The sequence below is a fragment of the Camellia sinensis genome, chromosome 9 (assembly GCF_055761805.1).
Source record: "Camellia sinensis isolate YWXY chromosome 9, ASM5576180v1, whole genome shotgun sequence".
NCBI classification, from domain to species: domain Eukaryota; kingdom Viridiplantae; phylum Streptophyta; class Magnoliopsida; order Ericales; family Theaceae; genus Camellia; species Camellia sinensis.
Window position 1 is genome coordinate 4,079,201 of NC_138969.1, and position 144,179 is coordinate 4,223,379.

Consider the following 144,179-nt stretch of genomic DNA (forward strand, 5'->3'; position numbering starts at 1 on the left):
GAGATTTTGAACCCATATTTTGAGATTTTGTGCCTTGATGAAGCCTTAAGAGGAGGTTAATATTTTGGTTCAAAATTCTAGTTTTTGGATTAAAAAATCCAACTTAGAAATTCACCGCACAAGTAGTCGTTGAGTAGCGAATTTCTGGACACAATCAATCTTATAGCTGTAAAAGCTTTAAGTAATATTTCATTGCTGGAGTTGTCATCTATTAATGATAGTGATGTATTATAAATCCCCTCACAAATCCTTTTTCAAAAATGAATTAATACTTTCAGTAATGTTTTATTGCTCAAGTTGTCATCTACTAATGATAGTGATGGGTGATAAACCCCCTTACAAATCCTTCTTCAAAAATGAATTTTATCTAAAGAGTTTGTTTCATTTTATGATTGGGTTTATCTTGGAGTATTTATCCTTGCAATTCAATAACGCCGTGAATGTAATATAAATTTTTTTAAAAAAAATTTAAAAAGAAAAATTGGAACTCCAAATAGACTTTGGGAGCTCTTTTAACTTTTCTAGAAGCACTTGTATACAACTGGCAAACATAATATGAAACACAATTCGGAGCTTTTGGATAGTGGAGTGGATTAGTAGTAGATAAAGTACTTGCACCTTTCTGGAAAAAAGTAACGAAAGCACTTTTGGTGCCTCCAAAACAAAAATTTACCAATGTGTGTTTAATTAAGCTGTGATTGTTGACCAAACAGAAAACAAAAACAAACAGACCTAATTAAATTAACAGAAATGCGCCGGACCCCTAGCAAATGTCACCCCACCGACCCCCCAGTGCCACGTGGCACTGCGGGATTGGAAGAAAGAAAAAAAAAAAAAAAACAGAAAACTAGCCAATGAAGGCCCGCCACGTCACTAGGGGTCGACCCCCAGTGGGGTCTGTAGCAGCACTGTTAAATTAATTAATGAAAAAGGCTCACTAGCAAAAAAAAATAAATAAATAATAATTAATGAAAAAGGAAATTAGGTTTCTGATTGAGATTGAATGGTCTGACACCACTATCACTCTGTATTCCTGATTGGCACAACGTGTTTTGTGCTGTGAGTTTAGTCTTATTAATCTAAACCATTAGCGGTCCACTTGAAAACGAAACTTTGTATAAGGATTTGTCCGGTACAATTTTTTTTCTAGTTAAAAACTGATAATTAGAACAAAACAGTTAAAAGCATGTCTCTTAGTTTCTCAATAATTACTTTTTAAAATTATATTAAGGTATTTTTGCTTTGTAAATAAAAATTATATTAATACCTCAGCATAAATTTAAAATAAATAAATAAATAAATACTAAGCGAATAGGGTCAACAAGGCATTGGAGTGAGAGAAGAAATGTGGAGAAGTGATCATATTTTTTTTTTGGGAGCCAATTTTTGAAGATAAGACAACTACTTTGTGAAACGTGTATTTAGAAGAAATGTCAAAGAAGTGATCAAGTTTTTTTTTTTGTAGGTAATCTTTGAAGTGATTCCAATGCCTAAAACTGACTCTCAAGATAAGCAAATGACTGTTTGTTTGGTTTCATGAAAGGAGATAGATAGATAGATCATCATCAGCAAAGGTAAAAGAGAAACCAATCACTATCAATTTAATTGAATATCAAAAAAAAAAGCCCATGACTTTCCTATTTTCAAAATCATTTCGTGTGGGCTTGGTTGGAAGGACTGTTCCTTCTTAGCAACAACCACAACTGAAATTAGGGTCAAATAAAAATAATGTTAACACACATTCAAATAAAACTAATGTCACAAGTCCCAATTTAGGATCATTCTTTAATATATATATATGATACATATCATATTTAAGTTATGGTTTAAATTAATATTGATTATGAATTATTGTAGTTTTGGTTATGGGGTCATTGTGATGGTGAGACTAACGAGTTGTTAAATCAGGAGTTTGGTATTGACCTTTTTAGAATCTTAAAAAATTGATGCATTAGAGAAGTTGTTAAAAGAATTTTTTTTTTTTTTTTTTTTTGTTTTTTAGCCAAAAAAATTTAGTCTAATGACAAACATACTTTTGACTTGTTTAGGGCCATTGATCATTTGAAGAAAAAATAGATCAAAGTTGTGGATGATGAATGCAAAGTTGGAACACAACAAAAATGAAAAGCATAGTGAAAGAAAAGGATAGGAGATGTATTTTTCTCTTTGAATTTCTCTTTTGGAGGCTGCCGTGCTGGACCAACACGAGAGTGAAAATATTATTATCTCATTTATTAATTAGACAAAGTACCTATTTATTTCCAACCAAATTATAATTTATGCCAATGTGGTGACCATATATTTTTTCTTTTTGGCATTGAGTTTCATCATGATGTGATGTTAATGTTTATTATTAGTTTTTTGATTTCTCGTATGTTGATACAATTTCAAAATTAAAGTTGAGTACTTTGGCTTTAAAAAAAAAGTTTTAAAAAAATTGAGTACTTTGCCTATATATATATATATAAAGACCTTCAATTAAATAAAGTTATTCCAGCAATCTAGTTAATGTTGCGAAATAAATCATACATACCAATAATAGAACAAAATTAATCATAAATATAAAAAAAAGAATTGGCTTCTCTCCCGTTGAGTCCTTGGATGCCCTAGAGAGGTGCATTTCAAGCCTTTGGTTCACTATGGACCTCTTTCGATGATCTAATCAATTTATTTTATAAAATTTTAGATAAATCTTTTATAAAAAAAAAAAAAAAAAAAAACTTAATTGATTCAATAATCATAATCACGTGATTTTATTACATTAGATAGTCTATTTTTAAAATCATATGTCTGGTCTTTTTTCTTTTTTAATTACAATTATTAAATTAATATAATTTTTTTACCAACGATTTGCGCACAAAATTCAACAAAATGAATAAAATAGATTATTGAATGAGGGCTCGTAATGAATACAAAGGTCCAAACTGTACCTCAAGCCAATTCTTAAGAAAAATATGAGACAAATATATATGATTTGATAAAATTATTTATGTTTATGACTCACATCAGTTTCACTATACTAAAAAAAAAAAAAGAAAGAAAAATACAATACAACAGTTGTGAAGGCAGCAACATAACGTAATACATATATTAAGATTTTATTTACATCAACAAATTATCATAATACCATTAATACATTTCATCTTAAGAGTACAAGCCATGAACCTCCACCATCCGATGAAGTCAACAATACTAATCAAACATTACAACACAAATAGTTAGCCCCGCAATAATTTCTGTCTTAAAATGAAAGTCGCTTTCTTGGACAAAAATAAAGTAAGCCCCAAGACTTCAAAGTTCACAAAATCCAAATGTGATAATCCAAAGAAAGCCTAATCCAAATTATACAATTCAATGACATTCAACTTAATTTGATAATCCAAATAATGAAAACTTGAGTAATTAGTAATGTTAAATGTTGTCCTTTCATGTGTGTTACATGTGTATTCATACTTTTTCGTAGGGATTGACCTGTGAAGCCTAACACTTATCCTCACGTACAAAGGGCGTCAATGTCAAGTTCAATAAACAAAATAATAGTACTAAAATTATATTTGAATGAAACTGATAGCTATTACTTGATGAATTTATTTTCTTTTCTAAATTAACTAAAATACGTAGACAATGATATATTATATAGAGATGGCCTAAAATAAATTGGGAAGTGATATGACTTGTTGCATCTATTTGAATAAGACTAGAATCGTGGCACATAAACATGATCCATGTGAATGAGTTTTTTACGAAAACAACTTTAAAAATATATTTTGCAGGAGATGTGCCCTTGTTTTTTTGTTTGTTTATATTATCAAAAACAATTTCTATTTTGTATAGGGTGATACTATTCTCTTTCTAGTCGTTCAGGCTGTTCATTTATTTTGTATAGGATTTTATTATCTCTATTTTTACACGTGATAAATAAGTTATCTTGTGTTTATGCCTAATTTAAATCAAGGGTAAACCACCAATAAGATTTAATAGTTAGACCTTTTTTTTTTGTTTTTCGATCGGTAAAAAAAAATAATTTATTGATAATGAAAGTAATATACATGCCAACTAACAACAATTGAAGATTTAATAGTCAGACTTAATTCTCTTTAACTCCTATTGAAAACAAGTTTTAATAAAATTGTCGTTAAAAATAATTTTTTGTAATAATTTTTTACATGTCATTAAAAATTGACAATTAATGAATTTTTTTGTCACGATTTTTATAAATTGTTGTTAAAACTTACAGTTAGTGACGTTTTCTGTAACGAATTTTTCAAATTGTTGCTGACAGTTGAAACTTAGTTACTTTTTTGTGACAACTTTTTTAAACTATTGCTAAAATTTATAAGTAGTGACATTTTTTGTGATAATTTTTGAACTGTTAATGAAAATTAACAATTAGTGACATTTTTTAATAGTGTTTGATAAAAAATGTCATTAATTCTCACAGAACCTATTGAATAATAAGTCCACATATTAGAACATACACGTAAGTCTCTCAAAATCAACACGTGATAATTGAGATACTTTTTGATTGTGTTTGGTTCATAAATTTAGATAGAGATTTGAAAATGAAAAAAAGAAAAAAAAAAAAAGTAAGTGTGAAAGGTGTGTAAGATATATTTCATTCACATTTTTCTTTTTCACTTTCTAAATTTTTTTAATCAAACAGAGTCTCAATTTATGAATAACATGATATTGCTGCTAGCCCATGAAGATGCGAGAAAGTCTTTGGAAGGACAACTCAACATACGATGTAGAGAAAAGGTAAATGCTACAACTTCAAGGAAAGCAGTTAACAAGTGGTCATGTTAACGATTGATGAAATAATTTGAGTTAAAATACGAAGAGGAGGGAAGTATCAATCAACGCAAGGCATGAAGGATGACCATGGGAAAGTGTGAATGAGTTCAAATCCCCTTCAATGGTTACTAGAGTCGGTGATAATAACAAGGATTGTCGAGACCTATAAACAATGATTCAAATGAAGAAATGAAGAATCAGACTCTATCAAAATCGAAATTCATTTACTTCGTTTTTCTCACTCTATCTTTCCTTCTTAAATAGTAGTAGTGAGATTAACAATGAAGCGTAGACTCCAATACTAGTAATTCTAAAAATAGTCTACTCACAATGAGTAGAGGAACAATATGATACATCTTTGTATTCAATTCTCTTCTTGATCGGTTATTTTATTCATTGAGGAAAAATAACCTTAAACACATTCGTTTGATTTATACCAAACAAGTCCAATATCACAATTATGTTAATCCATGAACTCAATTAAAATTAAAGTTTCGAATGTATAACCTTCGTGATAGAGGAACCAAACAAAGAGGTGAATGAGATTGGACCCACAAGTCATTTTCAAAACAAACAAATTTATGTATTAGACTCTTAGAGAGGCTGCTGATGAACATGAATGGAATAATTTATGTATTGTCCCTCAATGCATGGAATAATGTTATATGTATCAATTAATATAATAACTAATATACTAACAGATGATATGATATAATTTTAGAAGTTTTGAATATTTGTAATTTGTATAATAGGTGGGGTTAATAATAATGGCATAATACTAGTTGGTACACTAGTGTGTATATTAATTGTTACATGTAGCACCACCGGAATGAATGTGTATAGCTTTTGATTTCTTTTACGTTAAACTACTATTTCCGAGAAAAAGAAAACAAAAATTTAATAATACATATGTAATAATGAGTGTGAAAAACAATTTGGTTTATGCAATCTCCATTTCGAAAACAACTTTATGTTGAAAGTATTTGTCTTTTTCCATTTACAACCACATAATTTCATATATATATATATATAATAGTGTAGAATTCCATCACAGAATTGCAATTCTTTCACATGAGGTATATTTGATCCTATGTAAGAAAATTGTGTCTAATTTTATAATTGAATTTGATATATATAAAACCATTATATATTATATATATATATATATATATGTTGTTGTTGTTGTTGTTTTTTTTTTTTTTCCTTTCTACATGCGCTTCAAAGCTTTGTTTGAAATTAAACAATCTTTTTCTATGAGTTGGTTGAAAGTTTAATAATCTTTCTTTCTTTTGCATTATTTACTTACTTCAGCCTCGTTTGGCAAGGATTTTTAAGCAACTTTTAGGAGTAAATGATACAATAGTGTTTTGTAATGCAAATTTGGAGAGATATAAAAATGCAAAACTGACTTTTGAAATGGTTTGAGATTATTTCAAGTTAACTTTTAAGAAAGTATATTTTGTAGTATTAGGTGTAACTGAACTTTGTGAAGGAGAGGAAGGGTATTTGCCTATGAAGTGTCTCGATCTTCCTTTGGGTGCAAATACAAGTTGGGTAAAAATTTGGCAACCAATGATTGAGAAATTCAAAAATAACTTGGCTATCTAGAAGAGAAGGAATTCTATTCATTTAATACTGATTAAGTTTGTATTATCAAACTTGATTGTGTTTTACATGTCATTGTTTCAAATGTCAAAGAAGGTTATTTTTCAATTAGAAAAAAGTTCAAAACCTACCATAAATTCGAGTTACTCAATTGCTTGTTGACTCTACTTTGGCACAAAATTTAAAATGAGCATTTCATAGTGTATCTAAATTAACTTGTTGGATTTTTAATTGTTATTAATATGTTTATTGTTTTGAAGTCAACCTATGGATAAAAATGTATGCATAAATTTATGTTTTTGTTCATTTAGATTGGTTCAAATTAAACCAGGATATATTGAGAGGAAAGAAAAAAAAAAACGAAAGGAAGAGAGAAGAAATAGAAGGTTTGCAAGTAGGTGCAGGGGTGCTATTGACAACGTAATGTTTTTTGTAAGAAGATTAAATTTAAAGAAATGTTTTGGGCTTGGTTTTGTAATTGGGCCATGGGCCTACCAAATAGCCCAATTTCAAATTTTTAATTATTACTATTATTATTTTTTGTATTTAGGCCACATTTGTTTAGCAGATTAGGTTGGATAAAATTATAAATACGATAAAATTGAGTGAGAAAATTAGTAATGTAATAATATTAAGTTAGAGATGTAAGTTAAAGTGTGTTCATTTAAGAAGTAGTGTGGTGGTATTAATTGGTTGAGATTAAATCTATGAAATTACGTAAAGCCCCTATTACATAAAAATAAAAAAATAAAAATTATTGTATTTGATAAATAGAGGGCAAAATAGATATTTTGCTTCAATCCAAAAGGATTGAATTAACAATTTTACCTCCTTTATGGGAATGCTAATCTTAGCTCCCAAAGTAGGATTGGTAGTTCTATTAGATTCAGTCCCGCAACATGTAGCACAACCAAATATGATTTGGCGGGACTTACATAATTATTAATCCAATCTCAGCATCTAACAAGTCAAACAAACATGTCGTTAGATCAATCCAAATCCAATTAGCCTAATCATTGGGCCATGAAAGGGGGTTGAAAAAAATAACGAGTTCTACTCGTGCCACTCTCCCCTCCGCCAAGATCAAGAATTTTTGTTGTGGGTCCAAATCTGGTTATCTCGTTTATAGACTCAGGCCTCGTTTGGCAAGAGGCTATTTTAGTCAATTAGTCAAAAAGTTACTAAATTAGCCAAAAAGCCAACAACTCATACCAAAAAGTCAAAGATTCTCTTTTCTCTCTACTTTTTGCACATCTTTTCGTAATTAGCCAAAAAGTCATCCCAAACATACAAGTTTTTTTTACTTACCTTTTTAGCCAAATAGCCAAAAAGTTACTAAATTAGCCTGTTCCCAAACGAGGCCTCACTATATTTTTTTTGTTCTTTTTTTTTTTTTTTTTTTTCTCCCATCTAATCCAAAATTTTTACCTAGACATGACTAGGAGATGACACATGTCACTAATTTAAAATAAATAAAAATTAAATATACAAGCAATTAAAAAAAAATTGTTTTTTAGTTTTTGAATTTTTTCTGAAAAATAAAAATATCAAAAATGCATTTTTACTCAAAAAAATATGAATATAATTAAATTTTTTCATTAATATATATTTTTCTCCAAAAGTATTTTAATTTTTTTTTTCTTTCTTTCAAAAAATTGATTTTGAAAACGACGAATGTATTTATTTAGAAAATTAAAACAAGATTAAGAAGACAACAAACATTGATTTGGTTGAGTGGTATAGAAATAGTCCATGTAATGCACTATGTAAGCCCCAATTGGCCATAGTGTTTTGGGTTCAAAACTTGGGGATTCAACAACATCATCATCATCATTAAAAACCACACATTCGATCAAATTCTATTTAGGGTTTTGAGCCAACCCCTCTTCCTCTTTTCACCTTGAAATCTAAAACCCCAGAAATCAAAATCAAAATCAAAATCAAAATCAAAGAAGAAGATGATGATGATGCGATGGGTGGTGGTCTATCTGAGTTGGAGTTCACAATCACAAGAATTGCAGTGCAGATGTGATTTAGATCCACCTAACACTCTGCATAGTTTTAGGAGGAAAACATTTTTGGCATAGAAACGGAAAGAGGATTGGCGAGGCATTTTGTAGAGGTAAACAGTGAACTCACACCAGTCATACAAGGCCTTCCTATTAGATAAAAAAAAATCCGATGTGACTGGCAGGGCACTGTATTAATATTACCAGCGCCCTCCTTCCCATTGATATGGGCCGTCCATTGTTGTACTTATGGATACGTGTATGGATGAGGTTAAAAGGAAGTCACACTCGGGCCCAAGTGTGAGTAGTGTGAGTACTTTTGATTACTTTGCCAGATAGTGCTATACATGTGTCACTTTTTTGGTAGTTTGTGTGGTTGTAAAGTAAATATTATTGCAGAATGATAGACATAAAGCAAAGGTGGAAAAATAAATGTGTTTGAATTATTTTGAATGGGGCATCTTCGTCCTTACACGCGGGCCACTTTGGCTATTTATTTGGTACCAGAACACATTTTATGACAGAGAGGAATATGCTTTTGCAGTGGGATAGCTATTGTGGTGAAGTTGTTTTCTGGTACCTTGTTTCGTCCATCATTTCCAGTCTTTTTTTTTTGTTGATTGTTTTGGTACACAATGTTGTACTCCTTAGAACAATATCCCGAGAATTACTTGTATTTCACTCAAATGTGTGTATATCATTTTTTGACGTGGTAAGTAGGACTGTGGGAAGAGAGGTGACGGTCAGCTCTGGCAAAGTTTGTTCGTGTGTACGAGGAGTAGAAGGAAAAAACATCAAAACTAAGATGTCTGAACAGAAGGGTTAACAGAGGTAAGAAAATCTACAGAATTTGTAGGATAAAAGATTTGGATTGTTTTATAAAAAATGAAAGGAGTAATGAGCAGCCAGTATCGGACTCCCCTTGCGTACCGCCGGTCAAGGACACTGGTGACCAGTGGATATAAGCGTAGTTACCATGGTCGTGCATCTTTTAAGGTGACATACATTCGCAGACGGTACTTTCAGAATATTCCCCGATATATTAAGAAGACTAAGAGAGGAGAAAGGATGTTGCAGCTGTACGATGAACAATTAAGGGACATTAAATTTGATAATAAAGGTGTGGCGAGATTGCTTAATAGTATTGAGTTGGGTAATAAGATATGTGACCGTCAAAAGAGAGATCCCCCTATATACTAACCCCTTTAATTCATTTCCTTTCTTAAATAAAAAAATAAAAAAATAAGCAGAAAATAATATTTTGTTTGTAAGTCGAAATTTTGTACAATACGAGTTATGTCAAAATTGTTGTCTCTCCGTTTGGAGGGAAGACGACTGGATTAGATTAGGGATACACAAAAATAATATTAACAATTTATATACTAACGAAGAACTCTCCTCCTCATCTAATAACAGAACCAAAACAGCGACCCATCTACTTAATCTCTGTCTACCTCGAAGGACCCTCAAGAACAGGCAAAACTACCTGGACTAGAAGTCTCAGACGACATAATTACTTCTCCAGCAGAATAAGCTTCAAGGACTACGATCAAGACGCCGCCTACAACCTCATAGATGACATCACATACTTGACAATCACTACCGAAATAATGAAGAATTTAGTAGGTTGCCAGAGAGACTTCCATGTATTTGTTAAATTCCAACCAGATCTCACTATTAGAGAAGCAATTCCATGTATTATATTAACTAATGGAGACCGTAGTTGGTTAGATGCAATGTCCCAAAAAATGAGAGAATGGTTTGGTGTTAATGTAACCACTGTCATGATTAATGAAAGTTTTTATTAATTTTATTTATGAAACCACTCAAACTTTTATTTACTTACTACATTTCCCTTATCATCAACTATTACATCTTGAGTCACATCACTGTTTTTGACACTAGTGATTACATTTCGTAAAATATTAGAAAATTCTGCGGGGTTCATAACAACTGATCATCTACGATCAACTTTCTCTTTTCTAACACCAACCTCCAAAATCGACGGATCAAGATCAACATCACTAGTGTCATCACCACCTCTGCGTACATCAATCTCAGACGACATCTGCATTCATAAATAACTGAACCACTTTTCTTAAAATTTCCTAACAACAAATCTTTTCGTCTCTCCGATAAACCCACAAACTTAGTCCATGTCAGAATCGGAATGGCTTTCGTGGGAGGACAATGCCAAACATCAACATTTTCATTAGTATATTTTTTAGATAACACAACAATAGATGAGACCCTCATTTGCAAATCTTCTGGCATGTCACTCGTAAAATACTTTAAATACCCCTTCATTTTACAATACGTAATCCTCCTTTTAATATTCAAATTTTCAAGTAGATACTTCACTATCCATGGCACCTGTTTGTCGTTAATTGGACAAAAATCATTCTCATAATAGACTAACTCGCATTAACAATCAACAGGGAAAAGAAACCAGGCCTGCAGACTGTCATTACCATCCAACATCTGGTTTCTCCAAAAATCCGATTGCATTAAAGCATATATACAGTTCTTATGGGGTGTTGAGGCTTCTTTCTCTTGTGTAGTAATTTGTGTGTTGCCACCAACAATAATTCATACCACTAATAGCACTAATGCATTGGGAATGTCATAAAAATAAAAAATAAAAACAAGGCCCCACCCACTATCACATCATCAATGGTACTATTAGCGCACCACTTTTAATGCTCTCAATCATTTTTCGTCTAGTCACAATGTCAATTTCCACATAAAGAAATGTTTATTTATAGTATAATAATTATAATATATAGATGGGTCAATGGACTGACTCTGTGAAAGTGACAGCTGTGTAGAGGGAAACCAAATTTAAAACATCAAGAAGTTTAAGCGTGTGTATTATTTTGCCTCCGTTTGGGAAGTGGGTTGGCTTTTTGACTTTTTGGCTTTTTTGGCTATTTTAGCCTGGGCTTAAAAGCTTGGTTTGGGAAGGGCTTTTTGGCTTTTTTGAGTTTTTTTGTGAGAGAAGAATGTAATGATTATGGGTTGGATGTGATGTTTTGTTTGTTATGGCTAAAATAGCCTATTTTGTTTTTTGTGGCTAAAATAGCCAAAAAAACCTGCAAACCTACTTGCCAAACACAGGCTTTGTTATACTAAATATAATTTATAAAAAAAATAATTACTTGTAATAAAAGAGAGTGCAATTGAGGATGAAAATCGTGAATTGTGATTAAAAGTAATTCATAGATTAAAAAAAAGATGAAAAAGTAACAAATCTTAAATAGTGATCTTATTAATTGTTTGGTTTTTTTTTTACACCCAAATGTCTCATTTTAGTGTGAATTGTGTAAAGAGCCAAACATAAACGTATGTGTATTATGTGTTGAGACGCAAATGTGAATTTTCTCATAATGTTGAAATTACCAAACGTAACATTTCAAAAAAACTTTTTAGTGTACTTTTCTCAAAGGTAACACTCCAATATAACACACTAAAAAACTTTTTAGTGTGCTTTTGTTAAACATAATTACGTAACATTCTAAAAAAAATTCATCAGTGTACTTTTCTCAAATGTAACACTTTAATCAATATAACACACAAAAATTCTTTATATTGTGTTTTTTTTCCAAACATAACATTCGAATATAACACACTAAAAAACTTCTTAAGTGTATTTTTCTCAAACATAATAATGTAACATTCCAAAAAAAAATTTAGTGTACTTTTTCCAAACATAACACTTCAATCAATGTAACACACAAAAATTCTTTAGTGTATTTTTCTCAAGTGTAACATTCCAATGTAATAAACTAAAAAATTCCTTAATATATTTTTTTCAAACGTAATAATGTAACATTTAAAAAAAAAACTCCCTAGTGCATTTTATTCTAACACAACACTCCAATCAACGTAACACACAAAAATTCCTTAGTGAACTTTTTCCAAACGTAACACTCTAATGTAACACCAAAAAACCATACTAATAGAAATGTAGATTTTCACGCTCAACAACTAACACTTCAGCTATCAATCCCCCAAAAAGAATATTACACACTTCACATTTCCATTTACATCCCAAAAACAAGTCAAAAAATTGAAAAAATGAATCATAAAAAGGACACTTAGTTACATTCAAATGGCACCAAATCAAATAATTATAATTTTTCAAAACAAAAATGACTAATTGATTCATAAGAAAACTCTGAGACTAAATGGATCAATATTTTCCCATATGAGATTTATGAGTAAATTTTCCTATAAATTATGATATTGTGGTTATCATTAGTGCTTATTAGGAGTGAAAGGGTAATTTATAATTGGGCCGAGCTAAAGGCTTCTTTGTGAGTTGGACCGCATAATGGATCGGGGTAATGTTTGGTGTAGCCCGGTCTTAGAGTTAGCAAGCTTGACCCAGGCGAAGTATGGACCGAGCTATGGATTGAGGGGCTTGGGCCTTGCGTGATCGACCTCATCCTGGTTAGCCTGGTGAGGGATTGCTACAGTTAGCTGGGTTCGGACAACTAGAACCGAGGTGTACTTGGATGGGGACCGAGTTAGGCACGGTGTGTAGAATCACCAAATTGAGTATGTCAAAGTAAGTGTTAGCTCGGTCATACTGTCATCCAGCCATGGTAAAACCATCTCACTTGGTTTAAGCAGTGAGGGGGGTGTTGAAGGATAAGCATTATCTTTCAAGAGTGTGATTCCTAGGAGGACTCTACATGGAGGGATAAGAGTCCTATTAGGATTATGCCACATGGAACCTATAAAAACTCACAACATAACCCATGCAGAGGTAACACAATTTTGATTCTCAAATACACAGAGCTTTTGTCTATTTGTCTATTTTTGCTGACTTAGGCATCGGAGAGGTATCCGGCACACACCCGCCGACTAGCTCATGTTTGTGTTTTCTGGGAGTAAAGCGACGACGTTTGGAGGAGCACAGACTTGATCAACAAGATTATACAAGAACATTATTTCTTGCTCGTACAATTGGCGTCGTCTGTGAGAATTCTAGAAAGAACAAAACCTCTTGATCGAGTTTTCCTCGCTAGTTGGAAATAATTGCGCACAATGAAAACTTGTCGCAATCTGCCATTGATGGGCAAACCCCCGAAGGGGGTGGGAGGCGCAAAAGTCTGCCCTCTATCCCTCCCATAGCGGATTTAGAGCCCTAGCGACAGAATCCCTTGAGGGATGCAAGGGAGAGACAGGCTAACAGCCCCATGTCGCTCTCAAAGTCCTGAAAGACAGAGGCGGAGGATGGACCCTCAAGTTCTGGAGGATCGCGTGAAGGAGCAGGACGAATTAATAAGAAGGATGACGGCAGATATGGAGTTGATGAAGAGCCAGATAAAAGGAAAAGGGGTGGGGACAGGAGAGGGGCGCAAAGGCAACACACTCCCTCGCTACTTGGAAGATCGTGGTAGGTATACCACACCATCGCAAGCAGAAAGTAGGACCCTCAGAACAGGTGACACTCAATCAAGGACTTTCAAGACTCGTTACTCCAGGTCTGAGAGAACAAGAACAGAGAGGTCATATACTGAGGGAAGCACCTATCGGCCCTCACACACGCACTAGACGTCATCTAGGCACACGGAGTTGCCCAGATCATCTGACTTGAGAACTGTGCTTGAAGAAAGGGCATGATGGAAGGAAGATATCAGGGCACGCGACCCTCGAAGAGTTTCAGCCCTTCAGCGGTTGGCCCCTCGGACGCATGCCAGCGTCGAGGTAGCAATGCCAATGTCGCGCCTTGCTTATGAACTAGCAGACAAAGCATTAGCAAGGTTACAGAGCTCACAGTTCGTTCCGGTAATTAAGAACGCACCACTACCTTCAGGCTTTAACCAGCCCAAATTCACCACTTATGAGGGGAAGACAAACCCCTACATGCACTTAAGTCACTTTCGCCAGGTTATGGCAGTATACCGGCGAAATGAAGCTTTAATGTGCATCCTGTTTCCATCCATCCTTGGCGACCTAGGTCTAACCTGGTTCGAAAGACTACCAGAAGGTAGTATCGCCTCCTGGGCACAATTGGCAGAGGCGTTCGTGACTAGGTTCAGAACGAATACCAAGACGCCAGTGGAAATCGATCAACTACTCTCTATTGACATGGGCGACAAGGAGACGTTGAGATCCTACAACAGTCGCTACTGGAAAACCTTTAACCAGATTGGGGATTGCCCTACGAACTTCACCATTGCACAATACAAACGGGGCCTACCAGTCGGCAACAAATTGAGGGATTCAATTACTATGACGCTACCCCTCACGATGGAGGCCTTAATGGAGAGAGTGCACCAACATATTCGCGTGGAGGAGGATGGTGCCCATGCTAAAGAGAAATCTGGCACAACAGCAATACCAGATAAAAAAACTTCAGCAAAAGTCAACACAGTAGAACAACCAAGCAGGAATGGGCGAGGCAGGCGAGCTAACAGAGAGGACCCAGAAAAAAGGAAGCTAAGAGTTCGCACTACCATTACCACAGTGTTCAAAAAACCAATCTACCGAATCCTAAGTAAGATACAAGACGAACTTTTCGTCCGATGGCCAGCTAAGTTGGGAGAAGCACAAAAGGACTATGGCGAGAGGTCCTGGTGCACCTTCTATGATGAAAAGGGACAACGCACTGAAAACTGCACGCCGTTGAGGCAGCATTTGGAGGAGTTAGTAGCGGTTAGGCACCTAGACCAGTACATAGAAGAAGGAATACAGCTAGCCCCCCAAAACCACAACATCCCAAACAGGATGCCAATCGACGCTCCACCTCAAGGTGTAATTAACGTAATACATAGAGTATTTGAACCTGAGCAGGTATGTGAGCTCAAGGGAATGCTCAAAAAGGCTGAACACTTAAGGGAGGTATTAAGTGCACAACCTACCAACAAAAATGGGAGAACAGAGGCCACAAATGTCATATCTTTTTCAGACAAAGATTTAGCAAGGATATATTGCCCTCACAATGATGCACTGGTTGTCACTCTACGCGTCAAGGATTTCGAAGTCAAACGGATTTTGATCGACCAAGGAAGCTCATGTGAGATAACGTATTATGAAACCTTCAAACAATTGAAACTGGAGAACAAAGACATGACACCTGCAACATCTCCCATGATCGGATTCAATTCAATGCCAGAATGGCCAGTGAGCAAGATAATCCTCCCAGTTAAAGCAGGAACGATGACAAAACAGGTGGAGTTCTGGGTATTGAAAGTTCCTTCCACCTACAACAACATAATCTTGGGAGGACATGGTTGCATGCCATGCGATTGGTAGCGTCAACCTACCATCAAGTATTGTGGTTCCCCAACGAAGCCGGAGTGATAGAAGAGGTCTTTGGAGACCAAATTATGATAAAACAGTGCTTCGTCACAATAAATGGCAGCCATGCTGCCAAAGGCTATGTACAGATGGTGAAAGAACCTGAGAGTAATGAACTGTTTGCGGACGTTGGCAAGGCAGTTGAACAAAAGGCAGTAGAAGACTTGGTACAGGTAAAGATAGATGAAAAGGACCTAGAAAAGTTCTTTTTGCTCGGCTCGTCTTTGTCTAGCACTGACAGAATAGAGGTCATGGAATTCTTAACCTCTAACATCAAAGTGTTTGCCTGGACACCGTATGAAATGCTTGGTATTGACCCAAACTTCATCTATCACCACCTGAACGTCCATCCAACTGCCTGACCAATTATACAGCGCACTCGCAGATCAGCACTCCACCATACCGAGATAATGGCAGAAGAAGTGGGAAACTTGCTGGAGGAAGGAGCTATCAGAGAAGTGCACTACCCCAGGTGGATCTCCAATACCGTAGTAGTGCCAAAGAAGAACGGAAAATGGCGTGTCTACGTAGACTACAAAACAGTCAACAAAGCATGCCCAAAGGACAGCTTTTCCCTACCACGGATAGACCAATTGATAGACCTGACGGCTGGACACAATTGACTTAGCTTCCTCGATGCGTACAGAGGTTACCATCAGATCGCTATGTATGAACCAGACCAGGAGGTCACATCCTTTACAACGCCAAGAAGATTGTATTGTTACAAGGTCATGCTCTTTGGCCTAAAGAATGCAGGAGCAACATTCCAACGGATGGTCACCAAGATGTTTGAGCCATTGTTAAGCAGAACAATGGAGGCTTACATAAACGACATGGTGGTCAAGAGCAAGGATGAAAAGGACCCTCTCAGGGATCTAATTGAGATGTTCCAAATTCTGAAGAAGAACAAGGTGCGCCTAAATGCATCCAAGTGTGCATTCGGCGTAGGATCGAGAAAATTCCTAGGCTTTCTGGTGACCAACCGAGGTATAGAAGCAGATCCCTCTCAGATCAAAGAAATCCAAGATCTTGAGAGACCCAACACAGTCAAAGAGGTGCAGCATCTCACTGGCCTAGCAGCCGCACTCAACCGGTTCATAAGTCGGTCGTCAGACAGATGTCGACCATTCTTCTAAGCATTAAAGGCCACGTTTGAGTGGGATGAAGAATGCGATCGCGTCCTAGAAGACCTGAAAGAATACATGTCTTCTCCACCATTGCTAGTAACCCCAATACCTGGAGAAGAGCTCTTTTTGTACCTGGCAGTTTCACAGCACGCAGTCAGCGCAGTGTTGGTCAGAGCGGAAGGAATTCAACACTTGCCCATCTTTTATGTTAGCAAAACCTTGCTGGGCGCAGAAATCAGGTACCTACCATTAGAAAAACTAGCCTTAGCCTTGATGATGGCCTCAAGAAAACTATCGCATTACTTCCACGCCCACACCATAAACGTCCTGACAGCTTTTCCATTAAAAGTTTTGTTTGAGAGGGCGAACTTTTCTGGGCGAGTCTTGAAGTGGGCAGTAGAATTGGGACAATTTGATATCAAGTTTCAACCCAGAACCGTAATAAAAGCCCAAGCTTTGGCAGACTTTGTGGCAGAGTTCACACTAGGAAGTCATCACATCTGCCCAATTGACTTGACTGGTACGATAGGAATGGGGACAGAAAGCGTCACAGGAAATGCGCAACCCCTAATTCAAGATACCCAGCCACATTGCAAACCACACAGGCTTGAAGATCAAGAGGGAGGAATAAACCATGCCATTCCTAGTGAGGACTCATCGAAAAGAAAAAACTTGGGGCAATCAGACAGTGAAGAGCAAACCCCAACAGCAGGCAGGGACTTGGAAGAAAACATAAGCAACACGCACGACCCCAAGACATCATTCGACCCCTCCACTTGCTGGAAACTATTTGTTGGAGAGATGTGGAAACTCTTCGTGGATGGAGCATCTAATAGGCACGATGCAGGACTTGGCATAGTCCTCATCTCACCAGACGGCTTAGTAGTGGAACAAGCAGTCAACCTTGGCTTCCCAGCATCAAACAATAAGGCGGAGTATGAAGCACTCTTGGCAGGCCTAAAATCAACACTTTTCATGCAGGCCACCGAGCTAATGGTTTACAGTGACTCCCAACTGGTAGTAAACCAGATTTCAGGCGACTAAGAAGCAAAAGATGAGAGGATGGCAAAGTATCAAGAGTTAGTCAAAAGGGAAATCATGAAGTTCGAAGTAGTACGAATAGAGCAGATCGGCCGAGAAGAAAACAGTAGAGCAGACGAACTAGCAGGCTTCGCTTCGATGGTAGATACATCCATCCCACATCCATTACTGATCGACTTCCTACCAAGACCAAGCATTGAAGAACCCGAAGTAGTTGAGGTATGTTGCGCCAAATTAGGCCTTTCATGGATGGATCCCATTATAGTATTCTTAAAAGACGGCGTCTTACCCGAAGAGAAGAAAGAAGCCAACAAAATAAGAGCAAAGTCACAGCGATTTTGGCTCTCCCCATCAATGGCCTTGTACAAAAAATCCTTCACAGGACCTTATTTGAAATGTGTTCATCCTAGCAAGGTTGAGGCATTCTTATTCGAGATACACGAAGGCGTATGCGGAAGCCACCAAGGGGGAAGATCATTGGCTTACAGAGCAATTTCGCAAGGATATTGGTGGCCTTACATGCAAGCAGATTCAGAGAAGTATATGAAGAAATGCGAGAAATGTCAGAAGTTCGCACACCAAATACATCAACCAGCCAGAGAGCTTCTACCTTTAACTAGCCCATGGCCCTTCGCAATGTGGGGCCTGGACATAGTAAGATCACTTCCAACGACACCCGGCAACAGAAAGTTCTTTCTCGCAGCAACCGACTACTTCACAAAGTGAGTGGAAGCAGAAACACTCGCCTCAATAAAGGAGAAAGATGTGAAAAACTTCGTCTGGCAGAATATCATCACTCGGTTCAGCATACCCAAGGCTCTAATATCACACAACGTCACTTAGTTCGATGGCAAAATTTTTAGAGACTTTTGTGAGGAGTACAAAATAGAATTTTACAACTCTACACCAGCATACCCCCAAGCAAATGGCTAAGCGGAAGCATCAAACAATGCCGTCTTAGATGGATTGAAGAAAATGCTGGAGAAAGCAAAAGACAAGTGGGCTGAGGACCTCCCTCACGTCTTATAGGCTTACCGTACCACGCCTCGGCGGTCAACTAGAGAAACACCTTTTTTCCCTAGCCTATGGCATGGAAGCAGTAATCCCACTGGAAGTTGGCCTCCCCACTATTAGTAGTGAAAATTTTGATCCAGACTTAAATGGAGAAGCCATAGCATTGGAGCTCGACCTTGCAAAAGAAAGAAAAGAAAGAGCACTGGTTCACATCGCCTCATACCAGCAAGAGTTATCCAAAAAATATAACAAGACGGTACATCCGAGTCAATTCAAGATTGGAGATTGGGTGCTGCGCAAAGTAATGGGAAACACCCTGGTACCCGGAGACGGCAAGTTATGGCCTAATTGGGAAGAACCTTACAAAGTGGTTGGATTAGCAGGAAAAGAGGCATACCACTTGGAAGATAAAGACAGCAATGCCATTCCCAGGCCATGGAACACGGCCAATCTCAAACTATTTTATTTTTAACTTTTCTTTAAACATACTTGTAGTTTTTCTTTTTTCAATAAAACAAGTAGTTTCCTTTTCAGCATAAATTGTTTTCTTCTGTAAAGTAGTTTAGTGAGCTAGGGGCAATAAAATCAGAGTTGGCCGGAATAACCAACTTTGAGCTCTCTTCAGCCAAGATCAGGATCTAGGCTGAAGAGGTTGGCTAGAAAAACCAACACTTACTTCTCCTAAGCCGAGATAAGGATCTGGGTTGCAGGAAATTTGGCCAGAATAACTAAACACTTTACTCTAAGTTGGCAGGAATAACCAACTTTGAGCTCTCTTCAGCCAAGATCAGGATCTAGGCTGAAGAGGTTGGCTGGAAAAACCAACATTTACTTCTCCTGAGCCGAGATAAGGATCTAGGCTGCAGGAAGTTTGGCAGGAATAACCAAACACTTCGGCTCTGAGTTGGCAAGAATAACCAACTTTGAGCTCTCGTCAGCCAAGATCAAGATCTAGGCTGAAGTGGTTGGCTGGAAAAACCAACACTTAGTGCTCTTCAGCCCAGATAAGGATCAAGGCTGAAAAATGGTTGGTTGGAATAACCAACTTTAAGTACTCTTCAGTCGAGATAAGGATTTAGGCTGAAGAGTGGTTGGCTGGAATAACCAACTTTAAATACTCTTCAGCCGAGATAAGGATCTAGGCTGAAGAGTGGTTGGCTGGAATAACCAACTTTAAGTACTCTTCAGCCGAGATAAGGATCTAGGCTGAAGAGTGGTTGGCTAGAATAACCAAATTTAAGTACTCTTCAGCCGAGATAAGGATCTAGGCTTAAGAGGTTGGCAGGTATGACCAAACAGATTACAAGGTTAAGACTAAGATAGGTATCTCGGCCAGAAAATATTATACTTCATTCAGATTACAGTTGGAAAATAAATGCAAGCATGGAGTAAACCGAACAAACAGTCGAGGAAAACAAAAGAAGATTTCATTCAAGATTCAAGTCAAAGTTACAAGAAGTAAGGCCTTAGCCCAGTTACATATTCTTTCCAAAAGTAAAAAATAAAGGATCAAGCAAAAAGGTCATTGAGATCCGCATCTAGATCAACTCGAAGCCCGATTTTAGCAGGTAGCTCGGTCACACTTTCAACCAAGTCTTCTACCGGCGGCTCCACCCGAGCTGTATGGACAACAGGATCATTGGCGACAACCGGAGCATTATTAGGTTCTGGGAACTCCTCTTCTTCCTTAGGAATGTTAAGGAAGGTTTTTGAAGACCTCAGTCTCCTGGCTATGACCGAGCTGCACCACGGCTGCTCTCCACCCACATTTGAAATATATATCTTTGGCAGCTTCGCACTGCAGGATATACGTGGCTTCACCTTCTTTATAACCGCGGTCTTCTGAGTCTTCCACCATCTTCTCCAGCTTGGTTATCTCAGCATTCTTCTTCCTCTCGAGCTTGGCCAGCTCGCGCAGATATTTGTCTTTCAGCACAGCCGCAGTCTTTTGCTTATCTACTTCAGCCGAGCTAACAAGACCGGTCAGGTGGGCCATCTCGGTGTGTAGCTCGGTCATTTTCTGCTTGGCCTCCTCTAGCTCGGCTGATTTAGCCTTGGCCTCGGCCATGGCCTACCGTGTGATTTTTCGAAGCTCCAACACGCGCTTGTGAGCAATGTGGTTCTTCTGTAGGGCCTGCAAATAGAGAAAAACAATTCTGAATGAAACCGAGCAAACAGATGTACAAATTCAGAGAGGAAAAAAAAGAACTTACCAACAACATTGATTTTGTTGCTGAGCGAATGGCCTTCAGCTCGGTGAGATGATCGTGGTGCTCCATATCAGCTGGAAGGCAGACGCTCTTGGCAAGATTAAAAGCCAGTGAATGGTCTTTTTCTGCGACCACTGAATCGGAATCAGTGATAGCGCAATTCTTGTAGGTGATCTTTGGTACCCACTCAGAAGAGCTAGCTCGGTCAGAGCGCTCCGGTTGTGGACTCGGTGGTATGGTTTGGAGAAACATGGTTTCATCTTCGTCGACAAGGCGTGGCTTGGTTGTAGAAGTCCGAGCACGCTTGCTGGGCTGAGATAATGACGGCTGAGAGGTTAGAAGGGCTACTACAGCCTCTTGTGTCTGGCCGACTTATGGTACCTCGGCCTGATTTGTTTCGGTAATGAGGGCTCTTACTGCTCTCTTTTTGGCCATCTCTTGTTCTGCAGTCAAAGAGATAAAGTTGATTTGTGGAAGGGTTGGATCAGGTTCAGGAGAGGGTTCCAGAAGAAAATCTGTTACCCTGGTCTTCCTTCTACTACTGTATCTATTTGTCGGCTCAAAGTTGAGTAACTCGGCCCAACCTCGATCGCGATATCGTAGCGCGACGCGTAGTGCGTCTAGATTAGGGTAACTATACTGGGTCTTTAGATGGTTCAAGTCTGCATAAGGGAAAAAGACAACGGTTAGTACGGTCGAAAACGTATAAACAGAGTAAAAAAAGCACAAAACTAAGCTAAGATAATTATACCGGCTACTCCTTTATTCCAATTGATCCGGTCTCCTGGTATTTGGGCTTCTTGATCTTCGAAGTTATCAGAGACCCAGAAAAAGTCGTCATCATTTACATCTTTGTCCGAGGTATTTTTTATTATCTTCTCGTGACGTCTTCTTATTCTTAAATAGTACACCCAGCCATCTTCGTTCTGGCCAAGTGAATACTGGTGAAATAGCTTGGCTAAACCGAGATTAAGGCCAAGTCGGCGGTTTAGCTCGGCGATGCCATTTATTATTCAGTATGAATTGGTGGAAAGCTGGGTAGGACAAAGTCTTGTTTGTTTGAGGAATTCACAAAGAAGAGGCTGTACAGGGAATCGGAGCCCGGTTTCTACAATAGAAAGAAAGGTGAAGGGAACGAAGCCTAGTTTACCCCAGGGAGTGGTGTCTAGTTCAGCTAAACTAAGGTGAACATCATCAGGGATGTTATAGTCCCTTCAGAACTCGGCCATAGCCCCTGGAGAGTTTACTAAGAATATATACTTCTCCATGTGGACTTAAATTATGTATAATTTAGCTCGGTGTTGAGATGACCTTCAGTATCTCGGTTGAGCATGCAAAGGTGTGCCTACCAAGCTAGTCAGTCTGCAAAGTGAAAAGAAAGTGTTAAGCACAGATCGTTGAACCGGTCTAAAAGAAACAAAGGTAAAATAAATGGAGACCTAGCTCGGCTATGTGCTATACAGTCTATTCCTAGTTCGGTTAAAGCGAAGGACTTCAGCTTGGTTAAGTGGAACGAGAGGTTCCTAGCTCGGTTGAAGCTTAGGGTGTGGCGTTCTGGGTTCAGTTTTGACTAAATCAGAGAGCTAGTTTGGTCCCAAGTGATAGTCCGGTCATTGGTTAAGGCTTTCTAGTTCGATAATGCACACACCTAATACAGTTCCTTAGTTCGGCTAAGTGGAACAAAAGGTAAGACCTATTGGAGCTTAATCTAGTTCAGCTAGGTGCACACCTTAAGTACAAACAGGTTCCTAGCTCGGTTAGAAGTCTATTTTGGATCAAACGCGTCGTTCTTCAGATTATTCATGAATACAGTGGTTCTATTACATGGTTTTTTCCCAGAGGAATGGAAACAAAAATGGTATATGTATTTTGAAAAGTGTACGAGTATTATGCTACATACTTCAGAAACTATAAAAACAAAGAGGAAATGGGATTGAGTTACTTACAAGTGTGAAGACAAGAAGATGAAGATTGAAGTCGCAAGAGAAAGCTTCGTAGGCACTGTGTTTGGAAAAATGGAGGCTCAGAGAGAGAGAGAGAAGATAATGAATAATAGAAATGGTTGGTGCAAAACGTATGGTTTTTGTGTAAAAAGAGTGAAGTAGGCTGGACTATTCAAAATTCGCGAGATACGAAGTCGGCGTTGACAGTTGTACTCAACCAGTAGGAGCCAGCCACGCGTCTATGGAATAGCAAGTGATTCAGATGACAGCGTGACTGAAGAGACGTTTTTTGACCGAACCAATCAGTAGTCCGACAGCATTTTAGATCGGTTGAAAGAATAAAGTTTTTTAGCTCGACTGGTAACAGGTAATCTCGATCATGCTGCGCAGATAGAATTAAGGGGCAATTGAGAAGGTAATTTATAATTGGGCCGAGCTAAAGGCTTCTTTATAAGTTGGGCCGCATAATGGATCGGGGTAATGTTTGGTGTAGCCCGGTCTTAGAGTTAGCAAGCTTGACCCAGGCGAAGTATGGACCGAGCTATGGATTGAGGGGCTTGGGCCTTGCGTGATCAACCTCATCCTGGTTAGCCCGGTGAGGGATTGCTACAGTTAGCTCGGTTTAGAGAACTAGAACCGAGGTGTACTTGGACGGGGACCGAGCTAGGCACGGCATATAGAATCATCGAATTGAGTATGTCAAAGTAAGTGTTAGCTCGGTCATACTGTCATCCAACCATGGTAAAACCATCTCACTTGGTTTAAGCAGTGAGGGGGGTGTTGAAGGATAAGCATTATCTTTCAGGAGTGTGATTCCTAGGAGGACTCTACATAGAGGGATAAGAGTCCTACTAGGATTATGCCACGCGGAACCTATAAAAACTCACAACATAACCCATGTAGAGGTAACACAATTTTGATTCTTAAATACACAGAGTTTTTGTCTATTTGTCTATTTTTGCTGACTTAGGCATCAGAGAGGTATCCGGCACACACCCGCCGACTAGCTCACGTTTGTGTTTTCAGGGAGTAAAACGACGACGTTTGGAGGAGCACAGACTTGATCAACAGGATTATACGAGAATATTATTCTTACTCGTACAAGGAGTAATAAAATCTTAACAAATACAGAAAATTTTATGTAACCATCTGATCTAGGAAGAGGGTTTTAATAGACTCGAACTCTGCTTAGGTTGTGTTTGAAATCCAAACATAGCCTTAGCATTTTAATCTTTGGTTGATCCAACCACTATTAGCCCCGATTGGCTTGTGAGGATTGTACTAAGTCCTAATGTTGAGTATTGTTTTTTTCTTTTTTCTTTTTTAAGGCCCTTTAGATTTTGCTCACTTTGCATTCCAAATGCAACCGTGTGAAATAACAAAAGTATCTCCAAAATCAGATTACATTAAAACATTACCCCTCATGGCCATTGAACATCACTTTTCTTGAAGCCACATAGGTGATGGGCCTAGATGGAACCATAAAAATTGAGGGGGAAGTGACTTTCCAAGCAATATACTCAACTGCCCAAAACCATTGCTGGCAAGCCCAATCCAAGTTCTTGAAACCATTCAACTCAGTCCAACTGAAACGTATTTTAAGTCCATCCAAATATAGAATGGATTGTAATTGGGTTGTCTTTAGCTAGAAATCGGTTAAGGCAACCCAAGTGTCCATTGGGTTTTACGAAGAGAACGGTGGAGTTACAGGCCGGTCCTATGGACCCGTCTTATTACCCAGCAGGTCCTACCTAAAAAAATCAAACAATATTTTTCATTTTTACCCCTAGACTCAACACTGTAAATATATCACTGGTTTAAACAAATTTATCACTGATTTATCACTTGTTTTAACAAATTTTTCACTGGTTTATCACTAGTTTAAACAAATTTATCACTGATTTATCACTGATTTGAACAGATTTATCACTAGTTTAAACAAATTTATCACTAATTTGAATCCACTTGAACACAAGAGAGATGGGAGAGGAAATGGAGCTGAAGGAGAAGGCGATCTGAGCAGAGATAAGGGATAACCAGACGACGAAGAAGGAACCGGGCTTAAAGTTGAAGGAATTGAGGATATAAGCGACAATCAGTCCCAATGTCAAGGTAGCGAAGACAGGTGTGCCACCGAGGTCGAGGAGGAAGGCGGCGTAGGGTACTAAGGCGACGGCAATCCTAGCATTGTGGGCGAACAAAGAAGTCTCTCTCTCTCTCTCTCTCTCTCTCTCTCAAACTCTCATCTCTCTCTACAAGAGCACTGTCGATGCCGATGCCGACACCGAACTACTATCACCGAGTAGTGACAACGATTCTTGCTTCTCTTTCCGACAAGTGACAATGATTTGCAGTAATGGAACAAATCTAGATTCAAATCTGAGTATAAAAACATAAAGATACAAACGGAATAAAAAAAATGTTCAAGACCTACAGGTAAAAGAGTTTCTATTAAGGACCTGTTGGATAATAACCCTTGAAAATAGAACTGGCTTGTAAAAATCCCAAGATGTAAGTCATGGATCCCGCTGCTTGAATCTAATTATTTGTCATAAGTTGTCTTATACCACATGAAGTGGGTAAAAATTATCAAAGTCTCGGTGCTCGACCCAATGATAGGTTCACTCCGAGGTTAGGCTAAGTTGGAGCTCAACTTATGGTAAACAGTTGCTCCAAAATAGGACAATCATTGGAGTTCGGCCCAATGCATGAGCGTCACTCCGAAGTGGAAGCTAGAAAACTCAGCCCAACGTGCAAGGCTCACTCCGAAGCAGATCGAGCAACAAGTTAGACCTCCAAGTTGGACAACCACTCCGATGTGGACCAATTTGAAGAAGGCCAACACACCGAAGGTCTTTTTTGAGCTCACAAAAGACAAACAACTTTACTCATCTCCTTATGTCTGAACAGAACATTGAGATATGGAGGCGTAGAGGGACAAAGCACACACACGACAAACTTGCACCTGAGTGTCAGGTGAAGTGGCTATCCTCTAATGGAAGACATTCACGATTTAGACAAACAGGACAAACCTGCACTTGAGTGTCAGGAGAAGTGGTCGTCCTCCTCCAATGGGAGATGACCACAAATAAGACAACTGGCGAAGAGATAAGGTCTTGGAAGACAAACAAAAAGGTGAGCACTATTCACCTTAAAGGCATCCGAAATCCACACACTCAACATATACAGTCTCTTTACATCTCTTATTCTTCTCTTCTAGTCCCTGACTTTACCATCGGAGGGGTTTCAGACCAAATCCCGATCAAACAGCTTCACCGTTTGTTACTCTGTGCAAAACTTCTTTTTTCGGAGCACGCTGTTCTTCCAGGAAATTCTACCCTTCATCATAGTGCGACAATTACCCCCGCACATCACACAATGAGTAGTTAGTATGCATTTGATGACGATCAAATGCCATCTGATCTATTGGATTATGGGCTTGCTTGATCAACAACTACGATTGCATGCTCCTAATTGAGCATGTATCCATCAAATTAAAGGCTTAAACTAATTATTCATAATAATAGTTGAAGATAGTTGTTAGCAAAAATTTAGTTGACATACCACAATCAATTAAATTAAATTTAGTCATAATCGACATATCATAATAGACAAAAAAATAAATTATGGTGTCAACAATAATTTTCCTAAACAATAATATATATATATATATATATCAAGCCCTCTTTTATTGGTGTAATTTCGTTGTATTACTTGTACTGTATTTTACATAATAAAATTCTCACAACTTGTGGCAACTTTATTGTGAGGCCTAGTGGAGTTGGATATATGCCATTTAGATTAGATTTGGAGATTCCAAATTCTAGCTACTTCCGTGAAAGCAATCCAAGGCACCACATCGAAGGCAAAGTGTCCAACTCCGAACATTTGAGATCTTTAAAGCCAAAGATGCCAAGACTAGCACTCATGGTGGCTCTTCAACCGGATGCAAGTTCTCTCTCCAATACACGATTGTAATGGATCCATTTTATCATTCAACGGTTGTAAAACAATCATATGAATTTATATTATTTTAAATTAAGAAAAAATCATTACAATCATTGACATTTTTTTCACAACTAAGTAATCAAAAGGATCTCAATCCCTTCAAAACAAAACTGATTTTGTATGTTCCGTTACTTTTAGAAGAGGGTGTTGGATGCTTAACGTTTTAGTAAGAAAAATGAAATACCCTTACTTTAACTGCCCTCTTAGACATGATTAATTCAAGACTAACAATAATGCACATGCATTGCCCGCCTGTAACATGGTTTAGCGAAGGCACCCAATTATTTGATAATTTATCGTATACAAATTCCCCCCTCTCTTTGTATGCGACAACTGAAATTGCACTTTAATATTGAAATTAATTTGGCATTAATTTCTTATAGTCAAGAAAGTAGTTTCAAAAGCATAGATTTGCTTTTTCTTTCCTAGTGTTATTCCAAATCAAATAGCGTGTGAATCATGGAAAAGAAGTTGAAACCCCGTTATTCTTCATGATCAAATGCAATGGACTACATTCACCCTAAAAAATAAAGAAAGAAATTCAAGTAAAAGCCATTGGTATCGAATATTTGTCTGATAAGTTCATTTGAAGCGAATGTTAAAAAGTCAAGCAAGTGGCATCCTTAATAGATTGACACACACACACACAATTTGACGACCCAATATATGAGGTTCCGTTAAAATGAAATGATTATTTTCGTGACACGAACTCTAGCCACCGTAACGCTAACGTTAGAAAGTTGATTATTGAGTTCACACGTGAGATCCATCATGTGATACATATTATTTCGAATCAAAACAAATTGTAATCGGATTAAAAGAATTATTTAGCCACAAGTATTGATCCTTTACGTGTTTAAATATGAACTTCTTGTCCTAGCTTAGTTAACTTTGTGAGGAATCCATTTTTTATTCTCTCTTTCAAAAAGCCAAGCTAATCTTTACCTTAGGGTGTCCACAGCATTTTCTTGATTCCTTTTTATTTATTTATTATTTTTGAGAAATAATAGCTATACAAAATTAAAATACTAAAAAAGTATAGTGTATAGATCCATCTTGAGTGCCGTGAGTTTTTGTTTTTTTAATTTATTATTTATTTATTTCTATGTGCGTGTGTTTTAATTCTATGCATATAGCAATGTTGACTATTTTTTAAAAAATGCTGTCTCATAAATTTTTTCTCTAAAATTTATCGTAAAAATGAGGTGTTAAAATTGATACATTACAACATATAAAAGTTTTAGAAACCAAATATTTTGGTCTCTCTAAAAGTAAAAAATTTGTTGCAAAAGACATTTAGGGACTAATTTATGTCGTCATGAGGATAGTCACTAAAAGGTCGTCCCGAAAAGTCAAAAATAAAGCTTTTAGTGACAAAATTTTAAAAATGTCACTGATAAATAAATTTTCAAGAATAAAATAATTTAGTCTCAAAATGGTTTAGTTTTTGAGATAAAAAATTTGATCCCAAAAGGATAATAATTCACTACTAATGTTCAATTTTTGTTGCTGAAAATATAACAACGACACTTAAATTTTAATTTTGTCTATAAATTTTAATTTCTAAAACTTTAATTTTTTGTAATTATAAATGCACGCAATATTCAAAATACTTGCCGTCCATAGATATATTTTTTGGAATATGTACTGTTATTGTTATTTTTTGATAAAGCACGTATGCACGAAAGTCTCAACATACATACATGCACTTCGAACCCTATATATATACAAGGTTGAAGAAAGGATCTGTAACCTTCCATTTTTTTCTAACTTCTGAGAGTTCTTTTTCTTACTCCAATGGGTGACCAACAGGTACCACAATTGAGTTGTTATTGTTATTTTAACATATTCTGGCTTGAGAAATGACAAAGAAGTTTTGATTGTGTTTTCATTTTTTCTTTTTATTTTTTTTACACATAAAATTATTGAAAAGTAACAAAAGAAACCCATCATGTTTGATTGATTTGACTTGTATCAAATTGCGCTTATGCATGAGAAACGTTTTTTACTAACATAGATGCCAAATAATGAAAACCCTAATATAGTTGTTAATACATTTATAAACTTCAAAGTGTGAAAATAAAAAATATTTTTTTATATTTGATTGTGACCTTAAAATTAATGTGCTAATAATTATGTTAATTGTAGCCTTAGTGGTGGTGACGGTGGTGGAAGCAAAGGCATCGTGTTGTGGAGGAGTGGTTGTGGTGGTGGTAGGGCAATGATAGAGGTGGTGGCAAAGGTATGGTGATGGAGATGGGGAGATGGAGGTGGTGATGGCAGTAGTGGTGATTGTGGCGGTGGTAGTTTGATGGCGTTGATTTAACTTCAATTTGAAAAATATTTTTCACCTTTCAAAATAAAAATTAAAAAAAGAACTTATTTTTTCTCAAATAAGTTGATTTTTTGTTGATCTTAAAAAACATTTTTTGTTTACAACTGTTTTCCATCATATCGAATGCCAAATAATGTAATATATTAATTTGTTTCTGCCAAAACAAACTTAACCTAAATATTTATTTCATCTATCATAAGTTAAGTTTATCTCAAATTATCGGATATTAAGATGGGGTTTTTATTTGTTTGCAGATCAATATTAATGCCAAAGAACTTAAAATTGTTTGGGGCAATGATAACCGCTATTGGCGCACGCCAAAGGAATCGTGAGTATTCTGCATCTTTTATTTGTTTATTTATTTTGATTCTTATTCTATTGATCCGAAGTGCATATTTTGTACAATCCTATATGTAGCTAACTCATTAAAAATATTAAATGAAATGGATGACAAGCATTGCCACCACAAAAAAAGAAAGAAAAAAAAAAGAAAGAAAAGAAAAGAAAGAAATGAATGACAAGTATTGTTCTGAAAATAGTTGTTGTCGTTTTATTTTTGGTTGTTTTTTTGGCAGGAATCAACCTGCAGAACTATTGCAAGTGTGTTGGCTAGAAGTAACAGGAAGTTGCGTCATAGACAAGGGAAAAAAGTACAACGTTACCTTCGAAGTGTCATTGACACCAGATGCATTTGGTTGGAACAATACTACACTCTACATTATGGCTAAGAGAGGTGAAAAGGGAAGATACACTTGGAAAAAAGTTAACTTAACCAACCAAAATACTAATAAGGACCAGCATTTCTTTATTCCTGAAGAACATTTGATAGTTGAGCCTGATACGAATGCTTCTGACGACAAGCTCTATTTCGGTCTCTACGAAATCTGGAAAGGTAACTGGAAAGGCGGTCTCAAAATTTACCGTGCAGTTGTTGAAACCCGTTAATTAGCAGCAATGACTGCACCAATTGATACATATGTTTGTTTTTGTGTGTCTGTGAGGGATATTATTATCATATTGTATAAGGGAGGATGAGTTATAACTCATGCAGATAAAATAAAATCCAGAAATATGTATACATATATGTTTTCATAAATCCTTAAATAAATATCAATTGGTGTTTGCTAAACCTTGTTGTACTTAAAATTGTTGGACAATCTTCACTGTATTTAATTAAGTTAAATTCTGTTGTGTACTAAACAACAACCAGAATAAAAGGAAATAAAGAAAATGAGAGAATTTGTTTGATTACAAAAATCAAACTCTAAATAATAAATAAATAAATAAATAAAACCACAGATTTTATTTTATTACAAAAACAAAATTTAAATCTGATTTTAATAAATAAAAACAATACTGAAAATAAATTAAATAACTTACTTGATTTAATTTGTTCGAATTATTTTCTGATCAAGTCCAGTGTTTGACACTGTGTCCTTAAGACAGATTCGTCCTCTCCACGGTGCTTTCAAAATTTGGACGTCTATCTCCCAGGATGAAATGATCTACCACAAACAATAGCAGCACTACAAATTGTTTGTCTTACGAACACACTAAGTGTTTACACTCTTTCTTTCAGAAATAAAATGCAACAAAATGAAGAATAGAATAAGCAGAGGTGAAATACGAACTTTCTGAATATGAATAACATCAAATGAGGGTGGTCTTATTTATAGATGTAAAGGTGGCTCTTGATTTTAAATTGAACAGGTATGATACCTGTTGGTTTTGAATTCAAACAGATTTGAATCTGTTAATAATTCAAACAGATAGCAAAAAACGTGAAGGGCCCTGTTTGGGTGTGCACTAATTCCAAACTAGTTTATTTCTGTTTGAAAACGGGAAGGGCCCTATTTGGATGTACAGAAAATCCAAATCAGTTTAATTTAAATTCTGAATTTTATTTTACCAAAAATAAAATTAAATTCAAATGTTTTTGGCCCAAAAAGATTAATATTGGGCCGAACAAGCCCAACCCAACCTCACACCACGCACCCGCACCCGCGCCCAAGCCCAGCCCGCCCGACCGGACGGCGGCGGGGCGCGCGTGTGTGGTGATTTTTGGGTCCAATGGGTCTCGCCCATAACCTCTCCCTCTAAAACACTTGGGTACCCCTTGGGGCACACCCCAAGTACCAAACCCAAGCCTTATAAACCCATTCAAAACCTCCCACCAAATCAATGTGGGACAAATCATTTTACAACCTTAAGGAATTTCCACCAAAACTCCATTTCCATGGAGCACACTTTAGTTTCAATTTCCCATTCACTCGGTAATGGTTTTGAGCAACCAAATATACCACGTGAATCACAACGCAGCATAGAACGCGTTACCACTTTGACCCGTGAAAACCGATGCACAGGGCCTACCTAAAAAATAGACCAAACTTAGGAAAAAATTCTGATTTTATCCAAAATTTTATAACTATTTCCAACAAAAATTTATATATTGGTGTTTTCATGAATTGGATTCAATGGTCATCTCTCATTTCCAACTTAATTAGTACCTTCGTACTTTCATGAATTGGGAATCAATATTGTTATTATTGTTAATGCCAACTGTGCCTTGTGTCTCTACGACGCTCTCATGGCGTGTAGAATCGTTTATGAACAAAAACATGTGTATTCAACAACATTTTCTCTCAAATGTTTGATTGTGAGCTTTTATTAAAGGCCAAATTTTACTTTATTCCTTGTGATTTAACTCATGTTAGTATAGCTCTTTGTAATTTGGAAAAAACACATGATGCCCTGTGATTTATAGACTAAAATGGACTGTCCAGCTCATTAACCAAATTACAGGGCATAGTTCACCCATATTGACCTACTAAGAAACCCCAACTCTGCAGCTTCTATTGTTGTGTAATTGTACAATGTTGATACAAAAGACTGACCAGATTTGATAGCAAACCACACTGGTTTGTCCACACCATCCAAATTAAGAGATGGAACCAATCTCAGCACATCTCGGAGCCTGATAAGTTCCTCATCCTCCCAAACAAACAGCTGCCTTATGTACGGTTCTTTGAAGAAAAAATAAACCACACATGGAGTAATATAAAGTAGAAAGAGGATTACTAAATGACCCTACATTTTTTCTTTGGGCATTCACCTCTTCTATTTTTCTTTTTTTATTATAATTTTTCCCTAACATCAATTTTCATTTTTGATCCCATCTTTATCCTTCCAATCCTAACCCTAACCCCAACTCCAACTCCAACTCCACCGCTACTTCACTCCGGTCGGCAACGTCCTCCAACAACCATCCTAGTGCCTCTCCATTAGCGACCACCCTCTCACCACGTCTCACCACTACGACCCCCTTCCACTTCTCTCTCTAATCTGGATTTTCTCTCTCTCTCTCTCTCTCTCTCTCTCTCTCTCTCTCTCTCTTTCTCTTCCCTTCCTCTTCTTCTTCTTCTAGGTTCAATGCCTTCCCACCATCGCCACTGTCACCCCACAGCCTCCCACAAAACATTCCCTTACCTTTAAAAACTTTTTCCTTTCCCAGAACCACAATCATTTCCTCAACCTTCTTCTCCTGCAAAGACCACTTTCAGGCCCTTATTCATCACTGATCTCCTGCCTTCCCACCATCGGTCGTCACCTCTCACCTCCTCCATCTTCTTCTTCTTTTCTTTCTCTCTCTCTCTCTCTCTCTGGTACACAGTGTTGGTTTTGGAGATGAGATCGAAAGTCTAGGTCGCGATGTTAAGGGGTGCTAGATCACCGACGTTAGGTGGTGGGTTGGGGACGTCTAGTTTGCAGTGTTAAGAAGTACTAGATCACCGACAATAAGGGGCCTGAAGAATGCGGTGTTGCTAGACTGGTTCAAAGCAGCGTCAATGGTGGTGGCCGTGGATGGTGGTGCCAACGCAATAGCAGATGTGGGCTAGTAGCGGTAGTTATCGGAATTGGTGAGGATGGAATTAGGGTTAGGGTTAGGGTTTGGGTTTGGATTTGGGATTAAGAGTATAGTTAGCATAAAGAGGGGGTTTAAAGAGAAAATTGAAGGGGTTTCATTTTGTTGGGTGGGCGTTCAAAGAAGTGGGAGGCCAAAATAAAAACGTGAGGATAAATGGTGACCCTTATAAAGTAAAGGTAGCTAAAACTATGTTTGCTTTGCTCCCTTAAATTGCACCAAGTTCATAAACTAATTTATTGGGTCCTAAACTTAAGCTTGTTAGTTAATTTATACTATACTCCCACACTTAAATATCTTTTCTTTCTTTCTTTTTTTTTTTTTTCTTTTTTTTCTTTTGGTGGGGGTTAGGAGGGAATCCAAGGTAGGAAATATTGTAGCTTGTAAATCATGTATAACGCAGCAGGTAAAAAAATTTAAGCCATATTTTAGGTGATGGAATCCGAAACGATGAACTTTGTGGGTAAATCACGTGTTTTACAAATCACAAACTACGAACACCTAGCAATTGAGTGATACCACAGTATGAGTATCATCTACACCAGTCATAGTGCAAAGGCTTGATTGTTTTACAAATGGGAGAGAGTTAGAGAAAGAGTATGAAAAAAATATCAATCGTTATTCTAATCATCCCACATCCCATATATAACGTATCTGATATAAAGGCTATCTAACCAGCTATCCATATCTGTTCATAAGATATGATAGATATAGATATAAGATAGTGGGTTATCCAAAACTAAGGATAGATAATAATTTAAATTCAAAAATCAAATTATTTAGATGATCTGATATTAATCATAGTCATGCCACATGGACGCTCAAACCCAGGTCCAATACCCGGCCCAATTTCCAACATCTTTCACTCGCACATGAGTTTGCATGACACTGTCACATCTCTATCTCAATCTCCCCAAATATTAAACAATTTCATACTAGCCAATGAACCGTGCGACTGCTGAGAACACCTACATGTGGGAGCTTTATACAAGAAACTCAATATGAGCCAGCATAGAGACATCAACCCAAGAAGAATAGAAATAGTGTCTCACGTACCCGAATCCATCTAGCTACATTGGTCCAAAACATCTCTAATCCCTCAAAGAGCATGTTTGACCCTCCTAGGTTCCGCATTATATTCACACCCAATCAGCATTGCATAGAGAGCGATGTGTGTTGTCGACAATGAATATGGAGCAGAAGTGTAGAACTAGATGATCTTCCCTTCACCCTCATATCATTTAATTCGGAATTGACTGCTTTTCCAGTAATGTCCCTTAAAGCCGAATCAAACATAACCGTAGGCAACATACCAAAGTAGCTGAACATCTGTCACCCCTCAAACCCGGGCCTGACCCGCCGTGGCCCACAGGGACTTAGCCTAAGGCACACGTAAGCCTAAACACGAATCCATGATCACATTGAACAACTATACAATAGTCCAGTAACAAATAACCAAACTTAATCCAATGACATGCCACAAGTAGAAACAATAACCAACCGTAATCAATACCATCCAACTTAACGGATATAAACAGCCCACATATCAAAATAATCCTAAATGAACCCCAATAAAAATAAAAATATGCACAAACTTGACATAATAATCTAAAACAAAATAAATGAATGTCCTAGAGGTCCATGCAATTGAGTTCCCATTATGCCATGAGTTCACTCTAAATCCTTCTAACACCTGGAAGTGATAAACAACTTAGTTAGCTGATAGCTCAGTGAGTAGCAACATGGATAATAAATACAGTTTTGAAAACAGCGTTTAATTCTAAAATAAGATATATATCATAGAAACCAGATTGGCATACAGTTTGGTAAAGACAATCTGTTTCAAAAAGAAGATTCTGCAGTTCAACAGTTAAAATACTCATGTCTTTAAAAAACATGATAAATGACATTTTCCACTTAAAACAGATTACAACATGAACACCAATAATTTTTCTGGGTACCAAGAAATAACAAGTAACTTGTCACGCAGTTCTCAAGGCTATAAGCCCTATTGGATCGAATACCGAACTAAAAGTCATCCTCAGGGTGGCAACCTGGGCCTTTTCTCTTAAGATGATCCGATTGAAGGTCACCTAACTTAACCTAGGTATTTTCCTTACAATCATTGAGCACTAGAGTCATCATGGCTCAACCCGGATCTGTTCCCTAGTGGCCAGAGTCACCACACACAGTGGAATAATTTCCCTAGACTAAAATATATAGATTGTCCCAATAATCAATACACATCGATTTCACAAAACATGGTAGTTCACCATTATAAACACGAGACCAAAACAAATAGTTTACAGTATGCCAAGTTCACACATATTTCAGTTAATTCCATTGATAATATAATAATTTATCAAAACAGTTTAATCCTGAAACAATAATTAAATTTTTCAACAGTTCAGGGTAGGGGAACATTTATAAAAATATGTAGCATAAAACTACTCACCCAAAAACAAAATAATATAATCCTCGAATAGAGTATGAAAGTCCAACTAGTGCCCTAAACCAAGTATGAAGACTATACGTCACTACTAATTTAAAAATACTAAAGATAATAATAAACTAAATATCCCACACTAAAGCGCACTAACACAGCTCAACCCCACTCACCGTTACTCTTAAATAATATCTAAGTTCATGTTCTTCAAGGTCTAAAATTACCCAAGACATGGGTTCCAATCGAAACTTAACTAAAAGTAACTTTAAGATAAAACAGAGTTTTAAACAAGTTTTCTCAATCTATTCGCTAACTTTGAAAATTAAAAACCCACTCCATGCTGTTCGAAAAATTCCAAAACCCTCCAGATATCAACTAATATATCCTAAGTTTCAAATCCAATTGGTTTTACTTGATTTGCTTATCAAAATAATTATTTACAATTAATCACTCCCAAACAGATTGTTTTCTGCAGCACTTTACAAAAATTAATGGTTCTCTTAGTATACACGAGCAATCAATGCAAGGCAAAAAATTTAAGAAACTAGACTCGTAACCAGTTCTAATGACGTTGATTTGATAATTTTCTAATTTATACCCAAAGAGAACGACACTTTCAAATTTATTGTTTTAAACCAATTTTCTGGACAGATTTGAACGCAGCAATTAACATAGATTTTGACTCCCAAAAATTATGAGAAAATTCAAATATGCAATTCAATATGTAATTAATCTACTGTAAAAAATTCAGTTCAAAATTCATTCCTTTGATATGATTTCTTGATTTTTAAAATTTGTGGTTCTATATAGAATTTTTTGTATTAAGAATTACACCCGTTATTTCTCATTACCAATCACTAACTTAGCACCCAAACAACACACCCGTTTCTCATATTCCTTCCCAACAACAAGCAAATTACACATATAAACCATCAAAATATATAGATATAATAAAATAGGACAATACCTTAGAGTTGTTGACCACCAATGTTGCCAAAAGTTTCTCTCTCTCTCTCTCTCTCTCTCTCTCCCCCTCCCTCCCTCACGGCTGCTATGAAGAACAAATAAGAAGGTAGGGTTTTGTGTATATTTTATTTAATACTAGTGGTTGGGTACACCTAGAGCATGTATAGGTCAAATAAATAAATAATATACAAAATGTTTCAATATGTTGTAAGCAACTCAAATGGTAAGACCATTATTTATCAAATTATGGTCTAGAGTTCAAGTCACACCCTCTTCTCTATTTATTTAATTTTGTTTTTAAATAATAAATCTTACCTCTAAATTAAAGACTTTCACCATAAATTTATTTTAACTTTTAAAATTAATTAAAAGATCCTCAAATAATACTTAGTTTGCACTTAAAGATTCATAAGCAAAATATTTGAGATTGTAAAATAATTATTATTTAATTGTTTATTTGATTTGTATATTCGGGTTCTCACAACATTAACTCCTCATCTTATGACATAGTCAAAGGGCACAAAGTGAAGTCATTGGAAAAGTGACTTTTAGGACTCACACGGTGAGGAAACAGGGATCCATTCTCTCACCTTGCTAACGGGTCGATAAGCACATGCAGTACGAATGCATATTATAGTGGAGTAACTCTTCCAAAGAGTGATGTTAAACTCACACACCATACAGATCTTAGTCTAGTCGCTCTTAAGCACATAAGTCACTTTCTAGCGTCTAACTCGAGTTCTCTATTTGCTTGCTTCACAGGCATCAAATGAGATTTCGTATCTGGCTATCCATAATAGGCACATCATGGAAAAGTGGGTACTCTTATATACATGGTTACTCTCTAGCAAGACCTCATCTTGGCTTCAACCAAGGCGACATAGCTAGTGGAAAATTTTAGCCTCTCTCTTGGCTTCAGATACAATAAGCCACTAGTCTCATCCTTGCTCGTTACCTAGCGCTAAGGGCGATTGCTCGTGTGAGTGAGCCAATCTTGCCTGCTAACATCAATTTATTTATTTTGTGTATGCTAATTCACAAACCATTGCAAAAAGTAGTAAACATAAATGTGTAATAGAAACAAATATGAATACTGATGGCATAAATATTCCCAAAAAAAATATGAGTTCAACTAAATACACATATATATATCACCACCTACGTAGTCCTAAAGCCCTAACATGAGTAAGATAAACATCTCCAGCAATGGGCTTAGTCAAAGGGTTCGCAACCATCCAACTCGTAGGGATGTGCTCCAGGATCACTTCTTTCTGCGCCACAATGTCTCTAATAAAATTGAACCTTACATCAATGTGTTTGGTTCTCCCGTGATACTTAGGATCCTTAACGTAAGCGAGTGCAACCATGCTGTCACAATGGATAGCCATAAAGTCTGAAGTGTGTGTGACAATATCCAAATACTGAAGGAATCTCCTCAACCAAACGGCTTCCTGAACGGCTGATGAACAAACCACAAACTCAGCCTCCATAGTCAATAAGGCGATACAGGATTACTTCTTACGGCTCCAAGAAATAGCACCATTGCTAAGCATGAAAGCATATCCTGAAGTGGACTTACACTCATCTAAGTCTCCTCCCCAATTAACATCACAATAGCCAACTAGACGTAGATCTAAACTTTGGTAACAAAGTGTGTAATCTGCAATCCCTCTAAGATATTGAAATATCCTCTTAACTGCTTTCCAATGAGCTGATCCTGGGTTGGATTGGTAACGACTCACCAATCCGACTGCATAACAAATGTTAGGGCATGTACACATCATAGCATACATCAAGCTTCCAACAACATTTGCGTAGGGAACACAGGCCATCTTTTCATTCTCTTCTGGAGTCTTAGGACTCATATCAAGGCTTAGGCTCACATCTCTCGCAACAGGAGTGTGAATGGATTTGCAGCTCTACATCTAGAATCGCTTTAGGATAGTCTTAATGTAAGTCTCTTAAGACAAACCAAGAAGTCTCCTAGAGCGATCCCTAAGTATCTTAACACCGAGCACATAGCTCGTTTCACCCATGTCTTTTATCTCAAATGTAGAGAACAACCACCTTTTAGTGGCGACAATCATCTCCTTGTCATTTCCAGCCAATAATATGTCATCCACATATAATGACAATATCATAAAAATGTCCTTAGACCGCTTAATGTACACACAGTGATCTTCATCGATCATCGTAAACCCATTAGAAACAATGGCTTGATGAAATCTCAAATTCCATTGTCTGGATGATTGCTTTAAGCCATAAATAGATCACTAAAGCTTGCAAACTTTAAGCTCCTGACCTACTACCACAAAGCCTTCTGATTGATCCATATAGATCTCTTCATCCAATTCTCTATTGAGAAATGCAGTCTTAACGTCCATCTGATATAGCTCTAAGTCCAACTGAGCTACTATGGCCAGAATTAGGCGAATAGAGGCAAACCTCACAACTGGTGAAAAAGTTTCCTCATAGTCCACATCCTCTCGTTGGGTGTAACCTTTCGCCACTAGGCGAGCCTTATACCTTTTTATGGAACCATCCGCCTTGCACTTGATTTTGAGAACCTATTTGTTCCCAATAGTCTTGCACCTTGGCGACAAATCAACCATGTCCCAGACATGATTTTTCTTCATAGACTTTATTTCTTCATCCATTGTAGCACTTCAATCTTTACTAGCAGGAGATGGAGAGCCTCTTTGAGATTCTTAAGCTCCATCTCATCACTAGGAGCAATCATGAATGCTTCCTTTTCAATCTCAAAATGACGTCATAGTATAGCTCCACGTTTGCTTCTACGCAGTTGAGAATCCTAAGAATCCTCATCCATTGGATCTAATCCATGGGCAGGTAAATCGCTCACATTATCCCTATGAGCTTGAGGGATTATTTCCTCATTCTCTATTAGGCTACTAGGTGTTCCTTCAAGTAGATCCTCCATCTCATAGAGCTCTACATCTCTAGTTACCTCACCTCTGCTAGGGAATCCTCCTCTAGGTAATCCACATCTCGTGAGCCAATTTCAATCACAGTTCCATCCGGATGCTCCCCAATAAATACATAGCCCTTAGAATGCTCACTACAGCGAATGAAGATACACTTCTTTCCTCTAGCGCCCAACTTTCCAAACTTATGAGAAGCGTTGTGTATGTAAGCTGCCGAACCCCAAGATCGCAAATTACCCATATCAAGCTTTTTGCCAGTCCACATCTCATATAGAGTGGAAGGAACTGATTTGGAGGGCACACGGTTAAGAATGTAAGCAACAGTTAACAAAGCATCTCCCCAATACGAAATAGGAAGATTAGCTTGCGCCATCATAGATCTAACCATGTCAAGCAATGTGCGATTCTTTCTCTCTGCTACACCATTTTGCTACGGAATCCCAAGAATTGTCAATTGCCTGATAACTTATTTTTCCTCACAGAGCACTTTAAATTGCTCAGATAGATACTCGTATCCCCGGTCAGTCCTTAGAGCCTTAATGCTCTTGTCTAATTGATTCTCAACCTCATTAACATACCGTCTAAAGCAATCCAATGCTTCTGACTTGTGAGAAATCAAATAAACATGGCCAAAACGCGTGCAATCATCCATAAATGTGATGAAATAAAGGGCTCCATACCTTGCCCTCACATTCATTGGTCCACATACATTAGAATGAATAAGTTGTAATGGGATAGATGCCTTTTTGGCTTTTCTAAATGGTTTCCTTGTTGCCTTTCTAACAAGACAGTACTCACAAGTAGGCAAAGTGACTCTAACGAGTGGGCCTAAAAGGCTTTTTCTAGCCAATCTAGTCATCCTGTCTTGCCCTATGTGGCCTAATCTAGCATGCCATCTCATAGAATCATTATCACAAATAGATGCAATATAAGAAACAGAGCCATTGGCATTTTTATTAAAACTAGAATCATCCACATCCAAAACTAAGAAACCATCTAAAAGATAATCAAAACCATAAAAAATTGTTCCCAAATAAATGCTAACACCATTATTCTCAAAACAAAAGCTAAAACCAAGGCTCATCATACTAATAACTGAAACTAAGTTTCGCCGAATATTCGGAGCATAAAGAACATCATGAAGATACAAGGTGCGCCCTCGTCGCATTTCCAGCTTGTATGTGCCAATACCAAGCACCTCCACACTGGACTCGTTCCCCATGTAAACTTTTCTACTCCCAACAGGTACTCGGCAATACTCAACAAACCCTATTCTATTCCTCGCGATGTGGTTTGTTGCTCCTGATTCTACAACCCAAAAATAAGGAGAATGAGCAATTAATGCTTGACTAAAAACAAAGCATTAAATGCGAGAAATTAAGTAAAAAAGTATCTTCTTCTACTCAGGGCAATCTCGAGTGATGTGTTCTTCTTTGTTACAGTTAAAGCATGTCAATTTAGCCTTTACCTTCTTGCCACATTTCTTGTCCCGACACTTGAAATTTCTAGTGCCATTGAGCTTTAGCGCAGCTGCTGCTTACTTCTTAGGAGCACATTTTGCTTTTCCACGCTTGAACTGAGAAGTCCTACGTGAGCTTGACTCAACCACCATAGCAAAACCATCAGACTTAGCCGCCTTAAGGCGCTCAGCCTCTAGCTCCAAATGACGCGATATGTCTTCGAATGTTTTCACACTCTCGTTATGCATCATGCTCTGCTCCATCTGCTCCTAAGAATTTGGCAGAGAGCAAATCACAACTTGTACTTGTTGCTCTTAAGTCAAATTGTGCCCAACAACCGCAAGCTCACGTATCATGGCTGACATGACCCTCAAATGCTGCTTCATCGAGTGATTTGCCTTTTTTCTGATAAGAGTCAAACTTCATAGTCAGCCCACGTAGCTTTGCCAAAGAGGTGATACCAAACTTTTGCTTGAGAGCTTCCCACATCTCGAATGTAGTCAGGTAGTGCTCAAACTCACTAATCAAGTCGTTGTGCATACTGCTCAACATGGTAAAGCGCGCACACCGATCTTTGTTACGCCAAGTCTGAAAGACTTCAAGATCACAACGATGTTGAGCTGTGTTACCCTACTCAGGCTCAACCATCACTTGTTCAAGTGTGGTCAACACTTCTTGCTCATTAAGAAGGCATTAGATCTTACAGCGCCATATGTCATAGTTATCGCCATCCAATTTCTTTCCCTTAGTTAAGTCTGCCATCACTATCTTAGCTGTCATTTCTACATATAGAGTAAAAGAAGAACAAATGCGCAAGAGATATTAACGTTAGCAATACAAAATTATTTTACAGCGAAAGAATCCAAATTAAATAATGATAATATTACACTATCTCAAGATTGAAAATTTGTTATGCTCGTAATCATGTCTTGCGCCTCTAGTGACAATTATCAAAATTTTAATTTAATTCCATGTGCAAAAAAAATAAAATAAAATAACCTCCCACTACTTATGGCATGTACAAAGTACGATAAATTTCATACAATAGCATCTTAATGTAAATTTATAATTAACTCATGCTATATTCATTTAATAATATAATTTAAATATATATATATATAATAAAATAAAAAACTAATTATACTTCTCTAATCACAACATATTACAAACTCTAAGAAGAAAAAAAATAACAATATGTTGTGTTTAATATTCAGATTATGCCATAACGGAAAGTACATCATTCTGAAATTTCTTGAAATTTTAAATAATTAATAAACACACATAAAATCAGAAATAAATATTTCAGAATCTGGTAAACTGCAACAATCATACCAGTAAATAGTAAACCATTACAGTAGTCTACAATAAAAATTTCAGCCCCAGAAACTTAGTCATGCAACACCAGAAGTATTTTAAAGCAAAAATAATAAATTATTATCTCAGGAAAAATATTTTTTTATTTTCATAAAATTTTAAAAGTTTTATAGTAGATAAACAATTTAATTTTAAATCCAACAATACCAACCACGCTCAAAACAAAGCTATGACGAATTATTTATGACCATTTAACACGATTCAAGATTTAAGGGAAAAACAAACAATGCCTTAATATCCAGCAGCCAAACCAGCCAAGTCGACGCAGAAAACTGTGCAGCTCGGCTTGACGTGAGGCTCACGCATGACTGTGCGGACGACACGTACGTGCGGGCTATGGCTGACACGTGGCGCGCACGTAGCGGCGCTGACGTCATTAGATGGCGCGTGCGGCTCACGCGCCACCTTCCAGTGTGTTTTCTAGTCTAATTTTGGTACTGCCAGACTCCATTTTCCAAAATAAAAATATTTATGGTCTAAAAAATGACATTTAGTAAAGATAAATAATGAGGTGTATTACATTCTCTCTCTAATGAGAGTGGAGGTGCAGAAACTCTGCACTTCATCTTTTTCCTAAAGCCATCAAAAATTCAAAAACCATCAAAAATTCAAAACGAACCCAAATTAAGGTTTGATGTATCTCATCAACCGTAAGTCTAAATCTAACAAATAATGTATGGTTTCGAAGGTCTCGAAACAAGGATTCTAAATATGTAAGATTTGTAGACTGAAATTAAAGTATGTAAAACCATCATGCATGTAAAGCTTTGGAAATATAAAATAGGTCTCCATTTTTCTTGAAATCTAACAGCTGGATTTTCATGAAACTTTGCAGATATGTTCTACATGAAATATACGACAACATATATAAATTTCAGGTTGACTGGAGATAGTTCAAAAAAATTATTAATTTTCATGCATATATCATGTATATATATATATAATTATACACATATTTCAATGCATAAAAATAAGTACGAAAATATTCATTTAATGTTCTGATACCAATGCAAATCATGTATAACGCAGCGAGTAAAAAAATTCAAGTCATACCTTAGATGATGGAATCCGAAACGATGAACCTTGTGGGTAAATCACGTGCTTCACAAACCACAAACTACGAACACCCAGCAATGGAGTGATGTCACAATATCAGTATCACTCACACCAGTCACAGTGCAAAGGCTTGATTATTTTACAAATGGGAGAGAGTTAGAGAAAGAGTATAGGAAAAATATCAATATTCTAATCATCCCACATCTCATATATAACGTATCTAATATAAAGGCTATCTAACCATCTATCCATATCTGTTGATAAAATATGATAGATATAAATATAAGATAGTGGGCTATCCAAAACTAAGAATATATAATAATTTAAATTCAAAAATCAAATTATTTAGATGATCTGATATTGGTCATAGATCATGCCACATGGGCGTCCAACCCGGGTCCAATACCCAGTCCAATTTCCAACATAGCCTACATCTAAGGGGAAAGGAGATCACTCTCAATACCCTGCATGAGGTTCGAACTCACAACTGCCAGTCTACCACTATGAGAATTGAAGAGCATACCATATTGGCATAGGGCCATGAGTCAAAACTTAACTTAATTATCTAAGATCGTAATTTTATAACAAATTGGTCAAAACAAACTAAGTTCAATATAGAAAGTTACAAATTCAATTTTTTTGAATGAAATTACTAACACAAAAACAATTGAAGGATTACTTGACATTTTTCATCACACGTGGCCATTAAAAAAATTTAATGAGAAAATGGGATTTTCCATGCTAAATATAATTATGTAGGAACTCCAACCTAACAAATGAGGCAGCTTATATGATTGATCATTTTTTACATAATTCAAACTCCATTAAGTAATGTTCAGTTGGGCACGAACTTTAGTGAAAATTATGCAGTCAATGTTAAATTTTTGGAAAGGAATCTACATATTTTTTGCTAAACAGTGTATCTTTACAATTAAAAAATTTGTATCTAAAAGTAGATGGGCACATCCTTTTGAGGTCAATTCAATATCTCAAGTCTGTACTAGTTTTGTGATTCTGCTTATGACCCTCGTAACAGAATTGGTAGATTGGTGTGGAGTAACACTCTTCCTCCCTAAAATCTAATTTTTTGGGGTGGTTAGCATGGAAAAACAAAGTGAAGACATCTGCTTTTTTTTTTGCAAAGAATTGGTGTTTTAAATGGGAATGCCTCTACTCTGTGTATCTTTTGTAAATTTGAGCCACAGACAATTAACCGTATGCTCCTTTTCTGCCCCTTGGTATGGAAAGCATGGACTGATATGATGCACTGGTAGGAAACACAATGGATTGTGCCTGGATCAATTGAAGGTTTGATTCAGTGGTGGGCTGGTAATCAATTGAAGACCTCTGAAAGGAGGACTTGGAATGCCATCCCTCTAGCAGCTATTTGGTCTATTTGGAAACATAGGAACGAGTGTGTATACAAAGGAGTTCAACCAGATTTGAGTGAGTTAGGGGATCTCACCATAACCAGAATGGTTATTTGATTGAAAGCTTCGACTAAGGAACTCCATTACTCTATTCATGATTTCCTGTTCAATATTAAACAGATCAGAGTTTGTCTAAGAGGCGGTCAATAGTTGATTTATTGTATTTGGTGCTGTAATAGAGAAATGTTAGAGATCATGAAAGTTTTGTCATGAAAAGGGTCATGAAAAATTTGTGACCCTTAGATTACCTTGATTATTATGTGGTGTTTTATTGTAAGTGTAATTCAAAGGTTACAAATCTTTCATGACCATTTTCATGAAAGATTTTTCATGATACCTAGCATTGCTGTTTGTAATATTGAGTTGGAATCTCTTTAACTCTTGTGGGTGGGCTTTGGGGTTGCACGTGATTGGTCTTGAATTGGGTGCCAACATAGTTGGGATGTAATGTATTGACAATGATGCAATTATCCCCCAAGCATTGTTGTAAGTTTTCAAGTTTAATAGAATTTTTTTGTTTTCCGATCAAAATATATATATATATATATATATATATATATTTCTTCAAATTTTCAAAAGAACTCAATCATACTTGTTCTCTAACAAATCCTAACATATTATGTTCATCGCTTTTCTCATGCATAACCAGTGAAGTGTACCAACAATATTTGCATGTTATAGAACCAAATACAATGGATCAGATTTGTTTTAGAGAGGTAATTTACAATGGAGTTGGTTTGGAAAGTTGAAGAAGTATGTTTTTAGATAGAGATTTAATTGTAAAAGATACAAAAGTTTCTTCAAATATTCAAGATTCCTCTCTTAGAATTTTGGTAAAGTTGTTATCCAATTAAATATGAATTAGTAGATTTTGAATTATATAAAAGGTGTCCAATTATTGGTTGCCATATACGTTGGGTAGTAGGAATTCCTGCATTCTGGATTTGAGAAAAACTTTGTCCATATAACTATGTTCTCTCACTAATTTTTTTCATTGCTAAAAGTACACCTGTGTGACTTGCATTTGTAAAACAAATAAATAAACCATTAATGTAGATGAGGTGCACAAATTATGCTGATTTCTTTTTATTTATTTATTTTTTGGTTTTTTTCTTTTCTGTTTTTTTTAGTAGTTATTTTGGAGTTCTCACATTAGTTGAGCAAAGTTCATTTACATTAGGACGGTCCTTTAGAACAAGCTATATGCACTGATGGGGAGATCTACCTGGCCATGTGTTGAGAATCACATGTATTGAGAAATCACCAGAGGCGTGTCAGTGTGTGTCATTTTCATCTTTATTAAAGACATATCAATAGCAAGTTACATATATGTAAGAAGCAAAAAAGCTAATGTAACTTTTTCTTCATATTCTTTTTAATTATTAATCAATTATCTCATTTATATGTTATTGGATCTAGAAAGTGAGTTTGCATATCATTTTCTATGCATGAAACCGAGGAAATTCTTTTATTCATTTCCAAGTAAAGCATGAAAATTGTTGTGAAATTGTCTTTTACTTTCTAGTGTTTGGTACAACGAAAAATAAATTTATTTGAACAAAAAATATTTTTTACATTTAAAGGTATAAAATATTTGTTTAGATTAAAGTCCTATTAATACACCATACCACCGACCCACCATCACTGCCATCACTACTATTGTCACCGCCACCTCTACTGCTGCTGCCACCACCACTAACACCACCCCAATCACCATCATCACTGTAAAATAAATTGATAGAGAGAGAATAAATTGTATGTATTATAATTGATTGTATTATTGAGTTGTGTTCAATATGTTTACAATGATTCCTATATATAGAAGAGTAGAGTAGGTAGGTGTATAGTAGGTGGTAGTAGGTGGTAGTGGTAGGTGTGTAGTAGGTGGAGTAGGTGGTAGTGGTAGGTTTTAACAGCCCCCCGCAAACTCAAGGAGGAGAGACACAAATCAACTTGAGTTTGGAAAGAGTAACAAAATAAGAAAATAGACTAATACATAAAATAAAAGAGGATAGGAGACACTGTATGGTCGTGTCAGACCGTTGGTGAAGACACTGTATGGTTGTGTCAGACCGTTGTAGGAGCTAACCGGAATCAATGTCGGGACAGTTTATGGGGTCATGCCGGACCGTTGTAGAAGCTAACCGGAATCAATGTCGGGACAGTTGATGGGGTCATGTCGGACCGTTGGAAAAGCTAACCGGAATCAATGTTGGGACAGTTTATGGGGTCATGTCGGACCGTTGTAAAACTAACCGGAATCAATGTCGGGACAGTTTATGGGGTCATGCCGGACCGTTGTAAAAGCTAACCAGAATCAATGTCGGGACAGTTTTATGTGGTTATGCCAGACCGTTGAAAAGTCGCACCCTCAAAAGGTGTGCCCAATCTTTCAAAAGGCGTGCCATCAAAAGACGTGCCCAATCCATAAAAAGGTGTGCCGGACATTATGGCGATGCGCGTAACTACCTTGGCTTGCGCGCCCATGTTGTCGCCTAGCGCCGAGCGGTGCACGATGCGCGTGTCTGCCTTGGCTATTTAACCAAGACGGAGGCTGAGGCTGAGGCTGAGGCTGCGACAAAAACCTACTAAAAACCTCTGAAAAACTCTTCGTTTTCTGAGAGAGATACTCTGTAACATCTGAAACACTCAGCAACCCATAACATGACCTCTTCTTCCCGTCCAGCTACCCAGAACATGGTCTCTTCTTCCCATAGTCTGCTCACTCTTTTTCCCGACCTCAACGAGTCCACAAGAGAGATAACCGGGGCAGTTTCCCTTGAACCTCAACCAAGCGCCCCTGGGTTTGCTCCGTTGAACTTTCCTATGCGGTCTGTGGAGCAAAGAATGGTAGTGCAATCGGATATTGAGGCCAATCAGTATACATTGAAGTCATGCGTGGAGACCATGATTGCGGTCACAAACTTGTCGCACCGGCTTCAGAGTAGGACAAATGAGGTGCAGCAGTTAAACGCCCAACTGGCTCTGCTCCAGCGCATGTATAAGGATGCGCGAGCAAAGATAAGTGTGTTAAAGACGAAAAACAAGGAGCTGAAGCGGAAGGCCACCGTTATGTTCCGATTTGGAGGTCCGCCATATGCTGCAGTGGAGGAGCAGGGGGGAGTGAACGTGCTCGGTGGATTAGGAAGCACGGAGGCAGCACCGTCAAGGGCCGCCCAGGACGGAGGCAAGAAGAAGAGACCGGCGGCAAAGTAGAGTTTTTGTTTGTGATCGGGTTTGATCTCGGCAAGAAGAAATGACAGTTTTTTTTTTTTTTTGTAACTCTTTGGTGAGAACGCGATGGAAGTAGATTTCTGAGATGAATAAAACAAGGTTTGGTGTGCAAAGCTATATGGTATGAATGGAATTTGAAAAAAATTAAAAATAATGTGAAAGAAAAATAAAGAAAGAAATAATAAGAATATATTTGAAATCAAAATGAAAGATGGGGGAAATAAGGAAAGGGGTTCACGTGATTTCTTGGCCCACGGTTTTGTTAAAATCGGCAATGGTGTTCGATATTTTTTTTTTTTTAATAATAATAATAATAATAATATATTAATGGGGAAAGCATGTGCGCTGGTGGGTTAGAAAGTGAAAAAATGTGAGAGAGAGAGTGGGGTACACGATGATGATGATGATGATAAAATGAATAAAAAAATTGATTTTGTATAATGCTGTGGCTTTATTCAAAAAGTGAAAACTTTGTCCCTGAGTTTGTTTCCATTGAGATAGCATCTTGAGCAAGCTGAGAAGGTGATTGTTGGAGTGATGCCTGTGAAGGCTACGTCTGCGAGGAAGACAATGGAGTCTGAGGGTGTAGCTGTAGGGAAGATGGCAAGTCTTGTGGCGATGGAAGTGGCTTCTCTTTTCAATGGATCATCTATGCCTCCTTATGATGTTCCATTTTCTGGGGGTTCTGCATATCATTACAACTATGGTAGCCACCTTTCGGGAGGCAGCCCATATAGACCTCTGCATCTATCTGGTCCAACACCATATTCTAGTGGATCGATGATGGGAAATGGTGGGATGTATGGTATGCCACCCATGATGGATCGCTATGTCTGGTGGAGGTCTCCTCGGCCTGTGCTCATTGTACGAAACAGATCTTTCCACTTGTGCAGGAGTAGCCATGAGCGTGGGAGATTCAAAGAGGTCCAAGTAAGGAAGATTATCAGAGTTGGAAGCTCGGTTCAGGAGCTTCTCCGGCGACGTTGCGGCGACGGAGGCGAGCTTCGTGAGAAATGAGTCCTTAGGGTTCACTGGAGGCATCAGAATTTTAGCTCCGTTTCTGCTATTTATGGCACATAGGGTCTGAATTGAACGACGTTTCAAGGACTGTGATGAAGACGAAGAAGGAACTGAAGTAGCCATCGGAGCTCGCAGTGAGGTCGCCATCTTTTCTGAAAACCCAGAAACAGACCAAGGAGAAGAAGGAGAAGATGAAGGGTTCATGTGAAACCCATTGTTGGGAATGATGATTCTTGGCGAGGATTGGAGAAATGGATTGGGTCTGTTGTTGTTGTTGGGGTTAGACATGGGATTGAAGGGAGAAAGAGAGGAGGGTGTTGAGGGTGTAGACGAAGTGTTCGACGAAAGTCCCAACCGAGTTTTGGCTTGGCTGATGAGGGATAACAAGAGGGTCTCAGGTCCACAGGCTAAGCGAATCATCTCCTTCTCACCAGGTTCTTGAATGAAGATGTAACCCATGATCTTTGAAGTGTTTTCTGGATCTAAACTCCGGCAACAACTACCATCACTGTCGTCGGAGAGAGTGCGGTGGCTGGAAGGACGAATAGGCGTCGGAGCTGCAACCTATTCTTGTGGGACTTGAGGTGTCTGGAGGTGAAGTGGGTCTTGTTGTTGAGCATACAGTGGTGGTGCAAAGGCAAGGCTTTTGCTCCTTGATCTTAGAGCAGCACAGCTTTGATGGAGGTGTGTTTGATGTGATTGCACCCACGCAAGAGCTCAGCACTGTTGGGTTGCATGCCACTGCCATGGAATAGGTTGAGGTCCGGCGGGCGGCCAAGGCGAGATTGCCGCCCGCCGGTGAAGCAAAATTACTAGATTCTTAACCTTGCTCTGATACCATGTAAAATATATTGATAGAGAGAGAATAAATTGTATGTATTATAATTGATTGTATTATTGAGTTGTGTTCAATATGTTTACAATGATTCCTATATATAGAAGAGTAGAGTAGGTAGGTGTGTAGTAAGTGGAGTAGGTGGTAGTGGTAGGTGTGTAATAGGTATAGTAGGTGGTAGTAGGTGATAGTGGTAGGTTTTAACAATCACCACATCCACCACACCCCACCGCCATTAGTACATTAGTTTTACGGACACAATCAAAATAGGAAAATGTTTTCTATGAAAATATTTTCAAAAAAAAACTGGTAGCAAATATTTTTTACTAAACAAACCAAAAGTAACGGTTCGCTCAAAAAGATGACGTGTAATTTTGTTCATACATATCTATCTTTAATAAAGTAAGGAACAGCAAAGTGTATTGTTCCATACAGAAATGCTTCTTCTTCTTCTTCGAACAACACAAAGAAAGAAGTAACAAAGAAGATAACAACAAAGACGAAAGCAGTGATTTACACGAATCTATGAGGTTTCTTGCCACTTTCCCAAACGTTCGTGTATAAATCCATCATCATTGTTAATAAATTCTTCAAGTTAGTTCATATATTTTTGAGGCCATAGTTGAATTTTCTTCTGAGCCAAACAATGGATCATGGAAGTGGTTACTCAAATCCTCATTGGAGGGCTGTTGTAAGTAAAATTTTGTCCTCTAATCCTTTACTTATTTATTGTTTTTTACAGTTCGATGTAAATTTATGAATGTATTACTTTATGCATCATATTGCAAAATGAGCCTAACTTTGTGCATCAAAATTAAATAACCTTTCGTTTGTTTCAACAAAAATATTTTTTAACAAAATATTTTCTACAGAACTTCTTCCAGAAATTGTTTTTCGCAAAAAACATTTTTATATGTTTAGTTACAACTTTAAAACTTATATGCTAGTGATGGTGGGAAGGTCGTGGAGGTGGTGGTAGGTGGTGACAATTATTGGTAATGTTTTTAGTTCGGAAAATATTTTCAATCTTTCAAAAGTAGAAAAATATTTTTCATCCAAATAAGTTTGTTTTTCGTTGATCAATAAAAATAATTTTTTTGTTAACTTTCATTTACCATCATACCAAACCTCAAAAAAAAAAAATATATCAAAATATCAAAATATTTTTTCACCAAAAGAAGCGGAGCATCATTAGTCTACTGGGAATTTTTTTGAAAACGTTGACTGAAAAACAAGATGAAACCATTTTATATCTCCATGCATAACACATCACAATTAAATGCAAGTTCATGTTATTAATTCTTTTTCTTTAAAGAAAAAGAAAACAATTCACTCATTTATTCATCCATATTTGATAGGATTCACCTTTGATCAAAAAAGACCCGTTTAACGTCCCTGCCAGAGGATTAAACATCGTGTGGGGGAACGACTCACGTTACTGGCAATGGAACAAAATCAAGGAAGAGGAAAGGTGATAAACATGTTTGATCATAATTTCTTTTTAGATTATTACATGTATCATATAGTGTACGTTTGTCATAGCCATTTATTTGCATAGATTTGCACCCAAGGATCATCATTTAGCTCAAAGTCTCGCAACCTTGCTCAGGCTCATATACCGGACAAGCTGGGCTAGTCTGAATAAGACTTGTAGCTAGACATGGGGCTAGATCTTGAAGCTCTGTCTGGCCATTTGCTTGTGAGAGGTGATCGTCAGCCTAGCCCAGGAACAAAAATATATGAAAAAAGTAAAAAATATATTTAAAAAATAAATAAATAAATAAATAAATAAACCCCATTGGACAAGGCTTGAATCTATGGTTTTTGATCCCGGACCACACTAGAAAAAAGCATGATAGGCTTAGCCCACGAGCAAGCTTGGGTAAAGATTTTACGAGTTGGGCCACTCCAACCCAATGCCAACCCTTATGTTGTAGCAAAAAAGTAATAATAATCTTCTTTTTTTCTTGGTGTATTCAGGAAAATCCAAGCTGAGGAAGTCGCAGTGCTGTTACAAGTAAACTGGCTTGAGGTCACCGGGAAAATTGATTTGAATAATTCCTTTGTGGCAAATCAAGCCTACACAATATACTATGTCATTAAGTTCCGAGCCGATGCATTTGGCTGGCATTCAGCTCCGATCAAGTTCAAGGTTCGAGTTAATGGAGAAGAAACGGGGCATGAAACCCGTGTATTGGAGTCCTACAGGGTGAAACATGATGAGTGGCATGAGGTCCCAGGGGGAGATTTCGTAGTGCCAACCAAGGCAGAAGGAAATGTTGAATTTGGAATGTTTGAGACTGATAGTGACTGGTGGAAGGGTAGTATGGTCATTGCAGGTATTAATATTAAGGCCAAAGCATGATGAGAAAGGGGGGCTTTTGTTATTGTTAATGTTAAAGAGTGTGTTATGAAGTTCATAATAACTAAGTTTGCTTCTTCATGGGATTTTGTTGTTCTTTTAGTTGTGTGAAATCGTGTTCGCTTAAAAAAATTTAACAAAAAAAAAAATGTTAATAAATATTTTCTCGTAGGACAAATAAAATTGTTTATTTTGGTTCTTGTATGTATTTTGTATGTGGCATGAAGCCACTATGGAGGCCCCTTTTTGTTCAACACTGTATTGATATTTCTTTTGATGAATAAATGTTACGCTGTTTCTCTCTCCCCTCTCTTCTCACTTTCTTAAAAGGTCAAATTTGATAATAATAATAATAATATTGGTAAATAAAATTTTATTGATGCAAATAAAAAAGTACAAGTTGTATAACTAGATAATATCAACAAAAAAATGCTTATTCAATAAGTGATTGTATCGTCTTATTTTAATTATTCTCTACATGTGTGACAGTATCAACAATTAATGAATAATTTAATATTATGTAGTGAGACTATATAGTTGGATTAGTGAGAGAGAGAGAGAGAAAAAATATTCATTTACTTTCAAATACGATATTTTATTTATCGGTGTTACTGTTACATTTAATATTTGTTCTATCCACAAGCACACAAAAACACCCAAGAAACGAAAAGGCTTGGTTTGGATTGTGAAGCAAAATAAAAATAAAAAATGAAATTTCTTATTTCTATTAATAGTTCATAACTAAAAAGAATATAAACTTTTTTGACAAATATTTATTCATTTTCCTAACTCAACAATTTTCGTTTAAAATAATTTTTATACAATTATTATTTGTCCCTTTTTTTATTGATGTACTCTTGATGAGCCTTTGTAATCTATTTTACATCAATAAATTTTCTTTTTTCCAAATTGGAAAAAAAAGAAAAAAAAAAAAAAGAGAAAGAAAAGAATTACTTCTATCAAACAATTATACACTGACAAGTGTTAAATTAAGACATGCTTAGAAGTTTAGGATTTAAATTAAAAATTTCAGCAATGCTAGGGATCATGAAAAGCCTTTCATGAAAATGATCATGAAAGATTTGTGACCTTTGGATTACACTTAGAATAAAGCAACCACACACTAATCACAGTAATCTAAGGGTCACAAATCTTTTATGATCATTTTTATAAAAAAAATTTCATGATTCCTAACATTTCTTTAAAAAATTAAAAGGTTAAGATTTTGTTTGTTATTAAGGTCATACATTAGGGTTTTTTTTGTAAATTTCGTCCCTTCATTTTATTTTTGGTCAATCGGCAGGAGGTAAATTACAACATAAGAAGAATTACTATCAAATTGACTTTCAATTATGAAAGAATGTTTAAAATAGAGGCACAAGCATACAACAACTGAAACAAACCCAATAAACACTTGAAATTGAATACAAATCTCTAGCCAAGGTAATGAATTGGAAGTCTCAAAATATTCACAATCTTCAAACTTTCGTTTTGACAAATTTATTTTTGATGTCATGTGTATTTTCAAGATATATATATATATATATATTGCAAAGAAAACCATCAGCACGCCATTTTGGAGAGAGAAAGAGAATATTATTGGTATAAATTTCCAAAAAACTTCTTGTTTTGAATGTAGTCAAGAAATTTCTCTACTAAAAATTTATGTGGGCGTGGTTTTTTGTAGTGGTTTAGAAGGAATTCAACCTACAAATAAATTTCTTTGTTATCAATAGAGCAAGTTCACTATTCAGTATCAACGAAATTTCTCCTTCAATAATTATGCTAAGCTTAAACAATTTATCGGTAGAGAAATTTATTTGTCATCAATCATTACTTAATCATAAGCATAATAAGCTTTATTAATTTATCGATAGAGAAAATCCGTTGTCTAGTAATCAACCAAAAAAAAAAAAATTCACTATCTAGTAACTTAGTAATCAATTGACATAACAGAATTGATCAAAAAATATTTATATCATTGACCCCACTTAAATAAAACAGGAGACTTAGGCCTCGTTTGGGAACTCTCATTTTTGGTCAAAAAGTTACTAAATTAGCCAAAAAGCCAACAACTCATACCAAAAAGTTAAAAATTCTTTTTTCTCTCTACTTTTTGCACATCTTTTCGTAAAAAGTCAAAAAGTCATCCCAAACATACTAGTTTTTTTTAGCTCATATTTTAGCCAAATAGTCAAAAAGTTACTAAATTAGCCTGTTCCCAAACGAGGCCTTAATTTGGTTTAAGTCCCTTTGATCCTTTTAGGCATTTATACCTAAGAAATGAAGAACATGTAATACGCTATTCTCAATGAATGTAATTTTGAATTTTAGAATTAGATATTTGAAGATCTAATCTTTGGGAATTTCCAACTCATTTTAATTTTGCATTTTGAGTTGCTGCTGCTGTCATTTGCTCTGCTTTGGTTTGTTGCTCTTTTTTTAAGGCTGTTGATGGATTTGGATTTGGATGGCTGCTGTTAGTGGCTGCTGCTAGTGGATGGCAGATGTGCTCTGTCTACTTGTTAGTGATGCTGCTGCAAGGATTTGGCTTATTTGCGTATCAATAATGCTGCTGCTGATGGCTGGGTTGTATTGGTGTTGTTACTTTTGATGTATTTTGTGGATTTTGTTCTGTTTTTGATTGATTGCTCATCAACTTGATGCAATGTTGTTGATGATTGGACTTGTTTTATGGTTACCAACTCAGTTGGAATCATATTACGTTGTTATGATGTTTGTGTATCTATCCTCTTTATTGATGTATGGTATAATTTATTATTCATCAATAAAATTCTCTCATTTTTTTTTTTTTTGCTAATCAAATATAAAATAATGAAATATAAATTACACCCCTAATGTAACTTGACTAAATCATTTTATTGTTGTGTGTCATAATAAATACAACAATGCTAAGTGCACAAAAAATATATAAATGGACAAAGTCTTACGAGATTTGTTGGTGGAATCCACTCCTCAAAAAAAATTTATTTTTTATCAGCTTCAAAAATTTTATCTTTCATCTATCTATTTGTTTTATGTGTCCGATTCTCTGTTTGTTTGGTTTTTGTATTCGTGGTGCATTATGATGAGAGTACGCATTCTCTCATAGTTGCCATCCTTTGCAAGAGAGATCCCAAGAGCATCTGATCTTCCACTAAAAAAAAAAAGCAAGATGCTCATGATCTCTTAGCACCACTTTGTGATAAGGAAGGAATAAATATAGCATCAAATATGTTATCAACAAGGCCAAGAATGTGGTGTCCATGGAATCACATCTTTTGTGATGAATGACATATCCACTTCAATTGAAGATTTTTAACAATTACACTTCCAAGGGCATCTTGTAGCATTTGTTAGTAGTTATCATATACCAAAATAGAAAGGGCTAATTATAAAAATATTTTTCAAAAAATATATTGTACAGGGAGCAAATATTCCGGCGAGCCCGTACTCCTTTCTTCCAAGCTCCGTTTATGTCCGATCACCTGCGAGCAAATAACGGTGAGCTACCCGGCGGTGTGTGACCGGAGAAACCCTCCGACGATCAAGTTAGCACACACCTTAGGATAAAGAGAGAGAGAGAGAGGAGTGTTAGAGTATAGGAGTTTTCTTACAAAGTGTTCCTCTGCTGCGTATGGGGGGCGCAGATATGCTTATATATCCTCTGCGCCCCATATCCACTCCCAGTCATCTCCTAACACGTGGCTCCGCTATCCCATCTGTCAGCGTAAACCTTGCTGAACATCACCTAATCTCAACTGCCTGCCTTCTCAGCTGGAGCTCGGCAGCCGAGCTGCTCCATCCTCGGCCTTGCTGTGCTTCATACCCAAGCACTTTACTGCCTAAGTCTAAAGAAGACCGGGCGACGCGGCATCTCGGCAAAGCCGAGCCCGGGGCACTTCCTGTGGTCGGCCTTCCTGCCGATCAAACGATTACCTCGGCTGACCACGCCTTTCCGGGCGCCGGTCACTCAGCTTGACTGGCTTCCTCCATCCGCTGATCAAGCAGCTCGGTTCAACCGAGCACTTCCTTGTCGGGCAACTACTTTACGATCAGGGGCGGCACATACTTGGCCCAACTCCTGCCCGGCCCAAGTTCTGGCAGCCCATCTCCGGGTGGATCGCCGGCCATCTCGGCCCCATGCACCATTAGGCTCTCAACCTGCTCAGCCGTTACCTCGGCCCAATTCCAGATCATAAATCTCCCTCTCAATTGCCCCTTAATTCCGTCCGCGAAAGCATGACTAGGATTATTCACTTCAACCGGGATAACCACTTCAACCGGGATAACATTTCTTCGGTCTTCAAAATGCCAAAGGGCGACCGGGCTAGTTAACATTACTGTCGGCAAACTTGCCCGGCTATCTTCCTCGGCTGAGGTCCTCTTCTTCCAAAGTAGCCCGGTTGGCCCCTCGACTCTTCAACCTGTCTCTTCAGTTCTGACGTCGCCATAAATGGGGACACATGGCGGGCTGCCATTGGTCCTCGAGCAGCCAACCCACCGTTTTTGCCAGAATTTCAATTTGGGCGGTTTTCTTCGTCTATACATACAAGACTCATTCATCCTCATTTTCCCCCTACTGACATTCTGCAACCCGACTTGCCAGAGCTCTAGCGTCTTCCTCCAAGCCTCGCTTGCCATTCTTTGCGTCCGTGTTTGAAGGAAAAGCAGTTGCCCCTCACTGGTAAGACCTTCAATCCCTCTTTTGTTGCTATCCTCTTAATATTTCTCACATTAGGGCACTAAAACGTAGTTCTTAGGTCGTAGCCACAGAAATCGTTCAAAACTTGCTACTGTTCATGGTGTTCTTCGTTTTTCATGAAGAACATTGAAGAACTGGGGCGGACCGGGCTCCTGGTCTTCATTTGATCCAAAAAAACCAATCTAACCGAGCAAATAACATGTTTGTCTCGACCCCAACAAAAACCGAGATAACATAAGGAAATGGTCGCTCAACCGGGCTAACCACTTGCCTGCCTGGGCGACCGAGCTCTTTAGTTAGCTTAAAAGACCGAGGTGGTTTGGCACCCTTAATGACCGAGCTAAAGTCCAGCTCCTTCCGCGCGACCGCGCTCACACTTACACTTGCCATCCTTTTCCTGCAGAGTCCAAGGGGACCACTGTCCATTCCTTAGGCTCTCAAGACCGAGCAATTACCAATTACCACTATACCAAACACCTCAGCCGAGCTACCTCGGTCCGGCCACAAATGGGGAAATTCCGCTTCCTAGTGGATACTTCGGCCGCGCTAGTTGCATTCAGAGAGGAGTATGGCATCCCGGCCGACGTCCATCTCGAACTGGCTGAAGAGGAGAAAACACCCTGGGGCAGACTAGACCAATGCCCCTTCACCGTGCTGTCAATTGTCGAAGGAGGCCTCCGTTTCCCACTAAACCCACTTATCACCGAGTTCCTCCGCCGCATCGGGCTGGCACCCACACAAGTGTCCACCAACACTTATAGAATTATCAACGGCGTTCATGAACTGAACAATCGGCTAGGCACCAACTTAGGTCTAGCCGAGATATTGAGGCAATACACAATGGGTCACACCGGTGACGGCCTAGCTTATTACTTGAAAATCAGACCGGGCAAGGAAAAAATTGTAACTGGCACCCCGGATAAAGATCTACACGACGACGATTTTTTCTGGGTGTCGGGCAATTACGAAACAGCCGAGGTGCCGGGCTGGTTTATAAACAAGAACTTCGGTTCCTCATGTAAGCCGCTCAAACTTGCTCGGACAGCTTACCACTTTATTCTGTAATTAACCGGTTTTCCTGTTTCTTTTGCAGCAATCCAAGCCTTGCAAGCCAACTATCAGTTTCCCAACATAGAGGCAATTCGGACCGTGCTTCGATATTCCCACCGAGATTGCAACGATTTCCTCGGTTACACCCTGACCTACAGGTACTCTGCTCCGCGCCAGAGTAGAGTAACAGACTTCCTTCGTGCTCCTTCGCCACCTCCAGACCCTACCCTTCCTGACGTCCCCTTAATCCGGTTGACAGACGAACAAGAAATGGCTAAAAGAAGCCGAATCAAAAACCTTCTCACTGCAACCTCGGCCGAGATACCGAGCGTCGTAGCCCATTCCCCGGCTGCCGGTCAATCAAGCGCTGCCGTGGTCGCCTTAGCTTCTCCAGCCGCCGGGCAGTCTAGCCAAGAAACACGCCGGGCTGGCAAAAGACCACGGGCAGATCCCTCCACCGAGCTCATCGCCGAACTGACAACCGAGCAACCTGCTGACAGGGTCAGCTCTATCCCAGCATGGCGGCCGCAGCTAAAGCACCGGGGCAAAGAGATCCCGGCAAATGCTTCGGTCAAAGGCGACAAGGAGCACTTGTTTGCCTTCGACCTCTCAAAGGCTCTGCTGCTGCCCAGCGACGTGGTTGGAAGCGACCACGTTCCTGACACCCGGCTGGTCAAATCCGCCGTGAAGTCAATGACCAGGGTAAGAAGTTCAATCTTCTGCTTCAATTTTCGCAAGTGTTTGCACGGTCTCTTCTCTGATCAAATTCTCATTTTGCAGGCCATCCAAAAGCAGCACTTGGTCATGGAGCGCATCCACAGACTTCGGCAGAAGGCGAGTGATACCGACAGCCAAGTCGAAAGCCTCCAAGCCAAGCTCGGCCGGGCAAAGTCGTCGCTTGAGATGGCTAATGAAGACAACAACAGACTGCTCGGTCAGCTGGATGCGGCCGAGAAAAAACGGGATGAGCTCCAGACTGAGGTAAACGCGCTCAAAAAGTCGAAGCAGAAAGACTGCCGGGCTGCTAACAACGCCAGCTTCAACGAAGCCGAGCAGAGCTACAAGAAGCAAGTCTTTGCAACACAAGACATCTACTTCAAGGCTGGCTGGAAGTCCGCCTGCGAGCATCTCGGCCAGGGCTCTGATACCGACGTATTTGCCAATCCTCCTCATGCTTCGCTACCGGTCTACCTCGTGCCTTACGCAAACGACGTCTTCAGCGCTTTGCAAGCTGAGGCCAATGAAGGGCTTGAAGAAGGAGATGCTGAGACAGATTCAGAGGCAGAAGATGCCGAGGTGTAGGAGCAGCTCGGTCATGAAGAGCCTGGTGCCCAAGACAAAAGTCCAACCATAAACCTTGATGCCGCCGAGGATGAATTTACCAATCTCTCCCCTCTAGTTTAGTTTTCATCTCTTTTTGTATTTTTGCTTTCAGCGCTTTTGATGTAACCGGGCTCTGTCCCCACCTTTTGTATTGACTTTCTTATTAATGAAAAACTCAATTTTACCAAGTGTTTGCACGGTTGTCATCAATTCCGTCTTCAGCAAAACACCTCGCCAACCGGAATTCATAACTCGGTTGAAGTACTTAAGCAGAACAAAACTGCAAATTCCTAAACCGAAATAATCATCTCGGTTGGTAATCACCAACTCTTCCAACCAGAATAAATCATCTCAATTGGAAATACTAAGTTGGGCAAAACGCCAATTCACCCAACCGGAGTAAACCATCTCGGTTGGGAGTCCTAAGTTGGACAAAACACCAACTCTTCCAACCGGAGTAAACCATCTCGGTTGGGAATCCTAAGTTGGACAAAACACCAACTCTTCCAACCAGAGTAAATCATCTCGGTTGGGAATCCTAAGTTGGACAAAACACCAACTCTTCCAACCGGAGTAAATCATCTCGGTTTTTTACATTAAAACAACAGTCCAAGTGCTAAAGCAAAATTACTTCTATAGATTGACAAAAAGAATTACATTGTGAAGTGCAAGCCAAAAAATTCCTTTGCACAAGAAAAGAAAGCAAAAACTTAAAAGTAATACAGTTTCAGGTTGGCCGCATTCCATGGCCGGGGTATTGCTCTTCCCTCTAGATCCTCCAAGTGGTAAGCCCCCTTGCCCGCCAGACCGGTGATCTTGTAGGGTCCTTCCCAATTTGCCCCTAGTTTGCCTTCACCTGGCACCAGGGTATTGCCCATAACTTTCCTCAAAACCCAATCACCAACTTTGAACGGTCTGGGGTACACCGTCTTGTTGTATTTCTTTGAGAGCTCTTGTTGGTAGGCGGCCACATGGATGAGGGCCCTCTCCCGACACTCTTCCACTAGGTCCAGCTCCAAGGCTATAGCCTCGACGTTTAGTTCGGGCTCAAAACTCTCGCTTCTTAAGGTGGACATGCCAACTTCCAAAGGTATGACCGCCTCCATGCCATAAGCCAAAGCAAATGGAGTTTCCCCGGTAGATCGCCGCGGGGTTGTTCGGTATGCCCAAAGGACGCTGGGTAACTCCTCAGCCCATTTTTCCTTTGCCTTCTCTAGCCGTTTCTTCAACCCATCCAGAATAGTCTTGTTCGATGCCTCGGCTTGACCATTGGACTGCGGGTAAGCCGGAGTGGAGTTGTAGAATTCAATCTTCAAATCTTCACAAAATCCTCGGAACAGGCGACCGTCAAACTGGGTGCCGTTGTCAGAGATCAAGATCTTTGGGACGCCAAACCGCGTGACCACGTTCTGCCAGACAAACCGTTTCACGTCTTTCTCTTTGATTGTTGCCAAGGGCTCAGCTTCAACCCATTTCGTGAAGTAATCTGTAGCCGCAATGATGAATTTCCGGTTGCCCGGTGCTGTTGGCAGTGGCCCCACTATATCTAGCCCCCACATGGCGAAGGGCCAAGGACTGGTGAGGGGGAGAAGTTCCCTAGCAGGTTGATGGATCTGATGGGCGAATTTCTGGCATTTTTCGCACTTGCAGACGTACTTTTGTGCGTCGGCCTGCATGCACAGCCACCAGTATCCCTGTGAAATAGCTCGGTAGGCCAAGGACCTGCCCCCTATGTGGCTGCCACAAATGCCTTCGTGAATTTCGTACAAGAAGGCCTTCACACTACTCGGGTGCACGCACTTTAGATAAGGGCAGGTGAAGGACTTTTTATACAACGCACCGGATGGAGAGAGCCAAAACCGCTCTGACTTCACCCGGACTTTGTGTGCTTCTTTCTTGTCAGTTGGTAGAGTCCGGTCTCTGAGGAACAAGATTAAGGGGTCCATCCAGGAAGGACCTAGCGCGGCGCAGAGAACATCCGACTGCCCGGCGTCTTCAATGCTTGGCCGTGGAAGAAAGTCAATTAACAGGGGGTTTGGAGACGTACAATCTACCATGGAAGCGAGGCCGGCCAGCTCATCAGCTCGGCTGTTTTCTTCACGGCCAATCTGTTGGACTCTGATTGCCTGAAACTACCTGATGTGTTCCCTCACCAGAGCTTGGTACTTCGCCATCCTGTCGTCCTTTGCTTCATAAATCCCAGAGACTTGGTTAACCACAAGCTGGGAATCACTGTACACAAGTAGCTCAGAGGCCTTCATTTGAATAGCGTTCTTGAGCCCGGCGAGAAGGGCCTCGTACTCAGCCTCGTTATTAGATTCAGGGAAGCCAAGCGTGATAGAATGTTCAATGGTTAGGCCATCCGGGGAGATAAGAACGATACCTAGGCCGGCACCATGACGGTTGGACGCTCCATCAACAAAAAGCTTCCACATTTCCCCCACAAAAAGCTTTCAGCAGTCTGATAGGTCTTGAGAGTTGCGAAGGGCAATGGGATCACGGTTTCTTGGCTGTCTGGGTTCAAGTTCCATGTTGATTGATTCCACTCCAGCCCCCCTTGGTGATTTGGCACCGGACTCAGCAAGTCGGTCTGTAATGCCCAAGTCCGTAGGCGAATCATCAGGTTGCGGTGCTATGCCGGCCGCAGGTTCTGGGCTGTGGGGTTCCATTTCTTCCTCCATTTCTTCCCCCCTTGGTGATGCAGGACCTGACAGAGCAGATGGGTCGGTGATACTCAACTTCGTCGTCGCATCACCGGGTGGTAAAACCGTGCAAACTGAGGGCGCTTCGACGGTGCGCGCAAACTCCACGTCGCTACCTCCACCAACTGGTTGTATCTCGGATGGGCTTGCGTGCATCTCATCATCTACCACGGTAATATCGACCGGGCATACCGGATGAGTACCAGGTAAGAACTCGGCGACGAAGTCTGCCAAAGTCTGGGCTTTGATTGCAGTGCACGGCTGGAACTTCACATCAAACTGTCCCAACTCGACCGCCCACTTAAGAATTCGGCCTGAAAAGTCCGCCCGTTCAAACAAGGCCTTGAGGGGAAACTCGGTCAGTGCGACGATGGTATAGACGTGAAAATAATGCGCCAACTTCCTTTAAGCCATCATCAATGCCAACGCAAGCTTTTCCAGCGGCAAGTACCTTGTCTCAGCCGGCAGCAAGGTCTTACTGACATAAAAAATTGGGAGGTGCTTGATTCCTTCAGCACGGACTAGCACCGCACTGACTGCGTGCTGGGAGACGGCGAGGTAAAGGTAGAGCTCCTCACCCGGCTTTGGTGTAACCAACAGTGGCGGAGAGGACAGATATTCCTTGAGCTCGGCCAAAGCTCGGTCACACTCTTCGTCCCACGAGAACTTTGACTTCAACGCTTGAAAGAAAGGACGGCAGCGATCTGATGACCGGCTTATAAACCGATTAAGCGCGGCGGCCATCCCGGCCAGATACTGCACGTCCTTAGCCGAGCTGGGTTGCTTCAATTCTTGCACGGCTCTGATCTGAGTAGGGTCTGCTTCGATGCCTCGGTTCATGACTAAGAACCCCAAAAATTTTTCGGATCCCATGCCAAAGGCACACTTTGATGCATTCAAGCGCAGCTGGTGCTTCTTTAAAATGGCAAACATCTCGGCTAAGTCGGACAAATGGTTTGCCTCATGTCGGCTCTTTACCACCATATCATCGATGTAAGCCTCCATTGTACGGCCGAGCAAAGGAGCAAACATTTTGGTCACTATCCTCTGAAAGGTTGCCCCGGCGTTCTTCAAACCAAAAGGCATGACTCGGTAGCAGAAGAGTCCCCTTGGTGTCGTGAAAGAGGTGATCTCTCGGTCAGGCCCATGCATGGCGATCTGATGGTAGCCGCGGTAGGCATCCAAGAAACTGAGCCTATTATGTCCAGCCGTCAAGTCCACAAGCTGGTCAATTCGCGGCAAGGGGAAGCTATCTTTGGGACAAGCTCGGTTGACTGTCTTATAGTCGACACAAACTCACCACTTTCCATTCTTCTTGGGTACCACTACAGTGTTAGAAATCCACCGAGGGTAGTGCACTTCCTGAATTGCTCGTGCCTCAAGCAGGTTCTTCACCTCCTCTGTAACTACTTCGGCGTGATGCAGTGTCGATCTCCTTGTTCGCTGGATGACTGGCTTTGCTCCAGGGAAGACATTGAGGTGATGGCAGATGAAACTTGGATCGAGGCCAGGCATGTCGTAAGGCGACCACGCGAAGACTTCGATGTTGGCCATCAAAAACTCAACCATCTCGGTCCTTTCTATGGCCGTGAGACTTGAGCCGAGCAAGAAGAACTTGTCCGGCTGTTCTGTATCAATTCGCACCTCAAACAATTCCTCAACAGCCTTGTCTTCGGCCTTGGTGCCCACATCGTCCAAGACACCCTGGTCCTCCGGTCCCTCAATCATTTGAACGAATCCTTTGGCAGCCCGGCTTCCGTTGACTGCCACAAAGCACTGCTTGGACATGACCTGATCACCCCAAATCTCCTCGATTACCCCCATAGCCGAGGGGAATCTCATCACCTGGTGGTAAGTTGACGCTACAGCTTGCATAGCGTGAAGCCATCCCCTTCCAAGGATAAGGTTATATGTCGAAGGCACTTGTAGCACCCAAAACTCCACTTGCTTGACCACGGATCCCGCTTTAACCGGCAGAATAATCTTTCCCAAGGGCCACTCCGGTTGTGAGTTGAATCCAACCAGTGGCGAGGTTGCCGGAGCCAAGTCTGTTTCCTGGAGTTTGAGCTGCTTGAACGCATCATAATACATGATCTCGACCGAGCTTCCCCGATCGATCAAGATCCGTTTAACATCAAATTCCTTGACGCGTAGTGTTATTACTAGGGCATCGTTGTGCGGCGTCTGGATACGCTCTAGATCCTTTGAGGTGAATCTAATCACGTCTTTTTCTTCAGTCTTCCCCCTTTTGATGGTAGGCTGTACCGACAAAACTTCCGACATATGTTCTGCCTTTTTTATCATGCCCCGGAGTTCGCAAACACGCTCCGGTTCCACGATGCCATGGATAACATTAATAACTCCCTGTGGTGGTGCGTCTCGGTCATCCTGTCCCCTGGGATCGACCGGAGTCTGATTCGGCTTTACGCCGCCATCAATGTAAAGATCTAGATGCCCGGCCGCGACCAGCTCTTCTAAGTGTTGCCGCAAAGGAAAACAATCCTCTGTTCGGTGGCCCCTCTCCCGGTGGAATGTGCAACGATACCGCGGATTGTAGCCCTTCTGTCCATCGCCCAACTTAGCAAGAAACCGGACATACTCCTCGTCTCGGATTTCACTAAGTATGCGATAAATTGGAATCTTAAAGACCGTGGTGATGCCAGTCCTTTCCTTCAATCTTCTGTTAGCATCCGCAATATCATCTCGGGCGTAGTCATCCCGGTCGTTCCGACGTCCTCTACCCCGGTTTTTGCGATTCGAGCCACGGTCTGATTCCTCTGCTCGTTCATTTGTGCGGCTGGACTCTTGCCCAACTGCGTGCACTTTGCCTGCTGTCCTCTTGTCTGTTGCTACCGGAATTGCCTTCACGGTAGAAGCTGACGCGTCATCCTCTACTCGGATGTGCTCATTGATATGCTGCATGAGCTGGCCCATGGAGGTCGGTTGGTGCATGGTCAGCGAGTCCCGCAATCTATGGTCGACCGGGAGACCACGCTTATATTGCGTGATTGCGAGGTTGACCGGGCAGTCCAAGATCTCGTTGAAGGTTTCCCAGTACCTTGAGTTGTACGCCTTCAATGTGTCGCACGGTTCCATCTTGACACTCAGCAAGTGATCGACTTCCTTCGGTGTTTTTGTGTTGGTTTTGAAGCGTGTAACAAACACCTCGGCCAACTGATGCCACCTTTGTATGCTTCCTTCCGGCAACCTCTCGAACCACTTTAAGCCCAGCTCGCCTAAACTTGACGGGAAGATTAGGCACATCAGTCCGTCATTTCGCCTATGTCCGGCCATAACCTGTCGGAAGTGGCTCACATGCATGTAAGGATCGGTTTTTCCGTCGTAGAGTGTGAACTTAGGCTGGTGGAAGCCTGCCGGAAGCGGTGTTATTTCTATTTCCAGAGAAAAAGGGGTGGCGCTCGGCCTGGCCAAGTCCGTATCTTCAAAGAGTGGCACTGCTTGGCGGGGTGGAGGCATTCCGACCTCCTCGCTGGTGTGAACCCCGTAGGATAGCCGCTGGAAAGCCGGTATTCTCTGAGCTTCGCGCCGGCGAGCCCGCTCCTTTAAGACCGCCCGTAAATCCTCTGAATGAGCGGAATAAGAGTACCTCGACGTCGTCGCCGGACGTGAGGGTTTGTAGGTGCTGTCTTGCGCGCTAGACTTTTCTGCATGCGCGTCGGAATCACCAACCTGGTAATTTCTGGTAATGGATATGGACTGGGTACGTCGCTGACTTTGACCGCCTGAACGGCGGGATAGGGTGTGCTCACTGTGGTCTCCCACTCCAGCTACACCTTTCCCTTTGACATGCCGCTTCAGATCCTCCATCTCCGCCGCCATTCGCCGGATGACAGCGTCTTGGTCCCTCAACTTACTTTCCAGTCGTCTGGCGTGTGAGTCTCTCCTCCGCCAGTGACCGTCTAGACTCCGGGAATGACCATGACTTCTTCCGCGCTTATCCCGCGCGTCTCCTGACTGTCCTCCGGTGGGCGTCCCCAAGTCCGCCATTGGATGGATGGCGGGAGGACCTTCTCTCCTTCGGGTGAACTCCGGGGTGGCTCCGTCTATGGCAGACAACGGAAACTCGTCGTTGTTCGCCATGGACGGCGATCAGATGAGCCTGGAAGACAAGGTTTTGTCTGTCTTCTTCCCACAGACAGCGCCAATTGTACGGGGAGCAAATATTCCGGCGAGCCCGTACTCCTTCTTCCAAGCTCCATTTATGTCCGATCACCTGCGAGCAAATAACGGTGAGCTGCCCGGCGGTGTGTGGCCGGAGAAACCCTCCGACGATCAAGTTAGCACACACCTTAGGATAGAGAGAGAGAGAGAGGAGTGTTAGAGTGTAGGAGTTTTCTTACAAAGTGTTCCTCTGCTACGTATGGGGGGCGCAGATATGCTTATATATCCTCTGCGCCCCATATCCACTCCCAGTCATCTCCTAACACGTGGCTCCGCTATCCCATCTGTCAGCGTAAACCTTGCTGAACATCACCTCATCTCAACTGCCTGCCTTCTCAGCTGGAGCTCAGCAGCCGAGCTGCTCCATTCTCGGCCTTGCTGTGCTTCATACCCAAGCACTTTACTGCCTAAGTCTAAGGAAGACCGGGCTACGCGGCATCTCGGCAAAGCTGAGCCCGGGGCACTTCCTGTGGTCGGCCTTCCTGCCGATCAAACGATTACCTCGGCTGACCACGCCTTTCCGGGCGCCAGTCACTCAGCTTGATTGGCTTCCTCCATCCGCTGATCAAGCAGCTCGGTTTAACCGAGCATTTCCTTGCCGGGCAACTACTTTACGATCAGGGGCGGCACATACTTGGCCCAACTCCTGCCCGGCCCAAGTTCTGACAGCCCATCTCCGGGTGGATCGCCGGCCATCACCATTAGGCTCTCAACCTGCTCAGCCGTTACCTCGGCCCAATTCCAGATCATAAATCTCCCTCTCATATATGATTTGTTACATTTTATTAGTTCCCTTTATCTCTCACCCATTCAACTTCCCCACAACATCACCTCCCTTTGCCACGGCCACCACCATGAGAAACCACCATTTTGTTCTTAATTTTTGTTCAATTTCTTAATGGATATTATCAATTAAATCAAATTAACCTAACATGAAAAATTAAATGTCAAAATCAATGCAATTGAAGTTAGAAAAACGAAATTGATACCACAGTCAAGGTATGTGCACCATTGGTGTAATTCTCCCTAGAATAATCCCATTACACTATAAATACAAAGAGATCTCCATGCACAGTTTTATAATGCGGGTGATGAGATGGGATCAGGGTGGCCAGTGGTGCATGCTCCACTGATTAGAGAAGAGGCTCCTCCACAGGATAAAAAAGAGCCCAAGATGACAATGTCACAGAGCTCTGGCAATATTGATTCTAAGGCTAATGGGACTACAACAACAGCAGCAGAAGTGAATAAGTTACCCCATAACTATGAAGCCATTATCAAAGATGCAGACTCACCAATTGTCAAGTCCTCTATAGATATGCTCTATGATCAGCTCCAATCTGGAGTTTTCTTAAACCAAAAGAGGAAGGTAAGTCTCAAAGTTTCATTTTATCTCAGTACATATGCTGGAAATTTACATAATTTGGCATTCGTATCTCCAAAAACTAGCATTGAATATCAATTGGTGTGTACCCTTTTGTTAATGGTTGGCATAAATTAAACTTCGTTAATATAATAATTTGATGCAGAAGTATTGGGTAGAAAGGAAGACAAACAGCAACTGCTTCATGTTATATGCAAGGGATCTCTCAATCACTTGGGCTCAAGACAACCGTTATTGGCACTGGCCCTGTCTCAATGAAACCAGGTATAAACTAGCTACAACAAAGGTTATCTCTATTCTCTCGATATAAAAAATTAAAATGATATTGGGTTGAATCGAACATGGACCACGATACCACTAAAGTACGTGGTGCACGATGTGCTTATTAAAATGGGATTCGGAAATGGTAAGATGTATGAAGTCTTATCACCATTTTTGGAAAGAAGTTGAACCACGCCACTAGGAATTCTAACAGCAAGGGAGATATAGATTTAAGTATAGAATTAACCATTGACATTATTTGCACAAACTGTCCTTATATTCAAACCTACAACTCCAAAGTTAAAAGGACTAAGTTTTAACCATTGAACTAGTGCCCCACCTGCCTTTCCAGGTTTATGGTGTCCCATGGCTATGGTAGTTACATTGAACTGGCTTTGCAACCAAAACAAATTGTCAAGGATTTAGCATGTAAAATCAACTTTGATCTTTGACGGAAATCGAAGTCATGTCAAACCCTAACTTGCTCCACAATCATTCTTGTCTATAGCAAAATCCACAAGCTCCAATTTCTCTAACAGAGTTTTGTTCACTTCTCATTTTGCAGTAATGAGTCTATTGACGTTGCGGAGCTGTTAAATGTTTGCTGGCTAGATATTCATGGCAAATTTGAGACAGCAAATCTCTCACATGGAGTAGCATACGAGGTTGTATTTGTGGTGATGTTGAAAGATCCAAGTTACGGGTGGGAAGTTCCAGTGAACCTCAGGCTCATAACACCAGATGGAACCACTCAACAGCACCAAGAAAATTTGATGCAAAAGCCGAGGGGACAATGGATTGAAATACCTGCAGGGGAGTTTAGGATGTCCCCGGAAAAGATTGAAGACATTCAGTTCTCTCTATATGAATACAATGGTGGGCAGTGGAAGAGGGGTCTGGTCATCAAAGGTGTTGCCATTCGGCCTAAAACATGAAGCTCTTGCATACAACAATCAAGAGTTTGGCCTTATTTGGTGCAATTTATTAGAGCCGCTTATAGTTTTTTTTATTATTTAAGTTATTTTTCAGAATTTCTGTTAAAGTATTTGATACAATTTCTGCTTATATCTTATGAGATAAAATACGTTCAGATAAAAGAGGTTTAATCATTTAGGTGTATCACACCAGATGTGTAATAAACCATAACGAAGCAAATATACAAAATACAAAATACAAACTATATGTAGTTTGGCAATATGTTTTATTTCTGCAGAAGCAAAAACATCAAATTCACTGCAGGCAATACAATTACAAAGTTCTGAAATTCTGTTACAAACTAATTTTTTGCCATGGCAAAATGCCATCGCAAACAGTGGCATTAGAGACAGAAAAGTATGGGAAAGTATGTCGTTGGTTGCAAATAATGCTTTTTGCAAAGATAATCGCATCGCTGCAAAAGGTCCATTTTCTAGTAGTGACTTCACTCAAATCTCTTTACAATTCTGTTCTAATAAAAAAAATACTGCAAAACTTCAGGGCGAGGGTACTATAACATGACCTGCATGGACCAACCTTGGCCTAACAGTTTTTACTGGCTGAAATGGTCTAGAAAAAGTGAGATTTCACAACTTCGAAATAATTTTTCATCTTCCCACTTCTATTATAAATTTTAAAAATCACACTGAAATGTAATATTTTTCCCCAAATTCTGCTGAATTGAAATTTCACCAATTTAAAAAGAGCACAGCATGCACATCATCTAGAAGTAGAAGCAATCTACCCCCATTAACAGTAACTTTCATCCTGTCCTCTCAAGTTGAAAATTGAATCCAAACATGAATTTCCTGTTTTTGACCCTCCATACCCAAGAAACTTCTGTGCCACGTGTCACAACATGATAGGTTGTGCCTCGCAAGAAGTTTACTACCCGTCAAAAGATAAGGCCCTCCCTTAATCCGCATGTTTTAGAAGTCAATTATGAATAATTTAAGCATGAATTAATTTTCAAATGTAACAACTCTGCCATCATTTGCATATACAGCAGCTGCCTAAAAGTTTCATCTTCTTAGATTCATCTGGGCCTGAATTCATCTGATTTGCGATATATATCATAGTTTGGCCATGAGTCACCACTATTAGAACAAACACAAAGCCACAGGTAAATTTTCAATTATCAATTGAGTGCATACATTCTATGTGGCAACTTCCATAAGGTCTCTCGCCAAAGAAAAAATTATGTTTATGTATATTACACTATTGAGTACTGAGACCATACCAGTCACTGAATGTTTACTTTTGACAAGTACATATATATCTATAATCCACCAATTGATCCAAGTCCCCAACAAAAAAACAAAATAAAACGAAACAAAGGAACTGGTAAATAAATAATCAAATCAAACCAAACCAAACCAAGTCTTAAGTCCCATCAAATGGGATCGGCTACAAGAATCCTTTTTCTCCACGCAGCCTTATCAAAGGCCATTTCGTTAGTCAAATTAAGTAGATCCATATCTCTATTTATAATGCTAGCCAACGTTAATCTAGGCCTACCTCGCCTCCTAACACTCTCATCTACCGGGTACAGTATCGCGTCTCTTCACTACTGCCTCTGTTGGTCTTCGTTGAATGTGACCAAACTATCTCAATCGATTCTCTCTCAACTTATCTTTTATCGGCGCTAGTCCTACCCATTCTCGAGTACACTCATTCCTAATTCTGTCTTGTCTAATCTTGCCACACATCCACGTTAGCATCCTCATCTCAGTCACACTCATCTTATCTACATGCTGTTTCTTGGTTGCCCAACACTCCGTCTCATACAACATCGCTGGTCTAATAACCGTTTTATAGAACTTACCTTTTAGTCTAGTGGGTATTTAGTTATCGCACAGTACCCCAGACACATTTCTCCGCTTACACCATCCCGCCTTAATCCTATGGGCCACATCCGCATCAATCTCCCCCACTGTTGTGATAATCAACCCTAAATAACGAAAAAATTCACTCTTAGGCAGTTCTTGGTTCTCAATCTTCACTTCTCTTCTGCTTTCATTGTTGTTGTTACTAAATATACACTCCATGTACTCTGCCTTAGTTCTGCTTATCCAGAATCCTTTAGATTCAAGAGCTTTTCTCCAAATCTCCAACTTTGTGTTAACTCCTTCTCTAGTCTCATCCACTAGCACAATATCGTCTGCAAAAAGTATACATCATGGCACGTCATCCTAAATATTTCTCGTCAACTCATCCATAACTAAAGCAAAAAGATAAGGACTTAAGGTAGATCCTTGGTGTAACCCTACAGTGTTAGGAAATTCATTTGTCTCTCCAGCAGGCGATCTAATGATGGTCACCACGCCTTCATACATGTCTCTAATCACACCAATATAACCTTTTGTCACCCCTTTCTTCTCTAACACCCACCATATTATATCCCGGGGCACTCATATGCTTTCTCAAGGTCAATAAACACCATATGAATGTCTCTTCTCTTTTCTTTATACTTTTCTATTACTCTCCTCAAAAGATAAATCGCTTCTATTGTTGACCTGCCAGGCATAAACTCAAATTGATTCTCTGACACCCCGGTTATATCTCGTAATTGGCGTTCCATCACCCTCTTCCACACTTTCATTATATGACACATTAGCTTGATTCCTCTATAGTTGTTGCAATTCTGGACATCTCCTTTATTCTTATAGATTGGCACTAAAATACTCTTTCTTCACTCATCTAGCCTGTTCTTAGTCAACAAAATTTTGCTAAACAACCTAGTCAACAAAGCAACCCCCTTTTTACCCAAACATTTCCAAGCTTCAATAGAGATATCATCATATCCTAAAACCTTATTTGATTTCATCTTCTTAAGTGCAATCTCCACTTCAAAGTTCCTACTCCTGCGATAGAACCTATAGTTTTGGTTTATCGTATTACTGGCTATTTCTTCCCCTATTGTCGTACCTCCATGTTCCTCATTTAATAGTTTCTCAAAATAGCTCTTTCATCTTTCCTTAATCTCTTCATCCTTCACCAGTACCTTAGAATCCTCACTCTTAATGCACTTAACTTGATTAAAATCTCTTGTTTTCCTCTCCCGTATCTTAGCAAGTTTGTATACCCTCTTCTCTCCTTCTTTACTATCTAGTCTAGTGTATAGTTCATCATAAGCTTTCAATTTAGCCTCTCTCGCTACTTTTTTGACCTCCTTATTAGCTAATCTATATCTCTTAAGGTTTTCCTCAGTTCTATCTTTCTGCCACTTTTTAAAGCACTCTTTTTTGCCTTGACAACCGCTTGAACCTCTTCCCTCCACGACCAAGTTTCTCTAAAGCTAGGTCCCGTCCCTTTCAACTCTCCAAGCACTTCCCTTGAGATTTCCCTCATACAATTGGCCATTGAGTTCCACATAATATTAGTATCATCTTCCAAGTCCCAAGTACCTTCCTTATCCATTCTATTCTTAAATATTTATAATTTATGCCCTTTTAGGTCCTACCATCTCGTCCTATAACGTCCACCATCCTTCGTAGCTTGGTATTGCCCTCTAAAACATAAATCTAGTACCAAAATTCTATGTTGAGAGGCCAGACTCTCTCTAGGAATCACCTTATAATCATTGCATTTTAGATGGTCCACTTTTCTCACTAAGAAGTAATCTATTTGGCTCTTAACTAACCCACTCTTAAAGATTGTCAAATGGTCCTCCCTCTTCTTATACTTAGTATTGGCCACCACCAGGTCAGAAGCCAACGTAAAATCTAAGATACTCTTTCCAACCTCATTTCTGTCACCAAAACCATATCCACCATGCACCCTTTCATAGCCTAGTTTATCTATGCCTACATGGCCATTAAAACCTCCACCTATAATTAGGTTTTCTCCTACGGGTATCTCCTATAAGATCTCATTCATTTGCTCTCAAAAATCTCTCTTAGTCTGATCATCTAATCCTACTTGAGAAGCGTATACACTAATAACGTTCACTATATTCCCTCCAATAACTAGTTTAACTAACATAATCATATCTCCTTTCCTAATAACTGCCACTACATTCTCCATAAGACCCTTAGCAATTATGATTCGTACCCCATTCCTGCGTCTATCCTTACCACTATAATACAGTTTAAAACCGGTATCCTCAATTTCCCTAGCTTTCTCCCCCATCCACTTAGTTTCTTGTACGCAAGCTATACTAACTCTCCTCCTAATCATAACATCTATCAATTCCATCGTCTTACTAGTTAAGGTTCCTATATTCCAAGCAGCTACCCTAAACTTGTAATCTTGGACTAGCTTCTTTACCCGCACTCGTCCAAAAAAAAGCAGAAACCTTTGCCCATTTTTCACCACACCCAAGCGTCGATGTAGCACCCCTTGTTCACTTTTCGAAACACCCGGAAGCAGGCACAATGCGTCACTTGAGAGAAACGACCTAACATTTAAACAATTCAAAGTAGGATTCATTGTCATAAGGGATCCGAGCGACTTTTTACGTGTTGCCTGTTGGCTACCTAACACATAACTCTCCTCCTTAACCCGAACTTGGGACTGACGGAGTTGTTAACAACCCCGGGCTTGGAACTGGTAAATAAATGATTACTACAATTGTTCTATAAATGGTTTATGCGGTAGTGGTGGCAATAAGTTTTTTTCTGTGTTGATTTTTGTAGGGGTACACCCTCCACCATCTGCTCCATATCCTCCACCTTCTATGTATCCCACGCCAGCCGATGTGTATGCTTCACCTCCACCAGCAGCACCTTATTCCTCCTATGCACCACCAGTCCAAGGGTACCCTACATGTCCTTATGTGGCTCCACCACCAGTAAATTACCCCAACAAATACGGTCCTACAGGGGGATATCCTCAACCACAACCACCTTCTTCCCCACCTAAAAAAACTAAGCATGGATGTTGTTGTGGATGCTGCAAGGGTTCGTAAGTACTGTTTTTTCTTTTCTTTTTTTTTTTTTAAAAAAAAAATCTCTATGTTGCTTTAAACACGTCAAAAAAATAAAATTAAAAAAAAAAGACACAGGCTTTTGTTGTTGTCCGAGGATGAATTTGCCTATACTAAATCAATGAACTCTTTAGAGTGGGGACAAATTACATTCTAAAAATGCTAGATATGCCTCAAAGCATTTTACAAATTTCTATCAACCATTTTCAATATCCACCCGGTAACTTGGGTTTATTGAATTTACAAGTAAATAATACGTGTACTTCATCTAATGCAATTGTGGTGCCCTATGTTGCTGCTGCCTCCTGGATTTGTGTTTATGAGGATTCTCAATTCGAAAGTGAAAAAAGATTGAAAGCTCCAAATTAAAAGTTCAAATAGTTCTAATTGGTGTGCGAGTCTCATATGATGTGATGTTTTGACCTTGATTTTTTTCTCTTTTTTTTCTTTTTTTTTTTGATTTTTCACATCATTAATACTCTTTTAAGACTCCCAAATTAAAGAGATGTATCATTTCTGTTCTAAGGTGACTCTCTCTCTCTCTCTCTCTCTCTCTCCCTCTCTCTCTCCAGATGGATATTTCTAGTCTCGGCATCCCACAAAAAAATGTATTCTTTTACCATAATTCTAGAGACCCCAAAGGTTTTATCAAAATTTCTACCAAATGTGTCACATGGGTGTGATCCCACACCAATGTGAAACATTTGATAAAAATTTTGAAATAACATTTTTTATTCTTTTATGACCCATGTAACAAGTTACCACTCCAGACTAATTTCAATTAGTTCTGTGCATACAAATTGATTTAGTTTCAGTTCGGCAAATGAGAAACACTCTAGAGTTGGGTTATAGATAAAATCAGTTATATATAAAAGTATCTCAGTACTAACCCAAAAAACAGTATCTCAGAATAATAACTACTTTATTCTGCCTAATATAACAATCAATAGACATTACACAAGTTCCCTAAAGATGAATAGAGCTGATAAGCCTACGGTTGCACCTTGATTAGAAGAGCTTTAGTCCTGACATTTCAGCCAAACAATAATCACCCATGCTGCTATTTGGTACCTTCTTGCACTGGACTACATTGCTGGCCCAAATAAATTGCAAAGATAGTAACTAAATTAATGCTCACAATGCCGATAATTCAACCTCCCGAGTGCAAGGGCGATATGCCACAAAAGTGCTGTCGTTTGAGAATGAACCAGGATTAAAACATGTAATTCCTGCGTAATTAAATGCTTTCTGCTCGCTTTTGTCCCCCAACACAATCTGCATAGTAACACCAATTAGTGTATATTAATCAATGGTATTTGTTTTCCTCTTAAACTCTACATATCTACTTGGCAATATTTTGGCTTGGTATGTCTCAGTCATCATTCCAAGGTTGGAAAAGAAGGGACTCACCAACATTAGAAAGAAAACTAAAGTCAGATAATGTCTAAACTGAAATTAAACATAGTAGAGTACCAAAAAATAAATAAAATAAAATAATCAATGCAAGATTGATGAAAAAGAACAGGGAAAAAACCAGAGTGATGTTTTCAACTGTACAATAAATTAAGTTTCCATTTTTTCTGAACATGCCATGTTAGCAACCAAAAAAAATGATCACCACCAACCATTTGATTGGTTCATTTAGTGGATTCTCCTTTGGTGGCCAGAGTATTTAACAATGAGCTTCTATTTCTTCTTCCTTTTCTTTTCCCTTTACTTTTTTGGTACAGGAACCAACAATGAGCTTAATTTGATAATTAAGCATTTAATCAAAATAAATTCTACGAAAATCAATGACTTATATGAACCATTTGAGGAAAGAATGTTTATATTTTGAAAGTAAAAGTTCATCAGATTGGAATGGTTTTAGTACATTAGGTATGGCAAACAAGATCATGCAAATAGAGTGTGCCAAACTTATTTTTCACTGAGAAATGGCATTGTAGACACAAATTTTAAAACATGAAGTGTTTCAACACATTTCAAAATTTTATGTTACAAATGTCCACTGTTTAGTTTTTTGGACTAAACAGTGTTGATTATTTGAATAACAGGTTCCTATTTCCGATCTGTATTCCAGATTGGTAATTACACATTTTATATAAATGAAACCTCCGATTAATGAAGAACAAAATAAATAACATAAGACAATTTAAGAAAAATAAATATTTTATTGAAATTGTTATGGGTTTTGAACCCTCGAATACAAAGTACAATTCTTAGGTTTGGAACCCTTTACCTATTCATCACCATTCTGCGTTTGTAGCATAGTTTCTTGAATTCTCTAGGCTTCTTTTCTTCTAGCTCTTGATTTCTTTCTCTCTCTCTCTCTCTAATATTCTTACTTTTTGATTTTTCTAATCTCTCGTCTTGTATGATGGTCCTCATATTTATAGAGGGCCATCAGGTGATAAGAATGCCTTATCTTCAATTTGATTTCAAATTGAATGATAGCGCCGTTTGAATTTTGAATAATAGCGCTATCTGATTAATCATATATCTGATTAACTGGATTGATCTTTGGAGTTTCACCATGTATGGTGTCCTTGCTATAGGCTCTACAAGTGTCATATTTCGTAGGCTCCACGTGTCACTTGAGCATCTTGAATAACGTCATTGAGATACGACGTTGTTTTATTTATACACTTCAACGGAGTAAGTTAATCATTTTGGGAAGTGATTGCCTACAACAATCTTATCGTAGGCTCTATGTATGTCATTGATTGTATTTGAAATTTAAACATAAATTTGGTTGAAATTTATGTGCCAACAAATGCCCCCTCGTGACTTGCACAAGTGAATTTTCTTAACTGTGCGAGTCACGACAAATTGGCACTTTTATCTAGATCCTCTTTAGGTCTTGGATGGGATTATTTCTTAGCCTTAGTCCCTTTCTGCCACTTTTCAAGTTTTGTATTTTTTTTTTAATGAGTTGATTGCTTCTTATAGTCCATAGGCCTTTTATTATTTTTGTTGTATGGGCCCCTTTTTTATGGACTTCGGCCTTTTCATGGGCCTTTTTTTTTGCATGGGTCTCTTTTTAGGGACCTCTTTTTTTTTTTTTTTTTTTTCTTTTTTCCATAAGAGTCATGGGTAAGGTCCAAAGATTTAATTGAACCTTTTCTTTTGTAGGCCTCCAACTTGCCACCATTTTTTTTACAGCAGATTTTTTTCTAGGCCATCATGGACCTTTCCTTTTCTAGGCCACCATTTTTTTTAATTGGGTCCTTTTTTTTGTGGGCCTCCAACTTGCCACCAATTTTTTTTTACAGCATATTTTTTCTAGGCCATCATGGATTTTTCTAGGCCATCATGGACCTTTCTTTTTAGGCCACCATTTTTTTTAAATGGGCTTTTTCTTTTGTGGGCCTCCAACTTGCCACTTTTTCTTATTTTTTTTTATTTAGGATCAAATTTTTTTTACAGCAATATATATATATATATTTTTTAGGAGTTGTCTAAATGGAATAGAATGGATTGGCATTGGTAGGATTTCTAATCCTACACAAACTCTTACTTCTTTAGAGTATTTCAAATCCTACACAAACTCTTGCTTCTTTAGAGTCTTTTAGGAGACCACTAACTCTTTTCTTAAGCAAGACTTTTTACTTTATATAACACTTATTCATGCATACAGACCATATATTTTTTTACTGCAGCTTTGTTTCTCCCAGCAAATTTTTTTTATTTCCAAAAAATCTTTATCCTTCCAGCAACTTTCCAGCCATTATCTTTCTTCTCTTTCCAACAAAAGTTGTTCTTACACTTTAAAGAAGACACAAAAGAATCCCTTCAAACTCCTTTAAATCAGGTATGCTTTCCTTCTTCTTTTGTTTGTCTTCCTTCTTCTTTTGTTTGTCTTTCTTCTTCTTTCTCTTTTTTTTTTAACAGTATCAGCCTCTGTTTTTTTTTTTTTTGGTTGTTTTAGAATTTGAAACCTCTTCTTTTTTTACCTTCCAGCAGAAATCTTCTTCTCCATGAACCTCTTTTTTAAAGCCCATATGAACCCAAGTGTATAAGATGCTGTCATTAGCAGATATGGCCTAGATATGAATAAAGAGAGCCCATTTTTGCTAGACAACAAACCTAAGAAAATGATACTAGCAGGTTTTTTTTTTTTTAACAGCATCAGCCTCTTTTTTTTTTGTTGTTTTAGAATCTGAAACCTCCTTTTTTTTACCTTCCAACAGAAATTTTCTTCTCCATGAACCTTTTTTATAGCCCATATGAACCCATGTGTATAACCTGCTGTCAGTTTTTTTTTTTTTTTTTTTTTTTTTTTTTTTTTTTTTTTTTTTTTTTTTTGCTGCTACCAGAAGAAAGTTTTAACACCCATACCAATGGATGTCATGCTCATAAATTTTGCATGCAGTGGCACCCCTTGACCTAACAAGACTTTTATCTTTGCACTTTTTAAGGCTTAACAGCATCAGCCTATGTTTTTTTTTTTTTTTTTTTTTTTTACAATCTAAAACCTCCTCTTTTTTTACCTTCCAGTAGAAATTTTCTTCTCCATGAACCTTTTTTTATAGCCCATACAAACCCATGTATATAACCTGCTGTCATTAGCAGATATGGCCTAGATATGAATAAAGAGAGCCAATTTTTGCTAGACAACAAACCTAAGAGATTGATACAAGCAGGTTCTCTTTTCTTTTCTTTTTTTAACATCAGCCTCTGTTTTTTTTTTTTTTTTTTTTTTTTTTTTTTTTTTTTTTAGAATCTGAAACCTCCTCTTTTTTTTTACCTTCCAACAGAAATTTTCTTCTCCATAAACCTTTTTTTATAGCCCATATGAACCCATGTGTATAACCTGCTGTCAGTTTTTTTTTTTTTTGTTGCTGCCAGAAGAAAGTTTTAACACCCATACCAACTTCATGGATGTCACGCTCATAAATTTTGCATGTAGTGGCATCCCTTGACCTAACAAGACTTCTATCTATGCATTTTTTAAGTCATAAGATTTCTTTTCTTCAAGAAAGAATAAGTTCTTTTATGAAGCTATGCAATATGCCTTTTATCCATAGCATCTTTTTTCTTCCCTGCTGCTGCTACCATATATATATATATATATATATATTTTTAAAGCAGCAATCTGTTTGGTTTTTTTTTCTCACTTTAGCAGGATTTTAAGCAGCAACCATCTTGATCTTTTTATGCACTTCAACGGATTATATTGATCTTTTTTGCTTTAAAACTCCTCAATGGTGATCTTTCAAAAAGCTACATCATCTTAATTACATACTTCACATGTAAAAAGAATTGCATAGGTCCCTTTTGTATTGTAATTGTTGATTGATTAAAGTGCAATTGTAAAAATATGAACTGACTTTTTTTTTTAAAAACCTACTGCCTTCTTGAAAATCGAATCAGCCTTGCCCCCTCGTGATTCGTGCAAGTGAATTTTAATTGTATGAATCACGATGACTAATTATTTCATGTCTTTTTATCTCTTTTGTAAGTAACACGCAAGGCGTCAAAGTTTGTTCGCAGGTATCATTGCCCCTTCCAGCCTAATGGCAATGAGTAGCTTGACTCCTTGGCAGTGATTGTGTCCGTTCACCCTAATGGCTTGAATCCTTGGTAATGATTGTGTCCTTTCACCCCAATGACTTGAATCCTTGACAGTGATTGTGTACCTTCACCCCAATGGCTTGAATCCTTGGCAGTGATTGTGTCCGTCACCCCAACGACTTAAATCCTTGGCAGTGATTGTGTCCCTCCAATGGCTTGAATCCTTGACAGTGATTGTGTCCTTCACCCCCAACGGCTTGAATCCTTGGAAGGGATTGTGTCTGTCACCCCCAACAGCTTGAATCTTTGGCAATGATTGTGTCCGTCACCCCTAACGGCTTGAATCCTTGGCAGTGATTGTGTTCGTCATCCCAATGGCTTGAATCCTTGGCAGTAATTGTATCCATCACCTCAACGGCTTGAATCCTTGACAATGATCGTGTCCGTCACCCCAACAGCTTGAATCCTTGAAAGTGATTTTGTTCGTCACCCCAACGGTTTGAATCCTTGGTAGTGATTGTGTCAGTCACCCCAACGGCTTGAATCCTTGGCAGTGATTGTGTCCGTCACCCTAACGGCTTGAATCCTTAGCAGTGATTGAGTCTATCACCCCAACGGTTTGAATCCTTGGCAAAAGGTTTTCATCAATTTCTTTATATTATGATATTTTGCCTTCACTGACCCTTTTTTTTTTTTCCAGGTAGCATGGAAAAGACACTTGAATATCTTCGACGTAACGAGAGGGATGTATTGGATAAATTTGGTCTGAAAATAATTCGGCACAAACCTATCACTGCTTTATTGCCACCCACCGAGTTGGACCTCTACATCCCTTTACATACGGCTTCCAAAGACTTGGTCTATACAAGAATTCAAAACTGCTATGAGATTCTCGAGAAAGGGCACTCCAAATCAATCGGTTCATTCCCTGTCTCAATCCTCTGTCCATTTTCTGAAGACCTTGACTGCTCTGAATTTAATACTCTTCTTAAGAGAATGAAACATGAAAAATTAAAGTGGGATAATTCTTTTAATGTCTGCGGCATTTCTACCCATTTGCAATCCCCTATATGGATTTTTTGATTGAATGACGTTCTTTCCACATTTGCCCCTATTTTGAAGAAGTGTGGGATTTATGCCGCAATCTATGTATCCCAATTTTCTTATGCTAGGAATGTCGCCCTGCTTAAAGGATTCTTAGAGAGGTGGTCACCTGACACCAACATTTTCCACACCATTTACGGCGAACTTGGGATCTCTTTATGGGACCTTCATCGCATTAGCAACCTACCCATCCGTGGCGAGTTTTATGAAGAGTTCACCCCTTCCAATGACATTTTATATTCGTCCCAGACATCCAAAGCATGCCATGGGCTTTTCAACATTTATGCCAACTCTTTTCAATCCAAGAAGTTTAACCACTAGACTTTCAAATTCATTGACGAATCCCCAACTTTGATTAGTGGTTTTCGACGAAAAGATAGAATCCCTGATGATGTGTATCTTTCTGATTTTTTGGCGAGCTGGCTTAGCGGATTTGTCTTCCCTCACTCTTCCGAGGAAATTCGTCCGACTACCTTTCATGTAGCCACCAAAATGGCTAGTGGAACCTTATTTAGCCTGGCCATCCCCGTCCTTGCATACCTCTATCATTATCTTGGAAAAATAGCATTATCACCTTCACTTAGAAAGGAAAATATTTAGGGTCCTTTGCATTACCTTTTTGGATGGATTTCACTATATTTTGTTAAGACTTACTCTCATGGGGATCCTCAGTCGATTTGTCCGATACCTGATATTCATTTCATGCCATATCTTGGGTTTATTGGAAACCAATCGGCTGCCCAGTTTTTTACTGATAAATTTTCATTTGTGGACTCTCTCCTAACCTATCGTACGGAGTGTCAGTTTAGGGCTCTTACCCATGAAGGTGAACCTTCAAGCATTCTGGTCGACTCTGAAAGGATATCACCTTTCCACCTTGGCTATCTTATATCTTTGAGGCAAGGGATTTTAACTTTTAAAATGGGATTTAATTTTATTTATGAACCATACTCCCCTAATCAATACGGTCGTCAATTTGGGTTTGCTCAAGCGTGCGTTACACCGCTTAATGTATCTTGTCGGTAGCCTTTTGAGTGGTCCAAATTTTATTACAACTTATGCTACGCTGCGGTACAAAAGTCTCATTGGAGTTACCAGGTTCCCAATCTGCTTCTCATGTAACCATGCCATATGCCAATTGGTGGTTGGGAACTTCCTTTATCGTGCTCCAATTTGTTACTTATACCCAGCCGAAATCTTCACACGAGAAAACTGGATATGTCAATTAAAGACCGAAAGATGAAGAAGCCTTCTTACTCTAGAGCTAGGTCATCATCTTCACCTATTGCTCTGGAAGCATCATCACCTCAGAGAATGGATAATAGTCGACCATCTATTGCTCCTTCCCAATCTAGTTACTTGGTTTCAGATCTCCTTCATCTTTTTGAAGATATGTGTAATTCTCAATTTAAAATGAGATTTAACTTTGAGCAAGTAGATTCTGGCCCTCAATTTTCTAGTCTAGCAAAGTTTTTTCCAGAGACTGTATCTATCAGTGATTGTACAGGAACTTCCCAACCAACAGTATCAACCAAAACCCCAATGGACCAATTTCGCACATACTTGTACTCTTTTCTTGAAGATAAAGATAAGAATATGATTTAAGAACTCTTTAAGGGAGATGGGTATGAATTAATTGCCTTGGGTCGTATTCGCATTAAGAGTGTTGAAATTCCTTCTCCCACCAAATCTTTTGATCGTTCTCTCAATGGGAGTAGCGAGAGTGAAGATGATTTTTATTACTACACCCCCTTTTAGATGGCACACCAACTAAGATGAGTAAATTGCCCCCAGCAAATGTAGGGCTCTGTTTGGTAGAGCTTTTGAAATTTAATTCTACCCCTTAGTTTGAGTGTGTTATTTGGTTACAGCTTTGGAAAATTAATTCTACACTCACTTTTCAAAACACTTTTTAAAACACCCACTTTTTAATATTATATGTCATATCACTCAATTCAAACTCTTTTTAAAACTCATAATCAAACAAATTTTCTACACTCAAATCATAATTCCAAAACTCACAAACTTAAAATACAACTCTATTCTCAAACCATAATTCTAAAACTCTACCAAACACAACCTATGTTTTTCTTCTCCTTCTTCGAACAAGCCATCCATGTTGTTAGAGAAAGGTATAATTCCTCTCTTTTTTTTTCTTTTTCTTTTTTTTTTTAAATACCTTTCATTTTCTTAGGCACTACGCCTCGTACTTCCCCAGCTGCCTCGCATATGCCATTGGCTACCTTTAAGGGTATTCTTATTCATTCCTTGTACCTCATTTTATTTCATCATGTATACATACTCAAGGAACTCTTTTCTCTTTAGATCATGTCACATTGCAAAATCCATGGTCCACTTGTGGGAATCACAATTTGTCTCCTCCCACACCTAAGTCTCTTCAAGTCGTACACCAAGGTATACTTCATTCATCCATATATATATATATATATATATATATTGTTTTTACCTTCTATGTTTTCATTGAGTGTCTCCTATTTTCACAGAAATAACTTCTGACACATTGAAAGAGGCAGACGAAATTACTTCTGATACCTCGGAAGAGGCCCAAATTCTTGTAGACTTACTTGAAGCAAATGGGGTTAACAAATTAATTGACCAACTTGAAGCACCCCTTGCTCCATCTAGCCTTCTTTTGAGAACTTCCTCTAACGAAGCAACTACCCATATTCAAAAAGGTCTTACTATTTCTCCCCAATCAATGACGAATGTTAATGGCATGATTGCTGTAACAAACAACGTTTTCATGATTTTGAAGAATTTGGGTGTAGACTTCACCTCCTTTTACGAGAAGGTAAAGATATTCCTTAGGTGCTTTGCTTTGAAAACCCAACTTGCAGATTCTTCAAACTTGTCTACCTCAGAATTTGAGGCCCAATACTATGAGAAGAAGCTTCATTTCGACAAAGTTTTTTGTGAACATAAACAGTTGTCTGCTTCAATTATCAAGTCAAATGAGCACATTGCGGGTCTTAATCAAAGGATTATTCAAACCAAAGAGTTACACAAACAACTTGAAAAAGAATTGTCATCCACCCAAGCGAAACATTCATCCTTTATGTGTGATTTTGTGCAAGCTTCCAAGAGTGTTTCTAAATCAGAAGAAGACGTGCAAACTGCTCTGAATGTTTTGAGCCAGCATGAGAAGAAGAATGGACAACACAGTGTTGTGGAATGTGCTTTTGAAAGAGCTAAGGCTTCTCTTAATGAATGAATGCACTTTTATTTTGTTATTCATCCGAACATAATGTATTTATGAAATTTCGCTTAGTGATAGATTTATTTGTTATATGAAATTTCTCAATACAATACATTGATTTGTTTTATTTTAGCCGTTCACAGTTTATACTCTTGCGGGCTAGGAGTATCCAATGTTTTATCACCTTAGATTTCGGTGGGGTATCTTAGCAGTTTAACCACATACAATACCGTTGGTGGTCTTCGACTTATGTTTGGTCGTACACAGTTTATACTTTTGCGGGTTAGGAGTATCCAATGTTTTACCACTTCAGATTTTGGTGGAATATTTTAGCAGTTTAACCACATGCAATACCGTTGGTGGCTTTTTTTTTCTTTTTCTTTTTGTCGCCCTAACTTTTGCCTAGGCCGCCCTTTCGGGTTTTCAACCTAGCAGGCTTTCTTAAGGGTAATATCTCTTCAAGAACCTTGCATTGGTTGGGGGAATGATTCTGTCACCATCCATCGTTATTAACAAATAGGCCCCATTAGAATAAACCTTCTCAATCACATAAGGTCCTTCCTATTTGGGCTCAAGCTTTCCTTTGATTCTTCGTAAGACTACTATGAGTGTTTTAACCATTAGTACCAAGTCTCCTTTTTTAAAGGAGTGAAGCCTCACTCTTTTATTAAATACATTTGCCATCCTTTGTTGGTAAATCTCCAAGTTCTGTTGAGCATACAACCTTCTTTCATCTAGGGTCTCCAACTCAGCCAACCTCACTCTTGCACTTTCATCTTCAGTTAAAGACTCTTGTATTGCCACTCGCAATGATGGTATTTGAACCTCAAGTGGTAACACTACTTCTCCTCCAAAAACCAACGAATAAGGGGTTGCTTGAGTAGAAGTTCTGTGCGAAATCCGATAAGCCCAGAAAGCTTTTTTGTAACTTTTCGTGCCAAGCTCTTTTGTTCTTATCCACCATCTTCTTGAGAATTTTGCACAATGTCTTGTTGAAAGCTTTTGCCAAACCATTGGCCATTGGCAGGTGCATGATATCTTGATGAATGGTTGTTTTTGATTTTGTACTTGGCAAATAACTTGTTCAAAGCATCACTCCTAAACGACTATCCATTATCTATGATGACACTTTCTAGAATTCCAAACCTGTAAATGATATGAGTTCAGATAAACTCGGAGACAACTGTGATTTTTATATCCTTTAAAGCCACGGCCTCTGCCCATTTTGAGAAATAGTCAGTAGCAGCTAGAATGTATTGATATCCTGCTGAAGATGGAGGTACAAAATGACCAATAATGTCCATACCTGCTGGAAATTTGTGTTAATGCATATAATAAGATAGTGGCATATGATAGTGGTGTTGGTGGTAGATAGTGGCATGTATAGAATATGATAGTGGTGTTGGTGGTAGATAGTGGCATGTATATAATATGATAGTGGTAGATAGTGGTAATATATAATATGTAAGTGGCATATAATGGGTTATAATGATGTTTGTAATATCTCCTATATAAGGAGTGTCATTTGGTCTTGTAAAATAAGAAGTTTTGAGTATAACAGAAATATATTTCTTCTTCCTCATATTTTCTAAGTTGGTATCAGAGCTACAAAAAACACAGCAGCCCTAAAACCGTCATAGCCATGTCGGAAGTCACGTCCGAAACCACTTCAACCCCTGCCGCTGCCATTCCGTTGAAAACATCAAACTCTCACTCTGTCCAAATCACCACCATCCGCCTAAATGGTGATAATTTTCTCCGCTGGTCACAATCTGTCCGGATGTATATCCGTGGGCAAGGAAAGATCGGTTACATCACTGGTGACAAGAAGGCTCCTGCTGTTAATGATCCGCTGTTCGACAGTTGGGACGCTGAAAACTCCATGGTTATGACATGGTTGGTCAATTCCATGGAGGAGGATATAAGCTCTAATTACATGTGCTATCCTACTGCACAAGAATTGTGGGATGATGTTAGTCGGATGTATTCTGACCTAGGAAATCAATCTCAAGTTTTCGAATTAACTTTGAAGTTGGGAAAGATTCGTCAAGGAGATGATTCCGTCACCAAATATTTCAATTCGTTGAAAAGGTTGTGGCAGGATCTTGACATCTTCAACACATACGAATGGAAATCGGTTGACGACTGCAACCACCACAAGAAAACTGTGGAAGACGGCCGTATTTACAAGTTTCTTGCCGGCCTCAACATTGAGTTCGATGAAGTGCGAGGAAGAATTATTGGCAGACCTCCTCTCCCATCCATTGGCGAAGTATTTGCCGAAGTCAGAAGGGAAGAGAGCCGAAGGAGCGTCATGCTTAAGAAAAAAAGTACTGGTGAATCAATTAAAATTTCTGCTCTAATTAGCGATGCTGCGGCCAACAAGGCTGCAAATTACCAGCGCAGGTTTGATGATAAGCCACGGGTCTGGTGTGATTTTTGCAACAAGCCTCGCCATACACGTGAAACGTGTTGGAAGATCCATGGCAAACCTGTCAACTGGAAAAGCAGCAAACAAGGAGAGAAGAATCGTGGCTTTCCTACCGCTAATGAAGCCGATTCAGGTCCCTTCAACAAAGAGCAGATTGATCAACTCTTAAAGCTGATAAAATCCAACTCCTCATCCGGTACTCCTAGTGTTTTGTTGGCACAAACAGGTAGAAATCCTAAAGCCTTCTCTTGCCTAAACTTCTCTCCGTGGATCATAGATTCCGGTGCCTCCGATCACATGACTAGTTTTTCCCATTTATTTAGTACCTATTTCCCTTGTTCCGGTTATGACAAAATCAGAATAGCCGATGGTAGTTTTTCACCTATTGCAGGAAAAGGATTTATTAAACTAACTGAGAAAATTAATCTCAATGCTGTTCTTCACGTCCCCAACTTAGCCTGTAACCTTTTGTCTGTCAGTAAACTATCTAAGGATTCTAATTGTCGTGTTACATTTTTTGAATCCCATTGTGAATTTCAGGACCAGAACTCGGGGATGATGATTGGGCGTGCTAGGATGCTTGAAGGTCTTTACTACTTTGATGAAGTACCTGTTAGTAATAAAAAAGCTCAGAGCTTTAATAGTACTAGTTCAATCTCTGTTCGAGAAAAAATAATGCTATGGCACTATAGGCTAGGACATCCTAGTTTTCTTTATCTGAAACATTTATTTCCAGAATTATTTAAAGTGATTGATTGTTCTTCTTTTCATTGTGAAAGTTGCATTTTTGCAAAATTTCATCGCTCTACTTATTTGCCAAAACCTTACCAGGCTTCCAAACCTTTTTATTTGATTCATAGTGATGTTTGGGGCCCTTCTAAAATCACTACTCTTTCTGGTAAAAGATGGTTTGTTACATTTATTGATGACCATACCCGCTTATGTTGGATTTATTTGATGAATAAAAAATCTGACGTGAAAAATTTATTCACAAATTTTTACAATATGATTGAAAACCAATTTCAAACCAAAATTGGTATTTTACATTCTGATAATGGAACAAGATCATCAACATAGCATTCGATGGTGTCATGGAGCATATCACTGAAAATTACAGTCATCGCCCTTTGATACGTGGCCCTAGCATTTTTCAGGCCAAAGGGCATTACCTTATAGCAAAAGACTCCTCTCAATGTCCTGAATGCAGTCATTTCCTCATCTTCTAGTGCCATTCGGATTTGATTGTATCCTGAGTATCCACCCATAAACGACAAGGTTTCATACCCAGTAGTTGCATCTACAAGTTCAGTGATAGGTAAGGGAAAGTCATCTTTAGGACAAGCCTGATTGAGATCACGGAAATCAATGCAAACCCTGATTTGACCATTCTTTTTCTTGACCAGCACTATGTTTGCTAGCCAGGTTGAATATTTGACTTCCCTGATGAATCCTGCATTGATAAGCTTGTCGACTTCAACTTCAATTTCGGCTGTAAGCTCTGGTCGAGTTCGCCTCTGAGGCTGTTTAACTGGGCGTTTCTCAAGGTGAATTGCAAGCTTATGGACTACAATCTCTGGATTAAGACCAGGCATCTCACTATAGTTCCATGCGAATATGTCATGATACTCCGTAAGAAAGAAATATATTGCTAAGCTTCTTCTTCCTTTAAATTTGCACTAATGAAGGTTGATTTGTTTCCTCCTTCATCACCCAGATTTACCTCACGAAGGTCATCCACAGTGGCATGGCCTCCTATTTCAAATTCTGTTGGTGCAGGTTGAGCTTCATCTTGGTCAACATCTTCCAACACATCTTGAGTAATAGTCATATTTATTGGAAATTTTTCCTTATCCCCCCGATAGCCTAACCTTTCTGTCCTAGCGGTGATAATACCACCTTGCTGGATAGCCTGCCTCTGTGAAGGTGTTAATGCAAAGTCAAAGGGTGTCATTATTCTTGGTATTTTTTCAGGATCTAAACCAACTTTTACCAACATCTGTGTAATTTCTGCATTGAAGGTAGGCTTCTCAAAACTCGAGATGTTTTCTTCTAGCACTTGTTTAACTTTCACTTTCTATTCAACATTCCAACTGAGTGGAATATTATGAGTTTCGACCATTTTCCTTTAGGAGGTCCGACAATCTTATTATATTTCTCCACATAGGTGCATTTTGTCGTCCTTAATGGCAACATGAACTCACCCTTGAGATCCAAAATTGGATTTATTGGGGCTAAAACCTTTGCCCCCAGTTTCCTTTCGAACTTTGGCACATATCGAAAAGTTCTTTTTGTTGAAATTGGAGTAGACTCTAGAGCATCTTTGACATTCGGAGTATCTTCAGACTTTTTCACATCTTTTCCTTTTCTTTGTGAAGTCTTTGTATAGAAGCGAGCATCAGCATAATAGGCCTCTACTTCTCCAAATGGATCCTTGTTAGCCACAATTGTCCCTTTTTTTTGGGTGAAGGCAACGGGTACTTGATACATTGGTGATAAGTTGATGGCACTGCATGATGATTATGCATCCTTGGTCTCCCAAGCAAAGCATTGTAAGGTGTCTACATCAATGACCAAGAACTCAGTGCTTTCTTCAATATCCCCAAACTTGGTTCGCAATTCAATCTTCCCCATAGGGCATTGTTCATTCTGATTAAATCCTTGAATGACCAAATGACTTGGGCAAAGTTGTGAAATTCGAACCCCTAATAAGTTTAAGGCCCTCCGAGGCAGGAGGTTTACCGTAGATTCTCCATCAACTAGAATTCGAGAAATTTTCACATCATAGATAAGCCCAGTGATAAACAAAGGCCGATTATGTTCTGTCATTTCAACACACATGTCTTTGTCACCAAAGGTTACCATAGCCATGCATGTAGTTGTCTTCTCTTGATTTCTACCCTCGATTTCTTTGTGGAAATCCTCTAGCTTTTACAGGACATATATTAAAGATTTTCGAAGCTTTGGAGACATTTTCAATGCATCATATACGCTCAACAATGCTTAAATTTTCTTTAGATGAGCTAGTACGTCATATTTCACTTACTCTTCCTCTAGCAAAACCTGTGGAACTTCTGACGTTTGAGGGTCCTAAGGATTTCGTAATTTCCTCCGGTAGGTCAAGTAAGTCTGGCATACTTCAGCAACTGCCTTTTCGTTGACCTTAACTTCTTTTGTTCCCTCACTTATTTAGACCATGGTACCTGGTCCAACTGCAGGGTGATCATCATCATCAGTCACTTCTCCATCTTCCTGGAGCTGCATTCTTCTCCCATTTCTTAGGTACCGGGAGTCACGCCTATAAAAGCATTGGGATTCTACAAAACCGTTCTTCATGGCCTCTCAACTAGGCACCACCACCCCTTCGATGGAGCAATACCAGTCAAAGGCAATCCCCTCCAAAGAAAGGGGGAATTGTTATAGGCAAAGTTCTTGATTTTGAGCTGTTTCCCCACACTGTTTCAAAAAACGCCTAATTTGTTTTTGAGGATCTCCATACCCCTCATACAGGACAAAATTTGGAAGTTCGTATCCTTCAGGAAATGGTGTTTGCTCTACCCATAAAGGGAACAAAACCCTTAGGTGATAAGTGTCCATTTCTCGAAGATCAAGGGCAGTTTCAATCTTCTCCTCAATTGTGCCTTTTATGAAATCAAATGTTTGAGAAGATGTACCTTCGTCATCCAAATGTTCTGACATCTCAATTTCTATTGGCCACGGTTTATAAAATGTCCTATAGAATCGATCAGCCATGGTGTCCCAATCTGGGACTGAATTAGGCGGCAGACTGAAATACCAATTTGCTACCCATCCTTCTAAAAAAAGAACGAATTGCCGTAGAAGTAACGCCTGGTTTTTTAATGTGTTTCCACATTGTGCAAGGAAACGAACCAAATGGCGCCTTGGACAACCGGTCCCATTATATAAAGGAAAACGAGATACTGCATATCCTCGTGGGAACTAAACCCATTCAACCCAATTAGGGAAAGGGTGTCCAGATATTTGATTTCTTTCAATAATCAAATTTTGATGGGCTGCAAAACCCTCATCTTTCAAAGAGACTGTTACTTTTGCCTGATGTTCCGCTTCCCTTCTAGCTTCAATTTTTGCTTTCTCATCATCACCTGGATTGCGAATGATATGTATTTCTCGCTCTTCAAAATTTATGTAGAAATTTAATGTATAAAGAGAAATGATTGTATTATTGATTGATATTTGTAATTGATATCTATTACAATGATTCATGATTCCTATATATAGAAGAGGGTGAGTGTGTAGTAGGTAAGGAGTAGGTGAAGTGGAGGTGGTAGTGGTGTAGTGGGTTAGGTTTAGTGGAGTAGGTGAGGTGGTAGTGGTGTAGTGGGTTAGGTTTAGTGGAGTAGGTTTAAGTGGGTGAAGTAGGTGGAGAGTAGGTGGATTTTAACAGCCCCCCGCAAACTCAAGGGGGATAGGAACTAACCAACTTGAGTTTGGAGAGAGTAACAAAACAAGAAAATACATAAAAATAAAAGAGGATAGGAGACACTGTATGGTCGTGTCAGACCATTGGTGAAGACACTGGATAGTGGTGTCATAACATTGTAGAGGACACTGTATGGGGGTGTCATAACGTTGTAGAGGACACTGTATGGTGGTGTCATAACGGTGTAGAAGACAGTTTATGGGGTCATGTCGGACCGTTGTAGAAGACAGTTTATGGGGTCATGTCGGACCGTTGTAGCAGACAATGTTGTGACAGTTTACGGAGTCTTGCTGGACCCTTGTAGAAACTAACCGGAATCAATGTCGGGACAGTTTACAGAGTCTTGTCGGACCCATGAAGGAGCTAACCGGAATCAATGTCGGGACAGTTTACAGAGTCTTGTCGGACCCTTGTAGAAACTAACCGGAATCAATGTCGGGACAGTTTACAGAGTCTTGTCGGACCCATGAAGGAGCTAACCGGAATCAATGTCGGGACAGTTTACAGAGTCTTGTCGGACCCTTAAAAAGTCGCACCCTCAAAAGGTGTGCCCAATTTTTCAAAAGACGTGCCATCAAAAGGCGTGCCTATCAAAAGGAGCGCCCATGTTGTCGGCGAGCGCTGAGAGGCGCATGATGCGCGTGTCTGCCTCGGCTATTTAACCAAGGTTGAGGCGGAGGCTGTGCAAACCAGTCTGAAACCGCCGAAAATCCTTTGAAAAAACTCTTCCGTTTCTGAGAAAGAGATTCTGGAACACTCTGTTGCCATTCTGTAACCAACCCTTCTCTGAAAAATTCAGCAACCCATAACATGGCCTCGTCTTCCCGTTCAGCTACCCAGAATATGGCCTCTTCGTCCCGTGGTCTGCTCACTCTTTTTCCCGACCTCAACGAGTCAACAAGAGAGATAACTGGTGCGGTGGCACTGGAAACTCAACCAAGCGCCCCGGAGTTTGCTCCGTTGAACTTTCCTATGCGGTCTGTGGAGCAAAGAATGGCAGTGCAGTCGGATGTGGAGGCCAATCAGTATATTCTGAAGTCATGTGTGGAAACCATGACTGCGGTCACAAACTTGTCGCACCGGCTGAAGAGCAGGACAAATGAGGTGCAACAGTTAAACGCCCAACTGGCTCTGCTCCAACGCATGTATAAGGATGCGCGAGCAGAGATAAGTGTGCTAAAGGCGAAAAACAAGGAGCTGAAGCGGAAGGCCACCGTTATGTTCCGATTTGGGGGGCCGCCATATGCTGCAGTGGAGGAGCAGGGAGTAGTGATCGTGCCCAGTGGAGTGGGAAACACGGAGGCAACACCGGCAAGGGCCGCCCAGGACGGAGGCAAAAAGAAGAGACCTTCGAAAAATGGGAGGGGTGTGGTTCTGTGTCGGGCTGTCTGTATGGGGATGTGAATGTATGGTGTGTTGTTGTTGTTGTGACGCATCAATATATATAACCATATGTATCATAAGGGACTCACTACAAAGGATGAGCCCACGTGACAGCCCAGACCAACGCACAGAACTATATAATCGGCCAATTAAAGAAGTACCAAATCAAAACAGGTGCACTGGGAAAGGGGAGGAGCGCGATGTCAGCGGCGGTGGATGTAGGGAGGTTCGACCCGGAGCTTGTAGGGGCCCTAGGCAAGCTTCTGTGAGTACGGTGATGGAAGAGGACGGAAGTGATGGTGCTGGTAGACAACGGCGGCTGATGGGCTGGCGGTGGTGGACGAAGACGGATCAGAGTTTCTGTGATGACAGTGGAGAAGAGAAAAGAGCTAAGGTATGTGTAGAAAATTCGAGCGGACTAGGTTGAGGTCCGGCGGGCGGCCAAGGCGAGGTTGCCGCCCGCCGGTGAAGCGAGAAATACCAAGGTCTTAAACTTGCTCTGATACCATGTAGAAATTTAATGTATAAAGAGAAATGATTGTATTATTGATTGATATTTGTAATTGATATCTATTACAATGATTCATGATTCCTATATATAGAAGAGGGTGAGTGTGTAGTAGGTAAGGAGTAGGTGAAGTGGAGGTGGTAGTGGTGTAGTGGGTTAGGTTTAGTGGAGTAGGTGAGGTGGTAGTGGTGTAGTGGGTTAGGTTTAGTGGAGTAGGTTTAAGTGGGTGAAGTAGGTGGAGAGTAGGTGGATTTTAACAATTTACATCCACAGTGATGACATTACAAAGAAAGTCAAAGTGGTCACTTGATACACTTTCTCCATCGTATGTCCTAGCTGGGAATGTGTATGGTGAACCATCAGGAGAAAAGTCAAGTTTCCAATCTTCATTAGGATCCTCAACTTGAGATGACTTTGCTTGTTTACTTGAATGCTTCCATACTTCATCATCCGACTTACACCTGCCATTCACCTCATCATCCTTGACGTGTAGTCGTTTTTTCGCCTTTTTCACAAGCTCAAAGTCGGACCTACACCCAGTGTCTCCTTGTTATGTTCCCTTTACATATTCTGGAATGCTTTGATAGTACATTGGTGGTACTGGCGAATATTCTGGAGAAAAGGCTTCTGGTGTGTACTCCGAAGAAGCTAGTGTATACTCTGGTGAGGCTGGTGTGTATTCTGGAGAAATTGGTGTAAACTCTGGTGAGTCAAGTATGCAGTTAGAAGATGTAATGCAATCTCATTCCCTAACTTTTAAACCAATTTCACCCTCATCTTCCTCGTCATTACTCAAAACAATGATGGTTAAGCAAGGGGCCAAAGCAGTGTTGTCAAAGGCGCGCCTAGGCGCAGGGCGAGGCAAGGTGCACCATCTGCGCCTGTCGAGGGACCAGGCGAGGCGACTTCATCCAGGCGAGCGCCTTAGACGCGACTGGATCAAGGCGCGAGAGGCGCAAGGCGATTGCCTCTGTGCGACTGAGTGTTCAAGTGGTAGATTCCATCTAACGACTCAGATCAACCTAATCGACCTAATCAAAGGCCTCGTAATCATAGAGGATTACGACTCATGGACCATATGAGCCAAATAGGGCTCAGATAACCCTAATCGAAGTCGCCTCTTCCTGTCTTCCTCTTCCACTGCGACTACGATCAAGTTCGATCAACTTCGCAGGTTCGATTAGGGTTCGCAGGTTCGATTCGCATGTTCTACTTCGATCAACTTCGCATGTTTCAACTTCGATCGACTTCGGCTCTGTGATTCGTCTTCGATCGCAGGTTCTCCCCTTCCCCTTCTTCTTCGTCTTCGATCGCAGGTTCTTCGATCGCAGGTTTAATTTTTTTTTTCTTTTATTTTTTTTTTAACTGTTTTGCTTTTATTTATTATTTTTTTTTCTTTTATTTTTTTTTTCAACTGTTTTGCTTTTATTTATTTATTTTTTTTCTTTTATTTTTTTTTCAACTGTTTTGCTTTAATTTTTTATTTTTTTATTTTTTTTTTTCAATTATTTGAATTGAGTCTGAAAAAAAATAGGAAGCCTAAAATTGATTATGATAAATAAATAAATTAATTGATTATGATAAATTAATTAATTCATAAATAAATTAATTAATTGATTATGATAAATAAATAAATAATTTTTTTTTCAATTATTTGACTTTATAACCCTGATTATTACATAAACAAATAAATAAATTAATTAATTCATAAATAAATAAATAAATTAATTGATTATGATAAATTAATTAATTCATAAATAAATAAATTAATTAATTGATTATGATAAATAAATAAATAATTTTTTTTTCAATTATTTGACTTTCATAACCCTGATTATTACATAAACAAATAAATAAATAAATTAATTCATACATAAATACATAAATAAAAAAATAGATATATTACATTCATTATGATTATACTGAAATTGATTCATCATTATACTGAAATTAATTAATTCACCTTTAATTAAAAAAATAGAAAATTGATCCATAACATTAATTAATTCATACATTACATACATTACAAGGAAATTAAATGTAACATAAGAATGAATGTAATGGAATGTAATGTACATTAATTAATTAATTCATCATTAATTAAAAAAATAGAAAATTGATTCATACATTACATACATTAATTAATTCATCACATAACATGCATTACATTCATTATACTGAAATTATTTTTTTATTATTTATTTTTTGTGTTGTGTAGCAAGTACTAAGTAAAAAATGACATCGGAAAGTAATAGAAAAGATCCGGCGTGGCAATATGCCCATTTGGTGGAGGAGAATAATTTAAACAAGTTTGAGTGTAATTTTTGTGGTAAAGTATCAAATGGAGGTGTTTATCGGGTGAAACAACACCTTGCGGGAGGTTATAGGAATGTCACTGTTTGCCCGAAGTGTCCTTCTCATGTAAGAGAAGAGATTAGAGAGTTCATGTCCAAAAAAAAGACACAAAAAGAAGAAATGAACATGTTGCCTGATTTCGATGACATGGACATGGAAGATGAAGATGAAGATGATGATGTCGTTAAGATCAATGTCAATCAACACCGCAAGTTGACAAGTAGTAGCCAAGGTTCATCCAAATCTAAATCCAAATCAAAAACGCCAAAGAGAAAAGGGCCTATGGATGTTTACTTTACACCCAATCCTGAATCAGTGGTGAAAAATCGAAAAGACCAAGCAAAAGGGAAACAAACCAAAATTGATGCAAATGACCCTTATAAAAAAGAAATGAGAGCTCGGGCACTACAAAGATTTGCAAGGTGGATGTATGATGCTGGCATCCCTTTTAATGCAGTAAATTATGAGAGTTTTGGACCAATGATTGAAGCCATTGGCCAATATGGTCCTGGAATGAAGCCACCGACATACCATGAAGTGCGGGTTACCCAACTCAAAAAAGAAATGAAACATACTGAAGATTTGATGAAGTATCATAAAGAGGATTGTGCAAAATACGGGTGTTCCATAATGGCAGATGGTTGGACTGATAAGAGAGGAAGGACATTGATTAACTTTTTAGTTAATTGTCCAAGAGGAACCATGTTTGTTGAGTCGGTTGATGCTTCTAGCTATTCAAAGGATGGGTAAAAGCTATTTGAATTACTAGACAAGTTTGTGGAGAAAGTTGGAAAAGAGAATGTGGTGCAAGTTATCACTGATAGTGCTGCAGCTAATGTGTTGGCGGGTAAGAATATTTCCTCATTTCTTACATCAAAATTGTTTACTCATAGTTTGTTTTGTATTTAAAATTTAAAAACTTGAAAATAATAATTCTTCATTATTGTTACATTATAGGGAGGTTTTTGGAAGCTAAGTATGAACACTTGTATTGGACACCATGTGCTGCTCATTGTTTGAACTTGATGTTAGAAGACATTTTCAAGATACCTAGACTGAAAAAGACATTTGAAAGGGGTATTGCAGTACATGGCTACATTTACAATCGGCCTACGTTGCTAAACATGATGAGGCGCTTTACAAATTTGAAGAATTTGATCAGGCCTGCAAAAACTAGATTTGCAACCGCCTTTTTGACTTTGTCTAGGATGCATCAACAAAAAAACAATTTGAGAAAGATGGTCACCTCCGAAGATTGGACCTCAAGCAAATGGGCAAAGGAGCCACAAGGTAAAAGAATGGCACAAACTTTGTTGATGCCTTCATTTTGGAATACTGTTGTGTTTGCCCTTAAGGTCTCGGGTCCTCTTGTCAAAGTGCTTAGATTGGTTGATACCGAGAAGAAACCTCCCATGGGATACATTTATGAGGCAATGGATAGGGCAAAAGAATGCATTGCAAGTTCATTTGATCATAAAGAAGAGAAGTATAATGAAATTTTCGAAATCATTGACAAAAGATGGGATGTTCAATTGCATCGACCTTTACATGCAGCTGCACATTTTCTTAACCCAGAATTCTTTTACCCAAAAGCGTTAGAGGTGCAAAGAGATCATGAAGTGATGAATGGGTTTTATGAATGCATGCAAAGGTTGGTCCCGGATGTCACTATTCAAGATTTGATCACTAATGAGATGAGTATTTATATGAAGGCTGAGAGTCTTTTTGGCAAGTCTGTTGCGATTAGGCAAAGAAATACAAGAGCACCAGGTAATATATTATAGACTCATAGAGTTTATTTTTAGTAATACTTTTAGTAAAACTCAATACTTGGTAACAATTATTTCTAACTAGTGGATTATCGCAGCTGATTGGTGGGCATCATATGGTTCTTATACTCCAAACTTGCAAACTTTTGCCATAAAAGTCCTTAGCCTAACATGTAGTTCATCGGGTTGTGAACGAAATTGGAGTGTATTCGAACATGTGAGTATTTAACATTCTAACTAATTTTTTGTTCAATTCAAATATTTTTTATTCTCATTATATAGAATTTAATATCTTTTTAATAATTGCAGCTTCATAGCAAGAAAAGAAATAGATTGGAACAACAACGTCTCAATGATTTAGTGTATGTCAAATACAATAGAACATTGAGATTTAGGTATGACATGCGCAACACTCTTGATCCCATATCTTTGCAAAATATTGATGAAAGCAATGAGTGCTAAGAAGCACGGACACTTCTAAGAAGGTAACGTATACGTGTCGTATACGTGTCGGACACCGACACTCTTTGGACACTTTCCCGACACGTGTCCGACACTCTTTAAAACGTGTCCTATTTTTTAAAGACCCGGACAATCTTTGGACACTTGGAGAATACATGTGTATCTCTTAAACACACGTGTCTATCAATTAGACACATGTGAAACCAATTATAAGTTTGAACAAAACAACTTAAGATACAATAATAAAACAAAAATCATATAAATTCATAAGAATTATTGTCATATTTAATAGTTTTATTATCTTTGAATGATATATTCATATATATAACATATAATAAATATATAAAATTATATATTTCATGCGTGTCCCCCGCGTGTCGTGTCCTGCATTTTTTGAAAATTAGCGTGTCGGCGTGTCCGTGTCGTATCCGTGTCGTGTCACGTGTCCGTGTCCATGCTTCTTAGAATGAGTGGTTGCTTGGGAGGATGGATGGAGAATCAGATGAAGATAATGAGCCTGTGTTTGATGATGATGATGGCTTGACATGGGCCACTGTTGCTAGAGCTTCTGGAGTAGAAGAAAGTAGCCATGCAAGTAGAGCAACAAGTTCACGCTCAAAGGCACAACCGAGGATATCTAAATCATCAACATTGACTCCACTTCAATTAATAGATGAAGAGGAAGCGGGCTCAGATGACACAGAGGAGGAAGATGTTGAGGGATACAAATCAACTGATGGAGAAGAAGATGATAGTTTGCTTGCCATTGATGTTGAGGATGATGATTGACTGACACCGACCTAACCTATCCTTTCTTTTGATATTGATGTTTTTAAGTGTTAAGACATATATTAGTATTTGTTGGATATTTATGTTTTAGATGTCTAGTGTTTATGTTTTTATTTTATTGAATGTGGATTATTTGATCTTTGAAAATTGAAATGTTATGTAATATGCACTTTCATGGCTTTGAGAATTATTCTATATTTTGTCTTGAATCTTGATTACTTTTTATTTTTTAAAAAATTGTAATAGTACTATGAATGATTAGTCTATATTAATTTTTCTATTTTTTACGAATACTGTGCGCCTTACTTCAATAAAGCCCGCGCCTCGCCTTGCGCCTTGCGCCTAGGCTCCAAGAGACCATCGGCGCCTTAGTGCGCCTTGAGCCTTTAAAAACACTGGGCCAAAGTATACTTTTTCTCCTTCCTTTTATCAAAGTATGTTTGTAACTCCACAGATTGATATTTTGAAGGCAGAAATTCCTCCAATGTGATTGGGACAAGCGGACATTGCTCTAACTGCTCATCAGGGACCAATTTCTCCCCTTTTTCCTTCTTTGGGTTCTTCTTTCCTTTTCTCTTACTTTGGCTTTTTTCTGTTTCCTAGAAACTTTTGGTTTTTACTTTTTGGAAACTTTTGGCCCTTGTGTTGTTGAAGCAACCACATTTCTAGCTTTCACTGTAGTATTTTGTTTTTTCTTCATGTTTTTTGATTGATAAACAACCCATTCACCTTCATTATCATTGTCGATAGTGATTAGGTTAGCAGATGCTCTCTCTTGAGGAGGGAGCTCGATAATCTAGAGTCCAAAAGTTCCTAAATTTTATCTTTCAGAACAAAGCACTCTTTTATCGGATGGCTAATTAAACGATGGTAGGGCCAATACTTTGGATCGTTAGTCTTTCCTATCTCATGTGGTCTTTTCACCTCAGGGAGAGCAATCAACTTTTGCTCTAACAAATCTTCAAATAGGTCTTCGACCAGATCATCCGTGAAAGAATATTTCTTCTCCAACCTCTTTTTCATGGTCAACTTTTTAAATTCCTTGGGCTTTTTAGCCGCTACTACAACAAGACCCTTCTTTCAGGTTTCGATAATAGCTGCAGTCGAGGACTCAACCCTTTTAACGGCCATAGGCCTCCTTCGTTTAGCTAGATGCAACTCCATATCATGAGCTTTAGTGCATAGATCGTTGAATCCTTCAAAAGTTTGAGCCATAGAGAGCTCATGTCGAAAGTTGTAAAGGCACACCCGAATTAACTCTAATTGCGTAAACTTTTGAGGACAGGCAAACGTCAAAGCTTGCCATCTTGCAATGAAATCTGTAACAGACTCATTGTCACGTTGCTTGGTCTCAATCAGTTCTGGTACTCCAACTCGCCTTTGTGTGTTGCAGAATTGTTCAAGGAACTCCTTCACCATAGAATCCCAATTTGGGATTGATCCCTCAGGAAGATTAGCATACCAAGTAATGCAGAACTTTCATGTGATTGGACAAATAGCTGCAGACAAGGCCTCATTTTGGGCTATAGCCTGCATCTTGAAAGAAAATGAGCCACGTGTTGTCTTGGATCTCCTGTTCCATCAAACATTTTGAAATCTGGTTGGGGAAAACCAGAAGGGAATGGAACAGCATCTACCCATGCTGGGTAAGGTTTTGTAATTATTCGAAAGTTCTCATCATCTTTTTCTTTGACTTTCTTTACTTGTCTCCTCACCATATCATCAATCATGGCCATAAGTATTGGATTCATACCACCGCTGCTTAGATCAGCGTAACAAGGACCATTGCCCCCTGGGGCTAGTGTGCTTGGTATGCCTACGGATGTCCCCACAACAGGTTGTGCCATTTGTTTAGTGCACTTCCTGTCCCTGCCATTTGGGCCTGCAACTGTTGCATTTGCTCCAACGTAGCAGCCATTTCCCGTTCTCTTCTCTCAAGTTGTTCTTGTAGGGCCACCATTTTTTTCTTGAGACCTTGGTCTTGTTGGACCTACTTTTTACCTTCTTTCTCAACCTCAATTCTCATAACTGCGACTTTGTTGATATCTCTCAATTCATTGTTTCCAATATTCGTTGAAACAAACGAGATAGAATCATCTTGTTTGTACAAAGAATTATCAACCCCCACAACATTACTCATATTTGAAGCATCTGACTGCGATGCTTTGTTTTGAGCCTCACGAGTTATGGACCTCGTTACAAGCCCTTTTCTTATTCCCTCCATAGATAGTTCAATCAAAGTAGAAATATTTCCCAATGGTTGCTTACCCTCCTCCACCTTTGACTTTCCAACAAAAACAGGACTTTCAATTTGTTTTTAGCATTCATCTTTCAAGAGAGCCCTTTCAATAGCTCCTATAACATTTGTTGCCACTATTCTTAATTCCAGTTTCTTTAAGGCCTTATTTCTTCTTCGCCTCTGTCTTTTCGAAACGGGACCATTTGATGACATATCAAGTCGAGCCCCTAAGGGCATAGAAGGAACTGGTTGTGTTTTTACAAATTCCTCATGAATTTTCAAAACAGTCCCTACATTTTTAGGGCGAACCAATTGATGTTGATTCAAATCCCGTCGGGCCAACAGGTGTTTCTTATTCGAACCTTGTCGGGCCAACGGGTGTTCCTTATTTGAACCCTGTCGAGCCAATGAGTGTTCCTTTGGCTCCTGAGAGTTGACTGAAATTTGGTTTGACCGATTTTGTGCTCTGAACAGAACTATTGGTTCGTAGGCCGCAACTGTTTTTTCAACAACAGGGGCCTTTTTTCCATCAACAGGAGTTTGGGTCATTACCCTCCTCCTAATGGCCCTAATGATGGCCATGTTTTCAACAGAAGCCCTCTTTTGGGCAGACTCTGCCATTTTAATAGAGTCTTCTACCCTTTTAAGTAGTTGGGCCACAACATTTTTTGTTGCCCCCGTTGAAGCTGCAACAAAGGCTATAGTTACAAACTGATTAGCCTCATTTGCCTGAATTAGAAAGCTCTTTGTTCGGGCTGTGGCCCTCACGGTTGCATACTGCTTCGACACTTTCATATAATCTTCAATAATTTTTCTTAAACTTTCAACTTTCTGGAGAAGTGTGACTTTCTTCGTCACACCAGTCACCTTCAGGACAACCAAGAGCTTTCGCTCCGGAGCCCCTTAGGCGATAGGGGAAAGAAGTGCATCTTTCCAGGATTTCGCTAGTTCTACCTTTGGGATAGCCAAGAGCATTCGCTCCGGAGCCCCTTGGGTGATGGGTGCTATCTCCACCCTTGGTGATTTCGGAACCACTAGAGTGTAGGCATGTCTCTTGACAATTGCTTCAGCATTCCTATAACAAAAGAATACGTCAGTAAATTTCAATTATATATATATATATATATTTTTTTTTTGTTCTTCAAAAGATGGGAGGAGAAATAAGGTCCCACTGGGTGTGCCAGAAAACATGAAGTGTTTCAACACATTTCAAAATTTTATGTTACAAATGTCCACTGTTTAGTTTTTTGGACTAAACAGTGTTTGATTATTTGAATAGCAGGTTCTTATTTCCGATCTGTATTCCAGATCGTTAATTACACATTTTATATAAATAAAACCTCTGATTAATGAAGAACAAAATAAATAACAGAAGACAATTTAAGAAAAATAAATATTTTATTGAAATTGTTATGAGTTTTGAACCCTCGAATACAAAGTACAATTCGTAGTTTCTTGAGTTCTCTAGGCTTCTTTTCTTCTAGCTCTTGATTTCTTTCTCTCTCTCTCTCTCTGATATTCTTACTTTTTGATTTTTTCTGATCCCTTATCTTGTGTGATGGTTCCCATATTTATAGAGGGCCATCAGATGATAAGTATGCCTCATCTTCAATTTGAATTTCAAATTGAATGATAGCGCCATTTGAATTTTGAATAATAGCGCTATCTGATTAATCGTATATCTAATTAACCGGATTGATCTTTGGGGTTTCATCCCGTGTGGTGTCCTTGCTGTAGGCTTTACAAGTGTCATCTTTCGTAGGCTCCACGTGTCACTTGAGCATCTTGAGTAACGTCGTTGAGATACAACATTGTTTTATTTATACACTTCAACGAAGCAAGTTAATCATTTTGGGAAGTGATTGCCTACAACAATCTTATCGTAGGCTCTATGTGTGTCATTGACTGTATTTGAAATTTAAACGTAAATTTGGTTGAAATTTACGTGCCAACAGGCATACTAACCAAATAAACCATTTTTGAGCTCAAAGTCAAGTTTACTAGAAGATAACAGAACAGAAGGGAGAAGTACCGTATGTGGAATCGGATAAAGATGGAGACAATGATCATAATTCCAGATAATGGGCTGTACAGTTAGAGGGAGGGGACAAAGATGGCTTTGATGCGTTATGGTAGCAACAAGCTGCAACAAAAACTCAAATCCAGTTAGCTTTAATCTTCACATAAAAGCAAAGAATGAAACCAAAAAAAAAAAAAAAAACTCACATGCTCAAACGGATCAGTGGTTTCTTCTGTTGAAGGTGGCATCAAACACGATCTACGCATTCTATACAGCAGATCCTGACGGAAAAATACAATTTCTTGGGTGCAAAACTTAACCCTGGTTTGAAATGAAAAGTATTTTGAAGTCAAGATAATAAAGTATGCATCATCAGCTATAAAAGGAACTCAACATTCACTTAATAATTCAAACAAAATGGTAACTTCACAAGACGAACAACCTCACTTGGGAATAAGCTTATCCTCATAAATGCACAAAGTGATGAGACATATTTTACCTGCAAGGATTACTTGCGAATATTGCATTTGGTATGTGCTTCTGAAATTCTTCAGTTACATATTTTGGCAAAGCACACCTAGGTAGAACTGTCGAAGGACCTAAAAATGACAATAAGAATATTAAAAAAAAATACAAATATATGTCTAGGAAAATCTGAAAGAAACAAGAATGATCAACTTAACACACCTGCATCATCAGGACCAGGAATTAACAGAAATCTACTGTGCTCCTTTAATCGTTGACGGGCTCCAATCATCTGCCCAAACTTTCCAAACTGCAATCTGCATGCCAAAGTTGTTTATTGTTGCTTTTAGTTTTCCGCTAACAAAAAGATTCAAAATAAAATAGTATCACTTAAGCTCTCACCTGAGACTTGAGAAAGAATTGAAGGAAAGGTTACATGGATGGGTACAGAAATTTCCCATAAAAACAAATAGGGAAGGAACCACCTCTACATTCTCATAGCCATCTAAGATTGTCTCTAGCTTTCCCATAGTCTTCTCTACGGTTAAGACAATGTCGACATTAGGCAATGTTATAAACTTGCACACAGCCCAAAAGTAAACCAATACACAAAAAAAAACAAATAAATAAATGAACAAGGACGTAAATCACCTCCTCATTGTCAAGCCAAATATCAGAGAGTATAACAAACATGTCATTCACTGCCCTTTTTTCCATTTCTGCAAGTCTTAGCTATTGGAAATGTTTAGGAAAACTTTTATAATAACTAATCGGCCATTAAAGAAGAACTAGAAATGATCCATCTGTAAGATTTAACAGTGAATGCCAGAATAAGTAGGGATGGCAATGGAGGTTAATGAGGTGGATATTAATTCTCCATCCCCATTCCCCTATAATTATTTTTCCCCATTCTCATTCCACATGGATACTACTCTCCCCATCTCCTAATGGGTTTGGATATTCCCCAACCCAACTTGACCCTTTTTTTTTTTTTTATTTTAAGATTCACAACCAAAGCTAAATATACATTCAATCTTTCCTTTTTTTTTTTTTTTTTTTTTTAAGGTTCACAATTTTTTTTTTTTTTTTTTTTAAAGATTCACAATCAAAACTAAATATACATTCAATCTCTTTTTATTTTTTATTTTTATTTTTTTTAAGGTTCACAACCATTTTTTTTTTTTTTTTTAAGATTCACAACCAATGGATAACACTCACACTGTTTCTCTGCTTTTGTTCTTACCTGACTTCATAGGTCGTGCTTGGCAATGATGCATATACTAGTGAATTGCATGATGGCTCTTGTATTTAAAAGAAAAAAATTATCGTCTTTACTGCCTTTGCATCTTTTGATTAATGCTAAAAAGTGATCGAATCGAATCTTTATGATTCATGATTTGATTCGATTCGAGGCCATTTCGATTCACGATTCGAATCTTAATTTGACAACTATGCTACCGTGTACATTTCTATCACATTTTTTTTCATTTTGTTTGAATAATTATAGAATGACTGAGATATTTTTAAAAAAAAGATGTTAGTTAAAATTAAAAAAAAATTAAAAAAGAAGATGGAATTTTTTTATAGGAATAGAATTTTTCTAAATAAATTTAAAAAATTTAGATATACATAAAATTTGGCAAGAATAATGTGACAATGTTAGTTAATATGTATTTGATTTTGTTGTTCAGCTAAATAAAATAAAATAAAATAAAATTGAATGTATATTTAGCTTTGGTTGTGAATCTTTAAAAATATATATATATATATTAGTTGTGACCCTTTAAAAAAAAAACAAAATTTTTTAAAAAAAAGAAAAGAAAAAAGATTGAATGTATATTTAGCTTTTGGTTGTGAATCCTTTATAAAAAAAAACATATGGGGAAATTAATGGGTACCCATCCCTGACCCATCCCCGGTGAATATTTAAAAAATATCATTTACCCTACCCGACGGATAAGAAGAAAGGGGAAAACCCATACATATGGGTTGGGTCTCCATGGATACTCATACGGTAGGTTATCCATTGCCATCCCTAAGAATAAGGATACTGTTTCTTCTTTTGCAAGTGTTCCGCCGCCAAAGAAGTCTAGTCCAGGAAATGCTGCAATTGACTTGTCTCTGTCTTCTAAAGGAGGAAATCCACATGTTTTCACCTACATAATGGGGGTGTTTGGCAAGAAAAATTTTAGCCTTTTTTAGGTTAAAATTCACAAAAAGACAAAATACGCTAAAATAGCTAACCATTCCATTTTACTCTCACAAACATCACATCCAACTATAAAAAAAAAATCCAATCATCTTCACAAACATAAAAATTTTAGCCTATTAAAATAGCCAAAAACTAAAATAGCCTACTAAAATAGCACATTCCCACACACCCACAATATATACAGGAAATGGAACATTATTATGTTTCAGGAATTCAATGGCTAAATGTTAAGATTTTTCTGATAATCTTTGTTTTCACCAAAAATACTAATTTGTTTTATAAATACTCAAAATAGTATCGATCTAATGAGATTTTCTTAAGTTTAGGTGCATGAAATATGAAAAACTGAATACAGGTATAAACAAGCCCTTACATACATCCTCAAGAAAAAAATAAAAATAGAAGTCAAATAATGCTAGTTTCAAATTTCAAAATCGAATACAAGTATGCAGAGAGAAAACAAGTGCAAAGGGGAAAAAATAAACACTAACCTGAAATATACCATCCAAGAGCATCTCACCTTCTGCTAAAACTACAGTGTTTTCGGAGAAAAACCCTGTTGTTATCTTGTATTGCATGTTAAAGAAAATGATGAGGTTATAAAGCATAACATGCCCAGCAATAAATGAATCCAAAACCATATAACTAATATACAGTATCCCTTACATACTAAAAATGAAATTAACTTCAGAATCAATTATTTCACCAAATTCAATGGAATACAATTGAGAAAGATAGGTTCTGCATAGTTTGGTATCAATTCACAGTTGAACCATGTCCAAGGTGTAGAATGTTACTAGCAATTTACACAACTGTGATAAAAACCCCAAAACAACTTCAAAATCAATGGAATGAAAAATGATTAAACATCATAATTCAAAGAAAAGCAAAAGAAAATGGGAAAAAGGATTACAGAGATCAGGAGAACCTCAAAAACAACTACAAATATCAATTAATATTAGATCAACATGTAAAAGGAGATGATTTTTTTTTTTTTTTTTTAATGCCAGAATGGCATTGAAGGAACTGGACAAGGTTAAAAACAAAACTCAATAGTCAAACACTACAGAGTGCAAATGCTCCAAAATTTTTGATAGAGTTATTCCACAGATAAATGAGAACTTTTGCTTTTGGAGATTATAGGACAGCCCGAATCCAAGCATTCAAAACAGACAATAAGTCTCTCGAAAGGGAAAAATATAAACATGTAGAGGATATTGCATTAGACAAATTGATTTCAACTGCTCCAGTGAGGTCTTCCAAGTAAAAATGGCCATCCTCTAACTGAGATATAACGCCCATGACCCATCTTCTCCCTGTTAGCCCAATGAGACTCTGAATTGGAGATATCTGCCCAACATATACACATAAATAAGCACACTTTGTTTAATTAACATGTGTCTCCAATCTCGATATTTTTATGTGCAAGACAGAGAGACGGGTTACCTCACAACTGCCGAACTGAGACCTTTCAGTATCAAATGCAGGCTTAGAAAAATGCTGATCACGAGAAAGCCTCTGGAGCAACAAGAGAAATCTATCCCTATATAAAGTGGCTTTGGCAGAAGCATCACCATGAATTGGAATCTTTCCTGTATGCCTACAATTCAAAAAATAAAAATGGCATAACTAACACCACCTAATCAAATGTTCAAATTAATCATTACAATTGCAAGGCAGCAAGTCTGATATCTAGCTCCATGTACAGAGAAGTTCCAAAACTCCACCAACCCAAGGTTTCCACCCTCCAATTCAACAAAACAAATAATACACACATCCCCTCAGTTTAGCTATGCAGGAGACAGAAAATAGAACTTGTTGATTTAAAACTTTATGTTATTTGCGAAATTTAAAAAGAGAAAATGGTATCGAGCCAAACCAAAATAATGTAGGAACCAAAGTGGGGTAATCTAGTAATGATAAAAATTAATTCTTTGACAGCAATTTTCTGTGGTAGAAAAAAAAAATCCTCCAATTTTTTCCATCAATGCATACAATTCTAAAAAGGCATTGCAAAATTAAGAAGCGAATAAGTAGCGACCTATAGTAGTAATGAAATGAAACAGAAATTGGGGGGTAAAGAGAATTGATGACGTACTCAAAGAAGATTTTTCTGACAGGATCGTAGCGGAACTTAGGGATGAGAAAGGCGTCGATAATGCGGAGAGCTGCGGGGGAGGAGCTGCTGCTGCTGCTGTTGCTGCTATTAGGGCTTTCACCATCCGCTTCCAAGAGAAGGCTCACTACGCGATGCAATGGTTCCTTGTCAAGTATTGATGATTTCACTGCAAACCCGACAAAATTTTCCCACATAATTAACAAAATTCCATAGTGTATATGTATCAGTATATGTATGTACATATATATACATATATAGAGAGAGAGAGGTGAAATTACGGGATTGATGCTGGAGTTGATCGAGAAGAAGATCGAGGGCTTCGTCTTGGGCGTCTTGGAAGTGGGTCAAGAAGGAGAGGACTTCGTTTAGGGCTTCCACTTTGAGTGTGTAACCCCCCATCTTGAACTTCCTCTGTACCTTCTTCCGTATCACACCGCTCATCTCTCTCTCTCTCTCTCTCTCTCTCTCTAATTCACTCTTCCCGGCTTTCTCTCTCCCCTGCTTTCTCTCTCCCGTTCTCTTTCTCTCTTTAACTTTGTGTGTCTGCGCAAATTGGCGGGAAATCCCCAAATATGAGGGTGGACTCGGGTCGAGCTAAAACGGGCTACAATAAGGAGGCCCGACTCATCAAGCCCGAGTAACAGATCGGAGTTTGCACGCTGCGATTGGATAGTGTGAGAGTAAAATTATAAATCGAAGGGTGAATTAGTGGATTGACGGATTAAAAAATTGTGATTTTAACGATTTTAGATGAATTGACAAACTAAAAAATATTCTAATCAATTATCAAGTCTTTGTATAATATATAACATTAATTTACATAATATTTTTTATATATATAGCACAAACTAATTTTATATAATATTTTTTATATATATAACTACTAATTTGTAATAAATTTTACATATCTCTCTCACAGTTATTTTTACTTTGATATTTATGTATTAAGTATAGCGGAATAGAACGATTTCGAAGACGAATTATAAATTTTAAAATTTAAATAAATATAAATATATTATTTTGGTTATAAAGAATTATAATTTATTTAATTCGTTATCTAATTTGTTACCACCCAACAAAATATATATTTGTAATGAAAACATATTATATCATTTTAATATTTATGTTACAAAATTTTAGAGTGATGTTACAATATACTTTCAGTGATTTTGAGAAATTGATTAAATATTGACTTTTGACTTTGTTTGACTTTATTGAAAAAATATATAAAAAAAATAAAAAGATAATATCACTCAAAATAAATTAAAATTTTAATTTTTAACTTTTAACCAAATATCAACAACCTTTTAGTGTAGAGTTTGTGAGCATCCGTAAGAGCATCTCTAACCCACTAGACATATAATACTTGTTAGTCAAAATGTATAATGTGACTCACTTTTTTCAACTCCAATGCACTAGGCATACGACTAAACATTTTGACTTAGCTCACATTCACTAGTTACATGTGGTTAGCCTTCAAAATTAGACAAAATGTATTTAATCATTAAGATTATTTCCCTCCATCTTTGTTATTGACGTAGTATTCTATAAAATTAATATTATTGAAATGAATAACTAAAATAAAAAATATAGTTAAAATAAAAATATAAAATAATTGACAAATAAAATAAAATATATATTTTATAATAATATTTAAATAAGTAAAATACTTACTACCGTTGAAGAGGTAGCACCTTAGTTTTTCATAATCAAATTTGGTTGAAAAGTCTAAAAAGTAGCACCTTTGCCTTTCCTCATCAAAACTGATTAACAAATATTTAAATTTTGAATTTGTATTTTTTAAAGTTTTTCATATCAAATTTGGTTGAAAAGTCTAAAAAGTAGCACCTTTGCCTTTCCTCATCAAAACTGATTAACAAATATTTAAATTTTGAATTTGTATTTTTTAAAGTTTTTCATATCAAATTTGGTTGAAAAGTCTAAAAATAGCACCATTGCCTTTCCTCAACAAAACTGATTAACAAATATTTAAATTTTGAATTTGTATTTTTTAAAATTTTTCATATCAAATTTGGTTGAAAAAGTCTAAAAAGTAGCACCTTTTCCTTTCTTCCTCAAAACTGATTAACAAGTATTTAAATTTTGAATTTGTATTTTTTGACTTCATTGATCCATATGTCATCAAGAAGGTTAAAGAAGCAAATCCACGGAGGTTGCCTCTCACTTTTTTCCTTATCTCATCAATCTTCTCTTTCCCTTTCCTTTTTATTTGTTTTTCTTGGGAAAAGATTTCCCCTTTCATGTCTCTCTGCCCGTCTCTCAAATTTTATCATTGTTGCTCGAGTTTGAGGTTAAAATGGAAAGAGATTTTGCAAAACTTTCTCTTCAAAACAAAACGCACAAAAAGAAAGGTACCAATACATTATAAATAATATTGAGATCAAAATATAATCTTAATTTCTACGTATCATATTAAAATAAGTGAAGTGTGTAGTATTTTTTTATTAAAGACACTAAAAAATATTATTTTTCTTAAAGAATTTTTAATAATTTTATTTATACCACTCTACAAAACTCAATTAAAAATAATAACTCTCCTTAAGCTTGATATAAATTAAGAAATAAACCTACAAAATTTATATTGTTCGCCAAAAAAAAATAAAAAATAAAAGTCCTATGTTTTATTTCACTAATAAAAAATAAAGTAGTGAAATAAAAAATATATATATATATATATATATAAGAAATACTCCAGATAATATTACTAAGTAACTTTTTTTTTTTTGGGGGGGTCTATATTTGAAAGTCTCGTATTCTATTGCATGCTTGTATTGCTCTCTTTTCCCCATAAATAATATATTCTTTTACACTCACAAAGCTCCGTCCAAGAAAAACCATAAAGGCAAGTCATGTTTTCACACATCTCTCTCTCATATCAATGTACAACAAAGTCTACTTTTTTTATAGCTTTTTCACTACCAAAGAAGACTAATAAGACTACCAAAGAAGACTAATAAGAGGAGTGAGACAAATATCCTTCCTCCTTCGCTGCCACTACTCCAGCACAAACAGAACACACACACACACACACACAAAAAAAATCAAAACTCATTCTCTCTCCCCTCCATCTTCCACCACTCATTCTCTCTATCTATGAGATACATCTTCCCTACTCTCTCTCCAGAAATGCTGGTCTTTATCTACGAGATCAAATAACCAACCTTATTATGCAGTAGACTGATGTCGATCCATCCATGGCGACGATAATGATAAACAGCGACAGTGGTGATGAGCAGTAGCGGTGGTGATCACTGGAAGAGGTGACGTTGTGAGGTGGCATTAAGCAACAGTGGTGGCGATGACTAGAGGAGGTGATGAGCAGTACTATGGTTGGTTCAGCAAACAATCGTCGGAAAAAGATGTATCGCCATCGAAGAGAGATGTACCGGTGGTGTGCTAGGAAGTAAGGCTGAAAGAGAGGGTGTTTTGAAATTTGAAAATTGAGAAGTGAGACTGGGAGAGAGAGAGAGGAGAGTATATAAAGAGAGTGAGATGAGCTTATCGTGGGTGCGAAGTTTTAGGTTTATTTTTGAAGTATGCTCTTGGGCGGGAAGTTGAAGGAGATTGACAAAGAAGATTCTCATCTCTACCGTCCATCCCAACTAGAAATGAATCTTAACCATTCAAATGTCTTAGTAGAATAATTGTCTCTAACATAAATTCAAAAACCCTCTTCCCTTATTATATAGATATATATTAAGGTAGCCCTGTGTAATTGGGGTTGAGGTTTATTGAATTGAGTTAAAAAATAAATAAAAAATGAGACTTTTGAAAATGTGAAGGTAAAGACTAAAGGACAAATTACAACCAGACAAATACATTACTTGCCCACATTTGATTTATTATTTCAATTTCTCAGCTATTCCCATGTATTATCAATGATTTTTTTTTTTTTTCTTTCCATGGTAATGCAAAGAACTCCATTAAAACATCGAGTACAATTACATAGAAAGTAGGAAAAAAAAAAAAAAAAAAAAAAAAAAAAAGATCACAGACAGACTTCGGCAAAGGCAAACAAATTTTTTTTTCTTTTTCTTTTTTTAGATGTTGGGGAAGAAAAAAGTAGCAAAAATGAAACAAACTAAAGGGTTATACTCTGGCAAAACACACTCCAGTTATATCAACTACCGAAGCTCCTTGAATGGACTCTGATGATGGGTCATCCAGAAGCACCAGATATTATGGGTTTGGTTTAAGTTTTCTAAATTTAATTTTTTAAAAATTGAGTTTTTTTTTTTTTTTTTTTAATAGGAGTGCAACTTGGGCAGGTTCGGTCGGGTTGAAGGTTTGTCCAAGCCAAGCCCGAATTGTGTTTGGCAATACTCAAGCCCGACCATCAACACAAGTATGGCTACTCAAGCCCGGACCAAGCTTCATAATTCGAACTCGGGTTAGCCCAAATTGTCCGAATTTCACAAGGCAACAAACAGCTTCTGAATATTTCCATATAACAAACAGTGCTTCATTATATACATAAGTCCATTAGTCCGTACGACAAACTTAAACATCATCCCAACCACAAAAGTCTCAGAGAGAGGGAAAGAAAGAATAGATAAAGTAGGGTTTTATTTTTAGTTTTAATGTAATGGTCCAAATAAAAAATGGTAATCCAAGGGCCAAAGACCAGCCAAAAAAAAAAAAATTTAAGGGCCAACTATTTAATTTATTTTATTCATATATTATACAATTGATATAATATATTAAATGCAATTCAAGTTCGGGTTACTCGGGTTAGTCACTGACTCTGCCTAGGCCCGGCCCGAATTGCAGTTCGGGCATCAAAAACCTACCCAGGCTTGTCCAGATTACAAAATATTGTTGCCAAAACCCTAAAAAAACTTGGGTTGGGCACGGGTTACTCGGGTTAAACCTGCCCAAGTTGCACCCCTTGTTTTTAGTGAATAATTTTAAAATTTTAAACATTTTTTTTACTTTTTAAGATACACCTTACTTATATGTAACTAAATAGTAAAATATTTGTAAAAAATATTTTTAAAAATTAATAAATACATAAAAATACGAAAAATGTACTGAATTTTTTTTTTTTGTAATTTTGGTATTTAGTGAATTTTTTAAATAAAAATTCACAAATATTATACTTTTTAAGTGTATTTATGTTAGGTGTGTCTAAAAATTAAAGAAATTGCGTAAAATATTAAAAAAATCATTGAAAACAAAAACAAAAACAAATGCGGAAAATAAAAAAGTAAAATTTTCTGAAAAATATTTTTTGAAAACCAAAACCAAACAAGTTATATTGCTCAACTCCGAGCTCAGCCATTGCATCAACGTATTTGTTTTCCTCTCTTAGAATATGGCCAATGGTGTAATTGCATCTCCTGAGGAGAAATCTGTCTTCAACCAAACCTTTATAGGGGAAATTTTGGTTTGGTCCTTCTTTGATGATGAAAACTACTTGTTCAGAGTCAGATTCAACCCGCAAATTTTGGGATGATATATACATTTTGCATTAGAACACATATACAACAGACATATCCATGTGTTATACAAAACCCACACTTGCATGTATTAATAATTTGCTCTTCTCTGATATTTTTTTTTTTTTCCCTGTACAAAATAGCACTCTCTCAACTCAATATTAAAATCCTATATTATTTCTCAAACAAGTAGAGACGTAATCAGAGATTTTATTTAAAGGAGCCAAGACAAATGTATGACAGCACTTGGTTGAGGTTAGTAAAAACTAAAAGTTCCTATACAGATTAGAGGACAAAATATTCTTTTTTTTTTTTTTAATTGACAAAAAAAAACTTTATCGATGAACACTCAAATAATTACAAATACATTACATCAATAAAGAAGAGGCTAGCATAAGCATTATAATATAACGCCCGATCCCAACTAGAGAACAAAATATTCTTGCAAGTGATAAACATAAAAGTACAGAACTAATAAAATTATTAGACTCCTAAATTGACTAACAAGCATGTGTTGCTCTTCCCTTGAAAATTTGTTTCATTTGTTTGACTCTAGCTATCATGTGCATAGAAAAGACAAACAGATATATACATGGGTGTTTATATATATGTTTAAGTGAAGAGAGAAGAATATGTTCACATGATGATGCATACGAGATCTCAGTCATTAATTGGTGTGGCTTTCATACTATTCAATGGTTGAGATGCTATATGCGCCGGTGTTGCATACGTTTTTGTGGAGAAAGAGTAATACACGGAAAAATTATTCATAATTTTATTTAGAAAGGTAGTATGTGATTCATATTCTCTCTATATAATTGGATTCATATTGAGAATAATTCTGAATCACACACTGTTTTTTTGTGTTGGAGAGAGAGAAAGATGAAAAAAATTGAATGAAACAAAATTGAAACTTCTAATTAAGGAGTATTGGGTGATGTTGGTTGAAACTTCATCAAGCCTTGCCTACGACCAGGTAGATGTGCAAATGAATATCCATATATCTATGTACAAATTTATATATATTTGCATCAAACAATTATACAATAATTAGCATTCTGTAAAAATTGTGCAAAATCAAATCTTCTTTTCTGTCGAGAGTCAAGTGAGCGAAAAAAAAAAAAAAAAAAACCTAAAAACAAAAACAGATGTATAATGTGGCGAAGAATTACCTGGGATCGATAGGGAAAACATAAAACTGGCGAATTGCAGAGATTCAACGAATATTCTTGTTATATATATTGTTGGTGAGTGAGTGATTGAAGCTGCAAGATGACCTGATGAAACCAAACAAGTTTCTACTTGAAGAGTTGGAGGCTTAGAATTATGACTCAAAACAGTATTCATTAGTAGAAGAAAAAAAAAAACCTAGCCATGCATCCCACTAAAATCTCAGCATTTAAATATACTAGAAAGAATTTAGACCAAAAATTAGGCTTTGTTTGGCATGATCTAAAAAGGTCAAAAAATCAAAAAATCACTATCATATTTAAGTCACATCATCTCTCTAACGCATCACTTCAAACACAACCTATACCCAATCCATATTTCATAAAAAATCAAAAAGTACACTTATTTAGATTATCCCAAACCATCCCTTACACTCAGATATAGGGGTGGCAATTTAAACCCGACCCGACAGGGATCCGATCCCCCGACCCCGATTAGAACAGATTTTCTATGAAAATTACCCCCGTAGGACCGGGGATGGTATTGAAAATTGAATTCTCGATGGTTTTCGGGCCGGGGATGGGGATAGGTTACCCCGGCCCCGGCCTCGGCCCGAATTACCCCCGCATAAATCCCCGAATATTCCCCGAACATTCTCCATATATATATATATGTTACTCTGCCTCCCTCACTCACCTAATTCATTTCATTTCTCTGAGTCTCAACCTCAACCTCTCTCTCCCTCTCTCTCACACACACACACACACACACACACACACTCTCTCTCTCTCTCTCTCTCTATGCAGTTGGTCTCATAGCATCGGCGACGATCTCCTTCTTCTTATCACCGCCGATCGCCGTCGTTCCTCCATCGCCACTGTCCCTCCTCCCTATCACCGTCGTCCCTTCTCTCCATCACCACTGTCTCTCCATCGTCGTCGATTGTAGTCATCTCTCTCTCTGAATGTGTTAATTTTTTTATTTTTTTTGAGCTCAGATCTATTCGATGTGTTGTATATATGTTAAATCTAGTGTTGAATATATATTTGGGCTCAGATCTATTGAATATAGCTTCGAGTTCTGTTGTTGATGATGATGAAGAGATATGGTTTTTGTTGTTGTTGATATATATGTTGAATCTCTGTTATTGAATATGTGTTTGTTGTTTTTTTTTATTTTTATTTTGGTCGGGAGATTTTCGGGGTTGGGGAAACCCGATTCCCGTTAGGGGACGGGGGTGGGGGCGATGATAGACTCCCCGTCGGGGATCAGGGCCAAGGATGGAGAAATTCCTACTATCGAGGATCGGGGACGGAGAGTGTAATCCCCGGTCCTGCCCGGCCCGTTGCCATTTCTACTCAGATATCACACCTAGTAAGGAAGTAAAAATAGCAACGGGTCGGGGTGGGGCTGGGGATCACACTCCCCGTCCCTGATGGTAGGAATTTCCCCGTCCCCGGCCCTGATCCCCGACAGGGAGTCTATCACCGCCCCCACCCCTACACCCGTCCCCTAATGGGGATCGAGTTTCCCCGACCCCAAAAATTCCCTGATGAAAAAAAAAGAAAAAAATAAAACACATATTCAATAACAGAGATTCAACATATATATATCAACAACAACAAAAATCATATCTCTTCATCATCATCAACAACAGAACTCAGAGCTATATTCAACAGATCTGAGCCCAAATATATATTCAACACTAGATTTAACATATATACAACACATCGAATAGATCTGAGCTCAAAAAAAATAATAAAAAAAATTAACACATTCAGAGAGAGAGACGATTATAATCAATGACGATGGAGAGACAGCGGTGATGGAGAGGAGGGACGACGGCAATGGGGAGGAAGGACAGCGGCGATGGGGAGGAGGGACAGTGGATAGCGGCAAATCGGCTACGAGGAGGAGGGACAGCGACGATGGAGGGACGACGGCGATCGGCGGTAATGAGAGGAGGGAGATCGCCGCCGATGCCATGAGACCAACTGCGTAGAGAGAGAGAGGGAGAGAGAGGTTGAGGTTGAGGTTGAGGTTGAGACTCAGAGAAATGAAATGAATTATGTAAGTGAGAGAGGCAGACTAACATATATATATGGGGAATATTCGAGGATATTCGGGGATTTATGTGGGAGTAATTCGGGGACGGGGCGGAGCTAGGGTAACCTATCCCCGTCCCCGGCCCAAAAACCATTGGGGATTCAATTTTCAATACCATTCCCGGCCCTATGGGGATAATTTTCAGAAAAAAAATCCGTTCTAATCGAGATTAGGAGATCAGGTCCCTGTCGGGCCGAGTTTAAATTGCCATCCTTATAAGGGAGCCTTTCATTAACTAAGAACAAGATGAGAGAGAGAGAGAGAGAAGATGGGTTTGGACTCGGGCAGTCTTACTAGATCAGGCTGACAGCTTCAACCTCTCAAACCAACAATAACATGATCGGGAAACAGACTTAATTGGAGAACCGAAGATTGTAAACTAAACACTTGAATATGTTTTGGGGTTGGAAACTCTCTCCTTCCCTCTCCTCTCTTCTCTTCTGTTACTTCTTGTAAAGAAGTACTGTCATACATAGAGTTGTTAGTGCCGATCAAAAAAAAAATATATAGAGTTGTTAGTGGTGGATTTAATTTGGCCCTTTCTTACAGCTATTGACATTGACCCCTATTATTCTCTCTCTCTCTCTCGGTGAGAAATTAATCTAGGACCACTAGTCATCTTTAACATTGAAATAACCAAACTCAAGATAACTTGTCTGCAACAATTTTGGAAATTAATATATTAGAAGGGCGAGAGTGGTTGGTCCAACCCATTTCATAGAATGCTCATAATAAATAAATAACCATGTTAGCTGTGATAAATCAGAAAGTGACATTAGGGTTTTTAAATTATGTAGTAAAAGAATAATACCCTAACTAAAGCAAGGGTATAGTAGGGTACCCCATATATATTAGGACCAAATACACAATATATAATAATAGCATAATTTTAAAATAAGGTTGGAAGATGGGATATAAATTGTGCATGCTTGCTTGAGTCACATGGGCAATGTCCTTTTGCTTTAGACAATATTATGCAAAGGTCCTCCAAATGATTGAATGCACACACCTTTGGTAGTTATTGTCTTCAATGTTAGGCCAACATTAATCACGAAAATTTCTAGAAAGCCCTCAAATATCAAACTATGATTTTCTTCTCTAGGCCTTCTCGCCACATTAGGCTACTGTTAGGCTTTTAAATATCAACCGTAACGTATAATGCTACTGTTAAGCTTTTAAATATCAACCGTAACGTATAGTATTACTTGTTATGTATCAAGATTATAGACATCTAATATCGGTATTTATTGATATATATGATAATATGAGACATTGACCAATAAACGATTATATCGACAATAGCAATATATATCTCGATAGTGTTATTTTTTTTTTTTTTTGATCAGCAAAGAGAAATTTCATTTAATAGCATGAAATTAAAGGTACAGGAAGATGAGATGCATCGAGAGAGATTCGGAAGTATAAAAATACCCCTACTACTGCTACTCACATCCATACAACCAACCCCTAAGCCTCTCGATTTTTTAAATAAAAAAGTTAAGAAGAACTTAACTAGAGAATTAAAATACATGAATCCCCACATATTCAACCCACTAAAACACCCAATACAAACTAAATGAACTACCCTACACCCAAACTAAACTAAATTAACTAAACCAACCCCGGGAACAACACCAACGCCTCTGCCAAGTCCACTCCTCTGACGCTGCTGCAAGAACAAGACATGCCTCTGCAGCTTCAACCACCCTCTCCTAGCTGCTGCCCACGCCACCTCTAAGCTGCTGCAACTCCAAAGCTACTACCCACTCCACCAACAAGCCATGCCTCTGCCGAGAAGACTCCAAAAACCACCGCCGGGAACAACACCCACTGCCGACAGAACTACACCCCGGCTGCACACCCACTGCCTACACAACAACACCCACTGCCGAAGACACCCACATAGCATCTCCCACCAGATCTTCTTCTTGCTCACACCCAATCCCCACGCCATAACCTGTGCTGCAGCCTACAAAAAAATAACTACACCTCCTCTGCTACATAAGGTCCTCTTCTTTCTCGCACCCAATACCCACTGCCAAGCACCAAAACCAACAGGTCTTCAATCACATGCCGCGGATCCGCACGCCCACTGAGCACCGACCACCAGCTAGGACACCTCCAAACAAAGGTAGAAACTCACCCCTCAAACTCTTGCTCGAGGAGAAGCGCTCGAGTGACAACCGGACAGAACTGGATCGCACCCCTCAAGCTCCACCTCGCCAAAGCGCTCGAGTGAAATACCTGGAAGCTCCTGCTGAAACAGCTACTGCAGCAAGGTTCAAGCAGACGAGGACAAACTGAAGACAAAGCCTGGACACACCAACCACTAACCCGTATCAATGAAGCACACCAAGGAGGGATGAAAACGGGGGACTCAAGTTTATTGAAATGAAAAAAACTGACAAGGAAAAGGAAAAGAACAAGCTAGGCCAGCCGACCGCCATCGCCAAAGGCGGCGGCCAGCCGGCCCAAAAAGAGGCCGGAGATGGAGGTTTTCAGAAAAAGAAAAGAGAGGTTTTTAGAGAGAGAGGAACATGGAACTCTTTGCGCGGTGTTTTGGATTCTCATCTCGATAGTGTTATTTAAAACCATGGTTGCTACCACAGTTATGTCATGCTCGTAGAGATCACCATATCAACACTTCTTTCATCATAAAATGATTATTCGATCATTGTTAAGAAACTTGAAAAAATAAAAAATGAAAAGTTCAAAGATAAAAAGTACTTTCTAGTTTTAAAAGTTAAAAAAAAAAGGGACAAAATTTCTAAATATTTCAAAAAAAATAAAAGAAATACAAATTTGCTTGCTCCTAATAAAGATTTTTATTCGTAAAATCTCGCCTAATAACTAACTAGTAAGCTAAATTTCTCCAAACAAAACTGTAACATTTTTACATGAAAGATATATATATATATATATATGTATTATATAGGCGAAGATGGCGGAATCAGATGAGCGCACCCTTTTGTCCTTAGCTTTGGGTGGTTCTTCTCTCTTTGGTGTCCATGTTTGACAAACAACGACGTATAGACAAATCCAAATGCAAATGAATAGGACCACAACCTTTTCTTTTCTTTTCTTTTCTGTTTTTTTTTTTATAGTCTGATTAATGGATAGGGGATCACATGGTTTTGCTTTGTAATTTATAGCTCAAAGAGTGGAATCTTCATTTCATTAAGGTTGAACGGGTGGTGGTTATGAACAAAGCTGCCCACGTGTATATCTATACATATCAGTTTTCTTTTCCTGCCAAACTCTATGGTTTTCTTCTTTATCTTATCATTTTTTTTGTCTCACTTGTGATTTTTTTTTTTTTTTATTAGTAGAAAAATCTATTAAGAATGACATTTAAGAAGAGTCCCTCCAATAAAAAAACTTACACCAAATAAAGATAAAAATATTACAAAAAGTACAAAGAAGAAAAATTATGAAAATATTCAGACACACAATTAATTGATTATTCATTTTCATTGTGTAGGCCTTTTGGGTAATAAAAAGTGGGGAGAATTATGTTGGTATATTTTGATTCTTATGTCATTTTGGTACCAGTAATTTTAATTTGCTTAATTTTGATCTTGAATTTATGATTTTATCTTAATTTGATTCTATTAATTATAATTGTTAATATTTCTTTTACAAAAAATGTGTATAGGTAAAATTATAAATGTGTTTAATACAATGATTTAGCCTCAACCAACTCAATAATTATTTTCTTTAAAAAATTGTAATTGATGTAATCAATTAGACTAAATTAACACAAAATTTAAAATTAAGGGTCAAACATGTAAGTTGATAGAAATGATAAAAATCAAAATGACATAAGGAATATAATATAGAAACTATCAATATAATTTATCCTAAAAAATATTTAACTTATATTCATTTATATTTTTCTTTCATTTTTCTTTTCTCCCATTAATCCCTCAAATTTTGGATTTGATCCAAATAATTTTGGCTAACACTTTGCATTATTGATATTCCTTTTTACTTTGATGCCTAAATTTAGATATTAATGTAAGGCTATGTTTGGCATCCTCTTCTGGGACTAAAATAGTCATAAAAAGACAAAATAGATTTTTTAGCTCAATAAGACAAAATATCACATCCAAATCACAATCATTTCATTTTTTCTCTCACAAAAGTAAAAAAAATCAAAAAATCTATTCCAAACGAGATTTTTTAACCCCAGGCTAAAATAGACAAAAAATCAACCCATGTTCCAAACGAAGGCTAAATGATCACAATTGATAAAATGACATAGATATGTCTAAGACCTCCTTTGAAAATTAAATATTTCAATTAAAAAATTAAAAAAATTATAAGTTTTTACATCAATTTTTTTCATTTTTTTACATATTATTTTATAAAAAAATTAAAAAATTACTAAAATAGTTAACCTCTAAAACGAGATCTAAGATTCAACCTTTGGCTAAAAAATATCTCTCTGCCTAAAGGGAGAAAGAGATATAGAGATGATAAGATTGGACGCAGCTTCAAATTATAGCCTTATGGGGTCCATTTGCAATGTGATTATGCCCCTATGTTTCCTCTGTTGTTAATTTTAATGATGCATTAGATATATATATATATATACCAAATTTAGAAGATTTATGTGAGGTTGTCAAAGTAAGAATCGCTTTGTGGGTAAAATCCTCCCCAGGCAAAGTAGAGTTCTCCATTAATGATGTAGTTTTTAATTTGCACCAGGTTCATTATTGTTTAAGGCAAGGGAGCTGGGTATAGGCTGTCTTGATGCATTCACTGGACAGTGGTATTGAGGATGAATGTTGCTGTCTGCTGTATGTTGCTGCCTTGATGCATTCACCAGGTTCATTATGTTGCTGTCTGCTATATGTTGTTGTCTGTTTGGTTGCTAATCTGGTTGCTAATCTGCTAGTGCAGAGGACAGTGGTTTTGGAGGATGTTCATATGTTAGAGTGCTTGGGCAGTCCTTAGTGTGCTTTTCATCTGTTATGCTACTCATATGCCAGAGTGCAGTGGATAGTGGTCTTAAGTGTGCCTCTGTTCAGTTTGTTCATCTGCTAGTAATCAGGAGTGATGCATCAGAAATGGAATGCTGCTCTGTTGGGTGCTGAGAAGTGATGTATTACCTCATGGCACTGTCCTAAGGCAGCATACAATAGCTGTTGAATGACTCTAGTGTTGCTACAGTGGAGTTCTGGTGTGGATGCTCTGTTGTTGGATGCATAAAGTCTGGTTGATGCTTTGGGAGAGTATATGTTTGCTTGTTCTTTCTCTGTAGGCTGGGTGGTGTTTAGTTTGCTACTGCTGCTGTCAGCTAAGTGGGTCTGTTATTGGTCTGTTAGTTTTTTTGTTGTTCTCTTTTGTGTTTCTCTTCTTCTAGGGTTTGGTTCCTCACCAAACTCCTGGGGTGAGCTAGCTTGCTGCTTTTCCCCTCCTTTTTTGATGTAATCTCTGGTTTTGTTTGGTTTTTGCATCAATACAGGTTCTCTTTTGCTGATCAAAAAAATATATATATAAAATCCTGGCAAACAGGTGTTAGTAATCAAAATCCCTTGTATGAATTGAATATATAATTAAGATGTGTTAATTAGACTGACAAGTGAGATGATTAGTTCAAATTAATCAAATTTATTATGGCTTCGTTTGGAAAAGAAGTTGATTTTTTGAATTTTTTTGACTATTTTAATTTAAGATTAAAAAGTTTCGTTTGACATAAATTTTTGAAAAAATTACCCATAAATCTTAAATGGAGAAAAGTTAAACCATTTGGTCCTAAGAGTTTTCTTGTACACAATTAGTCCTATTTTTTTGATATGTTTTATTTAAATGGATTTTGTTATTATTTTATTTTGCATGCGTACCCTTGATTTTGTTTTTCTAATTTACTGATTCAGTTTTGGATGAGAATAAGGAAATGTTATCGTGAGGATTCCGTTTTGAATTGTTTAATATTGTTGTCATTGTTTTGGGGGGAGTGTGCGTTGTGCTTTTTGTTTGGGAGGCTGGACATTTTCTGGAGGCGACCGTATTCCGGGTTTGTATTCATTTTCGGTGATGTTTTGCTTGTGTTACGGCCATCAGTGTAGCAGGTGAGTAATTTGATTGTTGGTGTGTTGAACGTTGTTTCTTTTTTTGTGTAGTGGTGTGTGTGGCTGTGTGTGTTGGGTGTGTTTTTGTGTAGTGGCTGAGTGTGTTGGGTGTGTTTTTGTGTAGTGGTGTGTGTGGCTGGGTGTGTTGGGTGTTGTGTTGTTTTTTCGTTTTTTTGGTGCAGTGGTGTGTGGGACTAGGTGTGTTTGGGGTGGGGGGTTGTGTTGTTTTTTGAGTGATAACTGCTGGTGTTGATTATTATTTTGTGTTTTTTGGCGACGTTAATATTCCATAGGGATTGATATTTTACATGTACGAACGTTAAATGCGATTTGGTACTTCACATGATAAAACATGGGTCATTTGGTCTTTTAACACTAGGGCAGGACTTATTGGTTCATAAAATTAAAGTTAGGACTAAATGGATCAAAGATTGAAATTTGGAATTTATTGGTGCATTTCTCTAAATTTTTTAGCTTTTTAAATTTTTATGAGAGAAAAAAATAAAATGATAATAATAGTTTGAATATGACATTTTATTTTATTGACTTTTTAACTTATTTTATTTTTTTATAACTAAAATAACAAAAAAGAAAAAACCTCTCAACTCTTACATGCCAAACAAGCACTATACGATCATTCTACAATACGTGTTGTCGATAAGTCACAGCAAAATCTCCTCAATACCTTAAAGTTTAGCACATTGTTATTTTACAATGATGGAGTTACATATAAATTTTCCAAGACAAATTGACGTAATTTTTTTTTTTTTAAATTTGGACTATTGAAATTGAGGATCTATGGTTAAATAGAATATATATTTTTTATTTTTATTTTTAATGGGAAGGCAAATTATCATTTTTATTTATTTTTTTGGTTGTTGAATTATTTTTTAGGCGAAATCTTTTCAATATCGCACCCCTTCAAGCAACTCTACATCATCCCTTCTAGGAATGGCAACAGACCGGGGTGGGGCTGGAGACCGCACTTCCCGTCCCTAATCCCCGAAAGTATGAAATTCCCCTTCCTCGCCCCCAATCCCCGGCGGGGAACCCATCATCCTCCCGCCCCCGCCCCCTAACAGGGATCGGGTTTCCCCGACCCCGAAAAATCCCCGACGATGACGGAGTTACAGAGCTAAGTCGTCTTCATCATCATCACCATCACACACACACACAAACACATTTGCAGATCTGAGATCATCATCGTCATCGTCACACACATCTGCAAATCTCAAATCTGATTCACCATCACCATCATCATCACACACACATAGGGAGAGAGAAGAGAGGTCTCGATCGGTGACCGGCAATGAGCTTGAGAGAGAATCAATTATAGCGGCAGAGAGATGAGGCGAAGAGACGAGAGATAAAGAGAGGCAGATGAAGAGAGATTAGATCTGAGATGTGAGAGAGAGAGAGAGAGAGAGAGAGAGAGAGAGAGATATGAAATGAAAGAGAGGAGAGGAGGTGTGTTTGTTTTGGAATTGTTAGCTTTGATTGAGATGAGAGAGAGAGAGAGAGAGAGAGAGAGAGAGAGAGAGATGAGTATATAATATATATTAGTGGGCAGGTAGATGAGTGAGTGAGTGAGTGAGAGAGGAGAGGAAGGCAGGGCAGAAACGGGAACGGGGAGTGGGGCTGGAGTGGAATATCTTATCACCGTCCCCAGTCCGAAAATGACCGGGGATTTTTTTTTGGATACCATCCCCAGCCCGTCGGAGGTATTTTTTGGGAAAAACCCGTGTTAATCGGGGTCGGGGGGCCAGGTCCCCATCGGGCCAAATTTAAATTGCCATCCCTAATCCCTTCTTCATTTGATAACCTTTTCTCTCACATTCTTCTAACCACCCAAGTATTATTTTAGACCACCCAATGACCGGCTCCCCCTTCCAATGAACTTTTCCTTCAAAGCAACTAAGCATATTACCCATACTATATACGAAATAAAATAATATATTATTTATTAAAAATATAATAATTATATTTAATTTTTTGTATTTTATCTCTCATAAATAAAATTTTATATATAAGTTTAAAGGTTTTATTTTAAATATTCCTTTACTATAATATATAGTATAGAAAATTGTTGTATTGACAATTAACAATTAAAATTATATTTTGCTACAAAAAAAAAAAAAAGACATAGTTCTAATACTTTACTATTTTAGAATAAAAGTATGTGAATTTTAAAAAATTGTTATATTGGTTTTTGAAAGGGAAATAATTAAAGAAATTTTAAAAATTTAATGAATAAGAAAGAATTATCGTAACATATAATTTAAAATATCAATAAAAAGTTAAAAAATGAATAAAGATTTTAAAAAGATGTGATTACAATTAAAACTAATGCCATATTTATTAATAAGTATAATTTTATTTGGATATTTATTTATACTTTAACATGCTTATTTAAAACAAAAATAAAAATAATAATAATTTTGAGTTTTAAAATATGATTTTGTATACTTGCTATATTAACTTTTGGAAGGAATATATTAGAATTTTTTTTACAAAATTTGAATATTAGTCATTGAACAAATCTTATAAGATTTAAAATAAATTTATAATAGAAAGAAATTAATAATATTGCAACATATGCATTTTAACAATTTTAAATTTTTGAGAAAAAAAATAGATTAGGACTTTGAATTTCAATTATCCTACAACACTTTTATTTATATAATAATATAAATAAGGATAAGTAATAGATAGATTAAAATTAACTATAAATATAGCTATATTTAAAAGGATATGGTTTTTTATAGCTATATTTAAAATTCCAAAATTTATTTTTTAACTTCCTATATAAAATGATTCAAAATTTTAAATTACATATGATTTTTTTTCTAAACACATATGAACTCACAGTGGAGTAGAGAGAGAAATACCATAAAGGAAGAGAGCACATGCACATATTAAAGATAAATAATTGAATAATTGACTAGCACCTTTAATAGTTTTGAAAAAATTGATTAAAATTAATATTTTCCTTTTATAGCTTTGAAAAACTATTATATGCCTTTGAAGTAATGTTTTGCATCAACTGTCAATTAACACATATCATAATATCAAAAAAATATTAAAAATAATTTTTTTTTAAAAGTAATAATATACAAACATAAAATCAATACAAAAAACTTATTAATAATGATTTTTTTTGAATTTTGATCTATCACTTTATAATAAGTGACATGTTTTTTATTGTTCAAATGACCTTATCACGCCATTTTAGTATAAAAATTCTAGTAAAACAATATTAACCAACAAAAAATAGTTATAAACAAAAAAATAAATTGTCATAGATAAAAAGGAAGAAGAAAAAATGATATACCCAAAGGATAAAAGAGTTTGTTTAAGAAATACAATAGATTAAACATAAACTAACCTCGAAATTGTCTCATAAAAATAAAGTTAAAAAATAATGAGTTTCATCGTTCCATGAATATAATATTTATAACGGGAGGAAGACATGAATGGTGTATGATGGTTAGGATTTTTTTATAGAAGAAAAAATTGGTTAGAGAAAGAGTACACAAGAATAATTTTTTTTCATCTTTCTTTTTCTAAATTATAAATCGTGGAATCATTATAAAAAATAATAAATTATGAGTTTTTTTTAAAAATTATATATAGTATAGATATGCTTAAATTCATTTGGGAATAAAATTGTGTTTAATTATGGAATAAAGAGAGAATCTAGATATGAGGTTTAAGTCTTATTTTATGTTAGACTTAATTTTAGATTTATATAGATCATATCAGTTGTAAAAGATATTAATAGTATATATTTTATGGGAGGTGAGAGAGTTTCTTTTTCATTAGATTTATTTTAGAAGAGAGCAAATTGTATAAGAATTGTGGGTGTTGATTTCCAACCACACAACCAAAAGGGGAACTCAGCTAGAAAGCACCGACAGAATAGATTAAGTCTAACAACCTGCACAAGAAGATAAGAATCCGACGGTGGTTCGTCCACCCGAGGGCATTCTGACGATCAAGTCAGTAATCAATATCTCTCAAAGATAGCAAATTGTGCTTAAACTCTCAAGAAAGAACTTACCTCCGACCCACGAAAGTGTCTCACTTTTATAACCAGCAGTGACCTGATCTCCTTAGAAGCCCCACTTCAATGGACTCAGGTTCCATTCTCATCCTGGACCTTTATCTAGATAAAGATAAACTCTTCTTGAGCCTTATCTCTATCCAGACTGAGATCCTCCCTTGTTCTAGGACTTTTGTCCCTTATCTGCTTATCTTGGACTCCAGTATCTCCGCAAATAACCTCAGCCTAGCTGAGATCATCTCGGCGCATGACCAAGCCACGTGGCGCCTCGGCTGACACTTCGGCATCACTTTAGCCACGTGCTATCATTCACAAAATACATCATTACAACTGCCCCGTAGGTTCTATTACCTCCGAAACCTGAGGTGATGGAACCTACACCATTTATCAATATAGCATGTCGGATAAAATTCATTATTCTCTCCGACCAAGATCATGACTCGTCGGCTTTACGTAACTTAGAATCAGTTGCCCATTCTATCAAGAACCAAGAATCAAGGATTAATTTCTTTAAGCATCTCAGCCGAGATCATTCCTCTAACCGAGGTTATTACCTCATTACTTCAAGAATTGTAAAAGTTCTAACTGCGCATGAGTTGTCACGCACAGTCTTTTTAACCGTTTCATATACGTGCCCTTTCTTTATTGCTTCATACCTGACACGTGCTATCAGAGCACGTCATTTTTCTCCCAGCTGCCTAACAAGTACGTCGTCCAAGGCACCTCATTTCATTTTTGTCGCCTTTTCGTATTTTTGACAAAAAAAAACCCTCTCTCTCTTTCCGTCTATTCACTTTTATGAATTCCATTTGCCTCCCCTCAGATCTTTTCTCTCTAACGTTTTTCTCCAAAAACCTTCATTGATATTCCTTCGAGCTCTGTAATTGCTGTATTTCACCACCTTCGGTGCACTTTTCATCACCTGCTTTCAACTTGTAACGCCCTCAAAATAATAACATTAAACCCATCAAATAAGACATTCATTGACAAATGAAATAACCACATTCTTCTATTCATCAAAGTTTCATTACAAAAGTATTACATGTTAACAACAAAAGCAAAAATGCCCTACGGGCTTACAACTTTCCAAGTTAACACTTGGTTACAACAAAAGAGTGCTAACTCATCTACACATTAAGCCCTCGGCTTGAATATACATGTAATACATCAAAAAGGAACTAAAACCACAACAATCTGCTCGCCTCTAGCCTCCCAAGCTATGACCTTGGAGGTGGCATGCTACCTGTACCTGAAAATGATATTCCCATATAGGGTGAGCTACAGCCCAGTAGAAATACACTAAACCAACCATGAACAATGACTAAAAGATTAGCAATTGATAGATGGCCAACACTGATACATCCACATAAATCACATTTTATGTCATCCGACTTATGAGTCCAAGTTACTTTTCATTTTCCCTTTTTCAACAGATGAGCATATTAGCTCTATCATCACCTTAACAGATATGTATAAAAACTATATCCCACATTCACAGATAAGCATATAAGCTATATCCACATTCCCAACAGATATGTATAACAACAATATCCCACATTCACAGATAAGCATATAAGCTGTATCCACACTTCACAAAGATAAGCATATTAGCTCTATTTTCACTTCTCTAGACAAGCATATGAGCTGTATCTACAGAGTTCATCCCCTATCTTCTCCCAATACTATTCGGTTTAGAGGTACATCCCCCATCTTCCCCTAAACCGCAGAGTACATCCCCCATTTCCTCCTCTACACATAACGTATACAAACACATTGGTTCTATATACAATCACTCAATACATACAGTTAATGTATTCTATCAACCGTCAAATTCCATGACACATTCCATTGATTAGTTTCTGTTTGCCTAATCATCATGCATTGTCTACAACAATCACGACTATCCTCCACCGATAGCCCAAAGCAGTTATTTCTAAACATAAAATAAATGCACAAATGGATATTCAATCAACATTTCAATTCGGTGTGTGATAAACAATTCAACTACACCCTTTAACCCCATGCACTCCCAATCTCAACAATTCTATTTCATTTCCTCATTTCTCACAATTAATTACCCCAATTAATCAATCAATGTAATTAGGTCATTTTCCATAATTAACATTACAACCCTTAGGTCCCATTTTCATCAATGATTCAACATTTATTCCATTCATCTATACCAAACATGCATCTAGGTTTATTATAAATAAAACCCCAACATTTGTAAAATAACACAAAAACCCCAAACTTTCACAAAATTAGCAAACCAACCCCAACATCTCAAAATACCAAAATTTAAAGACAAAATCCATAGAGAGGAGTAGGATATCCCTACCTCAAATTCGGAGCCCCAAGGGAGAAGATGACAAAACCCAACGTGCTCCAAATCCCGAAATTTTCAGATTAAAATGTAGCCCTCGACGATCAACAACTTTTTTGTAAAGGCCAAAGATGAGCAAATCACTCCTACTAGATCAAAACCTAGAGAGAAGGTAGAGTTCTAGAGTGAGAGGCTCAACAATGGTGTTTTTGGAAAAGTAGGAGAGAGAAGAGAAAGTGAAAAAGTGATTTGAAAAGTCAAAACTCGGAACTTAAACCCAGTCGCCCCGCTCGAGCGTCAAACACCCCGCTCGAGCGTCACTCACAGACTCCCGCTCGAGCGTCAACAATCCCGCTCGAGCGGCGGATACACACTCCCAGAACTTTTACAGAACCAGGTCTCCGCTCAAGCTTCCAACTCCTCGCTCGAGCGGCACTCACATAACCCCGCTCGAACGGCCAACTCCACGCTCGAGCGTCCAACACTGCACAGGAAATACTAGATGGGTGCAATTCCCGCTCGAGCGCCAGAACCCCCGCTCGAGCGGACAGGTCAAAATCTGGGCAGCTAGTTTTGGTTTCTAAACTCAACCAACCTGTAACAAACCTGCCCAACACATCCTACAACTCAAATACGAAGTAAAAAGGATGTAAACAAGATAATAATCAACTACCAACATCCACGGACACATGTCCGGATCACTGTACAACAAGGGTAAATCCGGGATCGCTATTACCTCCCCCCTTAAAGAATTTCGTCCCTGAAATTAAGCACAAGTTTTCAAAAATAAGTTTTCCTCCATTTTAAACAATGTTACATTTTAACATTCAACAATTCGACCCATTACTGGTCACCCCCTCCCTTTAACAAAAGGCATTTCACAATATGTAAACAACATATGTACTTTCAACATGCATCAACATTACGCATTTCCTTTCCAATTTCAACAATATATTCAACATATATAATGTTACATTCAACTTCCATATGAGGCAAGTTCCAAAACATACTTCCAATAAACCAAACATTTTCAATGTTTCACAACTTAAGACATATATAAAAGCTCTTAAGTTCAACAATAGTTCAAAATCTAAATACAAGATTACATATCAACAAACAAGTCCGGATATTTTTTGCGGACTTCCAACTCACGTTCCCAAGTGGCTTCCTCCACTCCGTGATGTTTCCACAAGACTTTCACCAAAGGAATGGTCTTGCCACGCAGGACCTGATCCCGCCTATCCAAGACCCGAACCGGTCTCTCCTCATACGAGGCATCCTCATCTACCTCTAAATCGGTCCAATCCAACACATGCGATGGATCCGGCTCATACTTCCGAAGCATACTCACATGAAACACGTCATGCACCCCGGACAACTGCGGCGGTAAGGCTAACCGATAAGCAACCTCGCCAATCCTCTCAAGAATCTCAAAAGGACCAATGAACCGAGGGGATAACTTCCCACTCTTCTCAAACCTCATCAAGCCTCGCCTAGGTGATATCTTCAGAAAGACATGATCACCTACCTCAAACGCCAAAGGCCTCCTCCTATGGTCAGCATAAGATTTCTGACGACTCTGGGCTGTAACAAGCCTCCTACGGATAAGCTCAACTTTCTCCGTCGTCTCCCTAACCAACTTCGAACCCAACAAAGGTGCATCGCCCACCTCGGCCCAACGCACTGGAGATCTACACGGTCGGCCATACAAGGCCTCAAACGGTGCCATACTGATGCTAGACTGAAAGCTGTTGTTGTAGGCAAACTCTACCAAGGGTAAGTGCCTCTCCCACGTCCCACTGAAGTCCAGGACACAACCCCGAAGCATATCCTCGAGGATCTGAATAGTACGCTCGGACTGCCCGTCAGTCTGAGGATGGTAAGCCGTACTAAAGGTCAACTTAGTGCCCAAGGCACTCTGCAAACTCTGCCACAACCTAGCAGTAAAACGAGGATCTCTATCTGAGACGATCGTCACTGGGACCCCGTGCAACCTCACTATGTCCCGAATATACAAGTCGGCAAGATGATCTACCGAATCTCTCACGCGCATAGGAATGAAGTGCGCCGACTTAGTCAACCGGTCTACAACCACCCAAATAGCATCACTACCCCGCTGAGTCCTCGGGAGACCTACAACGAAGTCCATAGTGACATGCTCCCACTTCCATTCGGCAATAGGCAAGGGTTGCAACAAACCCGCTGGCCTCTGATGCTCGGCCTTCACTTGCTGGCAAGTAAGGCACTTCGATACGAAAACAGCCACATCTCTCTTCATACCCCGCCACCAAAACTGGCGACCCAAATCTTGATACATCTTAGTACCTCCCGGATGCACCGCAAGGCGCGAATGGTGAAACTCTCGGAGTACTTCCTCTCGGCAAGACTTCGGCACAAACAAACGGTCTCGGTATCTCACACTCAGGTCGGGATACACCGTCAAACCCTTCTCAACCTTCCCAGTGGAGATCTTCTCTCGGAGGGATTCTACCTCGAGGTCACCTCTCTGTGCCTCTAACACTCGTGTCACAAGTGTAGGCTGCGCAACAACAGAAAACAAGGCCGCAGCCTCAACGGATTCGCCCAGTAGCAAATCAAACTCGCCAAGTGCTCCCAACATCTCCCATTCTCGGATGGCTATACTAGCTACATCACTAATGGATTTCCTACTAAGGGCATCGGCCATAACATTGGCCTTTCCCGGATGATAATGCAACTCAAAATCATAATCCTCAATGAACTCCATCCACCTTCTCTGCCTCAAATTCAAGTCTCTCTGTGTAAACAGATACTTTAAACTCTTGTGGTCCGAGAACACCTCGAACTTCTCACCATAAAGGTAGTGCCTCCAGATTTTCAAGGCAAAGATCACAACCGCTAACTCTAGGTCGTGTGTAGGGTAATTCTTCTCGTGTATTTTCACCTGACGTGAGCCATAAGCTACCACTTTCCCCTCTTGCATCAACATACAACCCAAACCCTCTCGTGAGGCATCACAATAAACCGCATAACCCAACCCTCTCTCCGGAATAATCAACACCGGAGCGGTGGTCAATCTAACCTTCAGCTCTTGGAACGACTTTTCACAAGTCTCACTCCACACAAACTTGACTCCCTTCCGAGTTAGTCTAGTCAACGGTGACGCTAACCTAGAGAAATCTTTCACAAACCGGCGGTAATACCCAGCTAATCCCAGAAAACTGCGGATCTCAAATACACTCTTAGGCTGTGCCCAATCTTGCACTGCCTCTACCTTGGATGTATCAACAGACACTCCTTCCCCGGATACCACGTGGCCTAAGAATTTGACTTCCCTCAGCCAGAACTCACACTTCCCAAACTTGGCATACAGCCTATGGGCTCTAAGCAACTCAAGCACCACTCTCAAGTGTTCCTCGTGCTCCTCCTCAGAAGGCGAATAAACAAGAATGTCGTCCACGAAAACGACTACAAATCGATCCAAGAATTCCCGGAAGATCCGGTTCATCAAGTCCATAAAGACTGCTGGTGCATTGGTAAGCCCAAATGGCATCACCAGAAACTCATAGTGGCCATACCGCGTACGGAATGTCGTCTTCGGAATATCCTCCTCCCTGACCCTCAACTGGTGGTAACCCGATCTCAAGTCTATTTTAGAGAAACAACGGGAACCCTTCAACTGGTCAAACAAATCATCTATACGGGGCATAGGGTACTTATTCTTAACCGTAGCCCGATTCAATTTCCGGTAGTCTATACACAATCTCAAGGCACCATCTTTCTTTTTAGCAAAGAGGGCCGGTGCTCCCCACGGTGAAACACTAAGGCGAACAAAACCCTTATCTAGCAATTCCTGGAGCTGAACTTTCAACTCAACCAACTCTGTTGGAGCAAAACGGTAAGGTGCCATAGAAATCGGCGCCGTGCTGGACACTAGATCAATAGAGAACTCTATCTCTCGGTGAGGGGGCAAACTAACAAGATCTTCGGGAAAGACATCAGAATACTCACAAACCACCCTCGGCAATACAAGCTGGGTCTCACCACTCTCACCTCTCTCAAAGCTAGCAAGTAGACCACTAAGCTCACTTCGCCCTCGCGAATCATACCCCGGTGGCAAAACACAACCAACCCGGTCTCCCAATAAATGGAACCACTCCCCACTCAAGGTACATAACGTGACCCTCTGGCGGTAGCAATCGATAATAGCCCGGTATGACGATAGCCAGTCCATACCCAAAATAACATCAAAACCCTTCATGGGCATGACAACAAACGGAAAAGGAAGCCTATGGTCGGCGACCTCTATATCACAACCTCTAACACCTTGTTTCAAGATCAACTCACCACCCAAAGGCGATACCACACAAATAGGAGATACTAACTGTGCCAACTCCAATTCTAAAACAGATGCAAATGCAGCAGATACAAAAGAATGAGATGCACCCGTGTCAATCAACACACTAGCAACCGAGTTGCAAAACAGAAAAGTACCTCTCACTACCGATGGAGCCGGTACTAAATCCTGCGCGGTAACAGCATACACGCGCCCTGTAGGTCCCTGGTCTACCTGCTCACCTCTAGGAGCATACAACTGTTGCACTGACTGGGACGACGAAGCCCCCGGATTGGCCCTCGAGGCCTGCACAGACTGAGCTAGCTGAAATCCCTGCGCCTGTCTAGAACCAGACGCTCCCGAAGTGGCACTCAACTGCGGGCAAAACCTCTTCAGGTGCCAGGCTGTCCACACTGATAACAAGACAAGGGCTGCCCCCTGCCCAAACTCTGACTCTGCGGTCTAGTTGAAGAAGAAGCAGCTCTTTGACCCCCACCCTTCTGCGGGCAAACTGAAACCTTGTGACCCAGCTGGCCACACTTGTAACAAGCAAACTCCCCCTGATTGCCTCTCTCCGAGCCTGCACTCGGCACTGGAAAGGTCGATCTAGAAACTGCACCCTGAGACTGCTGAGGGTTATAACCCCTCTGCCTCCTGCCATCACCCTGGCCATCTTGGCCCCTCTTGGAGCCCCTCTGCTCTTTCTCCTCTTCCTGCATCATAATTTCCATATGAGCAGCGACATCTACCAGGTGTCTATACTCTCGGATGTAAGACCCACCAACTCTCAACTTGAGGCCCCGCCTCAACTTCCGCTCAAACTCATAGCAACGGCGTTCCTCAGACGCCACCAGTTCAGGTGCAAACCTGGACAGACTGGTAAAAGTAGCCTCAAACTCGGCCACTGACAAGCCCTGCTGTTTAAGCCGGCTAAACTGATCCCTTAGCTTCTCCCTAGCTGCTGCAGACAAAAACCTCTCCTGAAAAGCATTCACAAACGCCTCCCATGTACCACCAACACGAGCCTTCTCGTACTTCCACCATTGACCCGCATCTCCCTTCAGTTGGAAGGATGCCAAGGTCACTTTCAGTGCTCCGTCCTCGATGCCAAGCATCTCGAACGTCTTACTCATTTGCTCTAGCCACTCATCAGCCTTCAATGGCTCCTTCGGATCCCCGATAAATTCATCCGGATTAGACCGGAAAAACTCCATCTTCAAGAAAGAAGGCCCTGCCTCAGCTGCCTGATTCCCAGCTCTAAGAATACCCAAAGCTCCTGCTATCTCTCTGGCCAAGGCACCCATAGCCTGCTGACCCGCTGGCTCGGCCACATTGGCCTGGCCAACTCCCTCCTGCATTGCCGGAATCTCACCCGGTAACGGTACTTCCTGCCTCGCAGGTCTACCACGCCTAGCACCCCTTCCTCGTCCTGACATCCTAATAAAGGTGATACAGAACGTTAGCACATTCACAAATGTGCCGAAACTAAACACTCACGTCCTAATGCATGGACAACTGTAATTCACTCCACGTAAGCACATAAACACATAAGCACTTACGAATTTCATCTCCGGATAATGATAGTCCCGAGGCATTACTAGAGTTCCGGTTAGAAACGGCATTGATCAAGTGCCTTTCCAACAAGACTGCCAGAAACCCAAGGATCCAATCAACATCCTAGAAATTAAATCCCATACCCACATAGTCACATAAGCATGTTATCAATCAAGCACATAGCATATGATACTACATCTAAGTCTCTATCAAGCGAGACAAACCCATTGTGATACTAATCACTTCCCACGTACCCAAAGTATTCGAACTCGGTACGCTCTGATACCAAGTTGTAACGCCCTCAAAATAATAACATTAAACCCATCAAATAAGACATTCATTGACAAATGAAATAACCACATTCTTCTATTCATCAGAGTTTCATTACAAAAGTATTACATGTTAACAACAAAAGCAAAAATGCCCTACGGGCTTACAGCTTTCCAAGTTAACACTTGGTTACAACAAAAGAGTGCTAACTCATCTACACATTAAGCCCTCGGCTTGAATATACATGTAATACATCAAAAAAGAACTAAAACCACAACAATCTGCTCGCCTCTAGCCTCCCAAGCTATGACCTTGGAGGTGGCATGCTACCTGTACCTGAAAATGATATTCCCATATAGGGTGAGCCACAGCCCAGTAGAAATACACTAAACCAACCATGAACAATGACTAAAAGATTAGCAATTGATAGATGGCCAACACTGATACATCCACATAAATCACATTTTATGTCATCCGACTTATGAGTCCAAGTTACTTTTCATTTTCCCTTTTTCAACAGATGAGCATATTAGCTCTATCATCACCTTAACAGATATGTATAAAAACTATATCCCATATTCACAGATAAGCATATATCCACATTCCCAACAGATATGTATAACAACAATATCCCATATTCACAGATAAGCATATAAGCTGTATCCACACTTCACAAAGATAAGCATATTAGCTCTATCTTCACTTCTCTAGACAAGCATATGAGCTGTATCTACGGAGTTCATCCCCTATCTTCTCCCAATACTATCCGGTTTAGAGGTACATCCCCCATCTTCCCCTAAACCGCGGAGTACATCCCACATCTCCTCCTCTACACATAACGTATACAAACACATTGGTTTTATATACAATCACTCAATACATACAGTTAATGTATTCTATCAACCGTCAAATTCCATGACACATTCCATTGATTAGTTTCCGTTTGCCTAATCATCATGCATTGTCTACAACAATCACGACTATCCTCCACCGATAGCCCAAAGCAGTTATTTCTAAACAGAAAATAAATGCACAAATGGATATTCAATCAACATTTCAATTCGGTGTGTGATAAACAATTCAACTACACCCTTTAACCCCATGCACTCCCAATCTCAACAATTCCATTTCATTTCCTCATTTCTCACAATTAATTACCCCAATTAATCAATCAATGTAATTAGGTCATTTTCCATAATTAACATTACAACCCTTAGGTCCCATTTTCATCAATGATTCAACATTTATTCCATTCCTCTATACCAAACATGCATCTAGGTTTATTATAAATAAAACCCCAACATTTGTAAAATAACACAAAAGCCCCAAACTTTCACAAAATTACCAAACCAACCCCAATATCTCAAAATACCAAAATTTAAAGACAAAATCCATAGAGAGGAGTAGGATATCCCTACCTCAAATTCGGAGCCCCAAGGGAGAAGATGACAAAACCCAACGTGCTCCAAATCCTGAAATTTTCAGATTAAAATGTAGCCCTCGACGATCAACAACTTTTTTGTAAAGGCCAAAGATAAGCAAATCACTCCTACTAGATTAAAACCTAGAGAGAAGGTAGAGTTCGAGAGTGAGAGGCTCAACAATGGTGTTTTTGGAAAAGTATGAGAGAGAAGAGAAAGTGAAAAAGTGATTTGAAAAGTCAAAACTCGGAACTTAAACCCAGTCGCCCCGCTCGAGCGTCAAACACCCCGCTCGAGCGTCACTCACAGACTCCCGTTCGAGCGTCAACAATCCCGCTTGAGCAGCGGATACACACTCCCAGAACTTTTACAGAACCAGGTCTCCGCTCAAGCTTCCAACTCCCCGCTCGAGCGGCACTCACACAACCCCGCTCGAGCGGCCAACTCCACGCTCGAGCGTCCAACACTGCACAGGAAATACTGGATGGGTGCAATTCCCGCTCGAGGGCCAGAACCCCCGCTCGAGCGGACAGGTCAAAATCTGGGCAGCTAGTTTTGGTTTCTAAACTCAACCAACCTGTAACAAACCTGCCCAACACGTCCTACAACTCAAATACAAAGTAAAAAGGATGTAAACAAGATAATAATCAACTACCAACATCCACGGACACATGTCCGGATCACTGTACAACAAGGGTAAATCCGGGATCGCTATACAACTATTCTTGTCGTCTGACTTTTGCAATCTTTATATTGGCGTTCATTTCACTCAGTAAGTTCACAATTTCTTTCCTCTTTAAGTTCAGTCTTTTACTACTTTGAATATGTTTCCTTCTTGAACTCACCATATTCTCTTTTTACTGCATTCGTTGTTTGTTGAATCTCGTATTCATAGTTGTATCATGAATCGATTTCTTGAATCTGCTCTGTACTTTGAAGTTTTGTCACTGTATCTCATGTCTGTCAATCACATTTGTTTGTGATCTGTGCACATTGCCCTCATACACTTACTTAGTGTTTTGAGGATTTGGGATTCTATGTCTGTGTTTCTTTCTTTTTCATGTGATTCTTTGAATTTTGCCTCTAAATCATTCTTGGCTCTGAACATCATTCTGTTTCTGTTCGCTTTGTCTGTTTTTCAATTTCTTGCTCCTGTTTCTTGTTTCTTTAACTGTCAATCCATTTTTGTTTCTGATTTTAGTTCTAGGTTTGGGGTTTGCTTTAGAACTCACACCCTTAGGAAAAATTGAAACAAATTTACCCTTGGATCTTTAAAATTCTTGCCCCAGTATTTGTTTAGGGTTTAGCTGAGGTTCTCAAACCCTACCAGTTTATTTTCTCTGAAATCCATCACAAAATGCTATAAGCTGAGATCATGGGTATGTTTAGGTGAAGGGTAGACACCCTGGCCAAAATAGAGTATTTCCGATAAGAGTTCTCCATCCCAGCCAACATTCAACTCGAGTTGGCTGGGGAGGAGGACTCTATCATGCCTGATAGAGATTCCATGCCCTTCCCAGTAGTTGCCTTCATAAAGTGTGGACTTAGGTTCCTCTTAGACACCCTCTTTAGAGAAGTCCTCCACTACTACAAACTCAACCCTATGCAGCTAGCCATCAATTCTTATAGGGTTATCAACGATACAATCGCCCTAGCACGTCGAGAAAATGCTAGGATTACACTAGCCGACATCCAATCCTGTTACACAATGTGTGACCTTAAGTCTGAAAAAGGCTACATATATTACCTCAAGCCCAGATCCACTGCCTACAACTTAATAGCCGACCTCCCAGACTCCAACAAGGGTGCTAGAGATGATTATTTCATCGTCTCGGGCAACTAGAAGTTTTTGCCTGATGACGATCTTTATCTCTATCCTCTACGCTGAATAGTTTTTAAAGAGAGTGATGGTAAGAACAGAGTCATCCCATAACTCTCCCTATTTAAGATTCATTGATTCATCAACACATCTGTTGATATTAATGTTTGTTTTTTGCTTTTGTAGTTCTCCTCCAACCATCAAAGGACTTCCGTCAGACCTTCTTCCTGAGCCAATACTTGAAAAGGCTATTGGGTTTGCCAATTAAGAAGTGCAAGACCCCACTGCTGCTCAACTATATTCCGACTTACAAATCTGTCATGCCCGACGTTCCCCACCGAAGCAAGACTCCTCCATCTATTGTGACTCCTCTAATTACTTCATCTCTAAGGCCAGATCAGGCCTCCACGTCTGATCTTACTGACCAGCCATCCACTTCTGCCCTCCAGCTAATTCTTCCACCTCAGCGTCAACACCGAGCTCCTGCTAAAGCTCTAGCCGGAAGAACTCGCAACCGCAGACGCTGAAGTCCAATTTTCTCAGCCACTGACCCATTTAATCCTCCAATTGCCTTACCAACAATTCGTTTCAGTCTTAGAGTCACTATTGCCGCCGACGAAATGGGTCGTGCCAAAATTGTTCCAGATGATCTTTTTGTCGATATCCCTGGCGTGGTATCGGTTCATTCTTCTTCCCTATCCCAATCTCAACAAAAGCCCAAGGCTAAGAGGGTAAAAAGGGCTAAGGCTAAAGCCACAGCCACCGAGGTTGATTCAGAAGATACTGTGCCAATTTCCAAGCTGGCTAAAATAGAGCAAACGACCTCTATGTCCGAGAAGAGACTTGTCACGACCCTAAACCGCCCCTAGTACGATGGTGCCGTGATGACCAGTAATCTGAGATTATCGAAGGCCACTTATAAAATTCACACACAATCAGAGTATAAATATATGGGGCTAACATGTGCGGAAGCAATACATACAAATCTAATTAGTCCATAAGAGCAGTGCATAAGTCAAATAGAATGGCATACATCTTTACATAGCTTTAAAACTTGAATACAAATAAAATGAAGTACAAAAATACATATTACATCTTAATAAAAGGCTTCTCAAGCCGACATGAACAAAATACATGAAATACAAGTCAAGAAAACATAATCTTCCAGATTGCCGACATCCTCACTGCCGACATAGCATACATACAAAACACATCTCGACGTAGCCGACTTCTTGCTTGTTACCTACATATATACATAGGGAGGGTGAGCTTGGATACTCAGTGAATGGTATAAGTAATAAAGGGGTTAAATGAATTATTTCCGAGGTCCTTGTCAAAACAATACATATATCATAGCTTGTTCAAAACATGGGATGAATCTAGTTCATCAACTTGATCTTACAAAACTTACTTACTTACTTACTTACTTACTTACTTACTTTGGATGTTAATAACATCTACATAATACAAGGGATGACATTCCAGAGTTACAAGACCCACGCGGTAAACCGTCAGTGGCAAGACAAGACAGAGATATCTCAACAAGGGTGCTACAAAAGTTTAGAGTCTTCTAGCACAAAGGACCTATGTTACGAAGGCCCGTAGCCCCCTAACACGAGAGTACTGCGAAAGTTTAGAGTCCTCCAGCACAAGGGACCTATGTTACGAAGGCCCGTAGCCCCCTAACACGAGAGTACTGCGAAAGTTTAGAGTCCTCCAGCATAAGGGACTTTCAAAACAAGATGTGCAGTTGCATTATAGTCCCCTGGCACTAAGGACTTTCCGAGAATGTCATCAAAACAAAGCTTACTTGATACATAAAAATAGGGGTAATCATTCATGCTTGATCAAATACTTTTATCAAAACGAAACAAGGCTTTATCAAATCTTTATAACATAACTTTATTAAAAATACCACTTACATAGTTCTTGGGACGTCGGGATCAAGGCAAAGGTCCAAGTCCTACAAACACATGGCAAAGTATACTGAACGTACTTCTCAAAACAAGTCTTACATGCATGTAAATGATCTCGGAAAACATGTTGGACGTCAAAACACAGTTTTACATGTCAGGAAGACATGCTGGGTACCAACCAAGTCTTTGCCGAGGTACCACACCTCCTGGCCGAGGTGTGGTTACCTAGGCTTTGGCGTGCGGTTGCATGCCGAGGTGCGCACAAGACAAACTAAAGGTGTAAGTGATCATGCAAGGTAGGCCAAGGTGAGATACGATGCTTGGCCTAAGTGTGAGGTCTAGGTAAGAGTGATCTCGGCGACTACACTTAGGGGAGTGAGGTCTGGAGATCGGGGTTCCACCCGTGAAGAACAGGAAGAACATGAACATGAAGAACATGAAGAATATGAATGCTACAATCATAACATCTTTATTACAAAAATCTGGGATTTCATGCTATGAGTTCGAAAACATAGACCTGGGTACCCATACTTGAAAATCATGTGAAAACAAACACAAAAACATGGATCTTGGCATGAACTTTTGGATCAAAACGTGACTTTTCTTGAAGAACACATGAATACTATTTTCTCTTTCTAAAACCGAACTTCAAAGCAATGCATGGCTTACAAATCATATTCAATCATGCAATGCAATAACATGAACATAAAGAACAACATGAGCAGATCAAGAATCTAACCTTAGAACACGGATCTAACGGTTCGATCTCTAGGGATCAAGCTTGGAAATCTACATCCTCTCAAGAACTCCTCTTCCTCACCTAGAGCTTCTCTCTCCTCTTCAAAACAAAGATATAGAAATGATAGGTTTTCTCCCTCTGCCGGCTGACTTAACACTCAGCTCGGACACGTGGCAACGACTGGTTGGTTCTTCTAAAAAAGGTGATAGATTAACAAGATAAGACTATGACAAAGTGTATCTAACAAGCTACCTGGTAAGGCACTCCGGCAAGTGATGACATCGGCTAAGGACAAAGCTTCGGCAACTAAGGTGACAATGACTTCGGCCAAGAAGGACAACACTTGACTAAGCTGTGCCACACCTTGGCCTAGATGTGCCACACCTCGGTCTAGGTCATACCACTCTAGGACAAGATCACCTAGGTGCAAAGGTAACATCTCGGCCTAGATAATACACATCTCGGCCTTGGTGATGAACATCTCGGCCTAGATAATGACATCTCGGCCAATATGTCAAGGCGAAGGTGGAGGTCAAACAAAGGGGTTCCAAGATAATTCTAGACTGAAGATGACCTCGGCTTGGAATGATCTAGGCTTAACATAACTTAGGCTCGAGACACCAAGGAAGGAACAAAGCATGCACACAACACTTAAGCAAATAAGACAAGATTCATGAATGCAAACTTAACAAGACGAAGTTATGTAAATGAACATGAACATGACCATGACATGAATATGGGTTGTTACAGCAACTTAACATGGCAAAACATACAAATGCATGCAAGCATGACTAGGACATTAATGTGGGTTGTTACAAGACTTGCCGAGGTTGAGGCATCTAATAAACCACCACAAAAAAGTCGAGGTCCGAAGGTGCTCCTCACTCTGGTGCTTTCCCTGCTGACGAGCCCTGTGTCCCATCTGTTAGGGTCGGAGACCGACCTTTATTAGTCGGGGACAGCGCCCTCGATAGTGTGGAAGTCGGTGCCGTCATTTTTACCATCGTTCTGCTATCGGCCGACCTCAACCGTGTAGCCGAGCTGACTGAGTGTGAGAACTATGAGCTAATGATGCAACATTGCGTCTTGGAAAGTCTCTTTACTTTATCTTTTAAAGTTTTCCAACACTTAGCCAAATTTTTACTAATCTGTTTCATTTCTTGTAGGCCATTCAGCAGGGTCACTCCTTCGCGGTGAAAATCAAGGAGTTGAGGAAGGAATTGACCAAGAAGACTAAGGAGGCAGCCAAACTCCTTATTTCTCTGAATCAAGCCAAGGCCCGTATTCGAGGTTTGCTGGACTAGGCCAAATCTATCCAACTGGCCCAAAGCAAAGTCGAGGATCATGCCATAACTGCTAAAAACGTTGCCAAGGTCACCAAGGTCGAAGCAAAAGAAACAAAAAAGAAAGAGGCCCAGGCCTAGACTAAGCTCCAAATGGCGCTTGCCACAAAAGAAGCCGAACTCAAAGCTGCTGATGAAAAGGCTTATGCTAAAGGGGCCACCGACGTCTGCGATGCCTACAAGAAGCAAGTTAACTAGGCATGCAACAAGGGTTACACCCTTGGCTGGATGGCTGCATTGAAGGCATTGGCTATCGCCGACGACTCGCCTCTTCATAACGCCAGCCGACTTGCTCTACCATTCCCCTCTACTCCAAGCCAATCCAAGAACGAGATTGAGATAGAAAAAGAAGCCGAGGCCTACAAGTCCGAAGAAGTTACAGCTGCTGGGGCCAAGTCCCCGACTCTGAATGAGCAAGTCCTAGACTTGGCTCAGGATGAAGAGGAGGATGAGGCCACCAAAAATAATTCTGCTGAAAAATCCTCATCTGTGGCCGAGAGGAGTCTAGACCAGACCCTTCTTGAAATTGATACCAAGATAGCGGCCTAAAAAGAGGGAGCTCAGCCAACCAAGGCCGACATAACACCAATAGCTGAGGTCGAGCAATCTGAAGTTAAGGCCAAAGCTACCAGTACTTAGAATTTTTTCTTTGCCTGTACTTTTTCTTGAATGGTTGTAACTTTTGCTGTTTGAACAATATTATGTTTCAATTTGGCCGATGTGCCTCCTTTTGTATCCGAACAAGTTGTGTTCTTTGAACAAGTTCTCTTTGAATGCATGCCTTATTTTTTTCTAGGTGTTGAATGTTTGTCTTTGTTGCTTCTGTATTTGCCATGTTTCCATACTTAAAATATTTTTACAATTTTTCAAAGTAAACCTTAACTGTGTAATGATTTCGGGTTAGAGCACATCTAATCATGTATCACCTCGGATACATTTCATCTTGGGTGTACCCTTAGTTGGTCACCTCGAACCAACTTGCCTCGGGGTCCACTGTTGGCAGATTGGCACTTCATAAATTTTTTTTAAGTACCTTGCAAAAAGTTTTACCTTTTTTACTTGTGCTTGTTGTCCTTAATCAACACTTCATTCTTTTAACCCTTCCAAGCTTTGACAAACTGTTTGGTTATCTCGGGTAACAAATGCCTCGGGTATTCCCTGATCTGGTTACCTCGGCTGACTCCAACTCGTAAATTGTTGTTAAAAATTTCAACAAGTGTCAAGCTTATTCCTCATTCTTGTTTCTTTCCCCCTAATGTGAACCTAAGTATCTCTTATGTTCACAGTATGCATGTATCTCCAATTTTTGCCGAAGTCTGATTCAAACAAAGTCTAGCCGAGGTTTTTTTTATCAGTTCTCTGTTAATCTAACTAGATCAAACTTAGTTCAACTATGTCATAGTGGCAAGTCTAAGTTACCCGTTATGTTTCAACCAGAAACATTGCAAACTTAGTTCAACTCTATTATATAGAAAGTATAATTCAACTCTACCATATGATAAGTCTACGTTATTCGTCATGTTTCAATCGGAAACATCGCAAACTTAGTTCAACTCTATTATATGGCAAGTATAATTCAACTCTACCATATTATAACTCTAAGTTATTCGTCAAGTTTCAATCGAAAACATCGCAAACTTAGTTCAACTCTATCATATAGCAAGTATAATTCAACTCTACCATATGACAACTCTAAGTTATTCATCATGTTTTAATTGGAAACATCGCCGTAAGACTATTTCAATCCTATCGCACAAATATTAACAATAATAAAAACAAAATCAAGCTAGTGTTTTATTAAAACTTCGGCTAATAAAATCAGTACATAAAACTAATGATAGAAAACTTCAAATTGCAACTGTTCCAGGGTCGTGACAACTCCTTGCCATCATTGTTTGTTAGTCGATATGCTCCATTGCTAGCAACCTAGATAATTCTGTAAGGCCCTTCCCAGTTTGGGCAAAGCTTTCTCTCCCTAAGATCCTTCTTGTTGCCGACAACTTTCTTCAGGATGAGGTCCTCAACCTTGAATTCTCTTAGGTTGACCTTCTTGTTGTAAGCCCTAACTAGCTATTGCTAGTATGCCCTCAGCCAAATTGCTGCTATTTTCCTTCTTTCTTCTAGGAGATCCAGATCTCAAGCCAGGAATGTATCGTTGGTCCTATCTTTCACTCCTTGGGTTCTAATTCCAGAGATGCCGACCTCCAGCGGGATAACTGCTTCAGTGCCATAAGCCATGGCAAAAAGAGACTCCCCAGTTAATCTTTAATGTAGTCTGATATGCCCAGAGTACATTGGGCAACTTTTCCACCACTTTTCCCTTTGCTGCTTCCAGCCTCTTTTTGATCCCATCCAAGATGGTCTTGTTGGATGCTTCTGCCTGACTATTACTCTAGGAGAAACTTGGAGTAGAGTAATAGTTCTTAATTTTGTACTTGGCACAAAAGCTCTTGATCAATTTACTATCAAATTGGGTGCCATTGTTTGCCACAATAGCTCTCGGAATCCCAAACCTAGTGATTATGTTCTTCCAGATGAAATTCTTTACATAAATATCTTGGATTTTGGCCAAGGGTTCTACCTCTACCCACTTCGTAAAATA

General features: G+C 38.6%; 5 protein-coding genes across 6 annotated transcripts; 4 read left to right on the forward strand and 1 right to left on the reverse strand.

The window, feature by feature from the left end:
* The first annotated feature begins 28,677 nt into the window (after positions 1-28,677).
* On the forward strand, positions 28,678-30,526 carry LOC114295147 (protein PHLOEM PROTEIN 2-LIKE A9). 2 transcript variants are annotated; one of them, XM_028239340.2, is made up of 4 exons: positions 28,793-28,874; positions 29,211-29,304; positions 29,652-29,725; positions 29,973-30,526. In XM_028239340.2, exons 2-4 carry the CDS (start codon positions 29,284-29,286, stop codon positions 30,340-30,342), a joined length of 465 nt encoding a protein of 154 aa, XP_028095141.2. In that variant the 5' UTR covers positions 28,793-28,874; positions 29,211-29,283; the 3' UTR covers positions 30,343-30,526. The 2 variants fall into 2 exon arrangements, with proteins under 2 accessions (XP_082742131.1, XP_028095141.2); XM_082886005.1 differs by lacking the exon at positions 29,211-29,304 and having other exon boundaries at positions 28,678-28,874.
* A 19,873-nt stretch (positions 30,527-50,399) lies between these two features.
* Positions 50,400-52,750, forward strand: LOC114295139 (uncharacterized protein PHLOEM PROTEIN 2-LIKE A4). Its single transcript, XM_028239336.2, has 3 exons — positions 50,400-50,776; positions 51,444-51,556; positions 52,066-52,750. The coding sequence occupies exons 1-3, from the start codon at positions 50,732-50,734 to the stop codon at positions 52,448-52,450; spliced, it is 543 nt and encodes a 180-aa protein (XP_028095137.1). The 5' UTR covers positions 50,400-50,731; the 3' UTR covers positions 52,451-52,750.
* A 14,523-nt stretch (positions 52,751-67,273) lies between these two features.
* LOC114295140 (lectin) lies at positions 67,274-69,249 on the forward strand. Its single transcript, XM_028239338.2, has 3 exons — positions 67,274-67,778; positions 67,939-68,057; positions 68,620-69,249. The coding sequence occupies exons 1-3, from the start codon at positions 67,506-67,508 to the stop codon at positions 68,987-68,989; spliced, it is 762 nt and encodes a 253-aa protein (XP_028095139.2). The 5' UTR covers positions 67,274-67,505; the 3' UTR covers positions 68,990-69,249.
* A 5,556-nt stretch (positions 69,250-74,805) lies between these two features.
* DPB2 (DNA polymerase epsilon subunit B2) lies at positions 74,806-110,826 on the reverse strand. Its single transcript, XM_082886006.1, has 14 exons — positions 110,185-110,826; positions 107,281-107,661; positions 106,982-107,168; positions 106,330-106,483; positions 106,101-106,233; positions 105,375-105,451; positions 104,723-104,827; positions 103,323-103,403; positions 103,074-103,204; positions 102,894-102,988; positions 102,706-102,805; positions 102,413-102,527; positions 102,219-102,329; positions 74,806-75,231 (listed from the first exon to the last, which is right to left on the reverse strand). Exons 2-14 carry the CDS (start codon positions 107,441-107,443, stop codon positions 75,091-75,093), a joined length of 1,593 nt encoding a protein of 530 aa, XP_082742132.1. The 5' UTR covers positions 107,444-107,661; positions 110,185-110,826; the 3' UTR covers positions 74,806-75,090.
* LOC145798971 (uncharacterized) lies at positions 95,652-97,158 on the forward strand. Its single transcript, XM_082888488.1, has 4 exons — positions 95,652-95,774; positions 95,885-96,697; positions 96,795-96,913; positions 97,006-97,158. Exons 2-4 carry the CDS (start codon positions 95,953-95,955, stop codon positions 97,156-97,158), a joined length of 1,017 nt encoding a protein of 338 aa, XP_082744614.1. The 5' UTR covers positions 95,652-95,774; positions 95,885-95,952.
* Positions 110,827-144,179: the final 33,353 nt, after the last annotated feature.

What these genes read in the sequence shown, in the direction of transcription:
- LOC114295147 (XM_028239340.2), top strand. Translation starts at nt 29,284, where the DNA reads ATGATAGAGGTGGTGGCAAAG. An exon ending in TGATAGAGGTGGTGGCAAAG is followed by an intron (nt 29,305 to 29,651) that starts GTATGGTGATGG and finishes ATTTGTTTGCAG; the next exon opens with ATCAATATTAATGCCAAAGA. An exon ending in TGGCGCACGCCAAAGGAATC is followed by an intron (nt 29,726 to 29,972) that starts GTGAGTATTCTG and finishes TTTTTTTGGCAG; the next exon opens with GAATCAACCTGCAGAACTAT.
- LOC114295139 (XM_028239336.2), top strand. Translation starts at nt 50,732, where the DNA reads ATGGATCATGGAAGTGGTTACTCAAATCCTCATTGGAGGGCTGTT. An exon ending in ATCCTCATTGGAGGGCTGTT is followed by an intron (nt 50,777 to 51,443) that starts GTAAGTAAAATT and finishes CATATTTGATAG; the next exon opens with GATTCACCTTTGATCAAAAA. An exon ending in AAAATCAAGGAAGAGGAAAG is followed by an intron (nt 51,557 to 52,065) that starts GTGATAAACATG and finishes TGGTGTATTCAG; the next exon opens with GAAAATCCAAGCTGAGGAAG.
- LOC114295140 (XM_028239338.2), top strand. Translation starts at nt 67,506, where the DNA reads ATGGGATCAGGGTGGCCAGTGGTGCATGCTCCACTGATTAGAGAAGAG. An exon ending in TCTTAAACCAAAAGAGGAAG is followed by an intron (nt 67,779 to 67,938) that starts GTAAGTCTCAAA and finishes AATTTGATGCAG; the next exon opens with AAGTATTGGGTAGAAAGGAA. An exon ending in CCCTGTCTCAATGAAACCAG is followed by an intron (nt 68,058 to 68,619) that starts GTATAAACTAGC and finishes CTCATTTTGCAG; the next exon opens with TAATGAGTCTATTGACGTTG.
- LOC145798971 (XM_082888488.1), top strand. Translation starts at nt 95,953, where the DNA reads ATGTTAGAAGACATTTTCAAGATACCTAGACTGAAAAAGACATTTGAA. An exon ending in AAGAAATACAAGAGCACCAG is followed by an intron (nt 96,698 to 96,794) that starts GTAATATATTAT and finishes GGATTATCGCAG; the next exon opens with CTGATTGGTGGGCATCATAT. An exon ending in ATTGGAGTGTATTCGAACAT is followed by an intron (nt 96,914 to 97,005) that starts GTGAGTATTTAA and finishes TAATAATTGCAG; the next exon opens with CTTCATAGCAAGAAAAGAAA.
- DPB2 (XM_082886006.1), bottom strand. Translation starts at nt 107,443, where the DNA reads ATGAGCGGTGTGATACGGAAGAAGGTACAGAGGAAGTTCAAGATGGGG. An exon ending in CTCAGTTCGGCAGTTGTGAG is followed by an intron (nt 106,234 to 106,329) that starts GTAACCCGTCTC and finishes TATGTTGGGCAG; the next exon opens with ATATCTCCAATTCAGAGTCT. An exon ending in AATTCTTTCTCAAGTCTCAG is followed by an intron (nt 102,989 to 103,073) that starts GTGAGAGCTTAA and finishes TTTGGCATGCAG; the next exon opens with ATTGCAGTTTGGAAAGTTTG.